We start from the raw sequence: 101,966 nt of genomic DNA, 5'->3' as shown, positions 1-101,966 counted from the left end.
GTGGCGGTGCGTCTCTTGCGATCTGTCTGCCCACTTCCCGTGGCCTGCCAGCAACGGGGAGTGCTTGTGAACTGAGATAAGTAAATAACAGGACCGATTCCACAAGCCGTCTCCAAGAGTATTATTAAAATTCGACTAAGAATTTAGAAATCCGTGCTGAGTCTTCAGCAGTTGCTACAGGGACGCTACAGGGACTTCCTTCTGTATGCTAATCTATATATATAAAATCGCAAATCTGTCTGTCTGTCTGTGTGTGTGTCTGTCTGTCTGTGTGTCGCCAGACCATACGCAGTTTCATTGGACGAAATGTGAGGGATTTGCGAGACACGATTGGTCCGTTTGGTTTTCCTAGCGCTGCGATTGGCCCGTTCATCGAGGGCGTGGCGGAGTAGCGCAGTTGGTAGCGCCCTCGCTTCCCATGCCAAAGGTCGCGGGATCGATCCCCGCGTCCTTCACAGGCGAATATATTTTTAAATCCTTTATATTAAGTTCGCTGCCACGCATATAAAGAATTTATAGTGAAAAACTTTGTTTTTACGGGTTATACTTATTATTTATTACTGCAGAGTGGCCGAGGAGATCGTGGCTGGGGGGGGGGGGTAGCAGCCCAACCCCAGCCTGCCAAGGTGACACCTTGGCCGGCTGGGTAATCTAGGCGAGGCCGGAGGTTCTGCACGGGACTAGGCCTCACCACGCCACTCTGACAGGTGAGTACTTTGTGCTATACAGTCCATAAATACTGCTATAGAGTCAGCATGTACTGCTGTAATCATAGCAGGTACCACCACAGTATGCACTGCTGCAGTGAAAGCAGGTACCACCACAGTCAGTACGCACTGCAGTTACATTATTAAGAGTAGTTTTCCTGCTAGTATATAATTTAAAATAATTATATTGAAATCCAATTACATAAAAGTGCATCATCCGCACGTTTGAAAGTGACGGACTTGTATATTGGAGTAAATGCAAGGGGGTACCGTCGTATAATTCGGGAACTGTGTGCGTGACCCTCTCCTGCTGGACATCTGTGAAAAATATCTTCGCAGCTCAACAGATCCTTCCAGTCCAATTCAAGATTCTGATTCTGTGCGCGACATCAGATTTGTCGACCCCCGGGGCAGACGTTTCGGGATGAAGTCTTACTTTCGGAAGCGTCTTTGATACCGACGAATACTGCGATCAGTGGACGCAACAAAAGAACCCGCATCACGTTATAATTATTCACGCCGTAAGACTTGGAAGCAATGGCGATCTCTTACGCGATTCGCAGTAATAAACATCAAACACCCGTGTGTGTGTGTGTGTTTTTTAATTGAAATACGTTGTGACATCCCTTCATCCAGAATCATCGCATCCACGCACTGCCCTTTTATCTTTCTCGCCTGCGGGATGGAGGACGCTCCACACTGCGCGGGTATTGGGGGTGTTATTTGACCATACTTCGCCACACTGGGCAGTGCAGGTTGCTGAAGGCGGTGAGTTTATCAAAGGGGCAGGGAGGCATAGAAGTACAGTACAGCTGATGTTGCCTTCTCCTGACAACCTCGTACCGAAGGAGAGCCTTGTGCTGGAATTGGTTGATTAGGCAGAAAAAAATGGGATTTTCGGATAAGCCCACGTCGCATTTTGGGATTAATCCGACAATGACATGTTTCAAAGGTCGAGATAACGACATTTACGAATTAATCCGCAAGTATGACATCACTCAAAATGATGCCGCATGTTATGCCATGAGACTTCGTGAAGGCAGAAGAGGTGTCACGTGGCATCGAGGCGGCGTCCTTTCAGTTTTGCACGAAGACACGTTCGATTGCGAAGTTGCGTCAATTATTCGAAATGTTCACATTATGAATTCCGACAGTTATCCCTGGTTACGTTGTCCTCGCGTTTCGTCGGATCGGTATTGCAGCCGAGGATAAACGGGGGTTCAAATATGTCCCTGTTTGGCTACTTTTACTTTTTGTTTATCCACCGCACCATCGAATTGTGAGCCTTCAGAAGCCGAAGCGTATACACGAATTCATCTTCTTTGCACGCCTCATTAACCCGCAGACGAGCGGACGTCACTGCATTAGACGTATCTGTGCTGCGTGACAGTTGAAAATGAGTTACATGAGCATTTTATTTTCTTCCCAATGAATGCGTTTCTTTAGGTCGAGCAAAGACGGTTTGGAAAATCAATGGCAGATTTAAATAGATGTGTACCTCCGTTCAAATACCTTTCTCAAAGCAGGTGCGTGCATCATTGACTGCACGCACATTGATTTTTTTTTTCAAACGCATTTCAGACGCAATGAGTTTGAATTTTTTTTATATTATATATGCGATCATATATTTTTGATTCCCACCCCCTCCCCCATATATTTTAATTTTGTTCTACCATTGTTATGTCACGAGAAAAAGAGTTCCAACTCGGAACTGGCAGCAAAGCCATTTCCATCTGTATAAGAATGGACCCTGCATATGACATGCCAGATCCACAGCATTTGTGAAATCCTTTCATTAGGCTCCTTTTCACGCGAGATAAAATAATATAAAAAAACCCTTTTTATATTGCCTGCCAAGAGTTTGTTGAATCACAAGCTGAATTGTTAAGCTTTCAAAGCCGGGGCAAGTCTATTTAATATGAAATGAATGAGTACAATCTATAATGGAGGTTTTGGACTGTCATTTGTGGTCGGTCTGAGACTGTCAACGAACTCGTTACACTTGAGAAGTATTGAACCACTGGGCTGAAACCTGAATTCGGACCGAGTGTTGACATCCCCAGCGCTTACCAGTCTTGCTTACTTATATGCTTATTATCAGCTAACACCGGCCACAACCATGAGCCGATGTGCACCATTGTTCTCTTTTAGCCCCGCTTCCGAGGATCATCAGGCCATACCCCTGGCTACCACATTCAGACAAGCCCCCCCCTTCCCTCCCCCCCCCTTAACTTGTATTTAAGGGCTTGTCTCTTGGATTTTTTCCTCACTTAATACAGTAAATTCAGCTGTGACGGTCCCACCTGATGACTGAGACTTGTGTTGCCTCCGAAACGTCGTAAATTATTATTTTAGTTCTATTATTTTTATTATTTATTTGTATTATTTACTTTTACCTACGTGACTTTACCGAAAAAACCTAAGAGTCTGAATTCGGACACCAGGCAATCAGCGGTGGCCCCCTCAGTGATCCACCTGAATGTGAAAACACCGTCACCTGGGGTTGCCAACCTTCCCGGATTGGTCGGGAGTTTTCACCGATCTCTCGGTGACTTTTGAAAGCAATCGGGGAGATGATTTTTTTATTAATATAATGAATGAACATGATTCATACAGAAGTAAATTCATTGTTCGAACATCACTGTGGCATTTGATTGCGTTTGATAGCATAAGGCGCCGTCCATAAATGATGTCACGCGATTTTGGACGATTTTTGACCCCATCCCCCTCGTCACACGGCGTCACAAAAAGTCAGACCAAGTAACTTCCAGTACTTATTGTTTTTTTACCCTTCTATCTGGCAACAAAACTGACACCTTTTTTTACAAGGAGTCATGTTTGCATAGACCACAATACCTGCAGTCATAATGCAAACAAAAAACATAACTCTGATAATGTATGCACTGTCCTTGAAGTTGATTGGTCCACACCCGAGACAGCTTTCCTTAGAGCCTAGTCTCACATGGGTTGGACCAGATGACGCAAAAAAGATGACGCCAAAAGGCGTCATCTTTTTTATAGCTTATCAGATTCCTCCAATGTAAAAAAAATATTGTGATTTATATCTGAGCAATGCAAAGCTAAATGAGTGTTGAGCCATCGCCATCTACCGGCCACGTGCGTTTACCAAAGACCACGTGGGCGCTCGCTCGCGCGCGACATCCGATTGGTCCCGAGCACCCGAGGCAATCGGGCCAATAGCAAGTGACGTTACTCGTTACCGAGGCAACCCAAAGACGCTTCACATTCCGTAAGTTTGATAAGGGGGGATCGGCGCTCGCGATTGGTCGAGAGCTCGGGGGGCGGGCCCGACGCGAGCCAATGGGAGGCGCCAGACGCAGTGCGGTAGCCCCTTATCCGTTGTAGGAAATGCGAAGCTGCTGTGGGTAGCGCAGTGGTGAAGAAAACCCTTTAAAGCGTCGTAAAGTTGGCACGGATAGGCTCGGTAAACTGTACTAAAATAACCCACAATCCTCAGTTATTTGGTATTAAAAGGTAAGTGTTATAATGCTTATAATGTGCCCGACGGTTTAAACTGTATTGTACAAATCCCGCCTGTGTTGAGTCGTGTGTATGTAACGGATTAGAGATGACCCAAATGATGCCTTTGCACGTAACATATAGAGCAGCTGTTAATGTATACGCGTGTGTAATATTACAAATAGTTCTTACACCACAGATTCACTCCCGGTAGGTAACAACTTGAGCAGCATTGATTCCGTGCGAGCAAACCCCGCCTCGTCACCCCCCCCCCCCCTCAAATATGACGTCACAAAGCTCTCCCCCCCCCTCCCCCCCAAAACCATATTTCCATTTTGAAAATAAAACATGCTTCAAATGGCTTTCAACTATTGTCATTGTAGTGCGTATTTAATGTGGCGCTGCACTCTGATGTTGTAGGAGAAAACATGTATTATATATCTTGATTCTTTCGGTAAAGTCACGTAGAAGGGAAATAATAAAATAATATCAATATTAAACAATACAAATTCTCACGACGTTTCGACTGCAACACAAGCAATCATCATCACCAGGTGTGAAATCCACAGCAAGAAATTTTTAAAAAAGTCACGAAAGCTTTCATTAAATATTAAAACATTTATTATAAAGTCTATTTAATTAAGTAGAACGTGTTGTCTATATTTATTTAAAGTTGCGCATTTTGATGTGACGTCACATTTCTCATCGTCACACATCGTCACAAATTGTCTGACCCCCTTATGTGCGTTACGTCATTTATGGACGCCCCCTAAATTACACTACACCTCAAACTAATTAGTCACATAAACGGTAATAAATCTTAGTATTTTCCATTATACATGTTTTTTCTTAACATACAAGTGAGAGGAAACCGCATCACGTGCGAGGGGGCAACGCCCTATCCCTGTACAAATGGAAACAGGTGGCGATTAGTCCTCTTGCTGCACTGCCTGCTCCTGGCGAGCCCCAGGGTGTTATGGCACCTTCACGCTGCCCATGAGAATGGAGTTTTACAACATTGGTGCGGTGCTTCACAAACCCTCGCTTCTGCATCCACAGTGCTAGATCACAGGCCGCGTGGATAGCCACCACTTCCCGATTGTGTTATCGGCTCATTTGGAAGACGCAGTGAGCAGCGCACCACCCCGTGTGTTACAGAGCCGTCCGCGGAAGGCGATCTCAGAGCTATTTCTGAGATAAAAACTTAATTTTGGAGCTTTCGTGACAGCAGGAATTATTATTTGGTTCTTTCGGTAAAGTCACGTATCAAGATAAAATAATAAATAAAATTAAATACTAGCATACGACGTTTCGATTGCAACATAAAGCAATCATCCGGTATAAATTTAATAGAAACACAAATCTAGTATACTTAGAAATGTAATACAACAGAGAGTCGGATAACATAACAGTCAACACCCTACCTGGTTGATTACGTTCTTCCTGAGAATGCTAAATTTGAGAGAGAGATCAAATACAGAACCAGAGACATATAGACAGACATATAAGCAGACAGATATCACAGAGATACATAGAGAGAGAACAAAACATAGGCACAAAGAGAAATCACGCCTCTGTGTCGAGGCCTTCAAGTGACCTCTGGTCAAGACAGGAGGAGGGGTTAGCACTTTATCAACCGCCTTGCTATAGAGTCATGTTGGTCGAAGTACTATCGAACCAATCAGTGGCGGCTCCTGCTAAATCTCTCAGGGGGGGCAAATGTCTGGATGATTTATAAGGATAAGGTCCACCCATGCAAAGGATAAATTAACAGCTTAAGCATGTAAAGGCAACTTCACTTCTTTAATATTAATGAAAAATAAAGTGACTCTTACAATACATCTTGTTTGTTTCTATACTCACTATTAATACAATCCACTCAAGTTTATTTTATTAAAGATTCCACTAGGTGGCGACAAATAATATTGTTGGATGAAACGTGCTTACGTATGATGACGTAAGCACGTTAGTGCGAGCCCTCCCGGAAGCCATAGAGAATGCATTGCAGCGCCCCCCGTTCGAAAAAAACATCTTTGAATGTAAGTCTATGGGACCACTCGGGGCGATTCTCAGCCGGAGTGAAATCGCCCAAAAAGAGGCGGTACTCCACAGAACGTGACATGACGTTGATTGGACTATATCCAGAGGCACAGTGACGGCTAGCGTGACTCTGTGGTTGAATGACATTGGTGGTGCGTCGCCCAATCGCCCTAATGAAGAAACCGCCCCTGGAACCAATATATTTTTACTGGTAAATGAAGTTCCAATGGGGTAAATACTTACCCCGAGCTCTCATACTCTGATGGTGCATTGTCTTTGAGTTGTGCGCCTTTTGGCTTCATCTGGTCCAACACCATGTGAGACTAGGCTCTAAGGAAAGCTGTCTCAGGTGTGGACCAATCAACTTCAAAGACAGTGCATACATTATCAGAGTTATCTTTTTTGTTTGCATTATGACTGCAGGTATTGTGGTCTGTGCAAACATGACTCCTGGTAAAAAAAGGTGTCAGTTTTGTTGCCAGATATAAGGGTAAAAAACCAATTACAATATTGTTTTTATTCTCAGCTGGAATTTAGCCAAATAAATTGCAGAAACGAATTTAATGTGATGCTTTTTTGTGCAGTCAGTGGTGAATGGGCTGAGACTGTCAACTGACTTCACTTGAAAACGGAAATATTAATTGCAGAATAATTTAAAAGTTTTTGTTGATGTACTTAATGAGTTTATGGTTACATTTCGATTTAAAGCTTTCGTGACAGCAGGGATTCATCTTCTTGGTTCTTTCGGTAAAGTCACGTAGAAGGGAAGTAATAAAATAATAAAATAAAACATAATCAAATAATTCTCACGACGTTTCGGCCACAACGCAAGCAGCCGTCCTCAGGTGAAGACCAGGTCTGTCGGGGAGACAGCGTCCATTCAGACGCTGTCTCCCCGACAGACCTGGCCGAAACGTCGTGAGAATTATTTTATTATGTTTTATTTTTATTATTTTATTACTTCCCTTCTACGTGACTTTATCGAACGAACCAAGAAGAGTTTCCGGTTATATGAAATTGACTTTCATTATGTATATCCTTTGGACGTACTGGCCGCCACCATCGGAGTGTGGAATGCCCACCACTGGCTCAGGACATGGGCACCACCTCGAATGAGAAACCACTTCGTATCTGTCTTGCCGTGATGTGCTCCGGGAATACAGACACACTGAGATCATCTTACGCTATGGAACTTCCGAACCCACTGAGCTGTGAGATGGTCGGGGCAAGAGATGGTTACTCTCAAAAGGGGCTGTCACATTGCTATAAATGATCACGATACTTGGCTATTTTTTGTGTCATCCCATTTTACGTTTGAGTTTTCTAGTACAATACTTTCGATTTATTCCGAAAAGCACCACACTTTAAACATTAATTGGCCACACATGTTAATGCTGGACTGTCTTGAAAAATGTCTTGAGAATTATATGGTTTTGTACTTCTGAATCCAAAATTACCAAATGTTTAAATCGGAAACTCATCACTCGTGTGTTTTGTATGGTTAATGTGTTTTGCGTCCAGAAGGTGGTGTAGGACCAGAGTGATGGACAGCCCGAGGGTTCTGGGCATTGGAGTGGGCCTCTTTGTGCTGGTGTTTCTGTGGGTGCTGTCCCTGCTGCTGTGTGTGCTGATGTCCCGTGCTTCACGGCCATTGAGGTTGAGACTGCAGATTTTTTCGTTCCTTATTAACTCCTGTATATCAGTCACCCTGTCATTGCATGAAATTTCATACCTGGGTACAGATTTCAATACATTGGATTCGCTTGTCGGTGTGAGTGTAAGAATCTACTTTAATCAATGAATTAAAGGAAGCTAAAAAAATCGTTACAAAAACATAATTTTGGATTCCATTTGCACTTGTGCAATTATACAATGTATTGGCTTTATTAAATAATTATTTTAACAAAGATGGAGACGTTATCTTATCGAGTTAAAATTACATTGTGTCATCCACGCTTTTAGGTTTGTATCGGTGGGTGTTTTTCTCTTGGTCGTCATCATCACCCTCGTCCTGGTCTTCTTTCCCAAGCAGACGCCCTCCGTGCCTGTCGTGAAAGAGCTTGTGGTCAGTTATCATTCGACTACTGCACACACCTGCAAACTGCGAAGTAATTTATTCAAAGTAAAGTATGACTTAACATGAACTCCCGTGCAGTGCAATATTGTTATCATGTATAATGCCCCCCCCCCCCCCACTTTTGAAATGTCTAGAGCTGCCTCTGTATTCTTGTCAGTTCTTGGGCTGGGCTCTTTAAAGAATCTGTCATGGTTGAGTAGGGACTGCGAAACAGAGGTCGCAAACGGGTTTTGATTCCTTACCCGTACCCGGCCGCACCAGGGTCGAAAACGGGTACCCGTGGCCGTACCCTACCCGTACCCGGCCGGGTATCGGGTAGGGTATCGGGTACCCGATTGCGACCTCTGGGATGAAGCCATGTTGTAGGCGCGGGTGGGTTGATTCTAGGAACTTGAATTGTGAGAAGAGACAAGACGTTGGGAAATGAGTGACAAACAGTTACTCACCAGTGACTCACGGCCCACCCGTACCCGTACCCGGCCGCACCAGGGTCGCAAACGGGTACCCGTACCCAGCCGGGTACGGGTAGCCGGGTATCGGGTAGGGTACGGGTATCGGGTACCCGGTTGCGACCTCTGCTGCGAAAGGGAAATATGGGTTTTATTGTGGTCCATTGTACGTGTGTGTGTGTGTATGTTGCAGATTACAGATGATTTCTTCATTGGGCGCTACGTACTGCTGACATTCTCCCTGCTGGCACTGCTGGTGGCCATAGCCTTGGCCATTGTGTTCCATGTGCTGGAGCCTGTGTATGGACAGCCGCTCAAGTCACGCTGATGTGGCAACAACTACAGCAGTGTCGTCCTGTGATGGCCTTTTTTTCATGGGGAATTTGTGTTCTTTAAATCTTGAGTTTTGTACAAATGTAAATAAAATTAATAGTATTTTACGACCTGTGTTTCTGTTAACTGATTCAAAAAAGTTACGTTGATATGTTTCATTAAGGAATAACTCAAGAGACCAGAATAGTCTCGTTTGCAAGAGTTACCCAGGTCACGAAAATCAACCCTGAGTAATATTGTGTATTTACCATAAATGCGTGCTGTCTGCATCATAGGGAACATGAAAGATCCTATGACGTTACAACAAAATATATAGTACGCTATGTATGCTGGCGCTATGATCCAAAGTAAGATTTTTTTTTTCAAATTACTTAATGGGAAAGGTAACATCACCCCCTACTGACAGGTGAATTGCAACTTCCTGCAGGAGCTTGCTGGGCAAAAAAAAAAAATCTTGGCATTGGAATTATTGAGATGAGATGTGATAATGATGTGTTTTTGATACAGCATCTTTAATGCCGGGATATATTGGAGGAATTTACACGTGATCAGAGACATCACACCACATCTCAAACATTTCACTGGGCACCCCCAGTCACAACTGTCCCTGTGGGGCACAAAATGACCCAGCACCTGGCCTGCACGCATCTATCAGTCTGCCAGTGGAAGATGATGATTACTAGACAAGATGTACTCCCAATTTGAGAGACGCTTAAGGTGCTTTGAGATGCTGGGGCGTTTTAAGAAAGCACCCAATGCATGCGATGCCTTTATCGCCTTGCCCTGAATGGTTGCTCATGTTTATACTTTGCAGGAAAATCTTGCCCAACGCGGCTTTATTGAACGCGTGTTTTGGGGATTACATCTTGAATCATTGCCTCACTTGATGCAGCTAATCTGGCTGTGACGGTCCCACCTGATGACGGAGACTTGTGTTGCCTCCGAAACGTCGTGATTTTTATTTTTATTTTATTTTTTTATTTATTAATTTTGATGTTTTACCTACGTGACTTTACCGAAAAAACCTAAGAATTTGGCTATACACGGTTTACCAAGTTGAGGTCTTGTTTTCCGGAACACTGGGGTGATGTTTCGGCTACACGCGGTTTGACGCTACTGGACATCTGTAAAAAGGTGCTTCATAGCTCATCGGGTGCTCCAGTCTCAATAAAAATTCGGATTCTGATCTCCACGTCAAAAAGTAGTGCGGTGAGAGCGCTGCATCCCTTGGAGGGTGAATGAATCAACTGTGAGAACGATTTATTTACCACAATTTTTGTGTATGTTTTGTGTGATAATGTAACACGTATTCAACACGCACAAATACACTTCACAAATGTTCACGTTGCCGCATGCATGCATCTAGCCGTCAGTCGTACGGACGCGAATCATTAATGTTCAAGCGACGGTGTCAGGAGCGAGCGTCGGGCGTGAGTGCCGCGGTGCCGGGAAGAGTAATAGAGACGGAGGTTTTGTGTTGAGGTGAAATTGAAAAATAGTGTATACACAAGAAATGGAAAGCGACTCGGCATCCTTTTGTATAATAATAAGGAAGTCACGTGGAATTAGTTTAATACGGAGGCTTTCGCGACCAATATCCATAATACATGGAGGGTTTAAAAAAAAAATTAGTTAAACAAAGAGGGAGGGGAATGATCATTTCGGACACAGGAACGCAACACTATCTTTCCCACAGGCTCCATTATTTGTCGAAAGTGGTTTTGCCCAACACGGTTTTTTTTCCCCAAGAACGTAACCCCCCAGCGTTCGGCGAGGTCTGCCCAAAAATGTCGCGACTCGCACTGCGCGTGATTCGTCGCGGTCCCTGAGTCTCCATGGCGGTCCCCTCCTGCTCTCAGCTGCCCGGGAACGTGGAGTCGCGGACGAAGGTGAAGTGGGACACCGGCAAGGAGAGCCTCCTCATCGATTTCTTCCAAGGTGCCTGACTACTCCTTCGTGTTCGTCGTGACGGCGCACACGAGTTTAAAATCGCGCGCCGTGTATGTGTTTTTTTGGGGGTTGGGCCTATAAAATTAGGCTTTAAGCGTCTTTCCTAGGCCGCTTGCGTGGATCGGTGCGCTTTTCCCGGTGAAAGAATGACAGCCAAGGCGGTCGCGTTTCAAGAACGATGCAACTCTAAAAACATGTTTTTGTACTTTTGTTTTGAAATTAAACTCATTAGCCGTGTGAGTTTTCATTGAATGCTAGCGACATCACAATATTGAAATCCAATATCAATGCAGCAACGTCGCCATTCGCGCCGTAATTAACGCTATTTACTATTCACTTTAAACATTACATGGCCAACGGTGACCGCGACGTAAGAATTTATTGCACGATCGATTATCGTGGATATTGTGGTATTGCCATGTGTGTGTATAACGCTAATTTCACCTGGATAATCCCTTGAGAGATTGAACATCTGGGTTGCAAGGGTGTCATTTGACACCATGGCATAGCAAACAATGGTGATATTGTATTGCCAATAGTAGAGCCACCCTTAGAGATTCGGTTCTAAGTGATTCAGCCATTCGGTTTGCTTCGTGTGCCAGTTTGTGAATTGAACGTAGCAATAATGTATGTGTGTTTAGTTAAATGTTTTAGTTTAGTTTCATTTATTTGTTGAACTTCTTTCGCGCCGTACGTAGCCAACCGTTCTAAGCGGAGGTGCGGGGAAAGGACACGAAACTAAACCTAGAAAGCAGTTATTAAAGAAGTTAGTTTTAAATTAGACGATTTAAAAGTGGATAGCTCCAGTGGCTTCCTGATATCGGACGGAAGAGCGTTCCAGACGGCCGCAGAAGCGCGTCTGAAAGCAAGTTACTGTAATGACACGTGTTCAATGTTTACCATCGTTTTAGCGTTACCCATTGCTACATATTCATGCGTGGGAGTCGTGTAATGAAATGTGGTTGTGTGAATGCTTCGTGTCTTCGCAGACAATCGACTGCTGTGGAATGACACCGACCCCGACTACTTCAGGCAGGACATGAGAGCGGAACGGCTTAATCAGCTGCGGCAATTCCTTGGCGTTGACTCGCAGGGAATGCCTTTCAGAGGTGTGCGTGAATAATTCACAGCCTGGCTCCTATCAGTCAATGGGCCAGTAGCATAGAACCAGCGTTCGCTGCACGTTGCAAAGGATGTTTGTGGTTCATATCTGGAAGGCCTTCCTGCTTAATACTGCGGGACTGTTGACGGTCATGTCACGTCAGTACAAAAGAGTAACCCGCTTTGTGCTGGAATTGTGGTCCAAAATTTAAAAAAACTACCTGCAGAGATTACTCAATTGGGATTACACGTCGCAATCGCCGCCCGCTACGGGCAGCATAATGCACGCTTGCAGGTTGGTGCCAAGTCACCTTGGACAGCTGCCACTGGGGGTAGACTTCGATTGGTTGAGATGAGATGTAAGCACTTGATGATGCTGAGCAACTTGATTGCCATGTAAATGCAAAGATTATTATAATTATTAATTAGGAGTTTGATATCCTGGGCTCCTGGGTTGCTGAACTTATGTAACGAGGGTAGTACACTGGACTTGCACTCCAGAGTTTTCCAGTTCAAGAAGTGCACATGTTACACAAGCCGATTTTTTTTTGGCACCACATTGTGCAAACATCAGATGTGGATTATTTTTTCTTGGTGCATAGTGCTTGCAAGTTACGTACTTAGAATAACCAGTAGCAATATTACCTCCTGGCAGACTAATGCCCATATTCTGCCATGCAGGGACAGATGCCATCAGGGGGGTCTATAGGCAAAAATGAAACTGTTAAATTGCAGATGCCATATAAATGCAAGTTGTTGTCGTTGCAGTGTGCGATCCACCAGTTCTTAAACCAGACACGATAATTACGATGATTTGTATCGGATGTGAGGCTCAACGACGGTTCTGTCCCCATGTTCGTTCTCATTCTTGCAGAGGAGGACATCAAGACCAAGTGGAAGGTGCTCCGAGGCAGCTACTACAGGGAGTTGCGCAAGCAGGACCAGTGTAAAGAGCTGTGGTTGGACTCCAACAAGCAGTACATTCCCCGTTGGGTGCATTTCGACAAAATGTGCTTTATCCGCAATGCGTACTGCACCAGAGGCAACATCAGCAGTCTGCAGCGGGCGTCCCTCTCCGTCGTTACGAATGCCGCTCTCAAACGTAGCACTTCGGTACGATTTCTCTGTTCTCAATGATACAGTGCATTGATACCTGACCTGTGGTTGCGAGTACGCGTGACATTACTAGGAGGTACACGAGACAATTCACCTGATGGCAGGGGTCACAGTCACGTGGGGTAAAGAGCATTACTGGTTTCAGTTTCCTACGAGCAATGCTAAGGTTGTTTTGCTTCTTGGCTGAATGAAATTCAGCGACCCGTATTGTTAATTTTGCTAAATATACGATTATTGTAGCTCGTTAAACATTTCAGAAAGATAGAATTTTATTGCAAAATATTTACGAAATAATTAAAAGTTCAATCTTGATTTGAAGCTTTCGTGACTGCAGGAATCCATACTCGTTGGTTCTTTCGGTAAAGTCATGTAGGTAGAAAAATAATAGATCACGACGTTTCGATCGCCACGTGATCTATTATTATTTTTCTACCTACGTGACTTTACCGAAAGAAGCAAAGAGTAATTAAGAGTTCAGTAAATAAAAAGATGTTAACAATTACATGAGTGCCTTGTAAAACGTTTGCAGGTATAATTGTCGATTTATATGACAATCATTTTCAGACGTGTGTTATAAGCATCATAGGTTGTAAAATTACGATGATATTAGACTTGTGCCAGGCTTGTTGAGTGGACTGCAGTTGAATACATTCATTTAGCAATCTTTATTTGTATTTGAAGTACATCCAAACACAAGACAAATTATGCAAATTTGAAGTGCAATTACAAAGTTAAGGTTATTCTTTGGTTCTTTTCGGTTAAGTCACGTCTAAAAATAAAATAATAAATCAAAATAAAACAACACATTACGACGTTTCGATTGCAACACAAGCAATCATCATCAGGCATAAAAGAAATAGCAACAAAAATCTAACTAGAAAACTATAGACCGACATACAAGCAGACAGACATCACAACGGCACACATAGAGAGGAGTATACAGGCACACGAAAATTAAATAACCTAGTCAAATATTGAAATGTGATGTAATACAACACAGAGAGTCGGTTAACACACAATTAACGCATGGCCTGGTTGACTACGTGTTTCAAAATTTGCTAAGTTAGAATTTTAAGTGTGAGCAACAAATATCTAACTAGAAAACTATAGACAGACATACAAGCAGACAGACATCACAACGGCACACAGAGAGAGGACACAAATCGGCTGTGTGAGCAACAAAAATCTAACTAGAAAACTATAGACAGACATACAAGCAGACAGACATCACAACGGCACACAGAGAGAGGACACAAATCGGCACAAAGAGATGGTCGTTTCTGTGACGGTCCCTTAAATATAGAGAGGAGGGGGAGGGGACGGGGGGAGGGAGAGGGCGGGGAGATCAATGGGTGCACGCCAACGTACTCCTATTGTAAGTGAGATGATAGACGCGGCACGGGAGGCAAACCTGAAAATTAGGACAAACGCGGCACGGGAGGCAAGCCTGAAAATTAGGAGACAAGCACACGAAAATTAAATAACCTAGTAAATTATCGAAATGTGATGTAATACAACACAGAAAGTCGGTTAACACACAATTAACGCATAGCCTGGTTTAGAATAATTCCTGCAGTCACGAAAGCTCCCAAATTAAGATTGAACCACTTCTACGGGGAAGTTTTAAACTTATCCTTTTTTCTTTCTGGCTATTTGTTCTCTCTGCCTGTGTCCTCTCCTTGAAATTTCACACTTAAAATTCTAACTTAGCAAATTTTGAAACACGTAATAAACCAGGCTATGCGTTAATTGTGTGTTAACCGACTTTCTGTGTTGTATTACATCACATTTCGATAATTTACTAGGTTATTTAATTTTCGTGTGCTTGTCTCCTAATTTTCAGGCTTGCCTCCCGTGCCGCGTTTGTCCTAATTTTCAGGTTTGCCTCCCGTGCCGCGTCTATCATCTCACTTACAATAGGAGTACGTTGGCGTGCACCCATTGATCTCCCCGCCCTCTCCCTCCCCCCGTCCCCTCCCCCTCCTCTCTATATTTAAGGGACCGTCACAGAAACGACCATCTCTTTGTGCCGATTTGTGTCCTCTCTCTGTGTGCCGTTGTGATGTCTGTCTGCTTGTATGTCTGTCTATAGTTTTCTAGTTAGATTTTTGTTGCTCACACAGCCGATTTGTGTCCTCTCTCTGTGTGCCGTTGTGATGTCTGTCTGCTTGTATGTCTGTCTATAGTTTTCTAGTTAGATATTTGTTGCTCACACTTAAAATTCTAACTTAGCAAATTTTGAAACACGTAGTCAACCAGGCCATGCGTTAATTGTGTGTTAACCGACTCTCTGTGTTGTATTACATCACATTTCAATATTTTACTAGGTTATTTAATTTTCGTGTGCCTGTATACTCCTCTCTATGTGTGCCGTTGTGATGTCTGTCTGCTTGTATGTCGGTCTATAGTTTTCTAGTTAGATTTTTGTTGCTATTTCTTTTATGCCTGATGATGATTGCTTGTGTTGCAATCGAAACGTCGTAATGTGTTGTTTTATTTTGATTTATTATTTTATTTTTAGACGTGACTTAACCGAAAAGAACCAAAGAATAATTCCTGCAGTCACGAAAGCTCCCAAATTAAAGTTAAGGTTAACTGATGTCGCAATATTTACCATGAAATCTCATATCGTATCATGAATAAGTATAACCCGTAAAAACGAAGTTTTTCACTATAAATCCTTTATATGCGTGGCAGCGAACTTAATATAAAGGATTTAAAAATATATTCGCCTGTGGAGGACGCGGGGATCGATCCCGCGACCTTTGGCATGGGAAGCGAGGGCGCTACCAACTGCGCTACTCCGCCACGGCTTGTGGAGGGGTTACGCTCTGGGCTCTTACACTGTGCGTTCTATTTGAATATATGTGAAGTACCGGTGAAGACGCTGGACACCCAGGTTGAGGCACACGTATATTTATTTTCAGCTTATCGGTACAGGACAACACTAGAGGGGGTAGCGGCCCCCTCACCCGGATAACTGGGGATACCCCCTAGCTAATCTCACCTATCCCCAAGTCCTCCTCTAACGAGCTAGGGGAGGCTAACTGGCCCGACACTGGTGAGTCGGGCTACGGTCTCCGGAGTCCCAGGGTCTAACCCTGGTTCACGGAACCACGCCTCTGGCTCGCTCCTCTGCAGCCCTGACAAGGGCGGCGTCGAGGGGAGTCCAGGGCTCTAGCTAGAGGATCTTCACTCTTCCTCCTTCGTTCCCAGACTGAGCCCCGAGCTCTCTTTGTCCTCCCCCTTTATACCCCCCAACAGGATCACAACCCCCCAGGCTGCCTGATGCGGACGTCGCTGCGGGCACCCCCCCCGTGTACTCCCGTAACTCCGCCCACTGTGTTTGTTACCCATTGGATCGTATGCACTTACAGCCCTCCCGTAACAGCCCTACATCACCCCCCCCATTACAGCTCGCAGCCGTCCCGGCTGCAACAATTCCAAATAAAGGAACAATTACCCCTCGACCCCGTGTGTGCCTCATTTTTTCAACAAAATGCAAATAGAAGAACAACAACAAGAACAACAACCATACCCCCGAAGGGAATGTCCGACGCACCCCCCCCCCCGCATAAATACGAAATCCGTAAGCACGTATGTACAACTAGCCAGGAACTCCCCCATCACACACAGCACACCCACGACACACAACGCACCCACAACACACACACCGCGCCCACACAACACAACACACTCAGTGTGCAAGGAGCACACCACCGACGCAGCATACAGTAACCATGACACGTGAAGGAAAATAAATTTTTTTCTTTTTCTTCCTGCTGTATATTATAAGAGTCTGCGCATTTTAGCGCGCGTCCTTGCCGCAGGCCCGTCACACGGGGCAACCCCGGACGGCGGACCATCCGGTGGCGGCTGTCCCATGCGAGGTGAGGTCGCGATTGAAGTCGCGCGACTGTCGGCATCACCTGTGGGGGTTCCAGGGCGTGAGCCCGTCATTCCCGGTGCACCTGTGGGTGGGACAGCCGGCAACACATCAGGCGAGAGCAGCGACGGACCCTCCGAGTCGGTCGACCCCCCACATGCTTGGCCTCGCGTGCGTGGCGTGGGCCCCCGCACCGCAACAAACGGCTTCAGCCTAGAGGGGTGTACAAACCACCGGCGCCTCCCCCATTGGATTCGAACGCACTGAGGCCTCAAAACCTCAATAACCTCGACGGGGCCCCGCCACGGGCGTACGAGTTTAGAGGAGGTCGCGAGTGGTACCTGGGGACAGTGCAGCCATGCCCTGTCCCCCGGCTTCCACTGCAGCACGTGCGCGCGAGCCAGTCTGAGGCGCTCGTTCGCCTTCTGACGCCTGTCAGAATTTAGCCTCGCCGCATCCCGCGCCTCAGTCAGTTTGTCAAGGTTAAATTTAACGTGATCGTCCAATTTAGATTTGCCCAGCGGCACGGGGATCTGCAACTGTGCCCGAACAGGTGGGTCGGGTTCGCGGCCATACATAAGAAAGAAAGGTGAAAACCCCGTCGCAGCATGGGGAGCCAATCTGTATGCCGCTAGAACCCCTTGAATTTGTAAGTCCCAATCAGCCTGTGAGTCCGAAACTTGCTGCGACAACATAGACGTGATGGTGCGATGCAGACGCTCGACCATCCCGTCCGTTTGCGGGTGATAGGGGGAGGTTCGAATTTTTTTCGTTCCCAGGAGATCACAGACTTGTTTTAGGAGTTTCCCCGAAAAATTTCTACCCTGGTCGGTCAACAACCGCTCCGGGGCACCTTTGTCCATGACATAACCTTGGACAAAGGCGTCGACGATGGCTGCTGCCGACTGATTCGCCAGGGGCCAGGCCATAGGCCAGCGCGTAAAATATTCGACCCCAGTAAGCAAATATTTATTTCCCCTGGAGGTGGCGGGGAATGGCCCCAGAATATCCAGTGCGACCAGTTCATTTATTCTGGAGACCTGGATGGATTGTAAGGGCGGGTTCGACTCCCGTGCCGGTGGTTTGCGCTGCGCACACTGAGGGCATGCCGCCAACAGATCAGCGACATCCCTTGTCATACCCGGCCAAAAAAAATTCAGCTGAAGCAAGGCGAGTGTTTTCTGGGTACCTAGGTGGAGGAGGCGCTCATGAGCAGCCCACACCACCTTACCTCGTAGGCCAGAAGGGACCACCAGCCGGTGACGCTGGGATTTCCCGTCCCAATGCATAAGCAAGCCCGCATGGGTTTCCCATGCGTCGGCATGACCCGTCACACGCCCCCTCTCCCCGGCGCGACGACGCAACGCGAGGAGGGAGGCATCCTCCAACTGGAGGCGCCCCCATTCATCAACGGGCAATCCAAGCAGGGAATCTCTCCCCTGTTCGGCGATATCAATGGGGACTACCGTTTCATCGTCGGCGGCCGCCGCCAGGACCGGAACCATCACGTCCCCCACTGGCTTGCAACGCCCCGACCCCAGGAGACATGCGCATTCGGAGGCGGTTGGCATCCGTGACAGAGCGTCAGCGTTGGTGTGGCGAACGCCCTTACGATAAGTGGTTTCAAAACTGAAATCCTGGAGGACCTCCAGCCATCGGGACAATTGTCCCGATGGCTGTTGAACCTTCAGGGCGTACTGCAGTGCCGCATGATCTGTGCGGACGGTGAAATGCCGACCGTACAGATATGGGCGATACTGTTGGATGAAATAGACAATTGCCAACAGTTCCCTACGGGTGACACAATATCTTTGCTCCGTTGGAGACAACACCCGACTGCCGTACGCGACCACCCGTTCCACGCCGTCAACCACCTGGGAAAGCACGCCTCCAATACCCGTGTTGCTCGCGTCGGTGTCGAGCAAAAACGGCCTCGAAAAATCTGGGTAAATCAAGGGAGGAGCCTTCACCAGCGCGTCCCGAAGGGAGCAGAAAGCAGCTTCCTCATCCTGACCCCAGTGGAACCGAACCCCTTTAGAAGTTAACGCGTGTAGGGGTTTGGCAATTGTTGCAAAATTAGCGACGAAGCGTCGGTAATATGATGCGAAGCCAATAAAACTCCTGACCTCTCCCACCGAGGTGGGAGTCGGCCAGGAGCTGACACACTGCGTTTTGGCGGGATCGGTAGCAATACCCGAGCGCCCTACGATGTGCCCTAAATAACGCACCGACTCGCGTAACAAATGGCATTTTTGGGGCTTAAATTTCAAATTAGCAGCCCGCATCTTTAGGAAAACCGCCCGCAACCTCTGGAGATGTTCATCAAAAGTTTTACCAAAGACAATAACGTCATCCAAATAAATCAGGCACGATTCCCATTGCAATCCAGCCAAAACCAATTCCATCAATCGCTGGAAAGTTGCCGGCGCTGAGTGTAAGCCCATCGGCAACCGGTTGAATTGGAACAGGCCGTGCGGTGTACGGAAAGCAGTTTTAGGTTTAGAATCATCGTCCAGAGGAAGCTGCCAGAATCCCGAAAGTAAATCTAGTGTGGAGAAGAATCGCGCTCCCGCCAAAGCGTCCAGCGATTCGTCCATCCGTGGGAGCGGGTATGCGTCGGCAACCGAAATTTTATTAAGGCGCCGAAAATCCACGCAAAACCGCAACGAGCCGTCCTGCTTTTTAACCAGGACGATCGGCGCTCCCCACGGGCTGGTGGAGGGAGAAATGATGTCGGCGGCTAACATGTCATCAACAGCCGATTTGACATGGTCCTTTTCGGCGGGACTTAACCGAAACGGATTTTGGCGAATTGGCGCGCTGTCACCCGTGTCAATATGGTGACGCAGCAGGTGAGTGCAACCCAAATCATATTTATCACGACTGAAAACGTCGGAAAATTCCCTCAGTAGCGTTCTAAGCTGTTGGCGCTCTGAATTTGTCAGGTCCGTCGATCCCGCACAAAGCGCGTCGATCCACCCTTCATCGCTGTCCGAATGTGGGAGCATCCGGGAAGCAGTGCCAACGTGGTTCGCGACAGGTTCCTCGCAGGGCACTGGCGTCGCGTGAGCGAGCACCGTCCCTTGAGGAACCACCACCGTCTGCGATCCCACATTTAGGACCGCGATGAAAGGGTCCCCGTCCCCTCTTACGACGGTCTGGGCCGGAATCAAATGAGGCCCATTAACCCCGGCCCTAGACGGTCCCAGCAAAACACCCTGATCCCCTATGCCCTTAGCGAAGGGCTTACGAAGTTTGAGAGGCACTAGCATTTGAGCTCCCGGCGGCACACGAACAGTTTCAACGACGAACGCCGGTACCGTCGCGAACGCCGACCGAGCCGCCGCAGGGGATGGCAGGAACGCCATGCGCCGCCCCGATGGAAGCTCAATGCATCCTTGGTCGATCAAAATACGAATGGGCATTTTACCTAAGAAATCCGTCCCCAGCAGGCACGGAACCGCCAGCGAGGAGGAAACGAAAATCGGCCCCGACAATTTGATGTCCCCAATAGAAATTTGCGCTCGAATCTGTCCCATGATGCCGAGAGAGCCCCCGTTAGCGGCATAGAATGGGACGTTAACCGGCAGTAAAGGCCGGCTTTGTACGGGCAGAATATTGTAAATTAATTCCGAAATGATTGTCGCCGATGCCCCCGTATCGACCAAGATGCGTACTTCTACCCCGTCAATGTGTCCGACTACGGCCGACGACCCTGACGACGCGGCTACCACGCGATGGGCCAACACGGACCACTGTTTGGGCTCGATTTGAGTCCCCGCAGTGATCCGCGTTGGCCCCACGCAACGCGACATCGGCCCCCCGTTTGTTGTGGTGCGAGAGCGTGCAACGGGTAGGTGCTTTGGCCAAACATGTGTGGTGCCGCGACTCGCCGGGTCATGTTGCTGGAGCTTGGGAGGAGGAGGCCCGGCGTCCCGTCGAGCCGTCGTCCCGCGCTGTCGAGGAGAGCGGCACCCCGAGGCGACGTGGCCCCGGACGCCGCAGTTGAAACACCGCGGGAGCCCCGGTGGAGACGACGGGCGGTTGAAACGGCTTGACCCGTCCCGGGCCGACCGTACTTCTTGCGCCTGTTGCCGTCGATGGTCGACGGCGAAGAGCTCCTCCGTCGGAAGGGTGGCTGCAGCCACCGCACGCCCTGCCGATGCCCTGCTGGCTTTCCGCCGCAGGGACAGAAGGTTGGCGTGAAGGAGGCGCGCCGCCTGAAGAGAGGTCATCTCGGCGTCCTCCTGTGCGACGACAGCGATGTCCAGGTCGTCTGCCAGGAGGAGTATTTTCTCCGTGACCATCGCGTCCACGCCATCGTCGTCCATACGGGGAAAAGCCGTCTTAGCCAGCGCTAGGAGGCTCGTCCTGTATGCCAGGGGCGACTCCTTCTCACCCCGCTTGCGCTCGTAGAACCGCTCTCTGCATTCCGCTGAAGGTCCATAGACCCCGGCCAGCAGCTGTAGTGCTTTCGGCAGAGTAGACCGCTTCTCTTTCGGCGCCGATGTGAGGGCGGCGAGCGCGTCTGCGTCGAGGAGCGCCGGCAGCGCGCAGAGGGCTTCATCGTCGGACCACCTTGCCATTTCTTGGTGGGCGATGAAGCGTCGCTGGAAGCCGCCCCAGTCGCCCTCTGCACCAACAAATTCTTTCAGCGGAGGCAGCCGTTGTTGTAGCGCAGCGTTCGCCTTGGACGTCTGTAGGCTGCTATCCCCGGGACTCGGCTGTGCGTCGGCGCGAATGGCAGATGGAATCGCCTGTCGCGGATGTGATGACGCTCCCTCCGCTGGAGATGACGCAGCTGTCCCAGCGAGAGCGGTGTCGGACCCAAGGTTGAGCCCGGCCACGCCCTCCGCAGCTGCCGTGACGATGGCGGGAAATTCAAAGTTTGAGTTTTCAGAAATGGCGGGAAGGCGCTCAGGTTGACGACTCCCCTCGCCCCGTGGTGGACCACCAGCCCCCAGCCGCGTGATGTTTTCCAGCGTGGCGGCAGCGGCGTACAGTAGCTCCGCCAGTCTCTCGTGAGCCAGCCGTAGCGCGTCTGGCTGCGGCCCCTCTTCATGCCGATGCCCCGGTAGGAAGGCGTCGGCCCCCGGCTGCGCCATGTCTTGGTGAGCCGCCTCGGGCTCAACGACTTCAGCAGTGTCCTCCTCCGGTACTCTGGCTCGAGCTGTCTGACGTGTTTCCATGTCCGTAGTACTTCTGACACCAGATGAAGTACCGGTGAAGACGCTGGACACCCAGGTTGAGGCACACGTATATTTATTTTCAGCTTATCGGTACAGGACAACACTAGAGGGGGTAGCGGCCCCCTCACCCGGATAACTGGGGATACCCCCTAGCTAATCTCACCTATCCCCAAGTCCTCCTCTAACGAGCTAGGGGAGGCTAACTGGCCCGACACTGGTGAGTCGGGCTACGGTCTCCGGAGTCCCAGGGTCTAACCCTGGTTCACGGAACCACGCCTCTGGCTCGCTCCTCTGCAGCCCTGACAAGGGCGGCGTCGAGGGGAGTCCAGGGCTCTAGCTAGAGGATCTTCACTCTTCCTCCTTCGTTCCCAGACTGAGCCCCGAGCTCTCTTTGTCCTCCCCCTTTATACCCCCCAACAGGATCACAACCCCCCAGGCTGCCTGATGCGGACGTCGCTGCGGGCACCCCCCCCGTGTACTCCCGTAACTCCGCCCACTGTGTTTGTTACCCATTGGATCGTATGCACTTACAGCCCTCCCGTAACAGCCCTACATATGTAAAATAAATATTTTTTGCCTAAAAAGTGTAACATTTTGGGAAATTTTTTTCACGAACATTAATTGTCTCGCACAACGAGTCTGTGTGGAAAATGTCAGCTCGATTGGATCACGGGAAGTGGGTTAAAAAACGACCGAAAGATTTGCACGGTCGTAAGCAAGCAAGCACGCAAGCAAGCAAGCGAACTTAATATAAAGGATTTAAAAATGACATTGCTGCAACCCCACTCGTTATACGACCACCCCTTGCAAATAGTGTTTTGACCAGCAGGCGGGTGTCATACACCAGACTGAAAATGCAATACTTATCCCCATGTGGTCCAACCAAGTTCTGGATAAAAGCAGTGATGATAACCATGTGTGCCTCCATGTGCCTTCATGCTGTGTTTGGCTGGACGAATAACAACTTATACATCCGTTTCCAGATTCGTTTATCCAGGAAGTGGTGTCATTTGATGTGCAGTGAATTACTTCAATGCCTCTGAATGTTCATAGTTCACTGTCTTTCGATGCTATGTGGTCAATGATCTGGTCGGTGTTTCCGTATTCGCATGTCAGACTTTGTTTTCACGTGCGAAAGTTTGTAGTCGGATTGGCCACAAGACGTGCAGATTCAAGGAACGTGAACAATGCGTGCGCCTTGCAGGACAACGAGAATGACGACACGCTGGCCGCCTGCGAGCAGATTGCCTCTGACTCGCACACCATCGGAGCGCCGTCCGACCCCAGCAACTCGGGCTGCCTGCTCATGTCGTCATCGCAGGCGCCCCATGCGAGGAAACGACGCCTGATCGGAGCGGCAGGACACCCTGGCCCGGACCTGCTTCACCACGTGGCCGGCAGGGACCTGCACTCCAGGCTGCAGCTCCCGCACGATGCTAACGATGCGTTTGGTGTCCACGTGGCCCTGATGTTGAAGAGCCTGCCCCCACGGCAGTGCGACCTGGTGAAGATGGACATCTTGAAGGTGTTCTTCAAGCACAAGTACCCGTGCATTGATGACGGGGAAGTGACCGATGGATTTTCCCCGTGAAAACATTTCTCCCTTTTGTCATTTTTGTTACGTTTTATTTTTCATTATGTTTACTTGACGGTGAAAGTTGAGTGTAAAGATAAAGGTGCAGACCTAACATTTCTTGCTCGTGTCACTTCCGGCACAAGCGCTTTCGTTAGAGTTTTAAGAGGCTGGATGGACAAAGGTGGGACTTAAGGAACTTGGCTATTGTTTCAATGGCTGCATCGGAAGACTGAAACTGAGTGTGCAATATGGTATATATTGTGATCGCGTGTTACTGTGTTGCTTGGATCATGATAGGTATTCTGTTTAAAGCTTTCGTGACTGCAGGGATTCATCTTCTTGGTTGTTTCGGTAAAGTCACGTAGAAGGGAAATAATATAAAATATAAAACAATTAAAATTCTCACGACGTTTCGACTGCAACACAAGCAATCATCATCACCAGGTGTGAAATCCACAGCAAGAAAATTTGAAAAAAACGGCGGAAGATCTTCGCTCGTGGCACAAGTTCGGTGTCAATGCTGCGATTGACAAGGGCCCAGGGCGAGAGACATTCGCCCGTTGACTGCGTAATGCGTCGAAATAACGTTAGAGAGGTCCTGTGTGGTGTATAATTCTCGTATTACATACACACCCACAGTGTATCATTTGTATTGTCTGAGCGCGGAACGCAAATACGAAGTTACCCTCCTCCCCGTATTGCCTGAACGGTGGTGTGACGGCAAGTGCGCCTATGAAGTCCGGCACGGCACACGAGGGGGTGGGTGGCCAGCACTATTCCTGGCCGCTTTTGTCTCCCCAGTGGCGATGTTTACACACCGCACCAGGTACTCATTCGAGGCTGAGTCGCTGAACACATATGCGCTTAATAGTATGAACGTGTTTATATATATATACGTATAACCTAACACACGACACACACCTTTGCGAGATTCCAGTTGTCATCAATTCTATGGCGTTACAATATCAGTCGGTCGGCCGAATTGTTGATGGCTCTCACGCTTACGCCAAAACGCTGGAAAGAAATTATGTAATGAACGCAAGAGCGGCTCGTGATTTTTCTATTTTTGTTTGACACTCTTGAAAAATGTCGAGCCATTCATTCGTCGCAAAAAATTAACGTAAACCACGCCACCGCAGGTTCTGTCCACCCGTGCATCTTAGACTGAAGATCACACGCCAAGTGAGAGGGGGCATGTGTAAGAAGCAGTGATTCATACAGAAAGCACGCGCGTTGTGAGTGGTGTGTGTGTGTGGTGTGTGTGTGAGAATAGTGTGTGAGTGGTGTGTGTGTGAGTGGTGTGTGTGTGTGCTCTCCGTGTGAGTGGTGTGTGTGTGAGAGTGGTGTGTGTGTGTGAGTGGTGTGTGTGTGAGTGGTGTGTGTGTGAGAGTGGTGTGTGTGCTCCGTGTGAGCGGTGTGTGTGTGTGGTGTGTGTGTGTGAGTGGTGTGTGAGTGGTGTGTGTGGTGTATGTGTTTTTTTGCATTCAGACCACAAGTATTGTGGTTAATGTAGACATGATTCCTTGTAAAGGTTTCAGTTTGGTGTTTTAACATCTCAACACCTGTTTGGTTGCCAGAAAAAAGGGGAAAACCTATTCTCATATTTGGGTGCTGGCAAAGGAGGTCCTATAAAATAATAAAACCGTTTCACTTTTTTGTTCATCTTATATCATTTTGGCAAATGCTTGGACTTTGCAATGTAAATTTGCTGTCACGATGTCGCGTGAATATCTTTGTATAACCAATCATAAAAAAAATATCTTTATCGAGTGTTAGAATGAGTTCTCTGCTGTATGTGTTTGAACTTTTGACCTTGTTCCTGAGTGAGGCTTGAAGAGAAAACGTCGGTTCAGAAATGGTAGCGTAGAAACGTGAATGCGTTTGTTTTTAAAAGGCAAACACACTTGACCGGATGAGGTTAACATCTGATCGGACTGGACCTCTCAAGTGGCACATGTTTGGCATGCCTCGCAAGCTCACGGTGGCACTGCCGATTCTTGAGCATTTCACAAGCACGGAAATCGGTTCTGTTTACTGTGAACACAGTGATTCCTTACAAACTCCACCTCAGTCTCGTGAAAATAATCGCTTCATCTCAAGGCTCGTGGTAGTAGCATCCTTTAACCAGAAAGATGAAATATAGGCCCATTGAGACCCATGATACATTGGTTATTTTGCATTGACTTTAAACCCCTCGCCAAACCTCCTACGCATTTCACAAGTAGTACTAATCGCATATCTGCATTTCCCATAAATATGCTAAATTCCTCTTGATGTGCAAATTATTTTGTCAAGGCGCTCTTCCCCCCTCCATCCCAGCTTAAATAGTCGCTCCAAGTCTGGGGTGTGTCATTCAGACTCTGTCTTCTCGACAGACCTGTTCTCCACCTGAGGACGGCTGCTTGCGTTGTGGCCGAAACGTGAGAATTATTTTATTGTTTTATTTTTATTATTTTATTATTTCCATTCTACATGACTTTACCGAAAGAACCAAGAAGATTGGCTATTTTTTCAAGGGCTATGTGGGTTTCATCAAATAATTTCCAACAGATTATTTGTAAAAGTTTCAGAGTAACAAACACAAGTCATGTTGAACAAATATTGCCCATCACGGAGTTAGGTGTCGAGTCTTGTGCCACAGAGCGATAGCTACCAATAGGGGGTTCTGTGCTCCAAAACGTTACATAAAATTTGACCACGTTATAAGCCGTGTTTATGTAATAAAGGACTCTCTCTCAGATGTCGATCTCCGTTGTCCTTTATTGGGTTCGTAGAATCTCGTTACCACGGCGTCCTCGCTCAGGCCCTCGTCTCTCCCGACGATCTCTCCACAGCCACTCGGCTGCTCCGATATGCAGTCTCCCTGCTGCTCCGATATGCAGTCTCCCTGCTGCTCCGATATGCAGTCTCCCTGCTGTTCCGATATGCAGTCTCCCCGTTCCTCCGTCTTGCAGCCACACCGCTGCTCCGCTCTCTAGCTTCACTGCTGCCCCGTATACAGCTAGCCTCCCACAGCCGCTAGCTCTCTGCGTCTGACACCGATGGCTGACGGTGTCGACGTCTCCCACCGCGTGGCGACCGCGCCACTCTCTCCGTCCTGCCCAGCGTGGCCTCCTCCTGTTTCACTCCGTCTCAACTCCCCCTTCCCCTTCCGGTTCTCCCCCTAAATCCTCTCTCCCACGTGACCCTAACTCCTCCCTCTCCCCACGTGACCCAGACTCCGCCCCCCCTCAATCCTTGTTCGCATTACATTTATAATGATTAAATATTGCAATATAAATGCAAACTTATTGCATATTTGTATACAAATCTAATCGCTATAAATGACTGTTCCAATTTTCCCACTTGAGTGGTCTGAAAATATTGAAAGAAATCAAACATTGCATTTATATTTTGAAGCATACTTTCGTTTCAATAAACATTTCGAAGGTCCAATGCTTGCTTCACTTAGAATTAATTTAGATTTTGTTGTATGCAAGCAAGGTTGATCTTCTTTCGCATGGAACATGGTCAAATGTGCTAATCGAAGGTGTTGGCATAGTCTTGCCATCTAGAGAGCAATGCACGGACCAACTGTGACACAGCACTGCTCTACGAACCTGTTGACCCGAGTTCAATCCCTGGCCATCGCTAACATCAGTGGCTGGTGCTATCTGAACCGGTCCTGGGAACTCCACTTTGCCAAGCCACACTGACTAGCATGGTGAGGTATGGTCATACAATACCCATGACTGACAACACTTTTCTTGACCTTTTTTTTAACCAGGTAAGGCCTACTGAGCTATTTAGCTATGTTTCAGAAGTGACCTGGCCACAAATGATCTCTCAACTAAGTGGCTTATCATGTGTAAAGTTATAGCAGCCAAATATTTTAAACGCATGTTGATTCCAAATGTGGAAGGATAAACCGGAGGACCCGGCGAAAAATCCACGGGGAGAGAGAAAGAACAAATACACAGCAAGAGTCTGGGTCAGGATTGAACCCACAACCTCCTCCATACCAGGCGAACATCTCGCCACAGCGGCGCCAATTGTAGGAGCTCTTGACATCCCCTCCAGAAGGTAGTTTTACTACACGCTTTCATTTAACTCACTCTATCTGCTGTTGTCGTTGTATCCTCAAATCTTGTAACCCAATTTTAACCCACTTCCCAATGTGGTATCGACTGCAAACTTGGTATGCTTATGTCACACTGATCACAATACTGTATTCTATCATAAAAAAAAATCTATATTTTTAAACATTATTTTTTATAAGTTATGTTTCGGCTTGGGTCTAATTGTTCACGCTCAACTGACGTTGGCTGTAATTGGCCACGGTCCCTTACGTTGTGGCAAACTTCGAGGCCACTTCCCGGATTCGTGGAGTTCTTCCATTACTAGTACATTTCGTAAAAGCGTGTTTTTAAAAAAGTTTTTGTTAAAATATTACTTGTTTGGGCCACTCTTCCATGTTGGAGGTGGTAGCACCCACACATTACCCCACATGTAGATGTGGAGGGGGAAATCGGAGAGGAAATCCACGCGACCACGGGGAGAGAACTGCCAACTTGATTCAGACAGGCGTCAGGGTCGGGATCAAACCCACGACCTCCTGTATACCAGGCGAGGGAGTTAACATCTCCTAGCCACCGCGGAGAGATGTGTGCGCATGCCTTCATCCAGCAGTGGATTGACAAAAAGAGGCTGTAGGCTGTAAAAGTGCGCCTTATATTCCGTAAAGAAAATACGAAAAATATGTAACCATAGCTGTCAAACCATACGGTTTAACCGTCTGGGGCCGTCCATAAATGACGTCACGCACCTGGGGGGGGGGGGGGGGTCAGACATTTGTGACGATGTGTGACGAGGGAGGAGGGTTTTAGAAATGTGACGTCACATCAAAATGAGGGCCCGGATACTCTGACCGTACTATCCGCCAAGCTGTCTCTCCCACCACACAGAAACAGCCACATGAAACTCCGACCAAAACTATCACGTTACCATACATAGCAGGCGTGACCAAAAAGATCTCCAAAATTCTAAACAAACATAAGATCCAAGTCCGATTCAGTACAGTGCATAAAATCCGTGATCTGATTCCATCTGTGAAGGATGTCGTTCCTGACTTACAGTATCCTGGAGTCTACAAATTGAGTTGCATTTGTGGTGATTGCTACATTGGAGAAACGAAACGTCATGTTGCTGATCGTGTCCGCGAGCACAAGTCAGATCTGAAACACGGCAGAACTGATTCTTCTGCCGTGGCCGATCATTGCTACAACTCGGTGGGCTCTCATGAAATTGTCTTTTCCGAGATCAAGGTTCTCTGCAAACCTCCTGGCTACCATCAAAGGTTTGTACACGAAGCCATACAAATATACAAACACAGACATAATTTCAACCGTGATGATGGGTACAAACTTAGTAATCATTGGAAAGATGTTATTAACCACGCAAAAAAGACTTAATAACACTTTTTTGGACCATCTTATCTGACAGGCACTATTTTACTTTACTTTACCGAGTGTTAACATCCCCAGTGTTTAACAGTAATCTCTTCATTGTTCAGCCAGCATTGGTATAAACATGGGCATTTTCGTTCTTTTCTATCATGTGTATCAGGCCTCCCCCTCCCCCCTCTCTGTCCAATGCGTTGGCGGGTGCAGCAGTTTGTCGCTTGCGCACAATCGCTTCCACGCCGTCGCCCACCCTTTTGGCCCCGCCCCCCTCCCTCCCGATACGTTCCATTCATTGGCTACCATAGTCTGATGAGCTCCCCCCCCCCTCTCCTCCCCCCTCAACTCGCTTTTAAGGGATTACATCTTGAATCATTGCCTCACTTGATGCAGCTAATCTGGCTGTGACGGTCCCACCTGATGACGGAGACTTGTGTTGCCTCCGAAACGTCGTGATCTTTATTTTATTTTAATTAATTTTGATGTTTTACCTACGTGACTTTACCGAAAAAACCTAAGAATACAACACGTTCTACTTAATTAAATAGACTTTTTAATAAATGTTTTCTCCTGCAACATCAGAGTGCGGCGCCAATGACAATCGTTTAAAGCGATTTGAAGCATTTTTATTTGGGGGGGGGCAGAGCTTTGTGACGTCATATTTGAGGGGGGGGTCTGACTTTTTGTGACGTCGTGTGACGAAGGGGGGGGGGTAAAAAATCGTCCAAAATCGCGTGACGTCATTTATAGATGGCCGCTATTCTTGTACAGGGAAATTGAGTTTCTTTAGGTCCATACGGCGTACAGCTGTTTCTATACGGGCAAAAAGAAAGTATATTTGTTCGTGTTTCACCCCTTGTGAAGGGGCACGGGGTGACCGATACGGTCTGAATTGGTCTGTAATAAGGTAGAGAAGCACTGATAAGGGGTTGACAGGTATGTCTAACTGTTCGGCACGTGTATAGATGCAAACGTCATATAGAATTGCTGGCCGCATGTTTAACCAACTCAGCCAACGGCGCGCTGCTCAACCGCGTGCTGGTCGGGCCCCCATCCCCTCCCACCCCCTTCCTCCCCTCCCACCCCCTTCCTCCCCTCCCCACCCCTCTCTCTGTCCCTCCCCTTCCTCCCCCTCCCACCCCCTTCCTCTCCTACCCCTCCCACCCCCATCCTCCCCTCCCTTCCCACCCCTCTCCCTGTTCCTCCCCTCCCCCTGTCCCTCCCCTCCATCCCTCTGTCCCTCTCTTCCCTCCCCTCCCACCCCCTCCCTTCCCCCCTCCCTCCCCTCCCTCTGTCCCTCCCCTCTCTAGCAACGCGCGTTGCGATTGGTCGAGACGAGGGCGGTCGCGCGCTTGTGGGGCGTGACTGTGGGGGGGGGCTGTGGGGGAGCGGGGCTGTGGGGGCGTGGCTATGGGGGGGGATGTGGGGGCGGGGCTGTGGGGGGGTGCGGCGACTTTGTCCGAGCGAGGCGGAGTGGAGTCGAGGCGAGTCCGGGGAGAGGAACGCGTCCCCACGGCTCCTGCCACCCTCCTCTCACTACACGGCGAGTACGACGCCTCAGACTCGAACCTTCCCCGTCCCCGTCCTTCAGCCGCCGCCGTCGTCGTGTCAAACCGAGCGAGCCCACGAGCTGCGGTGTGAAGGGCGAGCACGAGGGAGGTGACGAGAGAGAGGGCCCGCGGGCAGGCAGGACGAGCCGGCGATGGCGGAGAACGGCGCGGTGAGTTTGCGGTGGGACCTCGTCTACACACTCGCCACAGAACCAACTATTGTTGTAGCCTGTACTGTGTACTGTGTTGACGAACGCAGTCGCTGCTACTGCTACGACAGCGCTGTAGAGTCGGTACGGTACTGCAAGTCACTTGCACAGACACGTGCAGGACACGTGAAGGCTGTGTGTCTAAGTGACATGCTGTACACCGTGCAGTGTCGACTGCTATAGTGTGTACAGGCAGTCGCAGTCATTGATGCGCTATTATATTTAGTATATTGTAGTCACTACCGGAATGGGTCATTGGCATGCGTTGCCCAGACACGTGGGCCACGGGGAAGTGGCTGCGTGGCTTGTAGTGGGTGCTGCGTTCACGACTGTAGCAGCAACGCCATCAACCCACGCGGGTTTAGACCTCGAATTCTGGTCAAGGTGAAATTGAGTTTCCAGATCGATAAGCCGTTTAAATCCGTGCAAAATTTTTTTGATTGAAATCTAGATTAAATGTCTATTTGTTTTTTTATTGAAATCTAGATTAAATGTCTTTGTTTTTTTTATTGAAATCTAGATTAAATGTCTATTTGGTTTTTTTTATTGAAATCTAGATTAAATATCTATTTGTTTGTGTTTCTCCCATGTGTTGGGTTTTTGTAGGATGAACGTTGAGATTTATAAAGGGTTAACCAGTAAGGTCTGGAATTGGTCTAATAATAAAGCCATGATTATAGCTGTAATGCAATGCTGTAGTTGTAATACCGTGTTCGCTGTTACAGTACTACAAAGGTAAATAACTGCACCGTATAGCCTTCAATGTACTACGGCAGTAAGAAAGTAATGCAGTCACACTCTTAGATTTTTTCGGTGAAGTCACGTAGGTAAAAAATCAATAATAAAATAATATAAATACTAATATAAATAAAATAATATAAATATTATATAATAACAATGATAGAAATACTAATAGAAATAAAATAATAGAATTAGTATATTATACAAATAATAGAAATAATAGAAAGAAAATAATATATTTATTTTATTTCTATTATTATTTATATTAGTTTTATAATTTATTTTTTACCTACGTGACTTTACCGAAAAAACCTAAGAGTATGAATCCTTGCAGTCACGAAAGCTTCAAATCTACAATTAATGCAGTCACCATTCAATACTTTTAGTATCATTGGGTACGGGTCTAAGTGACAGTGTTGCAGTCACAATTCCTTAGGGTACGGTCACGCCGTGTCAATAGCAGCTGGCTTTTAAGTGACATTGAATCACGCTCAGTATACGAACTTTCACTGTTAGCACGATTGGTTACGTACGGTGCGAAAGAAGTTCATTATAAATTGCCAACCTGACCGGGATTTCCTTAAGAGGCTGCATTTGCTGTTTATTGTATTTGTTGTTAACTAAAATCCACGCTGCTCTCCAATTATTGACTGCTAACTGACGGGACCCTAATTACTAATGACTACATTTACTATCACTTTAATTTACATAAGTGGCCTGATCGCTCACAATGTCTGGTGTCAAGACTTTTTCACTTTACTGGAATATGTGTGATTTTCACTACCAACTTCACAGTACAGTGAATAGTGAAAGTAACGTGAAGAGAACACTGGCTCACTTTTAACCCCGCTAAAACCACAAAACATTCATTTTGTGGGTTTAGCTTCATTCAGCTGATACATAGGTCTGTCGTTATATGGATTATGATCATAATAATACTGGACATTTGTGGTAAAGAGCTTCATAGCTCATCGGATTCTACCATTCTGAATAAAGATTCCGATTCTGAATAATAATGTTCAGGCCTTTGTCACTCCACTGCTTGTTGATGGCCTCTCCATGCCTTTGTCAGTCATACTTCACCATGCTGGTCCGTGTGGCTTGGTGAAGGTGTGGAGCACAACCTTGACCATTCTGCACTGGCCTTTGATCTTGTGCAGCACATCGCTACATAATGTGAATATTCTTGGTTCTTTCGGTAAAGTCACGTAGAAGGGAAATAATAAAATAATGAAAATAAACATAAGATAACATTTTCACGACGTTTCGGCCACAACGCAAGCAGCCGTCCTCAGGTGAAGAACAGGGCTGTCGGAAAGACAGCAGGTCAAGAACAGGGCTGTCGGAAAGACAGCGTCCTAATGGCACTGTCTTTCTGACAGCCCCGTTCTTCACCTGAGGACGGCTGTTTGCGTTGTGGCCGAAACGTCGTGAGAATTTAATCTTATGTTTTATTTTCATTATTTTATTATTTCCCTTCTACGTGACTTTACCGAAAGAACCAAGAATATTAATCCATGCAGTCACGAAAGCTTTACATCGAAATATAATGTGAATACATAATGAGTATATTATAACAAAAAATATTCTTCTGTGGATTCTTTGGCCGCTCTCGTGTCTAATGTCCTCTGGTCTGTGCAGCTCTCTTGAACGGCTAACCCACAGCTTGAGATCCCCTCTCCTCAGCCGGTTGATTGCTTCTCTGAGTGGTGGTTGTTGGTGTGCACAGGTTGAGGATGCACGGATGTGGTGGTGGTGTAACATTGTTACTTTAACATGAACTCCATTTGCTGCTGTTTTTTTTTGCCCGCAATAACAATGCTGCCGGCATTTTCAGGTGAAACACCGACGATGAAAACCCAACACAGGACATGTCCAGAAGTTAGCCCGCTCAAAGTTCGACTTTTTCTTTCTTTCACAGAGTACGGGAGATGTCCGCCCACCGCAAGTGGTGCGAGTTGGAACACGGAAAAGCCAGGTACGGAAAGAATTACGGAATTAAATGCCCTCGATGCACGGAAAGCCTCAATGAATCTTAAGCCTATATTTCTCGGAGGGTCACCCAATGGGAAAAGTTTGAAGTTACGTTGCAATGAGCGTTCGGCTTCACGTGGGGAAGAAATCGGCGGTCATTGCAGACGAGGAGATGACATTCAAAGCTGCACACAGATGAATTTCACCCATTTCTGTGCTGCCACCTTTTGGCCACCTCACAGCCCAAGTGTAGATCACCCTGTGGATTACCCGACAGTCTCCCATCGGAGTAGCAACCAGGCTCATGCCGGCTTAGCTTTTGGGATCCGACAAGATTAGGCACATTCAGTACGATTTGGTCATAGGAAGTGTGGTGTGTGCATCATTTTTTGCTGAGCATTTTGAATGGGGCAATATGCATTGCGGTGTTGAAGCAAGTGTCAGCATGTCCGTCCCCAAGTGTCAGCACGTCCATCCCCAATCTTCTGAGCACCTCGTAGCGGTAGTGGAGGTGCTCATGCTGGATCTGCACGAACGTACAATATTTTGAAACTGACTCTGTTATTAAAATCACAAAGTTTAAGAAGTGTGAATGCCGTTTTACTAAATAATTGCTATTATTATGTTTTAACAAATCTTTAATTGTGGAATGCTCTGATGTTGTCTGCCGGCCAAGTCGCCCTAAAAAAAATCTTCCTCGCTCAATGGGCTTTACTTGGGAAGTAAACTTCTGATCCTTAAAAAAAAGCACGTGTGTTAAGACATCATATTCATATACAGCAATGTTTAAGTACGCTATTTGATAACAATTGTTTTAAAATAATGAATATTGGTAACATGAGCAAGTATTTAGTTACTTACAGTTACATTACCCCAAAACATTATAGTCCAGCTTAATCTATAATGTTATAAATCATGTAAACTTTTTTGAGAACATGGTAGTTTAGGTCGTCTTGCGTTATTGAAACATCATTGCAGGATCTTTAAAAGTACTTGAAAACTTATTAATTGGTCGATCCCAGCAGTTCATTAATTGATTCATTCTCCGATGTAGAAACATTTATTCCTGAAATTTTAGAACCCTTATACAGTCAACTAATTTATTTGGAGTCATGAATGGGGTGTGAGGGGTTTCCAGGATAAAATGAAAACACCGATTATGCAAACAAACTAAACTATTTTTTTTACCAGGTAAGGCCCACTGAGCTATGTAGCTTTTTAGAAGCGATCTGGCCACAAATGAATGCTCAACTAAGTGGCTTACCACGTGCAAATGTATAGCAGCCAAATACTCTAAACGCATGTTTCTAAAAGTGGAGGGAAAAACCGAAGGACCCAGAGAAAAATCCACACGACCACGGGGAGAACATGCAAACTCCAAATATACAGCAGGCGTTGGGATCAGGCTTGAACCCACGACCTCCTATATAGCAGGCGAGGGAGTTAACATCTCGCCACCATGTTTAAATGAAGCTCTACAAGCACATTTGTACATACATATCATGGGGGTGAATCAGTAGAATGTGTCTTCTAGACTTTATTTGAAGTAACTGGTCGGAGTGTCACGAGTTCAGAGTGGCTAATTTAGTAGCGATGTGTGTGTGTTTGTGTCAAAGGTGAAAACTAGTGTGGAATATGATATTTAATATTTTTCTACCTTTTCTCACAGGCACAGTTAATCTGCTGATCAATAGTTAACTGTGTACACTTGTCCTGACGTTTTGTTGATATATAATTCCCGGTTGAGTTTTCATATTGATGACCGTACCATATGTTTCTCTGGATGCATCGACTGCCAGAGGTCGCAAACGGGTTTTGATTCCTTACCCGTACCCGGCCGCACCAGGGTTGCAAACGGGTACCCATACCCGGCCGGGTACGGGTAGCCGGGTATCGGGTAGGATACGGGTATCGGGTACCCGATTGCGACCTCTGGGATGAAGCCATGTTGCAGGCGTGGGTGGGTTGATTCAAGGAACTTGAATTGTGAGAAGAGACAAGACGTTGGGAAATGAGTGACAAACGGTGACTCACCAGTGACTCACGGCTTACCTGTACCCGTACCCGGCCGCACCAGGGTCGCAAACGGGTACCCGTACCCGGCTGGGTACGGGTAGCCGGGTATTGGGTAGGGTACGGGTATCGGGTACTAGATTGCGACCTCTGTCGACTGCCCCCCCCCCCCCCCCAGTAGTTTAAGCCAATTGATGCAACTTTGCTGTCAAAGCACTGAGCGTACAGCAACAGCAGTGGGTGATGATGTTGAAGATAGACGACTACGAATGGTTTGCTAACGTTGATAATGGTCAACGCGCGCGCGTATTGCCACACGTCTGTGGCTGTTCAAATGAAATGCCTTCGAGATGTGATCTCTCGCCCTGCCAGTGAGATTGGGTGCGTTACACCACTCCCGCAGTGGCTGCAACAACGGTCGACAGAAACTCAATGAAATCCGCTGAGATTTGATTCTTAATGATCGAGCGATACCACGTGTCTGGAGTTTATCTTACGTTCTCTTTCTAGATGGGTCATGCGCAGTATGCAAGTTGGTAAGCACTCTGCGATGTCACGGTTTACGGTAGACATCAGTGTAGATTTATACATTTGGAGACTCGGTGAAAAAAATAGCATGTATTTATCAATTTAAATAGAGCGGTGGCATTTTGACGTTAATAGATTTCACTTGCTATATATTTTTAATTTTTTAGAATATACAGTAAAACCTTGTTATTTCGGTATTTGATGATTCGTAATTGGGGATAATTCGGCACGGCTGCACTTTCGGCGAATTGCCGTACCGAATGGTCCTATTTCGGCATAAACGTGAAGCGACGCCACACACCACGACCAGAACAATGTCTCTGTCTGGTGACGGCGTGCGTGGTGAGCGTTAGTGCAGACGTGTCGCTTTGGACTTTACCTTGTTTATGCGCTCTGTGCAAGCCCAACCCTCTCAGAAATGTAATCTTCGCCTACATGAAGAAGTAATAGAAAGGGACTGAAGTATAAATTCCTTAGTCTGTGAGACAATTCCACATTTATTTAAAATGTAATTGATGCAGGTGTGTCAATGCGTTTGATGTGTAAAGAGTTTGGGAAAACAAATTTGGAAAAAAAATGTTATTGGGGCAGGAGGCACTGGGGGAGTACCATTGTAGAGTGTTTGGAATATTGGATAATTTGGCAAGGCCAGAGCCCCATATGTATCGAAATAACAAGGGTTTACTGTATAAAGTTCCTCAATCTCATCCCCATTGTGCTCTCTGCATCATGCCATGTGTTCTCTCTGCACATTATATCCATTTGGAGCTTCTTTTGGAACATTGCAACCCTCCATGTTAGAAAACGGCCAATCGAAGCCAATGTCACAGAGCTGCCTCTGCGGTACCTTCCCGACACCTCTTGAGTAATGTTCGTCACCTGACAGTCACACCAATATCTTTTTTTATTTCCCGAGCTGGTATATAGCCAAATCGAGCACAGAGCCAAATTTTCAAGTGATGGTGTTTTGTGCAGTCGTGGGTGAACCTGACTGAAGCCATCGACTCGTCACACTTGAGAACTCTGTTTAATCATGGTCATCTGCCTCTACTCGAGCCCAGGATCACGGAAATGGCAACTTCCTAAGTCACCTGGTCACCTCTTGTCATTTTTATTTTAATCTCACTGATTACACAAGTTGTTTTGTTCACCTTCACAGAGTGTTTGTGCTTATAAAATTCAAGTTTTAAACTTTGTTCATTAACCATTCACCGTAAGCTTCACATCCCTGTGATTGTTAACGTGTTTTGCGGTGACATGGTAGCGAGTGCACTTTTTGCACTATTAAATCTTGATTGAAAACTCGTTCCTTTTAGAACTGATTTTTGTGTTTATTTGTGGTTCTTCCCCGCACCGCTACATACAATGTGAAAGAAGTTCTACATACATAGAGTGTGTTGAACTGCATATTGTACTGTTTGCTGGGCTGTGCTTGCCTTTAGTTACACGTGTGTGTACATGCACATGTACATGCGTATGCATGTACGTGAACCAGTTCTGGGTCTCCCCTAGGTCGACTCGGCCTCAGATGAGTTCCTGGTGTGGTGTGTAAACATCGGCACTAGGAAGACGAAGGCGGCCGGCCGTGGTGCTGGCCACCCAACCCCTTGTGTGCCGTGCCTGCCTTAATGGGTGCTCGCTAACAGTGCTTCCCCCAACAGTCTGTTAAATGCTTTGTCTTTTGTGTGCATGCATATGTGTCTAAATGTGTGTGCCTCTGCGTGTGGGGGCCCGTACCGCTGTGTGTGCACGCAGTTGGCTCGGATCCAGACTGACAGCGTGGTGGCGTTACTGCAAGCCCAGTACCCTCTCATCACATTTGAGATCGGTAAGTCCTGGCTGTGTTCCGAGTGGCCGACTGGTAAATTACATCCCACAGCCTTTCATATCCACTTCACAGAAAGGGTGCCGCGGTGGTGAGATGTTAACTATCTCGCTAGGTACACAGGAGGTCGTGGGTTCGATCCCGACCCTGACGCATGTATATGTGGAATTTGCGTGTTATCCCTGTGGTCGCGTGGATTTTTCTCCGGGTCCTCTGTCTTTTTTCATCCACATTTTGAATCAACATGCGTTTAGAGTATTTGGCTGCTATACATTTTCACGTGATAAGCCACTTCATTGAGCTATCATTTTTGGCCAGGTTGCTTCTGAAAAAGAGCCTTATATTTCAGTGGGCTTTACCTGGTAAAATAAAAATAGTTTCGTTTTTAGTCTGGTGCACCTTGATAATTCTGTATAGATATTACGTGACAGCTTTGAGGATCGGATCAAATGAAATCACGTTCCCTAAGCACGGTTGGCTACGCATGGTGCAAAAGAAGTTCTACATGCTTACACTGGCTTAGTGGAGACATATACTGAGCCCTGGTTTCTGTAACCCACCTGTATTATAATTAGGTGTTGAATAATTAATCGAATAATACAGATTCCAAAGCTTATGATATGTGCATTAAATTGCACGTGTAATAAAACAAATTTGAAATCATATATGTTGTATGTAATGGGTTGACTTGATCACTTCAGCCATTGGAGATGCTGCCATTGAATGAAATCGTGACATTATTAAACCGCTGTGGTAGAGGGTGAAACATTAAACTCGTAATTATAAGCTTAAGCATGCGTTTATTATTTGACCAATAACACGTGTAGTTCACGAATGAGTCCATGCATTTATTGTACATTATCAAAAGTTCGATGCGGAAAAATTCCAGCAGCACACGTTACGTTATCATCACAACGGTCAAGGTACAACAAACCCATTCTGATTGCAAGCTCACGCCACCTAGGCCCCCCACCCCCCCCTTTAGAGTGGGCTCTCCAGAGCGCGAACAATAACAATGGAAGGGGGCACAGAAATTCCATGGGCAAAAGGCCGAACACAGAGCTCATTTGGTTGGGATAGAGAGAGGAGGAACTGGGCCTCACTCGTCCAACTTGCATAGGCACTACAAGCGGCGATGGGGTGTGGGGGGGGCTGGAGGAGAAAGTGCGCATCACCTCTGCTGAAGGCTGAACTGTTCGAGTGTTGGCGCGACGGGTGGCAAATCGGGGCGTGCGTGTCTTTGCAGTTGCGATGACGACCACGGGGGACCAGATACTGGACGTGGCCCTCTCCAAGGTAGGGCTGTGCCACCGCCACTCGGCCGCGTTCACGGCCGGCGCGCTCGCTTCCAGCGTTTAAAGACGTTGTGTGAGAAAACGGCATTCTCGTGCAAATCCCCATGTCCTTAAGATGTTAGAAATACGAAACAAGTGTTCACCCACAGGACTGTCCTCTTAACCCTTTCCCGTTCCGAGATGGCTGCAAGTTGGTGGGGTTCCCGTTCACCGCTGAATCTCGAAAAGCGCAAGCGGTGCAGGGTTGATTTTATTTAGAGAGGCGTAGCACCGTTGTTTTTAAAGATATATTACTGTACTCACCGCAGAGAACTGTAGTGACACGACCGCGCACTATGATCGCTGGCGCCAAATTGCACGACACGCCCTCCCGCATGACCTTGTGGGATCCTCGGTACGCCTTCAGGTCAGAAGACGAACCTATAAAGTTTTTCTTCCGAATAGAAAGAAAAACCGATGACGTACACGTACGTCATCGTAACAGCGAAGGGTTAACAAACCATTAATGAGGTGGTCATAGGGTTCAGAGGTCCGAGCGCTGAGCTGGCACCGCTGAGAGCCTGGCTTTGAATCCAGGCAGCATCCGCCTCTGAATAAACCACGGTTATCTGGTGTAAAGTTGGTGGTTTCAGCTCGGTTTCCATTCGCTGCACTAAAACAACTTTCAATTAAAGTTTGGTTTTACACTTATGTTGGCTACATTCCACCTCCTAATAACTTAAAAATGTCAGGTGGGAAAGCACTGCTCTCCAATGTGTCACCCGGAGGTTGCTTGAAGGGATTTTCAGCAGTAACTCTGTGATATCCACTTCCGAGGGCCGCTCTCGATCACAAACGGGTTGCACTGCTCTGTGAGAGATCCCAACGAACGCTTCGTCTTGTGGCATGATGCTGCGAACGCGATCGGAATGGCATTGGTAAAAAAAGACAAGAAAAATACCCTTACAGTAATCACTGGCTGCTTTATATAAGCTCAATTATTAATATTTTCCACCACAGACGCGCATGTCATTTAGTATTATGTTACTGTGAAGGTGTGAGTACAATCTCGTTCGTGCCCTCCAGCAGCAGTGTGCTTTGTGCGCCGCTCGCTTGAGCGATCTCACCATCTTACCGCCGTCGCCGCCGCGTGGGTGCGGGGTACGGCTTATCGATCGGCAGATTCGAGATAGTCCCTCGTCCCGTTGGGCAATGCTGGACGGCGGGTGTTCCCGAGTGGAGCCTCGTGGCGGGACAGGGAACTCGGGCAAGCGCGGGGGCGCTGTGCCCGTGGCGAGCCAGGGAACGGGGGGGTGGCGGGTGGTGGTAGCGGCGGCCGTTTTTTGTGAAGTGTCGCCATCCTCCCTCGGGGCTCGTAAAGCGACATCCAAGAACGACACGACAGTGCCGCTGGTGCCCCTTATGTAACGTAAACCTGCGTTCAGTTGCGCAAGAGTGTTAATCGCTTCGCTTTAGAAATGAAATAGTGACACTGCTGGATGAAGACCTCCAAAATATTGCGCTGGTTGTGGAGGGTTGTTCGATGTAACATTTCCACGTGATGAGCCACTTTTTGTTGAGCTGTCATATGTGGCCAAGTCGCTTCTGAAAAAGAGTTATATAGCTCCGTCGGCTTTCGTTCTTTAGATAAAAAAAAAATAGGTTAGTATCGTTCATCATACTTCATCTCGATGGTCAGTGCAGGTTGTTGTCAGGGGAGGCTTAGCGCCGGTTAAGGTTTTCATTCACCACTGATGATAGTCTTCCAAACACGCCACCTCCACTTTAATCTACATTGATTCCCTCCGAAAGCTTGTTTTGTCTCTTGCGACCTTTCAAAAAGCCACTTGTATGTATGTTAAACTTCTTTCCCACCGTACATAGTCAACCGTGCCAATGGGGGTGGTGGCGTGGAAGGATAAAAAACTAAACACCAAAAAGCAGTAAAAAAAAATTGCTGTTATGCAACATGATTTAAAAGTCTATAGCTCCAGTGGCTTCCTAATATCGGAAGGAAGATCATTCCAGACGGCCGCAGAAGCGCATCCGAAAGCGCGCGATGCAGTGACCGTTTTCGTTCGACGGCTAGCCAAAAGCCGCTGCTGCGAGGACGACTGGAGCTTGCCTGATGTTGGTTTATGTTCCTTAACAAGGTCAGCGAGGTGTATCCGTGACCTTTGAGGAGGAAGGGGTGGGGGGGAGATGCCAACTGCATCCTCGCTCGCACGGGTCGCCAGTCTGTCGCTGACGCGTGTTTGTTGGGGGCCCCACCCCCCCTCCCCGTTGTGTTTTGCTCAGATCGGAGAGAAGAGCCTCTTCACCAAGGAGCTGGAGAAAGCGCTGGAAAAGAACGAGTGAGTGGCGTCCACTTCACACTCACCTACCGCTCTCGCTTAACACTCACCACTCTCACCTCTCTCACTAACCACTCTCACTTAACACTCTCACCACTCTCACTAACCACTCTCACTGAACACTCTCACCACTCTCACTAACCACTCTCACCACTCTCACTTAACACTGTCACCACTCTCACTAACCACTCTCACTGAACACTCTCACCACTCTCACTAACCGCGCTCACCACTCTCATTTCACGCTCTCACTAACCGCTCTGGGCTTCTGTCGGTCACCCACCCATTCAGAGTGGACTCTGCCGTAATTGCAGCACGGCGACGCTTTCAGTTGCTCCTCCGAGAAAGCCTCTTCCCGTTGATCTGGTTATGTGCTTCGTCCGTAGTGTTCACGTGGGCAGGGGGGCGGGGTGGTGCGCTACCTTCATTTTCAGCAGAGGGCAGTGCAGCAAAAATAGTTGTTACACTGTAACAACTAGTTTTGCACCAACCCACACTGACCAGCATGGTCACGGTATGGTCAGTTAACCCCGTTAACCCACATGTGTGTACGTTGACATTCTTTTGCACCGTACGTAGCCAACCATGCTCATCGGAGGTGCAGCCAGGCGTGGTGTTAGCCGCACCACGTGGCATGGGGAGGCCCTCAATCAGCGGTGGATTGATGAAAGGATTGTGAATGTTATTGTGGATTACAAATGATGAAACGTTATTGGGTTGATGTTGAAGGGAATAATAAATAAATATAAAATGTTTTAAATGCATATGTGATTGATGTGATTGTACTGTACAATGGGTGCCTCGTTATGAATTTGCTACGAGGTGCTGACAATTGAGGACGGACCTTTTTGCCAAAACGGGGCATTTGCAGAGTAAACAAAGTGTTTCGGAGACAGAGGTTAATGTGACCCAAACATTACTATTTACATTGTCACAGGCTTGCGCCAAAAGCAAGTGATGTCCATAGAAACAACTCGCAATGTATCATCGCGCATGCTCTGCCAAATGTGGTCCTGACAGACCTAAGTAAAATATTTTGAGACTTGTGAATTGGATGGAGTGGTGTTGGAGTGGTGAGCTCACGGTGCTACGAACCCGACGACCTGAGTTCAATTCCCTACCTCCGCTAACATTTGTCGAGTGACATCTAAGCCAGTCCTTGGCTGGCTCCCTTCACCAACTCTCTCTTGACCAGTGTGGTGAAGTATGGTCAAAGAATCCCCGTGAGCGATAGATGTCGTGGGAAGACCTTCACTCATCAGTGGATTGACATTTCAGTAATTTTTGTTGTCAGTTGCAAAGTGTTTTTATCATTTGGCTGATAATGGAGCATAACAAGAAAAGAGAATATACGAAATATTTTGTGTTCAAACCTTTGGGAGATCACTTCTCTACTGTATCGGTACGTACAGAGGCTCCCACTAGACCATGCCGGAGGGCGTCTGCCATTGTTTGGCGCCAGTTATCATCGAGTGCGGTCATGTAGCTACAGTTCCCTGCGGTGAGTAGAATGTAGAGAGCTGTCGTTCTCTTAATAAAATTACTCGTAACGACGTCGTCTCCTCGCTGCTGCCGACGTATTAAATCCATCGTGACTCCACGTGCAGTTTGCCTGGAGAGGTATTGAGTGCTGCTGCTGGCTCTACGAGTGTGCGGTGTGAGTGTTGTGCGTACGTTGAGCTTGTTTTTCACCGTACTTGGTCAACCGTTCTAATCGGAGGTGCTGCTTCCGCCTCTGCCTGCAGGGTTGACCTGGTGGTGCACTCGCTCAAGGACCTCCCCACCACGTTGCCGCCCGGATTCACCGTCGGGGCTATTCTCCAGTACGTGCCCCGACCCCTTACGGCCAAGAATGCTCCTTCTCTGTTTCTCGCAATCCCTCCCTTTTTGCTTCTCTTATCCGATGTACACAATTGCTCAACATTGCTTTGATATTTACATCGCCCTTCTGCTGTTCGCCTTTTGGCGTTCTCTGGTCTTACACTGGTGCAGAGACAATGCCATGAAGGAGGCTGTCTCTGGTGTAGACCAATTCATTTCAAGGACAATGCATACCATTACACTGGTCAACAAAAAAAAGTTTTTTTCTGGCCTGGACTTTTGCAGCTGTTCTAGACTAATTTCAGGGTGCTGATTCCAAATCTGATCTCAGATTTGCTCTATCACATCTCATTTTTAAATCCTTTATATTAAGTTCACTTGCTTGCTTGCGTGCTTGCGTGCTTGCTTGCTTACGACCGTGCAAATCTTTCGATCGTTTTTTAATCCATTTCCCGTGATCCAATCGAGCTGACATTTTGCACACAGACTCGTTGTGCGAGACAATTAATGTTCGTGGAAATTTTTTCCCAAAATTTTACACTGTTTAGGGAAAACAAATTAAATATTTAATTACCAATTGCTTAATACTGGCAGACAATCATCTGACCCATAGGTGGCAGCCATCTCAAGCCAGAGGACGAGAGGACTCTAGCCGCCACGCATATAAAGGATTTAGAGTGAAAAACTTTGTTTTTACGGGTTTACTTGTTATGCTATCGGCATACCCCATTTTCATTGATTTTACCCGAAATTAACTGTCAATTATGATTGCAAGTTGTTGCGAGTCAGTGACTGCTTTAGTGTTAAAATATGGTGCTGTATTTTTAGGACAGTGTGTTTATAATATAATTTTATGTAGATATCCACATTTATTTAATATTTTTCTTTTGCAGTTTTTATTGAAAATGCAATATTTGATATCTCAAAAACCTGATGTGATAGACAAAAACTCATGCCAGATTTGAAATCAGCACCCCAAAATTACATTAAAACCGTTGGAATACCTTATGCATGTTTTACCACAAGCATGATGTATGGTTGATGCAGATCTGATGCATTGCGATAGGGTGTCTATGTGGTGTAGGAACATCTTAACACCTCCTGTGTTATTGCCAGAAGGAGTAAAGCCTCTTCTTTGTTTCTCCATTCATGAGTGTTTGTGGATGTCGGAGGGATTCGTTAGCACCTAGAGAAAATCTACATGTGCAGTGGGGAAGGCGGGGCGAGGGAAATAACACAATCCCCATACATGAGTTAATCCACTTGCTGATGGAAATTCATCTACGGTGGCAAGATGTTAACTGCCTCACCTGGTATACAGGAGGCCGTGGGTTCGATCCCGGCTCTCATGCCTGTATATTTGGAGTTTGCATGTTCTCCCCGTGATCATGTGATTTTTTTTCTCCGGGTCCCCTGGTTTTTCCTTCCACATTTAAAGACATGCATGTTAGAGTATTTGGCTGCTATAAATGTCCACGTGATAGTCCACGTGATAGTTCACTTTGTTAAGTTATCATTTGTGATGGCCCGGTCACTTCTGAAAAAGAGCTACATAGCTTAGTGGGCCTTACCTGGTAAAATATAATGTCAATAAAATTTTTTGTTTAATATTCTTGTTGTACTGCAATACCCTGGCAAGCCAGAAGACGGCGACCTCGACGTTGATGTGATCGAGGGTGTTTCGTCAATGTGGGTGATCCGCTAATCCAGGGGTCGGCAAACCAACATTTGAAGCGGAGCCATTTTTTTTTATTCGGTAAAAAAAACATTTTAATAGCCGCAATAACGTCACGAAGCTCCGCAGCCACGGGTTGCCGACCGCTGGGCTAACCCTCGTTGCCAAAAGCGCATCACACTGCACCCCCACCTATCAATGCCCCCGCGTTGTCCCGCATCTCGCCCCCCCCCCCCCCCGCTCGCTTCTTGCCCTGCGCAGGCGTGAGAATCCCCAGGATGCGCTGGTGCTGGCGCCACAGCTCGCCGGACACACGCTGGAAAGCCTCCCCGACAAGAGGTGCACGCCCACACCTGTTAAACACAACACACAACACCGCCACGAGTACTCGCTCACACACAGATTACCCGTATGGCCTAAACAGGGTGTTGGGGCAAGTCCTGTTATTGAGTCACTATGACGGTCAGCATGGCGCACGAGAGCCAACACCACGCCCGGCCGCCTCTTCCTCCCCAGTGCCAATGTTTACACCCACTCACGAAGGCCAAGATTCTCCATATAGCCAATTATAGCAGCACTTCGAGCCACCTTTGTCTCCACGATGATGATGTTTCCACTTTTCCTATCCATATGTGTGTGTGTGTGTATTTGTGTGTGTGAGCGGTAGTGTAGCGGCTGCCCTACGAATCCGGTGACCCGAGTTCGATTCCCTCTCATAGCCTCTACACTAGTGATAGCGATTATCTGAACAACCGGTCCTGGGCCTCCCCTAGGTCAACAAAGCCTCTAATATTAGAGTGCTCGGTGTCGATATGTAACATTGTCACTAGGGAGAAGAAGACGGCCGGGCATGGTGCTGGCCACCCACCCCCTCGTGTGCTGTCATAGGTGCTCGCTAACAGCACTTGCCCCAACAATCTGTGAAGGCTATAAGGGGATCTTTGTTTTGTATGTGTGTGTGTGCCCTTGTACTGACACTGGTGCCACTTGTGTTGTGTGTGTGCAGTGTGATTGGCACCAGCTCCCTGCGTCGTGCAGCCCAGCTGAAGAGGAATTTCCCTCAACTGGCCTTCAAAGATGTCGTATCCTTGACTTGCCGCGTCAGCGTTGTTATCCACCGCACTTACGGCGGCGGCAGTAGTTGAGGCAGTGACAGCAGCGGAAAGGAACGGCAGGGGTAAGAGCATCGCTGGTGCGGCAATTATTGGAATGCCATTATGGTTTGAACGTTGATGTACAGCGTGTAAAAGTATAATTTGTTAAATAATTATATTTACATACCAGATAGACCTAGGTTAATAAAATAACAACAACAAAAAACACTTCCCATATAGCCTTAACAGACTGTAAAGGGCAAGTGTTGTTAGCGAGCACCTATGAAGGCACACTCGGGGGTGGGTGGGTGGCCAGCACCACGCCCAGCCGTGTTTACACATCTCACCAGATGCTCATTTGAGGCTGCGTCAACCGAAGGGAGGCCCAGGGCCGGTTCAGGTAATCGTCACTTGTGTTGTCCGTGAGCGGGAATCTAACTCTGGTCGCCGGGTTCGTAGAACTAACCGCTACACGACCGCTCCCCACTCGTGAAATGACACACGCGTGTACACTTGGCAGTGTGAATATTTTTATCATTACGCGATGTGCTGACCGACTTTGTTCAACGGCTAGCCAAAAGTCGCTGCTGCGAGGATGACCGGAGTTAGCGTGATGCTTTATGCTCCTTGACGAGATCAGCGAGGTCTTGCTTGTCTGGTTCATTTTGTGGCACGCGCTTTGTGTGTAAATATATACGACAAAGTTAAGTCAAACGAGCGCTGCGACCGACGCGCCGACTCGACAACGGACACGGCCAAGTTTCCCGTCGTGTTCTTGGTTCTTTCGGTAAAGTCACGTAGAAGGAAAATAATAAAAATGAAACATAATAAAATAATTTCCACGACGTTTCGGCCACAACGCGAGCAGCCGCAAGCAGCCGTCCTTCTTCACCTGAGGACGGCTGCTTGCGTTGTGGCCGAAACGTCGTGAGAATTATTTTATTATGTTTTCTTTTTATTATTTTCCTTCTACGTGACTTTACCGAAAGAACCAAGAAGATGAAATCCCTGCAGTCACGAAAGCTTTAAATCGAAATTTTCCCGTCGTGCTTTGCGATTCCATTGACGGAGGCTTTCCCCTTGACGGCCGACGCAGCGCGGAAACCTGAACACGCGTCTGCGAAAGCTGGACGAGCTGGGGGAGTACAGCGCCCTCGTGCTCGCGGCCGCGGGGCTCTCGCGCATGGGCTGGGACGATCGCATCAGCCAGGTGAGTGGGACGGACAAATATCCCCCTCCCGCCCCCTCCGACCGTGTAACTTGTGCAAGGCCGTTGTGGGGGTTGGGGGGGCAGGGGCTGTTGGAGAGTGGCGATGAAGGCCGAGAAAGGCTGTGTGGTCAGCACTGCGCGCAGTCTATTAAGAGTATTTGGCCACTGGAAAATTCCACTACGTTGAGCTGCAATTTGTGGCCAGGTCGCTTCTGGAAAAGAGCTGTATCGCTCAGCGGGCCTTACCTGGTAAAATACAATAATTTTTTAGTAGGTTTTAAACGTGAATGTTCCGAGTGAAATGTAACCAATCGTCTGCGTTGTGCGTAACAATCTTAAGTGTACATGCACATCGTATATATGTACGTATGTTGGAACTTCTTTCGCACACCAACCTTCCTAATCGGAGTTGCAAAACATTATATTTTAGACCGTTTAGACCGAAGCAAGAGGGCTTTCTCCACATTTCTCTCTGTCGCCTGATGTGGCTGGTTATGATTACCAGAAATTGTTTTACTCTCCAACACACCGGTGTGCTGAACTCGTAACTAATTGGCGGGTTTAAAGACATTTACGCAATCTAACCCCAAAAAACCTCTTCTGGGCAATGCATATTGCGCATGCGTCAATCGGTCTCGTTGCGGTTGCTGATGTATGTTGGTGTTTCCTTGCAGATAATCGACCCGGGTGTGTGTCTCTATGCCGTGGGACAGGTGAGTGCGGCTCTTTCACGCGTGTTGTGCGCACAGACTGGATTGATGGCAATAAATTGCCACTTTTTTTTTACTGACCAATAATGAACTCGTTTAACCCCTTTTGTTGTGCCACCTCGAGATGTTACTGCATGGCAGGTGTGGAATGAATATTAAATGTTTATTGATGTTTAGAAGCCCTCGTTGATGCGTGTGAAAGTGGTGCAATGATGGCACACAGCCATTAGGTTAATGCCAGCAAGTTGCAATTATTTATAATTTAGTTACAAGCTACACGTCCTCAATTGAGTTGTAATTATCTTTTCAGTAGAATTGTAACGGGCATAACAATTCAATGCGAGTAGTAAACTTTAAGCAGTGCAACGGTTAACATCATTGGCAAGCAATAGAATGAACTGGTCCCGGGCCTCATCTTGTAATCCACCTACCCGCACTGAAAAATGTGGTCAATTATGTTCAAACAACTGCGCATCACCGACACGGTGTAAGAAGGCCATCATCCGGGGGTGGATGTTTAGTCATCAATGAAATACGAGGTCTTTACTGCAACCTCGCCTCCACTATGCGTGTGGTGAATAAGCGGTCAACCGATGTAACGGCGCTAACACAGCAGCGCTGGCGGTGATAATGACGATTACGACGATGGCGAGAGTCGGGAGCGGCCGTTGATCTCCGCTGCGCTGCCTGCGCAGGGAGCCCTGGCGGTGGAGGTCCGTGCCGAGGACCGGCACGTCCTGGAGCTGCTGTCGTTCCTGCACCACCGCGACACCGTGCTGCGCTGCGTTGCCGAGCGCGCCTTCCTCAGGACGCTGGTGCGCGCCGCCGTCGTCGTCGTCATCCTTGCCGTACCGCGAGCCAGAGCCACCGATATTTTCTCGTTCGCTTCTTTGAAAATAGTTTTCGATTATTTTTTTTTAATTGCAGTTTCATCCCCGATCGTGCTATCGGCATCGCGTCGCCAGACCACAAATCTCACCCGGCGGCACGCAACCCCCTTGTGGTTAAGGGAACGGCCTTCGTGGTTCGGGAAAGGAAGCGGATATCGCAGAGCTGCGTCTGAGATTCTTTCCAGTGACCTCTGGTCCACGCAGTAGGAGACAGCACTTTTCCACCTGCCCTGCCACATCAAAGCAACGTTTGTCGCAAGATGGTTGAATTTTAATTTTTTACCCCTCTCAAATGAAGTGCGGAACCATCAACTCTCTGCACTTGAGAATCCGGTGATTTCAAAATATCAATGTTGTGAGTTGATGTTGAATTTTGAGCTTTACTATAAGCAAAGTAACAGTACATAATAATATACCAAAAGTGCAGTCGAATAATAATAATATTGATAATGTTTTCATGTGCACATAAGTGGTGTTGGTGCTACTAAATTGTGCCTTGCTCCGTGTCATTTCCTTTGCGGAGCACAGCTAATGGTGAAGCGTGTTTTACCTGCGGTTTAACAGCGTGCAATTTGGGACGACGATTATAATCGGCGATGGTTAAGCAGCTCACATTTCGCAGTGGTTATAGTCCCGTGCCAATATCGGAGCCCATCTGCCTGGGAGAAGCCCTGGGGCTAAGCAACTTGAGGCCCTCATCACTGTGTCCATGCCGTCCTCTGCCTTTGGTTAAATTGCCGGGTTTGCTGTTATTTATCAGCCGCATTAACTGCTCATTTCCGACGTCCCCTTTATTGCTCATGTGACACACAGGTACATTGCGTGTATAGGCATCGTTATTTTTTGTCATTCGGACTTCATGAACGTTTCTCTTTCGTGCCATTGATCATAATCAACGGGACAGATGCACAAACGAGACAATACGAACAAAACAGACAGCCGAGACGATGTAGACCAGGTCACAAATACTGTATGACAGTAGAGAGAAAATGGTACAAACGAGACAGAGAGCACCTGCAGTCTGAAGTGAGATTCCATCTATATAGGCGAGATCGACAATAACAACGAGACTGACAATGCAGATGAAACAAACATTACGGATTTAACAGATGTATGCATGTATGTTGAACTTCATTCACACGGTACGTAGCCCACCGTGCTCATCAGAGGTCCGGGGGAAGGACAACAAACTAAACACAAAAAGCAGCAGGAAATTATTTTTTTCAATCTCGATTTAAAAGTGCATAGCTCCAGAAAAAGTGCATAACAGACGATTCGGACAAAACAGACGGAACAAAATAAGACTCGCAGTGCAGACAGTACAAATGGGACACTGTAGAAGAGGAAAACAATATGAAAGAGATTGTGAAAAAAATTATTTTCACAAAATATGTTCAAAAATCTAATTGTGACGGCTCACCAAATCGCACGTGTACGGTGGATCATTACTCATCTACCATGTCCGTTATGTGACGCAGTTGTCCTCACGAGAGCCGAGTATGAATGTACCGTTGTGTGTGTGTCTCTGTTGTGTGTGTGTGTCTCTGCTGTACGCTGGCTGCTTGTGTGACATCCAGGAGGGTGGATGCAGTGTCCCTGTCGCTGTGCATAGCCGCATGGAGGGGAAAGAGGTATGTGGTGACCGCATCGCCATCATCATTCACATTTTCAGATTATACAAATTTTCAAATCATCCAAAAATGTGTATTCCTGATGTATTCAGATTTTTCGGATTAATCCGAATGCGTGTGTGTGTGTGTGTATATATTAATATAACGGGAGTACAGTTGTTTACACGCTGTGCTACAAACCTGGTGACCTGATTTCAAGTCCTCATGGCCAACACCAGTGATGACAATCTGAACCGGTCCTGGGCTTTTCTTAGTTTCACTCGGCCTCAAATGAGTACCTGGTGCGCTGTGTAGTAAACATCGCCAATTGGGAGACAAAGGCGGCCGGGCGTGGTGCTGGCCACCCACCCCCTCGTGTGCCGTGCCGGCCTTCAAAGTCTGTTAAGGCTTTCTGGGGTATCTTTACCATATACATATGAACTTCATCGATAAACCGTACCTATGAGCTTTGTGTTTCTGTTATGTGTTCCTAACGTTCTGCGTGTTTCCCATTTGCGGCAGCTGTCCTTGACGGGCGCTGTGTATAGTCTGGATGGAGCGGACTGTCTGAAAGACACCCAGAAAGTGTCCTTGAATGCCACGCAAGAGGTAAACGTGACGGCGTAGCCCTGCGCGCATGCAGCCTACACCACCTGATAGCCTATAAAGCAATCTCTCGGATTATGCCGGAACTCGTCAGATATCGGAAGCTAAGCAGGCTTTGAGCCTGCTGCATACATGGTGGGTGCTTGGATGAGTGGCCACCATTGCATGAAGCGAGCGTCGTGGGGGCTACGTTGTCCGAAGGGGGCAGAGCAGCAAAATCCATTGTCTGTGCTCTCCACTTTCACCAACCAGCACCGACCGGTGTGGTGAAGGGTAGTCGGATAACCCCCACGAAACGCACAGTGTGGTTTGACAAAAGGGGCTGTATGTGTAAAACAGCACATGCTATTACAGGGAAGTAAAAAAAAAGTTTCATGATACCGCATTGACAGTGGCGCACAAGCACAAATAACCAACAACAAAAACTCGACTCAATTTTCAACAACACTACCCTTGAAGAAAATCTATACAATGGGTGATATCTTGGGCAATGACCCTTCTTTATTGGCGGTAACGTCACCTCTTACGGATTTTTTTTTCGAGCAGCGTTATTCACACGCCTTGCACAGTTCTTGCGGTGGACAGAGCTTCACGGGTGCCGCCGCGTGTCTCGCTTTGCGCAGCCCGGGCAGGGCGGCACCGCCATCCCCGCGCAGCACGTGGGCGTGGCGGCTCACGGCAGCGTGGCGCCGGGCGACATGGTGGCGGCCGAGGGCCTGGGCCTCCGCCTGGCCGAGGAGCTGCTGTCGCGCGGCGCCCAGGAGATCCTGTCGACGGCGCGGAGACTCAACGACGAGCGCTGACGACGACGACGACAGCGGCGACGACGGGTGGCATCAGACATGGCTGCCCCCCTCCCCCCCACCCTCCACCTCCCCCTCCCCCACTTCTCGACGCCCGGCCCCTACTACTGGACATCCGTGAAAAAATAGTTTTATAGCTCATCGGATTCCTCCTAGTATAAATAAATATTCTGATTCTTACCGCTGGCACCGCCGCCTTCGGCTGGACCTGCACGCAATGACGAGGCCTCCTCCTCCATCCCTCTCCTCCCTCTCGCCGCGAGGTGGAAGCTGCTGCTACACCACCACCCGCGAATACGCGGTGGTTCGCTTCCATCCATGAGTACAGTTGCACACGTGATGTGCTGGGAGTGCTGTTGCCAATGTATGTATGTTGAACTTAAGTAGTCAACCGTATGTAGCCAACCGTGCTAATCGGAGGTCCCAATACTGCGTGGTTGGGGAACATACCTCTGATTAGCACGATTGGCTATGTACGGTGTCCAGACACTTGATATCTTGCTGCCCAATGCCAAATGAGGCCTATCACTTGAAAATGGCCCTTAAACGATATTTAATCATCGCTGCAAGCATCTGAGTCACACCGATTGGGTACTGGAGGGAAATATTCTCAAAACTGTGTCTAATCTTATGGCATTCAGTACCTTCTGCCACTGCGATGACCTCTTGCAGTATGTGTGTGTGTTAATGTGGCCGCCTGCCAGAGGTATCTGAAATTCCTACTAGGAACTCGATCGGGAAAAGGTTCCCTAACCTTTGCTAAATACACTTAATTATTAACTATATTCACCAGGTAAGACCCGCTGAGCTTTCTAGCTATTTTTCAGAAGCAACCTGGCTACAATTGATTTCTTAACGGATTATCACGTGGAAATTTATAGCAGCCAAATATTCTTAAATGCGTGTCGATTCTAAATGCGGATGGAAAAACCGAAGAACCCGGGAGAGAAACCCACGTGACCACGAGGAGAACACGCCAACTCCAAATGTACGCGGGTCAGGGTCGGGGGTCGAATTCACGACCTCCTGCATACCCGGCGAGGTAGTTAACATCTCCGCCACCTGCGTGCCCTGTGGTGGCCACCTGTTCACAGTGAGCCCAAGTTGCACGGCACTGCACTCGTAATCGCTGCTTCCAACCACAGATAGTTGTAGATCCGCTCGTTACTCCGCCACCTGGGTACCCTGTGGTGGCCACCTGTTCACAGTGAGCCCAAGTTGCACGGCACTGCACTCGTAATCGCTGCTTCCAACCACAGATAGTTGGAGATCCGCTCGTTACTCCGATCAGCCGTTGGCGAACACGCGGAGCTCTGAAAGCTTCTCAACTGCCTTTGTTGTTCCCCTCCCGCCACCGCACCTCCAATTTGTTACGGTTGGCTACGTGCGGTGCGAAAGAAGTTAAACATCCAGTAGAGTGAGGGCATTGACGTTTTGGGGTTGACGATGGAAACGAGAAGGTCTCTGATGTTATAACAAGTGTGTGTGCGCACTCTGGCTGTTCTCAAATCCTTTGTCCACCTTTTATACAATGCTCGTCTCTACGGGCATGTCTGTATTTTTATGCAGGTATAGTATATATGCGTTATACGGGTGTGCAATATATATACAGCACTGTAGATTGTATTTATGCATTTCATGCATATGCTGTGTATATACGGACACGGTCACGCACTTATTGGTTGATCAAAGCTAACAAACTGATAGTACGATGCTTTACTCGGCACAGTTTCTGAGAGCCGTACAACCAATCCTCAGCGGCGAATTTAATCGTGTTTTGCAGCAAGCAACAATGTGGATGGAGTGTGATCGCTTGATTTGTTACTCAAAGTTCAGGGCCACTTGGCGGTGTTGTGTTGAAACAATTTACAAGCAACTGCAAGTGTCCAGGGCTTGTGAGTTTTAGAGCACTTACGTGAATAATAAATAACGCCGCCTTCCCCCGTATATGCGTCTGCACGCACAGTATGAAAGCTTTTTTTCCCACAGACCTTCTGTGTTCAAAATTTTAACTTTGTAGAGAGAAAAGTAGGGGGAGGAGGCATTCATTTTGTGATTAATATTTTCCACTTTGGCGCTCTCGATTACTATTCTGTGTTGTGTATATTAAATAGTTTTCCAACGAGCTGGGACCCATTTCAATGATCGGCCAGTTCAAGCTGACTGCCGATGAGGCACTGAATCTTGGAACGTTCCAGCGTTTTGCTTGTGGTTCCACCACTGCCGCTGATAAGTTGCACTCCCAGAAGGCCATGCAGCCGATGGGTCATGGAAAATACTTTATGTGGAGAGGCATGGAAAGGGGGAGTTATTTATCTCGTTATTAACAAACACAATAATGCTGAATGAATATTTAGTCAAATTAACACTTAAATTGAACACATTTTTTTTATCTTGACTACTTTATATCCACATGCTTGGGATGCAATGACTGAGATTTTACGTAAAGAGATTGTGATTATGAAATGATGGTAAATCAGTTTATAGAACACACTATAATTACATTTCCTCGTATTGAAATGTGTCACTACTTCTATAGTTGCGTACTATGCTGCATCTCTCCTCTTGTGCCAGTTATGCCGTGTTCATTCCCACCCCTCACGCGATCTCGCACCAAACTGAATGAGTACATAGTCTGCATATTTAATATCTTTACGATACGTCAAAACGATGGGATATGAAAAACTGCACGTCAATATATGTAGTTAATACTTTGCGTTGTTTTAAAAAGATGCCTATTTGTGTCTCCTAAACGTTTTGCATAACAGCCACTGTTCTCTTTTATCTCTCTCTTTACTAATGGATCATCTGTGCAGAAAGTCTGCCTGGTTTCCTCTGACTTCAGTTTTTTCTCGCGGTAGGGGAGGCGTGGGGGGGTAATTATTCCTGTTGTACCGTTGGCGTCATCACGAGATGAAGAATCCGTTCAGAAATCTCACAAAGCAATGTGGCCTTGTGTGTTCTAGCGAACGGGTGCGGAATTCATTTTCCACTGGACTTCTCCAGGGAAACCTTGAAAGTGACCCTCTATCCGCTAGCCGATGTGGGGTCACGCTCTCATAGCAGAACCGATGTCTTTAATTCTCACAGCTGGATTTTAACCGATTGAAGTGAAAACCCGGTTTGATCACGGATGGCCGCCCACGATTTCAACCCAGATCTCGGCAGTGTTGGCTCTGTGACCTCAGCCACCCAGCCACCCATCTCTCAATTTTCTATAGGCTGATCCACATGTCTTGTGACCCCCCTCCAATTAGTGGGCGCTATGGTGGCGAGCTGTTAACTACCTCGCCTGGTATACGGGAGGTCTTGGGTTTGACACCGACCCGACGCCTGCTGTATATTTGGATTTTTCTCGAGGACCTCCGTTTTTTCCCTCCACATTTAGAAGCATACGTTTTGGAGTATTTGGTTGCTTGAAATTTCCACGTAATAAGCTACCATTTGTGGCCAGGTCGCTTCTGAAAAATAGCTGTATAGCTCATTGGGCCTTACCTCGTCAAATGTTTTTTTTTAATATTTTAAATCTTTTTAATTAATTGACCCCTAACATTGTTTTCTCTTTGCAAATTCATTTCGGTTTTAAATAAACTACTATTAAAAAAATATAGTCTTAGAGAATTTTATAAGGGTCACAAGACATCTGGACCACGCTGCATTCTTTAAGTTTTTCTATTTGAAAACGAACAAAGGTGCCACTCAACATCTGTCTGCGGTTGTAACCTAATTATCGTTGTGTGGCCAGCGCACTCGTGGTGGCTGGATTCGTTGGCTAAATTTAAAGTCCGTTTGGGGAACTTAAGGAGAGAGACGTGTACTGGAGTGTAGCTTCACGGTGGAGTTTGTCACCGAGGGATGAATATGCAGCCAAACCCCCATGGATTTGTCTTGCAAAGTGCCATCTCTAAACGGAGGCTTGTTCCTCGTACAATTGCATTAAATACCAATTGTCGGTCGCATAAAAACAATTTCTCTTTGGATTCAAAGCAGTATAAGTTACATGAGCAACAAAAAAAACCCAAGATATTTCATGCAACAGACAGACCATGTAACTTTTAATGTGAAGAAAAATATAGTGTGGTGCATATGTGGTATTTGCGTAATGTTTGCGTGCAAAAGATTTATATCCATTATATCTTTACTTGGACTAGTTTTACTTTATATTTTACAATTGCGATCAATCTGGCGGGCCTCGGTGTGTACAAATGAGCTTTTGAAATGCCTTAAATCACGAGTTGCTTTGTGTCAAGAAAATAAGTAAACCATCACGTAGCTACTTTGGCACCGGTTGCGTCATTCGGGTTGCAAAGGCCGCATCTCTGGGCTGTGATTAAACCACACGGCAGCGGCATTGAATGTCGGTCGGTTGACAATCGCATAACCACGGGGTAATTATCAAAATTGTGTTTGATCGATTTAACGGACTTGTTTGGTTATAGCCAACACGTGTCCCCTAAGTGGGCCCGAATGAGACTCTCGGTCCGCAGCGGTCTGATCGAACTTGAATATTCACGGGATAGACCCTGCTGACAATCTGACACGCGTGTTATTTTATTGGGTCGCCCTCGCAGAGGCAACGGCTGGATGCGTTTCGCTAGCAGCCACGAGTTGCGCGTCCTTCCAGCTTTGCATTGCTCATCGATCCCGCTTGAGTCGCGTGACTTTGTGGATTCGCAGTGACGCTGTGCGCCACGTCGATTGCAAATGGCAACGGCGTAAGTGTAACGGGTCGGTGTGTTTGGTGAGCCACGCGACGCGGTGATGCAGAGTAAAGCCATTGCCAACGTTTTACCAGCGCGGTAATTGCAGCTGCACGCAATGCTACGATTACAGCTGCAACACAACACGATACTTACTTTGAGGTTATAGCAACGTACTCTTAGGTTTTTTCGGTAAAGTCACGTAGGTAAAAAATACAATTTAAAGTTAATAAAAGTAATAATGGAAATAAAATAATAAATCACGACGTTTCGGAGGCAACACAAGTCTCCGTCATCAGGTGGGACCGTCACAGCTATAATTACTGCACTTATTTTATTTTATTTCCATTATTACTTTAATTAACTTTTAATTTTATTTTTTTACCTACGTGACTTTACCGAAAAAAACCTATGAGTATGAATCCTTGCAGTCACGAAAGCTTCAAATCTAGAATTTATAGCAACGTGTTTGCGGTTACACCGGCCCCGTTACTAGTCGAGGTGCCCTCGAGCAGTCGAGCTGTTGGGCACGACATCAAACTACCTTTATAGTCTTCTCAAGGGTCCAGAGTAATCGCCGATGAGAGGACATGGGGCTCGGGGTCATGCATTTCATCCACAGCCCGTTGATTCCGATAATCCATCTCGTTTGGGCTGAAGTAGGTTGCGGAACAAACATTCGTGGGGCGTTCGACCACCTCTTCCAAAGGTTTTAACAATTCTAGTTTTTATACTCTGTGGGTCTTTCGGTAAAGTCACGTAGATAGAACAATAATAAATAAAAAAATTCACCTGAGGACGATTGCTTCTGTTGCGATCGAAACGTGATTTTTTTTTCTACCTACGTGACTTTACCGAAATACACAAAGAGTATGAATTCCTGCAGTCACGAAAGCCTCAAGTCAAAATTCTAGTTTTTGTCGGATGACCTCAGAATGTCTGAAATATGCCCGTTACTGTGCGGCTCGGGAGAACCTTGAATTTGTGGTTGACCATGAGGTATTGGCCAGTCACGCGAACTGCCACGGGGCATATTTAAATCAGAGTATGGCGATGCGTAGATGAGATTCCAGTTTTGTTATTTGCAGGTGTATGACTTCAATATCACGGAGAGTAATGTTTGCCATCTTGCCCATGCCTCCGTTGGTTTACTCACAAAGTCAACATTGCTAAGTGCTCTTTTTATTTCGTGTCATACCTCAATATTTGAGCATTTGTTTTGATCGCGTGAAACTCTTTACATTTCATTTGTTATCCTGTATTTTTGACATTCAGCCCAAAGAGCAAAACATTTTATTCATAAACGTATATATGCCTGAACACGATCTCGTCTGTGTATTATTTTGTTTTGTAACACGTCCAGAATTGAAGTTATATTATTTCAGCATTTAATATATTTTTTCCGTTAACAATTTGAACCTCTTTCGGAAGATGATAACGCAAATCTGGAGCAACAAGCATATTTAGGATGGAATATATGAATACAATTAACAATGGGGGTATTGTGCAGCCTTTGGTTATTGGACTGAGACCATCAACTGGCTACTCTTGAGGAGGGGGCCCTGTTTAATCATGGGGCAGCAAGCTGGCTTCAGGCCCGGGATCTCAACAGCGCCGACTCCTTGGCCTGACACCTGAAACAGCCAATTGTACTGCGTTTGAGTTTTTAAGTGCCGAGCTTTTGATGATTGTCCCAGGTGACTTGGCCATGAGACGTGGCGTGTACAATGGATTGATGAGTATCGATGTCTGTTGAACCTCTTTTGCACCCTACGTAGCGGGGGAAGCACAACAGCCGTGTAAAATAGCCATGTGCATTATATAGAAAGTTGCGCAGAAGTTGTTACCGATTTGACGTACATGAAACACATGTTTTAGTTAGCGTGGAGCTTAAAGGAATTGATTGGGTTACATAATTCGTGTATTGCATGCCCATGATCAAATCGCTTGGAATATGCCTAATCTCAGGTTCTCAGAAGCTAAGCAGAGTTGAGTCTGGATAGTGCTTGGATGGGTGACCACCAAGCAAAATCGGTGTTAAAAGCTGCGGGGGCGACGTGATGGGCAGCAGGGAGCAGTGCAGATAACTCGATTGTTGTACTGAACTTCTACGCTCCCAGTTCTACGCTCGTAACACACAGACCAACACTGACCAGCCACGATCAAGTATTATCAACAAACCCCCGTAACTAACACAGCACGGGGAGGCCCTCATCCAGCAGTGGGTTGCCAAAGGAGCTGTAACGTGCATGTCTGTGAGAAAAGGACTTTGTGGGTCATCGGATTCCTCCATTACAGATCGAATAGAAGATTATGACGTGGGTCTTGAATGCGACTGGAAGAGGGCTTCAACATCTACGAAGGACAGGGTTGACGTCATGGCTTCCACCATTCGGCTCTTCATCAATCAGACAAATGACAAGTGTGGCGAGGCTCGTGTGGACATCGAGGTGCAAATACTCTGGCCAGCCAGCAGAATGCAGTGCAGCAATGTGTTAATTCATATCATCTGTCTCGACCGTATGGGATAGAGTGTTACCCCCTTGCACCCATGCGTGGGGGTTCCCCCCCCCCACGTGTTTTGTATTGTTGTAACGTTCCTACCCGCCCCGATTGGAAAGTGGACAAGACGGTGGTGAGGCCGCTGCTGTTGTATGGGGCCGAGTGCTGGGGGGCACAAAGGAAGAGGGAGGGCCAAGCTATGTCAGTGACAGAGATGTGGATGTTGGGTTTAACAAGCAAGGACAGGGTGAGAAATAAAGAAGTTAGAGGGAGACTCAAGGTGGTAGAAATCACAGAGAAGATGAGAGAGAGAAAGGGCTCTGAGTGGTTCGGTCATGTGGAGAGACAAGCATGAAAATTACGTGGGTCAGTGATGCAAGTGGAAGAAGTAAAGAGACCAAGAGGAAGGACAAGTGGAAGGTGGGCGATGCGGTGCGATCGGACACGGTGGCCCGAGAAGCGGAAAGAGAGATGGCAGAGGACAGGGCAGCGTGGCAGAGGACAGTGGAACACGACACATGAGTTTTCCATTTTTAATTTTCAGTTTCATATTGTTAGGTTTTTTCGGTAAAGTCACGTAGGTAAAAAATTTAAATTAATAAAAGTAAAATAAAAATAAAATTATAATCACGACGTTTCGGTGGCAACACAAGCCTCCGTCTTCAGGTGGAACCGTCACAGCACGATAGCTGTATCAACAGACACCGATGCTCATCAATTCATTATACACTTGATACAGCTATCGTGCTGTGACGGTTCCACCTGAAGACGGAGGCTTGTGTTGCCTCCGAAACGTCGTGATTTTTATTTTATTTTTATTTTACTTTTCTTAATTTTAATTTTTTACCTACGTGACTTTACCGAAAAAAACTAAGAATATGAATCATTGCAGTCACGAAAGCTTCAAATCTAGAATTTTCAGTTTCATTAATTAGGCATAGCCCTGTGAGCCATGAGGCTGTTGACTCGGGTGCAACCGCAACAAACAACAACATGAACAAAGAACATCTTAAAGTGACGACACGCAACAGGAGCGTCGGATAAACGCGTGGGGGAAGAATAAATATTCCACGTGATAAGCCGTTGTCTTGAGCTATGACTTGTGGCGAGGTCGCTTCAGAAACAAGAGCTTTACAGCTCATCGGATTCCTCCGGTATGAAATATATATTCAGATTGTGATGTATAATAAACACTAATTGGCTGAAAACATCTTCACAAATAGTGAACTCCAGAGCATTTACACTGGTCAACAAAAAAAAAGTTCTGGCCTGGACTTTTGCAGCTGTTTTAGACTAATTTCAGGGTGCTGATTCCAAATCTGATCTCAGATTTGCTCTATCACATCTCATTTTTATGCTATCGGCATACCCCATTTTCATTGATTTTACCCGAAATTAACTCTTTCACTTATGATTGCAAGTTGTTGCGAGTCAGTGACTGCTTTAGTGTTAAAATATGGTGCTGTATTTTTATGATAGTATGTTTATAATATCATTTATGTAAATATCCACATTTATTTAATATTTTTCTTCTGCAGTTTTTATTGAAAATGCAATATTTGATATCTCAAAAACCTGATGTGATAGACAAAAACTGATGTCAGATTTGGAATCAGCACCCCAAAATTACCTTAATACCGTTGGAATACCTTATGCTAGAAAAAGTGTGTTATTGACGCCGGCTCATCGAACTGGCATCCTTCCAACTCGTGCCTGCGATTCCTCGGCGCTTGTGAGATGCAATTTTGCATGGACGACTAAACCGACGACGACGACGACACGATACACAACTCGTCATTTTTAAGTTACGTCAAGTGAGACGAGTCCCCCTTGTCAGCCCGTGCTCGATCAGGGCCTCTCCGCGCCCTGCTGCGGCTCGTGGCTGCAGCGATCTGACCGCTCCACTGCCCCGTTCGCTGCGGGCTTGCAGAGGCGGGGAGCACGGCACAGCACGATGGGTTTGTGTTGTTGTTGTTGTTGCTGAATTCCTGTACCCTGCTGAGAACGCAGCGCCAGTAGACTCCTACAGCACCCCCCCCCCCCACAGCCTTCGCCATACAAGCCGGGGGACCCCCCCCCCCCCTTGTGTTTTACTTTCTCCGACAGCCAGCTCCGCCGATCCCGACCTCAGCTACCAAAAACAAACAAAAAAACCCGAATGTTTTACCGGCGCGATTTTTCTACGTAAACGAGACAATAGATTATCAATTCCCCTCCCCCCCCACGGATTGTCTGTCTCCACCCCCGATCCCCCCCGGCACCCATCAACCAGGACACATCAGGTACATGATGCGGCCAGGCGGATATTCGCGTGCGGTTTTTTTTGTCACCCTCCGTCGTTGCTGCAAGCCCTGCGTTCTTGTGTAAAGCAAACAAAAAATCTGATAAAGAAAAAATATTTAATTAAAAAAAATGCTGAAAACAAATATTCAATCTAAAAAAAGAACTGATTAAACCAAATATTTTGTCTAAAAAAAATATGATGAAATCAAATATTTAATCTAAAAAATATCACACAGCTTTATGAATAGGGGGTCGCTCATCCCAAGAAATGTAGTAATCCAGGGCCAACCCTGCTTGGCTTTTGAGATCTTACCAGTTTTGGTATAGGGGGTGGGGGGCATTCCGGTTACATTTGGCGTTGGGCAACGGGGTGCTGGAAGGTGTGTGATGAATGGGCGTGCAAATAAAACGCACGCGTGGTGGTCCCCTTCGGCAAACAGAAGAAAGTTGCCCTCTGTGGGTTTGACAGAGTCGTGACCCCTTGCCACATCAGCCCGTTGGGGTTCTTTTTTACAACTCGTTTTAGAGTCCAAACTTCAATTGCTTGTGGTCGAAGTGGCTGTAAAACCTTCAACGTTGACCGGCCCCCACCCCATTAAGAACACACATCAGCGTGACTAAACACATTTTCAGACTCAATTCCAAAGGCTGTTGTTGTTGGTGGGGCCAATAAGGAGCGCCACGCGAATAGCGAACGGTGGAGGTGGCACTGTGGGGGTGGGGGAGCGGTGGGGGAGCGGTGGGGGTGGGGGAGCGGTGGGAGAGCGGTGGGGGTGGGGGAGCGGAGGGGGAGCGGTGGGGGAGCGGTTACAGCGCTCTGTGCTACGAACCCCGCGTCCCGAGTTCGATTCCCGCTCACGGCCACCAACACCAGCGAAGATGATCTAAATCGGTCCTGGACCTCCCCTAGGACAAATCGGCCAAAAATGAGTAGCTTGGTTGCGGTGTGTAAACATCGTCACTTGGGAGACAAAGGCGGCCGGGTGTGGTGCTGGCCACCCACCCCCTCGTGTGCCGTGCCGGCCTTCAATAGGTGCTCGCTAACAGCACTGTTAAGGCTACACGTGGGATCTCTGTCTTAATAGGATAGCTCAACAGTGGTTGTCCAAATGGAGGGACTCGTCCCCACCATATGAATGTGGAAATGCCCACCACTAGATCTGGATTATTGCCTGTAAACAGGAGGTGAGCACCGCCTCTATGATCATTGGAATCGGAAATCTCTTTGTCTTATTTTAGATGGTTTTGTGTGATTCATTTCCACTCTTCGTGTATATGTTTGTTGTTTCATCGCTGTTAAATTCGAGCATCTTGATTGCCGGATTGTGCACACTTCCATTGACTGATTGCCGCGATATAAAACCAACAAAAAATTAACCCGTAAAAACAAAGTATTTCACTATAAATCCTTTATATGCGTGGCGGCTAGAGTCCTTTCGTCCTCTGGCTTGAGATGGCTGTCACCTATGGGTCAGATGATTGCCTGCCACCATTAAGCAATTGGTAATAAAATAAAAATTATTTTTTCCTAAAAAGTGTAAAATATTGGAACAAAAATTTTCACGAAAATAAATTGTTACGCACAACGAATCTGTGTGCAAAATATCAGCTCGATTGGATCACGGGAAGTGGGTTGAAAAACGACCGAAAGATTTGCACGGTCGTAAGCGCGCAAACAAGTGAACTTAATATAAAGGATTTAAAAAGCGACACCTCTTTGTCAATGCGCTGCTGGACGAGGCCTCTTCATACCCTGGCAGTCCTGCGGTGCGCAAGGGTTATCAAGGGTTACGACAAAACAGTTTGGTGAAGGAGGAGGGGGAGGACGACTGCTCAGAATATAACTCAGCAGCTTCTTCTAGCGGAAATCCCGTTGACGTATGATGTAGTTGCTCACCCCGAGCTCCCAATGTCCTGATCGTGGCATTCTCTTTGTGCTGTTCGCCTTTTGTGCAATGTCCTCCGGTCTAACACTGTTAGTGAGACTAGGCTCTAAAGAAAGCTGTCTTTGGTGTGGACCAATCCGTTTCAAAGACAATGCACCACATACTATTAGGGCATGTGTTTTTTGTTTGCATGTTCACCACAAGTATTTGTGGGTAATGCAGACATCATTCTGTGCAAAAAGGTTTCAGCTCAGTGTTTTAACATCTTAACACCTAGATTTGAAGCTTTCGTGACTGCAAGGATTCATACTCTTAGGTTCTTTCGGTAAAGTCACGTAGGTAAAAAATTATAATAATAAAATAATAATAAATGAAAATAACTAAATTAAATCACGACGTTTCGGAAGCAACACAAGCCTCCGTCATCAGGTCTAACTGCTATACAGAAACACACGTGTCTTGAATAGCTGTCTTCACACGCTACAGTAATTTTACTGGAGCAGTTACACCTGATGACGGAGGCTTGTGTTGCGTGCGAAACGTCGTGATTTAATGTAGTTATTTCCATTTATTTATTTTATCTTTTCCCTACCTGACTTTACCGAAATAACCTAAGAGTATCTTAACACCTGTTGTATTGCCAGAAAGGGTTAACCCTATTCTTATATTCTTCTAGCGTATACCGCTGCTGTTAGCTGTGGCCAGGAAATGAACTCTGGTGAACGGGTGCATCGTTAAGTGCCCCAACCCCTGTGCCAACACTCCAAGCTATTTGCCGAAGTCATCGAAAACTATTTGTTACGAGCGCGCGATTAAAACAGTCGCGGGCAAGCAGATTGCGGTTCGATGTTGCACTCACGGACGAGTGTGTTGTTCAATTAACGGTGCCTTCTTAAGTTTGGCATCTGAGTCATTTGTATCCGAGGCAATAAAATAATAAAAAATTGCCAAAGTCCTTCTTGGGTGTTGCCAAGCTCCACTCCGTTCACTGCGCGTTAGAATTGTCCAGGCTGCATCGTGGCTTAGAGGGCTTCTTCCGTGGAAGATAACACTGGTCAACACACTTTTTCTGGAATAAGGTATTCCAACGGTTTTAATGTAATTTTGGGGTGCTGATTCCAAATCTGGCATCAGTTTTTGTCTATCACATCAGGTTTTTGAGATATCAAATATTGCATTTTCAATAAAAACAGCAGAAGAAAAAATATAAAATAAATGTGGATATCTACATAAAATTATATTATAAACACACTATCCTAAAAATACAGCACCATATTTTAACACTAAAGCAGTCACTGACTCGCAACAACTTGCAATCATAAGTGACAGAGTTAATTTCGGGTAAAATCAATGAAAATGGGGTATGCCGATAGCATAAAAATGAGATGTGATAGAGCAAATCTGAGATCATATTTGGAATCAGCACCCTGAAATTAGTCTAGAACAGCTGCAAAAGTCCAGGCCAGAATTTTTGTTGTTGTTGTAGACCAGTGTATTCTTTCACGATGATGCATTACACTATTACAGATGTATTATTCGGTGATCAAACGGGTTTACAAATACCTTTAAATAAAACATCTGCCAAAGAGAATAGCTATTGAATATGCCAAATCGAGATCAATGAGTCATGTAGCATTATTGTGTATAAAGAGATTCCACCCCTCCCCCGCCACCGCCAACCACCCCATATCAGGGCATGTCCCAAAACTCCACAAAGGTGACACCTTCAACGATAGCAGTCCGTACGTTCACTGAGCGGCAGTTACCTTTGGAAGCAAGCGCTCAAACCCCGAATGTAAATACAGCGCGCTAACAACGACACTTATTGTGTCCCGAGCATCTCCTGCTGTAAACGTGTTAAGTTTGATATTTTTTTTTACATATATTTTTCCTTTCTCAGCCCGCTGTGCTCCAAAGACTTTAGAAAGCTGTCTCCCTGGCTACAGCGTCTGTTGTTGGGTTCGGGTGGGGGGTGGTGGTAGTGGTGGTGGGGGTGGCGGTGGTGGCTTGGAAGGGCTTGCAGGAGGGGGTTGTACCTTCTTTGGGCATCGGTCCACCTGGGTCCGCCCCGTGCATTGAGACAAACTTATAGCGGCAGCTCCAATCCCAACGCACACTCGCACGCACGCTGTCGCACGCTGCTGGCAGGACAAGATTGCTGCTTGGAGAAGAAAGATCCAAACCGCTCACACTCGCTGCCCCTCCACGTCACAAGATGGGCAACAAGGTTGGCACCGTTCAGGTGAGAATGACATCATCGCCATCATTGTAATCGTCATTTTATCATAATCATCATCAATGGAACTCATCACCTTCAGCAGCAATGTCGTCAGCGAACTTCCATGAACTTCATCATCGGCGTGATTGTCCGTGGCTTTTGTAAAAAAAAAAAAACTGCATCCTAGTTTTTTCATTTTTGATGTATATCCTGTCAAAAAAAGATGTATAATGTGCACCAGTAGTTTTTATTATGCCAAATATGTATCGTCTATTCATAATATAACCCTCTGATATGGGCTTAAATTCAGTCGTTAAAACAATGCCAATTATTTACACAGGGAATCTTCGTCGAGTCCCCAAGACTTTATCTCACGAGGGACATATACTTGGAGATGTTTGGCCAATTCCACTGTCGATGAGAGAGATTCCCCTTGTGGGAGAGGCAGAGGTCGCCACCGGGTACCCGATACCCGTACCCTACCCGATACCCGGCTACCCGTACCCGGCCGGGTACGGGTAGCAAACGTCACGTGTTTAGGGTCATTTGTCCGCTATACATTTCCACACGATCTGCCACTTGGCTGGGCGATTATTCGTGATAGCCAGGCCGCTTCTGAGAAAAAAAGAGCTACATAGCTCAGTGGGCCTTGGTAAAATAAAAAAAATAGTTGACACGGCAGCTGCAATTTTACAACAACAACAAAAGCTAAGCTATATAAGAATAGGTTTTACCCTTTCTGGCAATAAAACAGTTGTGTTGAGATGTTAAAACACCAAACAGCAACCTTTTGCAATGAATCATGTCTGTACTTTTAGGTTTTTTCGGTAAAGTCACGTAGGTAAAAAATAAAATTAATAGTTAATAAAAGCAATAATGGAAATAAAATAAAATAATAAATCACGACGTTTCGGATGCAACACAAGTCTCCATCATCAGGTGGGACCGTCTTGATGCAGTAATTTCAGCTGTGACGGTCCCACCTGATGACGGAGACTTGTGTTGCCTCCGAAACGTCGTGATTTATTATTTTCTTTTATTTCCATTATTACTTTTATTAACTTTTAATTTTATTTTTTACCTACGTGACTTTACCGAAAAAACCTAAGAGTATGAATCCTTGCAGTCACGAAAGCTTCAAATCTAGAATCATGTCTGCATGAACCACATATACTTTGTGGTCAACATGCAAACAAAAAACACGATGCATTGTCTTTGAAACTGATTGGTCCACACCAGGGAAAACTTTCTCAAGAGCCTAGTCTCAAACAGCTGTTCGCCTTTTGGCGTCCTCTGGTCTAATATTGTTTGAGACTAGGCGATGTATTCTTGCATGCATCCGTGTAGAGTTTTGAGTTTTTTTTTAAGTCGTTCGTATGCTTGGATTTTATCCGAGTGCTTTGGCCCCCCCACCCCTCACCCCCGCCCCCCTTATCAAATCTTGTGTTTGGCCCGTGTCCGAAACGTCTCGAACCGGGGTCGGCAACCAAAAAACAAGACGAGCCATTAAAAAAAAAAATATTCGGGTAAAACAAAAGCATCTATTTCAAGAGTCGCAATCCACCGCGTGGTGAACTCGAGACGGAGGGGTTCCTCAATAAAATAGCTGTCACGAGGCAAGTCCATCAAGAGCCACCACCGCATGCGGATCCGGAGACCCGCAAGGTGCCGACTCCCCCTGACCTACAGCCACCTTCACCATCGTTTCTCACCTCCGGCCGGCGTTTCCCACCGCAAAGGAGACGTCTTTAGAATCGCTATTTTGTGATTTTTATTACTACACGCTTTTTTTTAACTCACTCTGTCTGTCGTTGTTGGTGTCGTTGTTGTATCCTCAAATCTTACTAATAGGGGTTTTCCCCTTTTTCTGGCAACAAAACTGACACCTTTTGCAAGGAATCATGTTTACATTAACCACAGATGACGCCAAAAGGCGCACGTGGATTCTTGCATGCATCCGTGCGCCTTTTGGCGTCATCTGGTCGAACACCATATGAGACTAGGCTCTAAAGAAAGCTGTCTCTGGTGTGGACCAATAAGTTTCAAGGGCAATGCATAAATTATCAGTATTGTTTTTTGTTTGCATTTGACTGCAAGTATTGTGGTTAATGTAAACATGATTCCTTGCAAAAGGTGTCAGTTTTGTTGCCAGAAAAAAGGGGAAAACCCCTATTAGTATATTTTGGTACTGGCAAAGGAGGTCCCATGATGTAGCTCCTCAAATCTTGTAACTCAATTTTAACCCATTTCCCAATGTGGTATAGACTGCAAACTTGGTATACTTATGTCATACTGATGACAATACTATATTCTATCATAAAAAAATATATTTTTAAACATTCTTTTTTATATGTTATGTTTCGGCTTGGGTCTAATTGTCCACACTCAACTGGCTCTAATTCACCACGGTTCCTTACGTTGTGGCAAGATTCGGGGCCACTTCCAGGAGTCGTGGAGTTCTTCCATTTCTCGTACGGTACATTTCATTAAAGCGTGTTTAAAAAAAATGCTTAAGACACATTTATAAATAACGCGATCTAAACCCAAAAACCTATATTATGAATAATATTGGTCGTGAAAGCCTACGTACTACTTGTTTTCCTTCTTCTCAACAACGACAACGACAATCGGTATGCCAAATGGGAGCGGCAGATCCGTGTTGTGTGCAGCGTCCTAGCAACTGCTCAGCCGTTGGTACAAAGATGACCGGTCCCGGGCTGGGTTGTTAGCTCAGCAGCAGAAGAAGCAGCAGCAGCCGAGCGTTTCGCAACTAGCAAAGCGCAAGAGCAAGCAAAACAATTCAAACGAGGGCGACAGCAAGCTAATAAACAACATCTGTCAGCGAAAAGACATTATTATTATTATCATCAAGAGTCGCAGCAATTGTCGCTTTGTTGTTGTATCTGCTGTGAGTGGCCACACACACACACACTGCGTTGTGTTTGCACCCGGGCGAACAGATAATACGCAATTGAAGCGACCCGTCAATGGCAGGGAGGCTGCGGTGTAGCAATCAAACATCAGTGGTAGTCTCGGTGGGTGGGGGGGTTGGGAATGTTCGCAACTAAATTCAAGATGTTAACTACCTCGCCTCGTATACAGGAGGTCGTGGGGTTCGATCCCGACCCTGACCGCCTCTATATTTGGAGTCCGCGTGTCTCTCTCGCCGTGGTCGCGTGGATTTATTTTTTGTTGTGTCCGGGGGGTCCTCCGGTTTTTTCCTCCTCCACATTAAGTGTTCAGATTGTTCGGCTGCTATAAATCTCCACACAATAAGCCGCTTCGTTGAGCTATCATTTGTGGCCAGGTCGCTTCTAAAAAAACAAGCCAATAGCTTAGTGGGCCTTACTTGGTAAAATGAAAGAAAACAACTAAGTTTAGTAGTTCTAGATTTGAAGCTTTCGGGAAAGTCACGTAGGTAAAAAAAACAACAGAAATAAAATAATAAAAAATGATGTATCATTTTCACATGATTTATTTTCACGTATTTTTATTTTATTCATATTATTTTTTACGTACGTGACTTTACCGAAAAAACCTAAGAGTATAAAGTTGAGTAGTTTATCATTTTACCATCATCTCTTTCCCGCAAGCTCTTGGAATAAACCTGGCTCAGTTTAATAAACACGTTAACTCTGATCTATTACAACTTTGATTAGTGCTGTTTTATAGACATATGTTGTATGTTTTAGCGATTTGATTCCTATACTTTGTACTCCGATAGTTTGTTTTAGTTTTTGTTGTTGTAACGTTCTGACCCGGCCCTACCGGACACCTGTGAAACAAAGTGCTCTCATGGCTCATCGGATTTCTCCGAGCGAATAAAGATTCAGATGTTCTCTCTCCGCGTGAAATGAGAACACGCACTCTCACCCACGACGATTTGTGTAAGTCGACAACTGAGTTTACAGCCCTTGCAGGTCCCAAGTCCTTCAACTCAATCGGTCCACAAACTCTCTCCCGTGCGCTACAGTCACCCCCCCACCCCCCGCCCGCCACTTGTCCCACGGTTTATTATTTCGCTGACCCCATAGACTTTGGCTGCAGGATCGCCTGCGGCACCAACCCAAATGCGTTGCCAACTCCCTTCACCTTTTTGGTTCTTTCGGTAAAGTCACGTAGAAGAGAAATAATAAAATAATAAAAATAAAACATAATAAAATAATTATCACGACGTTTCAGCCACAACGCAAGCAGCCGTCCTCAGGTGAAGAACAGGTCTGTCTTCTCGACAGACCTGTTCTCCACCTGAGGACCTGTTCTCCACCTGAGGACGGCCGCTTGCGTTGTGGCCGAAACGTCGCGAGAATTATTTTATTATGTTTTATTTTTATTATTTTATTATTTCCATTCTACGTGACTTTACCGAAAGAACCAAGAAGATGAATCCCTGCAGTCACGAAAGCTTTAAATCGAAACTCCCTTCACGTTCACACAGCGACCGGACCCTCGTCTGTAACGCGCCAGGCATCCACGCGCGTGTTCTCGTTCAGCTCCAGGGTGGGAATTGGAAATGTAATTGCTGCGCTTACCCGGGTGGAGGTGGTGGAGGTGGTGGAGTGGCCTTGTCAGGTTTCTTGTTGCACGAATGTGCTCCGATTTATTTCCTTGTTTAATGTCAAAGTTCGTTGCCGCATCCCCTCCTCTTCACGGCTGCCACCTTGTCCACCGGCTCACCTCAGCCACGACTTCCCTGGTCTCATTCTCCGCACCGGACTTCAATCTTTTTGTCTCTCGTCTCTTGTTCTCACGAGCGCGTCCTTCCCACCGCCACTCGATTTGCTTCGATGAAAAAGATAAAAAAACAATCCCACAGCATCAGTGACCCCAGTTACTTGAACTTTAATTTCGATTTCAAGCTTTCGTGACTGCAGGGATTCATCTTCTTGGTTCTTTCGGTAAAGTCACGTAGAAGGCTTGGACAGCCCTGTTCTTCACCTGAGGACGGCTGCTTGCGTTGTGGCCGAAACGTCGTGAGAATTGTATTTTATTATGTTTTATTTTTATTATTTTATTATTTCCCTTCTACGTGACTTTACTTGAACTTGGTTTTTCATTCCTTGACCCACCTCCTTGACTTACTTCTAACGCACTGCTCTCCAAAGAGCAATGTAAACGGAGATTTTATTACGCTAATTAAAGCCCCAATTGTGATTATTTAGTGCCTGAACTTGAGAACTTGAATTGCTTAATAATGGCAGTGTTAGGTCACTGTGGTTTAAGTTGCAGATTTGACATTGTTTGGGGACGATTAGTGGTGCAATGTGCAATGGTTATCACGAATTGCTACCCACTGCCATGAACCGGGCGACCAAAGTTCGATTACTGGTTGCGGTGAACATAATTGACGAGTGACCAGACCTCACCTCACTGCCCTTTCAACAATTTGCACCGACTTGCACCGACCAGAGCAGTGAAGTATGGTCAACACCCCCACCCTCTCACAACTGACACGGCGTGCAGAGGCATTGATCCAGCAGTGGATTGAGAAATAGCTGTACATTTGTTAGAATTGGTTAATGCCGAGCGTATGGAGCCGATTAACCACGTGCAATATGCAGCGACTCCCCCGTCAAACGCAGCGACAGGGTGGACACTATTTTGGCAGAGTATCCAACAGAATCCGTGCCAAGTGCCATTGGGACCCTGCGCCTTGCACAGCCATTCAACACCGGGGGACATCTCCACGAAAATGTCTCTGTCGAGGCCCCCTCACGAAGTTTCCCGATATTTTGAACACCGATACCTGGCCAAGAAAAGGAACACGGGGACCAGCCGACGGAGATGGAGCGATGAATTCAGTTCGCACGCAGCATCGCGGGGAGGAGGGTGGCGTCTTTTGGGAGTCATTCATCCAGTAGCAGTGGATTAACCATGATGATGATGCCGCTGTTGATGATGATGCTGCTGATGATGATGCTGTTGATGATGATGATGCTGCTGCTGATGATGTTGCTGCTACTGCTGATGATGCTGCTGCTGATGATGCTGCTGCTGATGATGCTGCTGCTGATGATGATGCTGCTGATGATGATGATGCTGATGATGATGATGCTGCTGCTGATGATGTTGCTGCTACTGCTGATGATGCTGCTGCTGATGCTGCTGCTGATGATGATGCTGCTGTTGCTGATGATGATGGTGCTGCTGATGCTGATGGTGCTGCTGCTGATAATGATGATGGTGCTGCTGATGATGATGCTGCTGCTGATGATGATGATGCTGCTGCTGATGATGCTGCTAATGATGATGATGCTGCTACTGCTCCTGCTGATGCTGCTGCTGATGATAATGCTGCTGATGATGGTGCTGCTGCTGATAATGATGATGGTGCTGCTGATGATGATGCTGCTGCTGATGATGCTGCTGATGTTGATGGTGCTGCTGCTGATAATGTTGATGGTGCTGCTGATGATGCTGCTGCTGCTGCTGATGATGCTGCTGCTGATGATGCTGCTGCTGCTGATGATGCTGCTGCTGATGATGCTGCCGCTGATGATGCTGCTACTTACTGGGATCAAACTTGTCAGATTTAGAATCTATGCGGCACAGTTGTATGATCGGGTTTCATGACGCATTCGTTGACTCTGGTCTCTTTATGCGTTTGTTTAGCGCACTTTAGCTGAACCCATTTCGCTTGAGTCGTGTTGTGTGTACCCCGGGTGCAGGCTACGACGCTGCGGTGAATGTGCCCGGCTAGGTGTGTGTGTGTCTCTCTCTCTGTCGTTTTTTGCGTGTGGCGTAACTCAAAGGGGCTTTACTGAGCCGTGACAAATCAAAGGGAGGTGTGATTTGTGCCGATAGGGTTTCAATGAGAAGTCAATAAAACACGGCTAACCATTGGGCAAGAACTGTTTGTACTTCTGTTAACCCCCCCACCACCGCCCCGTTATTGAATCTGAGCGTTAGCCGGGCGGACGGTTAGGAGGCTTTTCAAGAGTTATTTATTTAGAAACTGAGATAAAAGCCATTGTGGGGGGTCAGTCCACACACGCGACGCACTGCACCGGTGGTGGCTTCGTTTCGCAACACACCGACGGACGGACCCACGACTCCAGTCAACGCGGTGCGGCACCGGCGACTCGGAGCTCGCCGATTGTTGCTGGCCGGCCGCTCTCTTTTTTTTTTCAACGTCATCAACATCCATCACATTTTATTAATGAAATGACAACACGGGGTCACTCCCACATGGAAGGGGACCTCTTCATTGTACAACACGAGTCATGGCACACAGGGGCAGGGCCTGCTTATCAGGGCAACATAGGAGGCGCTCAGCTGATGTTTCTGCCGATGACTTCGGCTCCTCCATCATGTCACTCTCAAGCCACTGTGGGGAGCGGAGGTGCAGCGGTTAGCGCGACGCTGCGCTGCGAACCTGGCTACCCGGGTTCGATTCCCGCTCACGGCAAACACCGCCAGTGACGATTTTTTGAACCGGTCTCTGGGCCTCCCCTAGGTCGACTCAGCCTCAAATGAGTACCTGGTGCGGTGTGTGAACATCGCCACCGGGGAGACAAAGGCGGCCGGGTGTCGTGTTGGCCACCCACCCTTTCGCGTGCCGTGCCGGCCTTCATAGGTTGCTACTCGCTAACAGCACTTGCCCCCACAGTCTGTTAAGGCTACACAGGGGATCTGTATCTTTGTCTCAAGCTGTAGCTCGTCTCCTTTGCGGGCAGCCGTTTAAACTTTAAAGAGAATGTGTTTAATTTGGCAGGGAATGGGTCACCATGGAATGTGACGACAAAATGTTCAAGTCAATAGATTCCTGTAGGCACGAAAACTAAATAGACGCAGTTTATTCCATCGTCTATTTTGTTTATTCAAGTCAGAATGTGTTTGTCACCTGCCGTATACATGCTCATACCTGTCAACTGCTTATCAGTGCCTAGCTTATTACAGAGCAATTCAGACCGTATCGGTCACCCCGTGCCCCTTATACATCTCGACGTTCATTCCTTCAAAGCCCCATCCCAAGGGAGAAACACAAAAAATAGACTAAACAATTTATTTTGCCCGTATTGAAACGGCTGTACGCCGTATGGACCTGAAAACTCAATTCCCCTGTACAGGAATTCGGGGTAAACCGCGTGGGTTTACATCTGTGTGCTTGCTGCTGTGTTTGCGTTCAAGTCGCTCCGCGTGTGATGCGTCTCTCGAACTATTTTGGTCGAAGACAAAAACTAAAAAATGATGTGGAGGTTTCGTGACTGCAGAAATTACTCTTTGGTTTTTTCTGTAAAGTCACGTAGAAAGAAACAAATTAATTAAATAATAGAACCAAAGAGTAAAAAAAAAATCTTCTTCTTTGAAAGGTTACGACCCCTGCCTGGGTGTGACGATCCCCCAATCAGGCTCAGTGGTCATCCCACCCCCTCCACCACCACCACCACCACCACCACCAAAGATCCCCCGTGTAGCCTCAACAGACTTTTTGGGGCAAGTGCAGTCAGCGAGCAGCACCACTGTGGCACACCACACCCGACCGCGCCTACTACGCACTGCATCAGATGCTCAATTGAGGCTGAGTTGACCTAGGGGAGGCCCAGGACCCGTTCAGATAATCGTCACCGAAGTTGGCCGTGAGCCGTGAGACCAACCTCAAGTGGAAAATTGGGATCTTGGGATTATTTTCGAATTTCCCCGCCGACAAGTGACGTCACCAACTTTGGCGGGCAAAAGCACGGTCGTGACGTCACAGGGAGCGCCGCCATTTCCGCGACATCACGTGTTCGAATTACTCCAAAAACAAACCCAATAATATTCAATCTCGCATCGAGGCGACATTTTCCGATTTTGTCGGATTACGTATGTATTTGTGATTCCAAACATACAGTACCCTGGCGTTTACAAACTAAGTTGCCTCTGTGGTAGCAGTTACATTAGGGAAACCAAACGACATGTCTCGGACCACATCCGTGAACACAAGGCAGACCTGAAACACGGTAGGAACAACTCCTCAGCCGTGGCAGACCACTGTTATAATTCAGTGGGCCCACATGACATTGACTTCTCCAAGGAGGAGGTTCTCTGCAAGTCATCCGGCTACCATGAGAGATTCGTTCATGAGGCCATCCACATATCCAAACACAGAGACAATTTCAACCGAGAAGATAGATTCTGGCCCAGCAATCATTGGGAGGACGTGATAAACCATTTCGGGTCTTGATTGATTGTGTTCATGTTTACGGTGACTTTCAGACCACATTCCACTCGCTGGCACTGACTATATATCTTTTATATTCTCCTCACGGATCGGAGTCTTTGCTCCACTGCAAGTTTCCTCCTACCACTCTCCCATTGACATATTCCTTTGCTTCCTCTCAGTACCTTTCACGCGACTGTCAATGGTATGGCGTATAGTAGATTGTATAATAATAAATAGTGTAATGTTTAATATAATGTACAAGGTAATATATAGTATCATAATTGTATAGTGAATATACAGCTGTGTGGTATACATTAAGGTTTGTAGAATAATACATAGTGTAATATTATAATGTACAGTATAAGGTATAGGGTAGTGTATAGTAACGCAGTGTATAATTCAATGTTGGGGTTTGTCTATGGCAGTACATAGTACGGTGTCGACATAGAAGTGTAATGTATATTGTTAGTAGCTCAGCTTATTGGAGAGTATATTGAGTTTATTGATTATATTGATGTCGTTTATATTTTAGTTTTTTTTAATCAGTTTACTATATGGTAGTCATTATATAGTTTAGTGTATACCCAGTTACTTAATGTTAATAGCTCAGCTTATTGGAGAGTATATTGAGTACATTGATTATATTGATGTAGTTTATATTTATTTTTTTCACATCGGTGTATTGTATGGTAGTAGGGTATTTGTAGTTCTTTAGAAACTCCTTTTTTGTTGTCCACATAATGCGCGAGTTTGATACGCGGTGATTTGGCTGCTGCAGCTCTTTACCATTAAAATGTCCCTCCCTTTATTTATGCTAATCCTATTTGCCTCCCTTTATCACTGCTAATCCTACATAATATACTAGCATAATATGACTTTGAGACCCCCCACCACCTACACATTTCACAAGTAGTGACTAATCCCATCTCTGCATTTGTCATCAATATGCTAAATTCCTCTGTTGATATGTAAACTCCTTTGTCAAGGCTCTCTCTTCCTCCGACCCAGCTTAAAAATACGCTGCCAAGCTTAGCAGTGTTCATTAGGACGTTGTCTTCCCGACAGCCCTGTTCTTCACCTGAGGACGGCTGCTTGCGTTGTGGCCGAAACGTCGTGAGAATTTTACCTGAGTATGTGTTATTTTTATTATTTTATTATTTCCCTTCTACGTGACTTTACCGAAAGAACCAAGAATATTAGGTATGTTTGACTTGATTTTCGCACCGTACATAACCAACTAATCAGAGGTGCGGGGGAAGGACGACAAGCTAAACACAAAAAGAAGTTAGAAAGAAATTCGTTTTCAATCTCCATTATTTAAAAGTGCATCGCTCCAATGGCTTCCTAATATCGGAAGAAAGAGCGCTCCAGACGGCCGCAGAAAGGGCGCGAGGCGGTGAGCGTCTTTGCTCGATGGTCAGCGGAAAATCCGTCGCTGCGAGGATGCTGACGGTTTACGCTCCTCGACGAGGTTCACTTGTGGGCGAGCACTATGTGTGTGTGCACAAGGGACCGTCCATAAATGACGTCACGCACCTAGGGGCGGGGGGGGGGGTCAGATATTTGTGACGATGTGTGACAAGGGGGGGGGAGGGTTGAGAAATGTGACGTCACATCAAAATGCGCAACTTTAAATAAATATAGACAACACGTTCTACTTAATTAACACAACATCAGAGTGCAGCGGCACATGAAATACGCACTACAATGACAATAGTTTAAAGCGATTTGAAGCATGTTTTATTTTTGCGGAGGGGGGGGGGGGCAGAACTTTGTGACGTCATATTTGAGGGGGGGGGTCTGACTTTTTGTGACGCCGTGTGACGAAAGGGGGGGGGGGGGTCAAAAATCGTCCAAAATCGAGTGACGTCATATATGGACGGCCCCCAAACGAGCGCGACCCTCAATCGCACCGACGATAGGGGAGCTCGTCTTCCCATTGTTTTTGTTGCTGTTGCTTTTATCGGAACAAAACGCGAGCTTGCTACAGCGCGCCACACACAGCTCGCTCAAACCAGCCGTCACAATTCACGGAGGACGGTCCCGACGTAACGGAACCACGTAAAAGGGGGGGGGGGGGGAGAGGTTGACAAGGTGGGAAAAGAGGAGCCCGCTGCCCCAGTCAAGCGGGGACATCACATCGGGGCAAGGGTCGCAACCGGGTACCCGATACCCGTACCCTACCCGATACCCGGCTACCTGTACCCGGCCGGGTACGGGTACCCGTTTGCGACCCTGGTGCGGCCGGGTACGGGTACGGGTAGACCGTGAGTCACTGGTGAGTAGCCGTTTGTCACTCAATTCGGGTAGGGTACGGGTACGGGTAGAGAACGGGTACCCGTACCCGGCCGGGTACGGGTACGGGTACCCATTTGCGACCCTGGTGCGGCCGGGTACGGGTACGGGTAAGGAATCAAAACCCGTTTGCGACCTCTGCATCGGGAAGAGGATGAACATTCAATGTGGGGAGGTGGGGGGGTAACTGGGTAAGATTGTAAGTCCGTCAGAGCGTGCCGGGTGGATTGGTTGCCCAGCACGTGCTGGAGGAGGCTGTCACGTGGCTCTGAGGCCACGTGGGGCTGACGTCCACTCACACACAACACAATTTCCCATAAATATGCGAAATTCCTCTTGATATGCAAATTCCTTTGTCAAGGCGCTCTTCTCCCACCAACCCAGCTTAAATATACGCTCCAAGCTTGGTGGTGTTTCATTCTTCACCTGAGGACGGCTGCTTGCGTTGTGGCCGAAACGTCGTGATAATTATTTTTATTATGTTTTATTTTTATTATTTTATTATTTCCCTTCTACGTGACTTTACCGAAAGAATCAAGAAGACAATACGGAACGTCGACTTGGGGGCCCTCCATAAATGACGTCACGCACCTAGGGGGGGGGGGGAGGGGTCAGACATGTGTGACGAAGTGGGGGGGGGGGGGTCAAAAATCTTCCAAAATCGCGTGACGTCATTTATGGACGGCCCCTAACCTGGGGATTGATGGGGAATGGGGGGGGGGGGGGCTCGTCTCCCACGAAACCCCTCGTACCTAACCGGCGAGTCGCCGCCACGCGGCTCCGTCTCCGTGCGCGCCAGGCGAGCCAGCTGGTGCTCTACTGGTTCCCCATGAGCGCGCCGTGCCGAGCCGTGCTCATGCTGTGCCGCGAGTTGGGACTCAGCACCGAGCTGCGCGTCGTCGACCTCATGAAGGGCGATCAGCTCAAGGACGACTTCCAGCTCATCAGCCCCATGCACACCGTGCCGGCCATCGACGACGGCGGCCTGCGACTCTGGGAGAGGTGAGGGGCGTGTGGATGAGGGTGGCGGGGTGGGGTGACGTGGGGGGGGGGAGCAGAGCGCTCGGCTGCACGTGGTGGTAGGGGACGGGGACACGTGGTGGTAGGGGATAGGGACACGTGGTGGTAGGGGACGGGGACACGCGGTGGTAGGGACAGGGACACGTGGTGGTAGGGGATAGGGACACGTGGTGGTAGGGGACAGGGACACGGGGTGGTAGGGACAGGGACACGTGGTGGTAGGGGATAGGGACATGTGGTGGTAGGGGACAGGGACACGCGGTGGTAGGGACAGGGACACGTGGTGGTAGGGGATAGGGACACGTGGTGGTAGGGGACAGGGACACGGGGTGGTAGGGGATAGGGACACGTGGTGGTAGGGGATAGGGACACGTGGTGGTAGGGGATAGGGACACGTGGTGGTAGGGGATAGGGACACGTGGTGGTAGGGGATAGGGACACGTGGTGGTAGGGGATAGGGACACGTGGTGGTAGGGACAGGGACACGTGGTGGTAGGGGATAGGGACACGTGGTGGTAGGGGATAGGGACACGTGGTGGTAGGGGATAGGGACACGTGGTGGTAGGGACAGGGACACGTGGTGGTAGGGGATAGGGACACGTGGTGGTAGGGGATAGGGACACGTGGTGGTAGGGGATAGGGACACGTGGTGGTAGGGACAGGGACACGTGGTGGTAGGGGATAGGGACACGTGGTGGTAGGGGACAGGGACACGTGGTGGTAGGGGATAGGGACACGTGGTGGTAGGGGATAGGGACACGTGGTGGTAGGGGATAGGGACACGTGGTGGTAGGGACAGGGACACGTGGTGGTAGGGGATAGGGACACGTGGTGGTAGGGGACAGGGACACGTGGTGGTAGGGGATAGGGACACGTGGTGGTAGGGGATAGGGACACGTGGTGGTAGGGGATAGGGACACGTGGTGGTAGGGGATAGGGACACGTGGTGGTAGGGGATAGGGACACGTGGTGGTAGGGACAGGGACACGTGGTGGCAGGGGATAGGGACACGTGGTGGTAGGGGATAGGGACACGTGGTGGTAGGGGATAGGGACACGTGGTGGTAGGGGATAGGGACACGTGGTGGTAGGGACAGGGACACGTGGTGGTAGGGGATAGGGACACGTGGTGGTAGGGGATAGGGACACGTGGTGGTAGGGGATAGGGACACGTGGTGGTAGGGGATAGGGACACGTGGTGGTAGGGGACAGGGACACGGGGTGGTAGGGGATAGGGACACGTGGTGGTAGGGGACAGGGACACGTGGTGGTAGGGGATAGGGACACGTGGTGGTAGGGGACAGGGACACGTGGTGGTAGGGACAGGGACACGTGGTGGTAGGGACAGGGACACGGGGTGGTAGGGGACAGGGACACGGGGTGGTAGGGATAGGGACACGTGGTGGTAGGGGATAGGGACACGTGGTGATAGGGGACAGGGACACGTGGTGGTAGGGGACAGGGACACGCGGTGGTAGGGACAGGGACACGTGGTGGTAGGGGATAGGGACACGTGGTGGTAGGGGATAGGGACACGTGGTGGTAGGGGATAGGGACACGTGGTGGTAGGGGATAGGGACACGTGGTGGTAGGGGACAGGGACACGGGGTGGTAGGGGATAGGGACACGTGGTGGTAGGGGACAGGGACACGTGGTGGTAGGGGATAGGGACACGTGGTGGTAGGGGACAGGGACACGTGGTGGTAGGGACAGGGACACGTGGTGGTAGGGACAGGGACACGGGGTGGTAGGGGACAGGGACACGGGGTGGTAGGGATAGGGACACGTGGTGGTAGGGGATAGGGACACGTGGTGATAGGGGACAGGGACACGTGGTGGTAGGGGACAGGGACACGCGGTGGTAGGGACAGGGACACGTGGTGGTAGGGGACAGGGACACGGGGTGGTAGGGGACAGGGACACGTGGTGGTAGGGGATAGGGACACGTGGTGGTAGGGGACAGGGACACGCGGTGGTAGGGATAGGGACACGTGGTGGTAGGGGACAGGGACACGGGGTGGTAGGGATAGGGACACGTGGTGGTAGGGGACAGGGACACGTGGTGGTAGGGGATAGGGACACGTGGTGATAGGGGATAGGGACACGTGGTGGTAGGGGATAGGGACACGTGGTGATAGGGGACAGGGACACGTGGTGGTAGGGGATAGGGACACGTGGTGGTAGGGGATAGGGACACGTGGTGATAGGGGACAGGGACACGTGGTGGTAGGGGACAGGGACACGCGGTGGTAGGGGATAGGGACACGTGGTGGTAGGGGATAGGGACACGTGGTAGTAGGGATAGGGACACGTGGTGGTAGGGGACAGGGACACGTGGTGGTAGGACAGGGGGCACTGCATAGACGCGTGGGACGAGGAGACACGAGACTTTGACACAGAGATCAATCACACCTCTTGGGAATGTCTACTAAAGAGCATTTTGCAAGCATGAGATGGCCGGGTGGCTCGGAGGTCAGAGCACTGAGCTGACATGGCTGAGATGATGGCTGTGAATCCAGGTAGCCACCTGTGATTGAACTGGGTGCTTAAATGTAGTGATCTTGATGGTCTCAGCCCGGTCACCAATGACCGCGCACATGTTTATTTTACGCTTCTTTTCGTTGTTAAATTTGGCGACATTCCAGCTTTGAGAACGAATTGTTGGCTTGACCGTCACGTGACAAAATTGACCCTCCTGTTGTCGAGCGGATCGGAACGTGCTGCCCGCTTCGGCGTGTGCGCCGCGGGCCACTTGAAGGGACCTCAGAGGCAGCTCTGTGACATCGGCTTCCTGCGGAGGCACGATGCACTTGCTCTGTGCTACCGAGATAGTGGCGCGATTGGGACGAAGTAAAAATAAAAGAATCACGTTACCAAAAGAGCATCGCGGGCAGGTGCCTGCCCACACGCGCACAGCCAGAGAGCCTCGTCCTGCTCCCGACGGGGCAAAGAAGAGACACAGGGAGGAGCGGATTCGAGGTGGCACGGTCGTTCATAAAAGTTGAAGGCGGTATAGTACTATAGTAATAGAGCAAGTGCAGAATCACCGAACCGGCATTGATAGCTTGAAAGCATTTAGCACGGGGCCCTTGAAAGTGTGGGGCCCCGTAGCATCTGTAGCTACTTTTGCTACTCGGATAATTCGACACTGATGGGGGGGGGGGGGGGATCCTCTTTGTCTTTGACCTCTCTACCCCCCCCCCCCCCCCGTTCCACACGGCAGCCGCGCCATCCTGCAATACCTGGTGAACAAGTATGGCGCCAAGAAGGCGGACGCCCTCTACCCGCGGGAGGCAGCTGCCCGCGCCCGCGTGGACCTCATGCTCAACATCAGCCTGAGCACAGTAAACAAGGCCATCTTGGAGTACATGGTCAGTGGGAACGTACCAATTTGCTCCCACGGAGGGGTTTGGTAGGTGGTGGTGGTGACAGCGGTTAGCGCTGCGCTGCGAAACGTGGCGACCCGAGTTCGATTTCCGCTCACGGACACCGACGCCGGTGACGATTATGTGAACCGGGCCGACTGGGCCTCCCCTAGGTCGACTCAGCCTCGAGTGAGTACGTGTTGCGGTGTGTAAACGTCGCCACCGGGGAGACAAAGGCGGCCCGGCATGGTGCTCGCGACCCACACCCTTCGTGTGCCGTGCCGGCCTTCATAGGCGCTCGCTAACAGCTCTTGCCCCAACGGTCTGTTAAGGCTATACGGGGGATCTTTGTTGCACCCCTCTCATAGTGAAAACATGGATCCTACCGTCGTGTAACCCTTCACGGTGATTTGCTGCCACATCGCTGTCCAAGGTGCGATGCAGGATCACTTTTGATGGAATTTTCACTCGAACTGGTATTGGCCAGAACATCGCAATGTCGAGGAATGACCTGCAATTGGGATTAAACACACAGCACCAGTAACATGCACTCCGCACACCTCCAAACAACTTGGCAGGAGCCTTCTGACAAAAGTCTTGAGACTCGGCGAGACTTTCGTGGAAAATCAAAACAATCACAAAATAAAAAAAAAATGCTATGATAATAATGGTATCAGTTACCCATAACTCTGTGTATTTTGTGCGTGTCTATATCATTTTTTTATGTATGTGTCCTATGTGATTTTTTGCACGCCTGTTTTTGTGTTTTCATATGTATGCGTATCTGCCTCCGTCTTTGTATTGCACGAAATGCTTGGCCTTAATAGGTTCTCGCGAGAGCACTTGCCACAACATTCTGTTTTAAAGGCTCTGTTGATGATAGTTGTCGTCTGTGTGTGTATGTGCGCGCATTTGTCTTGGCTATGCAGCGCCCTCAGCTGTTCCAGAAGAAGCCAGCTGACCCAGAGAAGGAGACCAAGGTGAAGGAGGCGCTGCAGTTCCTCGAAAAAACCCTGCAGGCAAACCAGTACCTGACAGGAAACCACATGACCATCGCAGGTGAGACTTTCTGGCCGGCTCTGCGAGCTGATTTGAGGCTGGGCCTTTAGGGGCTGCAGCCCATGGCCTCGGATTTTGAGGGGCCCTAATTTTGACAGTTCTATTGATCAAGAAACATGTGCAAAGAAATTTGAACTGAGGCTGAAAAGTGCTTCAGAGAAAGGGTGAAAAGGGGTGTGCGTGGAATTGCATTGAGACAGGAAAGACGAACACCTACATTAGAGGACACACACAAGTAGTTAACCTCCCTTTCCTGTTCCGAGACGACGGCAAGTTGAAGGGTGGGTCCCGTCCACCTTCTGAATTTCGGAACGCGCACAGCGGTTTGGCGTGCCACGTGCCCTCCCGCATGGTCTTGCGGGAGCCCCGGTACCAATAAAATTGTTTTATTTTAGTTTTTCTTCCGCTTCTGTTCCGATGACGTGCACGTACGCGTACGTCATCGGAACGGCAAAGGGGTAAGAGAGAGATGTTAAGTCAAGTGGGCCTGTGCAGACACGTCGCTCTCAGGAATGACGGCCGGGCGGTGACAGTGATTGCTAAGTGGCAGGCAAAGGTGGGAACGGCACGCAAAGGATGTCCATCGCAGAGATGGCGAGCTTAGCCCGGTTCATGTGCAGGCACCTGGGTGGGTTGTTGCATCGCGAGACTGATAATAACAATAATTTACACTTGTAAGGCACATTTTATCCATAGATCCCAATGCCTTCCATGCATGGAAAGCAGGAAATAAACAGAACGAGGGTAGTAGTAATAGGTTTTTACCCTTTTAACTGGTACAAAAACTGACACCTTTTTACAGGGAGTCATGTTTGCAATAACCACAACACAAGCAGTCAAAATGCAAACAAAAAGAAACAACTCTGATAATGATATTCACTGTCCTTGAAGTTAATTGGTCCACACCCAGGACAGCTTTTCTTAGAGCCTAGTCTCAATTGGTGTTGGACCAGATGACTTCAAGAACAATGCATATCATTATCAGAGTTGTTTATTTTTGTTTGCATTTTGACTGCTTGTGTTGTGGTTATTGCAAACATGATCCCTTCTATAAAGGTGTCAGTTTTTGTACCAGTTGAAAGGGTAAAAACCTACTACTATATTTTGCCACTGGTAAAGGAGGTCTCATAGTGTAGAACGAGAGTAGTTTAATCTAGATTTGAGGGTAGTTTAACAGCACTCGACACAGCCGGGTGGTGGCGGATTTAACGACGCATTTATGTTTACGCGATCTAACCCAAAAACCTCGATTGTGGAGAACGAGGGTAAATGGACAAAACTAGGGGATAAAGGCCAGTTTAAAGCGGCGAGCTTTCAAGATTGACTTAAATATATCTAACGATGGTGGCAACTTAGAGGGAGGTTGGCTTCATCCTCACTTCCGATATTCGGAAGCCACTGGAGCTAAGCACTTTTAAATCTAGATTGAAAACCAATTTCTTCAGAACTGCTTTGTGTGTGTTTAGTTTGTTGTCCTTCCCCCGCACCTCCGATGAGCACGGTTGGCTACGTACGGTGCGAAAGAAGTTAAACGTGCGTACAACCCCCGTCACGCACTCCCCCTACCCCCCCCCCGCGCCAGACCTGTGCATGGTGACGGACGTGAGCATGCTGGAGCCCATCGCCTACAACCTGGCGTCGTACCCGTCACTCGTCGCGTGGATCGGGCGCATGAAGCAGCTGACGTACTATGGAGAGTGCAACCAGGGCCTGGAGGACTTCAAGAAGTCCATGCAGTAGCTGAGCGTCGGCCAAACGTGGAGCGCGGCCGGCCAGCTACCGAGGTCCGGGTCTGGGCGCGTTTTAGGGTTCTACGATTGCTATTCTTAGGTTTTTTCGGTAAAGTCACGTAGGTAAAAAATTACAGCTATCGTGCTGTGACGGTTCCACCTGAAGACGGAAGCTTGTGTTGCCTCCGAAACGTCGTTATTTTTATTTTTATTTTACTTTTATTAATTTTAATTTTTTACCTACGTGACTTTACTGAAAAAACCTAAGAATATGAATCCTTGCAGTCACGAAAGCTTCAAATCTAGAATTCTACGATTGCTGTTCACCGGCCGGGGTGGTACAGGCAATGGGTTTCTTAAATGGTTGTAATGGAGAGAAAAAAAAAACCCCAAAATGTTGAGAATTGGATTGAATGCGACGCAAAATGTACAACGCGACTTCGTTTGCCACGCACGTTTTGTGATTCAGTGCGAAGGGCATTGAAATTCGCGCTGCAGTTCAGACTCACAGTGGGGATGGATATGCTTTGAGATATTTATAGGCAAGTAATGAAACTTAACTATTTTAAACTTTTTATTTTACCACTGAGCTATACAGCTCTTTTTCAGAAGCGACCTGGCCACAAATCATAGCTCAACGAAGTGGCTATTCACGTTGAAATATATAGCGGCAAAATACCCGAAACGCCCGATTCTAAATGTGGAGGGAGATAACGGAGGATCCGGATAAAAAATCCACGCAATCACAGGGAGAATATGCAAACTCGAAATATACAGGCGTCGGGATCGGGATCAAACCCACGACCACCTGGATACCAGGCAAGGTAGTTAACATCTCACTACCGTGGGAGCCGCACGACGCATCGAGTCGTTGTTTAATTTGTATTTTGACACATGACACGTCCTTTGAATTGTGCATGAGAGTAGATTAGTTACAACTTATGCGAATCACATGCTGTTGGATTTGGGCGCAAGGTTACATTGGTTACATGCCTGATATATTGTATATTCTCCATATTAATTGCTGCCCTCGAAATAATCTCATAGTCTCTGGGCCCAGACCAAACATTGTTCTCATTGATACCACCTGAGATGGCAAAACTTGAGTTATACCAACATCTTTTAAATGGTCAATAAAACCGAATAATGCAATAACATTAGTTTATGTTATGGCATAATCCCCTTTGACTAAGCCATATAGAGACACCGGTAACTCTAAATGTTACACTACTCGTGGTAACCAAAATCTCATCTGGTCCATTGCCTACACGGATTTCCTTTCGTTTTCCTGCAGAAGACAAGCAGGTGAAGGGGGTGAATGATCTTATTCCCGCTCTGCGGCAAGACAAATGTGCCGATATGCACGGTACAATCTTCACGTATGAAATAAGGACTCATTCCTGTACGGTCACTGGCTGTGTTCGCAAATCCTGGATTTGAGACCGGCAGTGATATACAGCACGACCCACAACCCGCCCTAAATTAAGTCCAGTTATGTAACGCAATGGAATAGGAGCGCTTTTGTAAGAGCAGTTGGCATGTTGAGGTTTCACGCCCCCCGTAACTTATCAAATAGCCCAGGGCCATGCCCTCTCTTTAGATGACCTGACATTTGAGACACAAGTCACCATACTCAAATATTATTTTTCGTAGGATTTCCATTCAGTTTAATTCGATGACATGGTCATGAATAAAGTTTAAAAGAGTAACTAACCAATGATGTGAGGGTCCCATGTAAGGTTTGTAATAATACACGACTAAACATTAAAAACACGTTTTTTTTCTCAGATATGTTTACCAGTGTAATTGTGTAAATAACAAATTAATGGATTATTTTAAATACAATGTCTCCCTTTTATTTTAACCAAAGAGAAAACACACCTATGCGTTTATCAGGAACATTGTGGTTTTTTTGTGTTGTATTGTCAACTCAACATCAAGCCAGGCCTGGCAATATTTGAAACTTTACAAATCTGGCTATTGCTGCGGTGTTTGCAGAATAGTTTCTCTCAACAGCAGTCAGCTTTTCATTGCGAAGTTTAAACCAAACACTCAATAGTGTGCAAATACTGTGCTGTATCTGAAGTGTCAGTCACACGGCGGGGTGAGTTTTGCGGGTGCCTCCCTATCCCCGGATGGTTCGTCTTTGCCCTGCTGCGGCAGGAGTTCCTTGTGACCGTCTCTGATACGTGGCCAAGCCCAGGCAAAATTGGCAACCAACGGGTCTGGGGCCAGCTTTGATCCGAGTGACAAAAGATCACGTGTGTACACAATGGCACTCGAGTGGGGCGCCTACCTGCGACGGCTTGCAAACTGTTTTCGCCATATGAAGCTTTCACGAGCTGGCAAATGCCTTAACTCAAAGAGGCTTCCACTATGCGGTGCTATGATGATAACAAGTACTCTAGTTGTAAGAAGTTACGAAATGGCCATATAAGTAAACATTCCTTGAGGACAATGGTACCTAAGCTTCTGTATAGAGACTAGGACATCCATGTGCATCCTGTATCGTGTAAGTCATCACGCAACTGAATGTAGGATGTCATCACTGTATAAACACATTTTCACGAAGCGCGACCCTTGTGCAATTTCTGAGCGAGTTCGTCAACACCGTAAAAACGCAGTCCTTTGGAGACGTTTCAAATAGACCTTGATTTTAATGTAATAACATTCTGCATTTCATCCTTTTGTATTCAATTTCAAATAAGTTACGTAAAATAAATGCATGTACCATTTACACACATTGCTTCTATTCGCTTGAATTTTAATCCATCGAGGCTGCATGAAATGCGCCTTGATCAAAAATCAATACAGCCACATCCATCGTGATGAACCTGGACACATGGCTTGCTTGAGTAAAAAGGTGCGACATCCAGACGACCAGACTTCAACCCCTTCCGGCAGCGGTTACCAACGACCGGCCTTGCTTACCGGCACTCCCCACAAGGCCATGGTGAACTGTAACAGACTACGACGATTTCACAAAACACCGTATTTTTACTGCGTGGTGATCCGCTATTATATGTTTTTGACAATCGTCCGCAGATCCGGAGAGGTTGAGAACCGCTACCTTAGAGGAAGCCAAATCGAACCAAAACTTTTTTTTCTTCCAGTGGATAGTCACAAGAGTCAAGATTAATGCAAGTCCTGGAGGGAAACAAACGTAGCTTTGAAAGCAGATGCTGCATCAATGTAGCATTCGTTCATTACTAACCGATCATGGATGCCTCACTCAAAGCATCCAGAATACACATCCCTATCGCAGCTGGCTACTTCCAGAAGCAACATAATTTATGAGCCAATCACCTGCTGATGTGCCTAATTTTCATTAGATCTTTCAAGCTAAGCAGGCTTCAGCCAAGATAATAAGTGCACGGGATCGGCCACCACCATGAGTGCGCGCTGAAGGCTGTCTTAGGTGGCTTCTGAGCTGTGTTCAGGTGGTGGCCAGCAGAGGGAAGTTCATACAAATCCATTGTTTTACCGTACTTCTATCTTGAAGTAAGATCAAATAAACCCAATGAGCCACGCAACATTAAGAGTCCCTTATCCAGCAGCGTACGGACAAAACGGCTGTAAGCGTGCACACTTTCAGTTGTGTGAAATAAAAAGGCAGACTTAGTATGCATATTCCAATACATATTTGTTAACAATGCTTTTTTTTCCCATTGTCAAACAAACCGACACGAAGAGTAAAAAGAGTTTCTTACAACAGAGTCGCCCTTCTGACCGATTTGCAATGTACATTATTTGTAGTGGGGTTCAGCTCACAGCTCCTTGCGAGCCATTAGTTTATCAGTACCACCCCGGGTGGTCAACGATATCAATAATTTTCTTAAAATAATTGTATCTCGAGATCGCAAAACATCCATGATAGCACGGTGACCGGTAGCTCTTGTTTGGAAGGGCATTAAAGAAGGGCATCGTACATTTTTTATGTAATAATCAAGTACGCATGTAAAGCAAGACAGTATATCCACGAAAGCATTCTGCCCCACTGTCAATTCTGGAAGCTATTTGCCACTCCAGGTGTTTGCCCACAAAACCCCCCTGGCTCAAGACCAAACAGGGTGGAAGGTCTTCCCTTCTTCACGCTTGTGCCGAGACTGTCAGAGACGCGCGGGAGTAATGTCGGCGCGCGGTTGACGCTTCATTGGACGAGCACGGCGAAAGAGACTCAGACGTCGTAGAAAAGCCTGGCCAGCTGGTAGCGGATGAAGAATGCAACTGCACTGCCCAATACCTGCAATGCACATACAAGACAAGGACCCCCCCCCCCCCAACGTATAGCCTTTAACAGACTGTAGGTGCAAGTACATTTCACGAGCACCTATGCAGGCCGGCACAGCACATGAGGGGGTGGACGGCCAGCACCACGCCCGGGCCGCCTTGGTCTCCCCAGTGGCGATGTTTACACATCGCATCAGGTACTCATTTGAGGCTGAGTAGACCTAGGAGAGGCCCAGGACCGGTTTAGATATTCGTCATTGGTGTTGGCCATGAGCGGGAATCAAACTCTGGGTGCCCGGTTCGTAGCGCAGCGCGCTCACCAATACACCACCGCTCTCCATTTGTCCACATACACACGCACACACACGCATAAATATAAAGCTTGGTTCTTGCAACACAAGACCCCTGAGGCAATTGTGGTTAGCGAGCACCTATTAAAGCCAGCAGGGTGCATGAGCAGATCGCGTGGCCAGCGACATGCCCTGGCTGCCTTTGTCTTCCCAGCGCTGATGTGTACACACTGCGACGGGGGCTCACATAAAAAGTGAGTTGACACTGCGGAAGTCCAGGGCATGGACAGATACCACTCGCCACTGATGTTAAATATGGCCGGGTTATCAAACAAAGGGCTCTGGCTTATTAGTGAAGTTCTAAAACCACTAGATCACCACTCCCCATTGTTTAATGTGGACCATTAGTTTCAAGGTGGATTTAATACCAGAGGTTCTCCAGTAAGGATCGACTTGCGGTTCCCCAAAGGTGTTGCAATTTATTCAAAGCGCCAGAGCCGTAGCTTACAGGGTCTTCAGCTGTGCTCAATAACGATGTGCGCGACTTCAGGTGGTAATAACACAGAGCATAAAAATTATTTCACTTCCCTTTTGAAAACGATGGCCACGTGCGCGTTCATCACGGTGAAAGTGTCCGGCACGGTCTAGCTTGCGCGCGAGTCTTAGAACGCGCCCCCGAGTGCTCGCGCGCGTTCACACATCTCACCTGCAGCAGAAGCATGGTGACGGTGAGCGTCTGTTCGTGCACCGGGCCCAGCGCTTTGAGCACGAGGTTGATGAGCGTCAGGTTGTTGCACTCCGTGTACTTGCCGTCCTCGCCAACGTCGTGCCGCACCTCCACGAGCCGCAGCCTCTCCCCGACCTGTACGGCGGGGCGGAGTGGGGGGGGGGGGATCCAGGGCTTAAACTTCCCTTTTAGAAATGTATCACGCGTTCACATATTATTATTATGATTAAGATTGGTTTAACACGAAGGCTTTCGCGACCAATATTATTCATAATAAACGTTTTTTTGGGTTAGATTGCATAAATATAAATGTGTCGTTAACCCACCACCACCCGACACAGCCAATCGGTAAGGTTTGTCGTGTAAAAAAAATGTGCCAATTAGTTAGTACTTCAGCACACCAGTGTGTTGGAGTGTAAACCCACAACATTTACAAGTTGAGTAGGACGTTTCGCTGGCGATTACAACCAACTTCAGGCGATTTGCCAGGATTGTGAATACGTCTTCCCGTTTAATTCAAGATTGCTTGGGTAAACAAGCGAAGTAATCATAATAATGGTAAAAAGTATCACGAGCACAGACAAAAGGCAAGCGGGTACATGGCGTGCCAAAATTCTTCTCGGAACGGCATTGCCGACTGTCCCGGCTGAAATTAAGCACTGCGGGTGTGCACTGTGATGCTGCTGCATGGGAGAGAGGAATCACGACCCTTTACACGCTAGGGGGCAGCACTTTCCCACTGCTGCAGAGTAAAAGGTTGTCACGTGACTACCAGATAACATTTAATTCTCAATACAGGGACTCCTCTACTTACGAACGAGAGGTCTGTTCGTAAGTCGATATGTTTGCAAGTACAACTTTACGCCTGTCGATTCCAAACATGTTGTACGTAATGCACACTAAATATGGGGCATGGCTTTAAAAGTTCTATAATCTCCTATAGATGTAGATGCCACTGGTTCTTGATGTTCTGCAGATGTAGATACCACCACCCCCATCTATTGTGCGGAGGTTGAACTTATGGCTATCAGGCCTAACAGGCAACTAGATAAACATAGAGGTTTGTTCGTATCTCTGAAAGTCCTTAAGTAGAATGTTCGTAAGTAGAGGAGTCTCTGTAGCTGGAATTTAGGCCATTTAAGCACAGAACCAAATTTAATGAGATTTTTATTTGCACAAATTGGTGACTGGGCTGAGACCATGAACTCACTAAATCTGAGAATCAGGTTTAATCAACAAGCAGATGCCCGGATATGAAACCAGGTTCTCTCAGTCGTGCAATCTCAGCGCTCTGACCACCGACCTTAAACGGTGTGCGAATATAAAAAACAATAATTGCCCCGGTTATATTCTAGTTGGGCTATTGTCATCAGTCATAATATTAATACATAATACATTTAAATCCGGATCTCTTGCAGAGATAGCAGTGCCAGGAAACAGCCCTGGAATGATGATGTCACAGAATTACTATTGAAGTCATGTCAATAGGCATCTTTATACTTGCAGAAAATGCCTTTCAAATGCCCTGACAAGAGTAAATGTCACAAGGCAATAACTGTATATTTAAATTTTCAGATCTTGATTATGCGAAATTAAGTAAGAAAAAAACATGACTGTGCGTATGCACATTTATTAGTAACCAAGCTCAGAGCCATCAACTTGCTCCACTTGAGAACCTGGGTTAAAATCACGGATGGCTGCTTGAATTCACAGCCGGAAACTCGGCAGTGCCGGCTGAGTGTTACGAAATGATATTAGCCATGAGCTGCCTGGCCACATCACAGTGAGGACATTTACATCAGTTCTCTGTTTGCTAACCGAGAAGTGTGTTTTAAACTTTAACGCTTACCTGCAGAATTGTCTTTCCAAGAACTGAGAGTTCCGTTTGCTTGAATCTAGCAAAACTCATGTCAAGCTTGCCTGTTGCACGATTCAATCTGAAGTGAAGAAACAAAAATCATCATCATCATCGCCATCGTCGCCATCACCATGACCACTCTGTGTTAACCAAACCATGCAAGTGTAAATTACGCCAGCGCTTGCTAAAATTCCAACCAGTGGTTAAACGAACACGTCCAGGTTGAAATACAATATCTTGAAGTATCAAAATGACAACTGATACCAGGGGTTCATATTCTTAGGTTTTTTCCGGTAAAGTCACGTAGATAAAAAAATTAAAATTAATAAAAGTTAAAATAAAATAAAAATCACGACGTTTCGGAGGCAACACAAGCTTCCGTCTTCAGGTGGAACCGTCACAGCACGATTGCTGTATTTTTATTTTTATTTTATAAATTTTTATTTTTTATCTACGTGACTTTACCGAAAAAAACCTAAGAATATGAATCCTTGCAGTCACGAAAGCTTCAAATCTAGAATTGATACCAGGGGGTTCTCAATCAGGCTTCCACTGACCCTAGAAGGTCGCAGGTTATTTAGGTTGTTTTTTAAAAAATCGCAGTTGCTGAAGACACGCTCAGAGGACCACAGCTAACATCAGTGTCAATTGATATAAGGACAAGTCCTCGACCTCTCCTAGGGTCGACAGCCTTAAACATGTGCCTGGTGCAATGTGTAAAACAACAACACTGGGGAGACAAAGGCATCCAGGCATCATGCTGGCCGCAACACCCGCTCGTTTCAGTTTCATTTATTAGGTATAGCCCTGTGAGCCATTCAGCTCTTGAATCGGGTGCAACCGCAACAAAAAAAACATGAAACAAAAACATGAACAAGAAAACATCTTAAAGTGACTATGTGCAAACAAAAAATCCAGGAAAAGACAGCAAAATATTCCACAAAAAGCACCGTACACCAACTAATGGCCTTAACAGGTGCTCATTAACAGGACTTGCCCCAATAGTCCGTTAAAAAAGGGGTCCACGCGGGGGAGGGGGGGGTTCGTTGTCTTTGAACACGTGTACGCACGCACCGGGGCAGGCGGTGGCGGGGACAGGGCACCAAGTGGAAGAGCTGGGGCACGGAGTAGATGAAGTTGGCCACCTGCGGCAGGAAAAAAAGCAGCATGGTCTTGCTGAAGTGGCCCAGGATTCCCACCACGGCGAACGTCATCCCGGCAAAGTAGCAGAACGTGTCGCCCACAAACACGCGTGAAGGGTACCTGACCGCACAGACGAGATGCACACGGAGGCACACGGATGCACGTGCACACGAGTGACGAGGCGACGAACGTTCCAGTCGCCAAAACGAGTGGGTGTGCGCACAGCAGGTGCGACTCACCAGTTGTGGTAGAGTAAGGCGAGAGTGGTGAAGAAGAATGGGAACATGAAGTAGAGTGAGAACATGTGGTCATCTCCGCAGTCTCCTGCAATGCAGACAGCATCCATGGCCAGTTATGTCCGTCGAGAAATTGAAATTGGTACTCGTTGAAGTGGCCCGGGTGACTCAAAGGCGAGAACACTGAACTAGGACCAATGAGATCCCGGAATGGAATTCGGGCAGTCACCGAGTGATTAAACAAAGTGTGCAGTCACCTAGTGATTAAATAAGGTTCTCAAATGTTTATTAAGTTAATGGTCTCCATTTGATCACCGACCAGGTGGCTTAGTGCTAGAGCGAGCGGCTCGCAATCAGAAGGTTGCAAGTTTTAAATGCTGGTTTGGGTCACTCAGCTCATCATCCCACTAAGGTTCATAAAATTATGTAGGGAATTCTTCAGTGGTTGTCCCCTATGGATAGACTCACGCCCACCATAGAAGCATGATTTACCATCACTGGCTCAGGGCTGTGAACAAACGACTAGCACAGCCTCAGTGTTCATTTGAGCAAGACATAACATTGACGTTTTGATTTAAAGAGAAAATGTAGCATCAGCTGTTGTTACTGGATGTGGAGCGTTCGTAACTCCTCGACAAGGGTATCATGTGCAGTGGTCGGTTACGTGACGGGCGACTTTCTTTGTACTTTCGTGAAGGAAATGGTCGCGCTTGCCGCGTACCGTTCGACCACAATTAAGCGCAGTTCCCGTTTGCTTTCAATGCAGACTTGCAGCCAGGCGATTCCCACATGGGATCTTACCATCGAGCTCAAGGAAGTTGAAGATGATGATGGAAGCAGAGATGAGCAGGGCCTGCCCAGCCTCGAGGCCATTAATCCCAGCGAGGATGTTGATGGCATTGGTGCAGAACACAGCCAGCATTCCCATGTAGACGTAGTACAGGACTCCTGCAGAGGAACGTAGCACACAGCAGTAGGATCTTAATCACCCGGAGGTTTCGAAGATGATCGATTTCGTAGAGGCTGTAAACCCACAGGCACTTTAGCAACCTCCATTGAGCGCGGTTGACGATGTACGGTGCAAAAAAAGTTTAATATCCAGACAGGCAGTCCTCGACTTGCAAACACCCGACTTACGAACACCTCACTTATGAACACCTCACTTACGAACACCTCACTTACGAACACCTCACTTATGAACACCTCACTTACGAAAACCTCACTTATGAACACCTCACTTATGAACACCTCACTTATGAACACCTCACTTACGAAAACCTCACTTATGAACACCTCACTTACGAAAACCTCACTTATGAACACCTCACTTACGAACACCTCACTTATGAACACCTCACTTACGAACACCTCACTTACGAACACCTCACTAATGAACACCTGCACTCAAGAACCAACTTTCATGAAATATATATTTTTCACATTGAACTTTCACTTGCAAACTGAAACGCGGAACTATTTTGTTCAGCGGAGCTATGGAATGAGTAATAAAACGGATTATTTTCTATTTGTTTCATTTATTTTATGTTTTATTTATGATACAGTATTTTTTTGTGTTACATGCAAATCTACAACATTTCGTATTATTTATGAGTTTAATAATGCTTCCCTTTTTTGTTGAACCATAACAGATTGCATAACACTGACCGTATGGGCATTTAAAGACAGTACCTTGCTGTGTTCGACTTAAGAAACCACTTTACTTACGAACGGGTCCCAGCAACTAATTTACGTTCGTAAGCCAAGCACTGGCCCGTACGTACATCCGGGCCGTACCTACCGAGCTCAAGGTGCATGCCGAGCAGCGGGCGCAGCGGGTAGGGCACGACCACGAGCGTGCGCCCAAAGTGCAGGAAGTAGACGGCGAGCAGGGGCAGCGAAGCGGCTGAGGGCAGCAGCAGCTTGTGGCGCCAGCGCAGGTTGAGCACGTCGTCGGCGAAGCCCAGGAAGATCATGCAGCAGATGGCGAGCAGGGCACCGAGCAGCCCCACGAACTGGGGGGCAGGGAGGGGGGCGATGGTGGCACAGGCAGTAACGATCAACCTTGGACCACAACCCCGCCAGAGAGTCGATGAATTGTCACGATTCGGGGAGTTTTTGCGATTCGACTTGACAATCAATCGTTTTTTTTCTTGTTATCACCGTCTCTTTTGTATTGTGTGTATCATTTATGTTCAGTTGCACAGTTCTGTCCACTTCGTTAGGAGTATTTTTCTATTGTCTTGTGTATTTTGGTAACGTGCCCAGAAATATCATGCAGCAGATGGCGAGCAGGGCACCGAGTAGCACCACAAACTGGGGGGCAGGGAGGGGGGCGATGGTGGCACAGGCAGTAACGATCAACCTCGGACCACAACCCCACCAGAGATTCGATGAATTGTCACAATTCGGGGAGTTTTTGCGATTCGACTTGACAATCAATCGTTTTTTGCTTGTTATCACCGTCTCTTTTGTATTGTATCATTTTTGTTTCAGTTGCACAGTTCTGTCCACTTCGTTAGGAGTATTTTGCTATTGTCTTGTGTATTTTGGTAACGTGCCCAGCAAGATCATGCAACAGATGGCGAGCAGGGCACCGAGCAGCACCACAAACTGGGAGGTTGGCGGGGAAGGTGGCACAGGCAGTAACAATCAACCTTGGACCACAACCCTGCCAGAGATTCGATGAATTGTCACGATTCGGGGAGTTTTTGCGATTCGACTTGACAATCAATCGTTTTTTTTTTGTTATCACCGTCTCTTTTGTATTGTGCGTATCATTTTTGTTTCAGTTGCACAGTTCTGTTCACTTCATTAGGAGTATTTTGCTATTGTCTTGTGTATTTTGGTAATGTGCCCTGGAGGATCATGCAGCAGATGGCGAGCAGGGCACCGAGCAGCCCCACAAACTGGGAGGTTGGCGGGGAAGGTGGCACAGGCAGTAACGATCAACCTTGGACCACAATCCTGCCAGAAATTCGATGAATTGTCACGATTTGGGGAAGTTTTTACGATTTGTCTTGTTATCGCTGTCCCTCTTTTGTATTGTGCGTATCATTTTTGTCTCATTTGCAGAGTTTTTTCCGCTTTGTTAGGAGTATTTTGATATTGTCTTTTGTATTTTGGTAACACGCAACAAGCAAAAAGTTAAAAAATTAGGCCAAGTCTAGAATCGTCATACGATTAAACCACATGAAAATTTGCCATAATGATTTACGTCTGAATAGTTGACTTGCTCATGATGATAAAAAAATATATTTTGGGCGATACTTTTAGGAATAATTTAGAGAACATAATGAATATACTGCACATGGTAATGTAATCCACATGAGTTCAAAACTAAAAACCCAAAGGATCCATTAACTTTCAGCATTATACAAGAAATTATCAATGCCCTCAGCTAGCTTGTCAATTTCATTGTGGTAATGGAGGTACAGTGATCCCTCGTTTATCGCGGTTAATGGGGACCGGAACCCCTCGCGATAGGTGAAAATCCGCGAAGTAGGATTGGCCCCCTAGGAATTTCCGTATGTGTGTGTGTGGGTACCAGAATGTATAAAATATGTACATTTATACTTTATATATATATTTGACTTAAATCTATTTAATTATAAAACCTTAATATTATACATTCACTCTCTCTCTCTCTCATACGATACGTATTATGGTGTTCTACATACACCAATGACAGTAGTATCTTGAGACTTGACTCCAGTAATGACGACGACGACAATGACGATGACAATGACGACGATGACGACGATGACAGACCTGTGCAGTTCGATGAATGTGATGATGAATGATGATGATGGTGTTACTGCACAGGTATAATGAGGCCTTTAAATCAGTTCGAAAAATCCGCGATGCACTGAGGCCGCGAAACTTGAACCGCAAAGTGGCAAGGGATTACTGTAATCTCACCTGGTCATGAGGGAAGTTTGTGCATCCTTCGCCGATCCAACAACCCAAGAAAGGTACGGGGATGAAGCAGAAGAGAATGAGGAGGAAGACAGCGCCGCTCACCACGCCCAGAGACTCGGGACTGCCACGTACACAACAAATACAAAACATCTTAAATTTCGATTTAAAGCTTTCGTGACTGCAGGGATTCATCTTCTTGGTTCTTTCGGTAAAGTCACGTAGAAGAGAAATAATAAAATAATAAAAATAAAACAATAAAATTCTCACGACGTTTCAGCCACAACGCAAAAATTATCACGAAACGTCGTGAGAATTTTATTATGTTTTAGTTTTATTATTTGATTATTTCCCTTCTACGTGACTTTACCGAAAGAACCAAGAAGACACAACCTCTTGTTTTGACTATCCAGACTCTTGCAGGAAGTGCTGTTTGCAAGCACCTATAACAACCAGCTATTCAGCTCTTTTTCAGAAGTGACCTGGTCACAAATGATAGCTCAACGAAGTGGCTTATCCCGTGGAAATTTATAGCAGCCAAATGCTCTAAATGCATGTTTCTAAATGTGGAGGGAAAACCCAGAGGACCTAGAAAAAAATCTACGCAACCACGGGGAAAACATGCAAACTCCAAATATAGAGGTGTCAGGGTGCAACCCACAACCTCCTGCACGAGGCAGTGATGTGCATACACTGCACCAGCGACTCATGTGAGGCTGAGTCGACCTAGTGGAACGGCAACGATTCAGATAATCACCACGGATTCAAACTGCAGTCGAGAATCAAACATGGATCGCCGGGTTCGTAACATTGTGCGTCGATCACTTCGCTGTCACTCTATAGAAGTCCGATCCTTTGTGGGACTGCCAATACCCACATAAGTACCCACGGGACAATGTGATCTGTGAACTCAATTTAAACTAAAGAAAATCTGGTGCTTGTTCCTTTCACGATACGCATATTTATTATTTGCAATACATCAGTTAAAACAATGTGATAAACGGCACAACAAAACCAATGTTGAGAGATTTTTTTTTTAATCAAGATATGCAAGAATTCAGAAAACACGACAAATCTCCATGACGTTTCACTGGTGGTTGCAACCAGCTTCATCAGGCAATTTTCCAGAATTGTCAAGATGTCGTCATGTTTCGGTCTTATATAGAGTAAAGGTGATGTCATCGCTGTGAGCCTATGATGCGTGAAGATCAGTGGGGTGTTAATGTATATACTGTAGTCATATAAATTACAACGAATTACGTTAATGTTTGTAATCACCAGTGAAACGCCGTTCTCGAATTGTAAACGTTGCGGGTTTACTCTCCAACACACCGGTGTTCTGAAGTAGGAACTTAATTGGGCACGTGTTAAGTGACAAACATTACTAATTGGCTGCGTCGGGTGTGTTGATCGGTCACATTTATATTTAGACGATCTAACGCAAAGAAAAAAATGTCCCTTTATTATGGAGATTGGTCGTGAAAACTCGTTTAAAAGAGCGCACGTGCAAGTGTTGTCATCACATCTACGCCTCTATTTAAGGAACGAAACAGGTGGACTTCTCCACAAATCTCGCAGTCGCCTGATGAAGCTGGTCGTAATTACTGGCGAAACGTCGTACTTAGATTGTAAGTGTTGTGGCTTGGCTCTCCAACACACCGGTGTTGCTGTACTAGTGACTAATTATCCACGTTGTTTACGTGACAAACCTTACTAATTGACCGTGTTGGCTGTTGGCGGGTTTATCGACACATTTATATATTTACGCGATCAAATAATAAAACACCTGCATTATTATGGACGCTTACACTTTCTTGTCGTCCGTCTTGTTGAGGTCCCTGCCGCACAGGTTTGCCGCGAGGAAATGCGGGCAGAAAGCCGGGATGAGACGCAAGGTGGCCGCAAAGCCCGCGACGGACGCGCACACGTTAATGAGCAGCGGGTAGAGGCTTGTATGCGCCATGGTGACCCGGGAAGTAGGGGGGGAGGGGGGTGGTGGTGGTGTCCGCTGCACCTGCGCTCAGACCGGAAGTGTTCTAGTCGAGGCCGCTGCGCACTCGAACCTCGGCAAAACGCGCTAGGCCGCGCGCAGTCTGCGGGCGGCGGAGGCCCAAACGTTGAGCGGGGCTCGTCAATGATAACTCGAATAAAAGTCGCTTCAAATAACTCGCACACGAGACACTTAGACGCGCCGATGGGCACCGACGAGGACGAATCGAAGAGCGCCGTGCCCCTAGTCCGCGGTGTTTCGTGTCGGCGCTGGGACGCGGCGATTGGTCGCGCAGCTGGAGCCAATGGCAGCGCGACGAGTGGCGATATATCGCGATATATCGCGATAATCGCGATATATCGGGCGACATCCCACGATATATCGCGATATATCGCGATATAAAGAAATTGTCTCGCGGACCGCGCAGTGAAGAGCTGCATGCAGTGGTTGTGGGTCTCTTGTCCCTAAGGTCACCGTCAAAATAGCACAGCTGTCAACAACCCGGTTTATACCCCGCATTCTTGTACGGGTGAAATTTAGTTTTTCAGGTCCATAGGGCGTACAGCCGTGTTTTTTGTTGTTGTTGTTGTGGCGTATTTGTTTGTGTTTCTCCCTTGTGATGGGACTTTGTAGGATGAACGTTGAGATTTATAAAGGGCACGGGGTGACCCATAAGGTCTGAATTGGTCTCGAAAAAGGTAGGCACTGATAAGTGGTTTGACAGGTATGGAGTAATGTAGTGTATCGTTGTGTATAATGTAGTGTATAGTGGTGTATAGTAGCATACCTGTCAACCTATACGGTTTACCCCTTATTCTGGTACAGGTGAAATTGAGTTTTCAGGTCCATACGGCGTACAGCCGTTTCAATACGGGCAAAAACATGTGTCTATTTGTGTTTCTGTCTTGTGATGGGTCTTTGCAGGATGAACGTTGAGATTTATAAAGGGCACGGGGTGACCGATAAGGTCTGAATTGGTCTGTAATAATGTAGACACTGATAAGGGGTTTATAGATATTAAATAATGGTGAGCAAATGGGAAAGCAGTGAGGATCACGTGAATGCAGTTCCTCGTGAACTTTCGATGGCTTTTGCATAACGCACCAAAGGCTGAGTGACATTTTTTCGGTACATGTGTTTTTTTGCGCGTGGGGTGTTGCGCTGTTTCAAACTTGTGGCTTTCCAAGACTGTACACATTTTTTTTTCTCTCCTGTTACGACGAGCTTTTTCGTCATTTGCAGGGCAAGACCCGAGAGCAGATGGTGTGGAAGTGACCGGTTCGGGCAGATCCTGGTGGGTCACGTATCTCCTCCGCCAGAGGGCAGTGAAGCATTGGCAATGAGAGGCGACGGTGGTTGTGGTGGTGGCGGTGGCTCGAACGGCTGTGGCCGCGATGATGACATCTTGATCTTGACGATACAATGACGCAGTGCTTGACAAACCCCTCCCGTGTTTGTCTCAGAAGAATACACATCCGGGAGAGGTTGAGCAATCGGTGTTGCAACGTTTGCACAGCCCAGCGAAGTGATCCCAAAGCCGAGCGCACTAATCTTTTATTTTTTTCTTTCAAACTTTGGCACGCAATTACAGTCAGGGTTTGAGCACGTGGCGTCTCGTTCATCATGCCATATAGACAGTGCACTGCCCTAGGGACTTTTACACTCACGATTTGGTGGAGCGGTGGCACAGAAGTTGACGGACTGCATCGTGAACCCGTGTAACCCGAGTTCGAAATCCCACTCCCCCGAACCTCCCTCGCACTGTCGCAATGACGACCCTCATCTGCTGAGGTCTGTCATTGATTTTCCATTCATGATGGCGATGTTGCTAGTCGGCCTGTCGATGTTCAGTGTATTTAAAGGAATTTCAAAACCAGGAGATGCGATGTTTGCGTCTCGAGTGAGGTGTTTATTCTGGACGTGCGCGTTGACCACCCTGTTCGCCAGCTTTCTCTTCTGGATCTGGGTGCGATTCCAGGATGGCGAAAAGCGTGATCCTAGAAGGGGCATCGGGTGATTGAATCGGCGGTACGATGCATTGTTGGAAACTATTTCAAGCAGTGCCACGGTGGCGAGATGCTGTCTCCTTTGCCTGGTGTGCAGGAGGTCGTGGGTTCGAACCCTAGCAAGACGCCTGTAATACTTGGAGGATGCAAGTTCGCTTTCTGTTGTCGTGTGGTTTTTCTCGGGGTTCTCCGGTTTTGCCCTCCACAGTTATAATCAATGTGCATTTAGATGATTTGGCTGCTCCTATGAATCCCAACATGATGATAAGACACTTCAATGAGTTATCATGTGTGGCCAGGTCACCCCTAGAAAAATAGCTAATCGCTTAGTTGGCTTTACCTGGTAAAATAAAAACAATAATAAATATGTATGATCTGCATTGGATCATTTATTTGAGAGTCATCATGATAGACCTAATGCATTGGCACTGTTTTTCCACGTATTTATATATTCTATCAGCTTACACGTTTTCCACACCAATATTACGAATCAGAATTTGTTCAAGCAATAAAACTCTGGATCCGTTTCGACCTATCTTGGTCTCGGCACAGGGTCAGGCTTGATAAACAAATGCTGCTAGATTACCAAATATTATTGGCAAGCCCCTAACACGTCGGCTGTGAGGGTGCTTGGAGGCTGCTTGAATTCAGGGACATTGCCAGAGAGTGAATTCGAAGCCTTCAGTTTCTAGGAATGGATCTTCGGACCTTTAGGCCGTAAATAGTTTTTTCGATTTAAAGCTTTCGTGACTGCAGGGATTCATCTTCTTGGTTCTTTCGGTAAAGTCACGTAGAAGGGAAGTAATAAAATAATAAAAATAAAACATAATAAAATGAAATAATTCTCACGACGTTTCGGCTACAACGCAAGCAGCCGTCTTCAGTGAAGAATGAGACACTACCAAGCTGGGAGCTTATATATAAACTGGGTTGGAGGTGGAAGAGCGCCTTAACAAAAAGAATGTGCATATGAAGAGGAATTTAGCATATTCATGGCAAATGCGTAGGAGGTGGGCGGGGGGGGTTTCAAAGGCATATTATGCCCATGCATTATGCAGGATCAGCAGCACCAAGGGGGGGTGCAGGGAGTAGCATTAACAAAGGAAAGGAATGTTATTGATATGTAGCTGCAGTTACTAA

The 101,966-nt window shown here is 47.1% G+C and overlaps 5 protein-coding genes across 5 annotated transcripts; 4 read left to right on the top strand and 1 right to left on the bottom strand.

Moving 5' to 3' along the window:
* The first annotated feature begins 4,069 nt into the window (after window positions 1–4,069).
* TMEM218 (transmembrane protein 218) lies at window positions 4,070–9,193 on the top strand. The gene is made up of 4 exons (XM_078608204.1): window positions 4,070–4,202; window positions 7,749–7,883; window positions 8,190–8,292; window positions 8,947–9,193. The coding sequence occupies exons 2-4, from the start codon at window positions 7,771–7,773 to the stop codon at window positions 9,079–9,081; spliced, it is 351 nt and encodes a 116-aa protein (XP_078464330.1). The 5' UTR covers window positions 4,070–4,202; window positions 7,749–7,770; the 3' UTR covers window positions 9,082–9,193.
* Window positions 9,194–10,862: 1,669 nt separating this feature from the next.
* Window positions 10,863–25,663, top strand: LOC144728638 (uncharacterized). Its single transcript, XM_078608202.1, has 4 exons — window positions 10,863–11,024; window positions 12,026–12,145; window positions 13,012–13,250; window positions 23,533–25,663. Exons 1-4 carry the CDS (start codon window positions 10,922–10,924, stop codon window positions 23,917–23,919), a joined length of 849 nt encoding a protein of 282 aa, XP_078464328.1. The 5' UTR covers window positions 10,863–10,921; the 3' UTR covers window positions 23,920–25,663.
* Window positions 25,664–30,787: 5,124 nt separating this feature from the next.
* Window positions 30,788–58,249, top strand: HMBS (hydroxymethylbilane synthase). Its single transcript, XM_078608201.1, has 14 exons — window positions 30,788–31,062; window positions 33,764–33,820; window positions 38,113–38,185; window positions 39,429–39,478; window positions 41,755–41,810; window positions 43,556–43,633; window positions 45,568–45,645; window positions 46,313–46,388; window positions 47,497–47,610; window positions 48,285–48,323; window positions 49,016–49,135; window positions 50,788–50,841; window positions 51,343–51,429; window positions 52,050–58,249. The coding sequence occupies exons 1-14, from the start codon at window positions 31,045–31,047 to the stop codon at window positions 52,227–52,229; spliced, it is 1,080 nt and encodes a 359-aa protein (XP_078464327.1). The 5' UTR covers window positions 30,788–31,044; the 3' UTR covers window positions 52,230–58,249.
* A 7,448-nt stretch (window positions 58,250–65,697) lies between these two features.
* Window positions 65,698–87,002, top strand: LOC144728636 (glutathione S-transferase 1-like). The gene is made up of 5 exons (XM_078608200.1): window positions 65,698–65,842; window positions 78,058–78,260; window positions 81,501–81,648; window positions 82,572–82,701; window positions 84,284–87,002. Exons 1-5 carry the CDS (start codon window positions 65,816–65,818, stop codon window positions 84,439–84,441), a joined length of 666 nt encoding a protein of 221 aa, XP_078464326.1. The 5' UTR covers window positions 65,698–65,815; the 3' UTR covers window positions 84,442–87,002.
* A 66-nt stretch (window positions 87,003–87,068) lies between these two features.
* DPAGT1 (dolichyl-phosphate N-acetylglucosaminephosphotransferase 1) lies at window positions 87,069–98,882 on the bottom strand. Its single transcript, XM_078608199.1, has 9 exons — window positions 98,639–98,882; window positions 96,834–96,954; window positions 94,714–94,927; window positions 93,717–93,863; window positions 92,919–93,003; window positions 92,611–92,799; window positions 91,528–91,615; window positions 89,658–89,813; window positions 87,069–88,674 (listed from the first exon to the last, which is right to left on the bottom strand). Exons 1-9 carry the CDS (start codon window positions 98,791–98,793, stop codon window positions 88,609–88,611), a joined length of 1,221 nt encoding a protein of 406 aa, XP_078464325.1. The 5' UTR covers window positions 98,794–98,882; the 3' UTR covers window positions 87,069–88,608.
* Window positions 98,883–101,966: the final 3,084 nt, after the last annotated feature.

The sequence above is a fragment of the Lampetra planeri genome, chromosome 29 (genome assembly GCF_965212315.1).
Source record: "Lampetra planeri chromosome 29, kcLamPlan1.2.h2, whole genome shotgun sequence".
Lineage (NCBI taxonomy): Eukaryota > Metazoa > Chordata > Hyperoartia > Petromyzontiformes > Petromyzontidae > Lampetra > Lampetra planeri.
Note: the sequence above shows the minus strand (reverse complement) of the source record. Positions and strands in the feature narration are given on the sequence as shown.

Excerpts from the sequence above, each read along its gene's own strand:
- TMEM218 (XM_078608204.1), top strand. The coding sequence starts at position 7,771 with ATGGACAGCCCGAGGGTTCTGGGCATTGGAGTGGGCCTCTTTGTGCTG. Across the intron at positions 7,884-8,189 it reads CGTGCTTCACGGCCATTGAG|GTTTGTATCGGTGGGTGTTT; the intron begins GTTGAGACTGCA and ends CCACGCTTTTAG. Across the intron at positions 8,293-8,946 it reads CTGTCGTGAAAGAGCTTGTG|ATTACAGATGATTTCTTCAT; the intron begins GTCAGTTATCAT and ends TGTATGTTGCAG.
- LOC144728638 (XM_078608202.1), top strand. The coding sequence starts at position 10,922 with ATGGCGGTCCCCTCCTGCTCTCAGCTGCCCGGGAACGTGGAGTCGCGG. Across the intron at positions 11,025-12,025 it reads CCTCATCGATTTCTTCCAAG|ACAATCGACTGCTGTGGAAT; the intron begins GTGCCTGACTAC and ends GTGTCTTCGCAG. Across the intron at positions 13,251-23,532 it reads CTCTCAAACGTAGCACTTCG|GACAACGAGAATGACGACAC; the intron begins GTACGATTTCTC and ends TGCGCCTTGCAG.
- HMBS (XM_078608201.1), top strand. Across the intron at positions 49,136-50,787 it reads GCGCCTTCCTCAGGACGCTG|GAGGGTGGATGCAGTGTCCC; the intron begins GTGCGCGCCGCC and ends TGTGACATCCAG. Across the intron at positions 51,430-52,049 it reads CCTTGAATGCCACGCAAGAG|CCCGGGCAGGGCGGCACCGC; the intron begins GTAAACGTGACG and ends CGCTTTGCGCAG.
- LOC144728636 (XM_078608200.1), top strand. The coding sequence starts at position 65,816 with ATGGGCAACAAGGTTGGCACCGTTCAG. Across the intron at positions 81,649-82,571 it reads AGGCCATCTTGGAGTACATG|CGCCCTCAGCTGTTCCAGAA; the intron begins GTCAGTGGGAAC and ends TTGGCTATGCAG. Across the intron at positions 82,702-84,283 it reads AAACCACATGACCATCGCAG|ACCTGTGCATGGTGACGGAC; the intron begins GTGAGACTTTCT and ends CCCCCGCGCCAG.
- DPAGT1 (XM_078608199.1), bottom strand. The coding sequence starts at position 98,793 with ATGGCGCATACAAGCCTCTACCCGCTGCTCATTAACGTGTGCGCGTCC. Across the intron at positions 89,814-91,527 it reads TTGGAAAGACAATTCTGCAG|GTCGGGGAGAGGCTGCGGCT; the intron begins GTAAGCGTTAAA and ends CCCGCCGTACAG. Across the intron at positions 88,675-89,657 it reads TCACCATGCTTCTGCTGCAG|GTATTGGGCAGTGCAGTTGC; the intron begins GTGAGATGTGTG and ends TGTGCATTGCAG.